This window comes from Melanotaenia boesemani, chromosome 18 (genome assembly GCF_017639745.1).
Source record: "Melanotaenia boesemani isolate fMelBoe1 chromosome 18, fMelBoe1.pri, whole genome shotgun sequence".
NCBI classification, from domain to species: domain Eukaryota; kingdom Metazoa; phylum Chordata; class Actinopteri; order Atheriniformes; family Melanotaeniidae; genus Melanotaenia; species Melanotaenia boesemani.
In genome coordinates, this window is record NC_055699.1 from 7,243,127 (window position 1) to 7,373,499 (window position 130,373).

Below are 130,373 nucleotides of genomic sequence, written 5' to 3' on the forward strand. Positions count from 1 at the left end.
TTAAAGACTTGAACAGGGAGAAGCTTTTCTTAGAAATATATGTTAAAGTATTTCATCATCATAAAAACATGGATTACTGACTTTTAAACCAGTAAATCTAAAATCGTGCAATGTAACCATTACCAATGAAAAACCAAAACATAGACCCCTATAAGGGTGTTAACGTTTCCTAAAATGCCTCTTTTCTGTTGGTAGAAAATTCCACATGAGGTCGCTGTTGGTTTTCAGCATCGATACACAAACACTGATTCCTAAAGGCTGATTCTGCTTGAGCGCGCATTGGCCCTGAGTGTCCTGTCCGGGTATCAAAGTATAATCCGTTTTTCTGACAAAACCAAAAAACGAAATAACAGAAACAGCGCCCCCTTTTCTTTTTTTCGTTTTAAACCAAAAACGGAAAAACGGTTTTTGCTTTCGGCCCAATAAAACGAAAAAACGAAAAGATCCAAATCAAATAACGGCCGAAATTTGGTTTTTGCAAATTCCTTGTTTCGTTTTTTTGTTTCTTATTCGAGATAGTGACGGCTGGCAGACCGGAAGCGGAAGGAGAGTGTTAACACTTCAGAACAAAAGTAGCGTGCAAACAGCTGGTTGTTTGCCAGAACGAGATGTTTAATCATTATTCTATCTGTGTAGGAGCCATATAAGTCGTCATGGATAGTGATCAATGGTTTTATGGATTGTTTTTTTTGGTTGCCATGGTGATGGGGGGCTCTGGCGCTGGTTTGCCAGAGAGAGGAGAGCTGGTCAGCCGTAGTTTTGTTGACCGCTTCAGTTTGTCCAGTTTGCCACGCACTCATTTGTCAAGTTGAATTACAGTTTGCCTTGTTTAATGTTCCACAACTATGTAGCCTACATTCCATTACGCATGTCATCAATCACACAATAAACCGGATCAAAGCAGCAAATCTGCGTGCCTCAATAACGAAGCTGTTAAGTGCGTTTAACTATTTTAACTTTACATAGACCACAGTAGCCTACAGACCTTCGTTGCTGTATGCTGGCACATTTATTGGCACCTCCCTCTACAACGCGTTGTGTTTTTCTTTCTGATGGATGTTAAGCATCATCTCGCCGTTTCCCACCAACGAACCCCTTTGTTGAAGCTACGAATTCACTCATCATTGCATCAATGAATAAACTCAACAGTGTACGTGTGTGTGTGAGCGCGCGTGTTTATGTGTGACAGCAGGTGTGTAGTGCATCCAGGTGGTGGGCGTGTCCAAACAAGGAGCGGCTGCAGCTTTTGACAGATTACAGCAACAGGCTGAAATCTCCGAATCTAAATGTCTGACAGTTCCTCAAACATTTTCTCTAGTCTCGTCTCCTAACTCGCGCACGCGTCTCGTCATGGGTCGTCAATGAAATAATTTCGTCATTGTTCACGAAAACAACTTTCCAGGATCTGGACCGGATCTGGTTTGCGGGTATCAAAACTACCTGACATCACAGCAAAAGTCGCTGATCTAAAATGACAAATGGATTGCGCCTTACAATACTATACACCTGATTTGCACGTTTGCCTGGAGAGAATCTGCATTATGGACATTTCAGCCAGAACGTGCAATGATGACTGGGATGAGACAGCTCTGCACGCACTATTTGAATACTACTGTAAATGTGCGGCCGCTATTTCTGCGCCTTGATTTAACACTTTTTAAAGGCAGGCGCGAGGCTGCACCCTCTGGGTGAGAGCGGAGGCAGCCATCTGCAGGAGTTCAGAGGTGTATCAGTCAGATGTTTGGTGCAGTCATTTAGTTCATTCTTAAATGTATCAATAATCAACACATCAAAGGGAAACCGTGAATCAACCTGAGTTTATATAAATGAAACTGAATATTCAACGCTTTGATCAGCGGTTATTAAATCAGACATGTATTTTGTCTTTCTATTTTTACTTTTAAACTCTGATGTTTGCAGTGCGCTCCTGACCTGGATGGAGAGCTCACCAAGCGCTCAGCTCTCCCTCCTCTACTTCCTGTGTGCCGTTCCCATCTCCAAGTCGCTCGAGACCAGCTGGTATTGAAAGCTATGTACCCCAACTTTGATCCCTTGCACCGGGACATAAATGACCAGCGTTACTCCTGATTCAGCGCTGTCATGGTTTACCTCACTGTATGGTCACAGAAGACGCACCTCATGATGTCAGACCATGTTGGCACAACACAGCAACTGCTTATCCATGTCCTGATTAACTAGCGACTTTTTTGGCTGTGCGGAGATACTTTCATCTATGGATTTTCAATTTTCCAATATTTCTCTTCCAATAATACCTCCATCTCCATCTTGCTAGTTGTGACCTTGGCGCAAGCAATCTTAGCGAATCACCCACAAACCCTGGCAAACTATTACTGTTATTTTTATCCCTCTAATTACAGCAATGTGAGGTTTTTACAATCAGTGGCTGTATCACTCTTCATGAGAGGTGTCCTTACTCTACAAGCAGAGCCTACTTTCACTGGAAGTACAGAATAACAGTGAGAACTGGGCTAAATTAGTACTGTTCTTTCCTCCTTTGTCTATATCTTGGCACACAGATGTTAACCTTTTAAATGCGTATTACTCCAGTGCTGCACAAGATCACATCATCTGAAAATAATACAACCAGTTCAGTTCAGTTGTTACTTATTAGGCAGAGGTCTGGTAGAAAAGGTTGCTGTACCATTAGGGCAGCATTCTTCTCTGCTGCTTTGATTACACTCTGAAACCTCTTCCTGTTGTCCTCAGTGCAGGCCCCGTGCTGTGATAGTTAAACCAGCAGGCTCTCAATACTAGAGTGGTAGAAGGTCTTCAGCAGTTCGGTGTCCATACCGTTCTTCCTGAGGACCCTCCTGGAAGGACACTGTGATGTTGGTCCTCCTCACTGTCGGGCCCATGTCTGGACCGCTGGAAATTACAGTAAAATACACCCTGACATACATTTAAGAGTGGATATGTTAGACCGTGTAATGTAAGGTTGTATTTTGCTAATTTGAAAACAGCCAAAAGCTTGCAAGTGGAATATCATTGTCTTGGTTTTAATGTGCTGAAACAAAACAACTGTATGCATGTCTGTGTGGTGTGTGAATAACTAATGGAACTAACACCTCCAAATGCACAATTCAGGAAACAAATAAGTACTCAGTAAACAAGAGTGCAAACACAATGTCATTTATTCCGACCACATAACACATCTCAACAGAACTATTTAACTAACTTAAACAAGTAACAACAAGAACCATATATAACCATTAACGCAAACAATGACCAAATATGGACAAAAGAAAATTAAAAAAATCAATCACGAATAGTGTCTTTGAGTAACTGAACAGTCTCCTCCATGCCTGTCATTTCAAACATTTTTGTAACAAAGTCTGCATCCCGGCACTTTGGGCAGCTGGGTTCATGGGCCACCCATTGATCAATGCACACCTGGCAACCTATCAGGCCACGGCAGCATGAGCTTGCCACAGGGTTCCTCATTGGATCTGCAAGATGCATGAAAATTGTTTGTAAGAACAATTAGTTGTTCATGATTAGCAGCTTCATGTCAGTTTATTCACTTAAAGAGGAAATATGCCGGAGGTCCGGAATAGCTGACATAATTAATTACATGACCTGACAGATTAGGAGTGAGAATGGAGGCTCTCTGTCGAAATTAACCTATCCCCATAATTATAAACAATAGATTTAGGGATGTCCCCGATTTCATTAATTTTGGGGGATTGGTTATCGGCGGATCAGTACATGTGAAACCGATCTTACTGTCTTCTTCTCTGTAAAGAAAAGTTCAAGATTTGAGCCGATAGCTCCGGTATTTCTTCAGGACGTAGAGAAGCCAAGCTAAGCTAAGGTGTTTGTGTTGGAATCTCAGTGTCAAATCGTATTATCGAGTTGTATCACATGAGCTGAAAGATCCAATTGTAAAGCTTCTTGCGGTGACGTGCTGTGTCAAAGATCTTTAGTTGTCGAGATGCTTCACTCCTCTGTCTGTGAGTCGTCTCCATGAATGAAACTTTGTTATGAACGCAATAATTGACGTCTAAGGACTAATATATCAATGGAATAGTATGGAATTTTACACAGTGCTGTAATTTATGCTACTATTACCCTTGTTACTTGTTTTTGTGCAACTTTTTTTCATTGTATATTAGAAAAATACACTGCAAAGGGTAAAATATTTGATGGAGCTCATAGCAGATAAAAACTGCCTCTAAGAATGGCATGAGAAACAGTGAGCAAATGGGACAATTTTGACATTTGTATTATAGTTGCAAGTTATATTTTTAAAGATAACTTTTTTATCAGCAATAACACAAGACGTACCGGACGATAAATCCCCCCAAAAATGCCCCCTGGAGTCCAAAGGGTTAACAAAGGTCCACCGGAAAAACATGTCTTCAATTTGGCAGCATTATGTGGTGAAAAATCGGAATCGGCAAAAATCGGTATCGGTAGATCAAATTTTTTAAAGATCTGTGATCGGCCAGAAAACTGCATTCGGTCTACCCCTAAATAGATTAGTAGGTACATTCCCTATGATTATCAGTGTTTTTTGTTTTTTAATTTGTGGGGCAGCGATGTGAGCTTCTCAACACACAATGATAATTGAAGGAAATTAACCAACTCATACAACTTAGGGATTATTAAATGCTTAACTATGCCTTATATGTGTTACCTTACACACCTCTGCATATGACGCATTTGAATGTGGCCTTGACTGATGCCACCTCCTCATCCGTCAAGGCTATTGTGCTAACTTTATTGGCCCTGGCAAATTGTCCGAGGTCTTGGAGGGCTTTGGTGATTGCTGGCAGCTGTTCTGCTGCCAGGACCAGCTCCTCCATGTTTGTGATGTGGCTCTCCTCTGTGACACTGGTGGAAGGCAAAACAAATTTGCAAATGAGAAAAGGTCCCTGCGGTTCTCCAATTTTAACTTGTTGACACTGTAGTTAGTCATGAGTAGATAAGCAAGCAGCTTAGTACTTAGATTACTTGCTTGGCCTTGCAATTTAAATAGTTGTTAGCTAGTTAAAAGGATAACATATTTTACCATATATATTTAAAGAATGAAAAATATAAAAGAAAAATAAAAAAATAACATTGTAACACTGTCATCCATATATCTATCTCCATTGAGCATGAAAAATCATATTTAAAAACACTTCTTACCCACTCCTCCTCTTCTTCCTCCTTTGCAGCTCCTCAAAGTCCAGTTGTGGGACAGCAACAACCTTCCTGGCATTTTGTCTCCAGAAGGCTAGGCCTGAAGCAAAGATACAACGCTGATTATTTTGCTGAAGGAGGATAATGTCTACTGGTGTTTCTTTACCAGTTTAATAAGCATGTTAAATGTTGTTTTGTCAATAAAATAAGTTTTAGTTTAAGACTTTCCATGTATGAATAAGCATGAGGCTTTCTGAACTTATGGCTTTAATGGGCTGTCCTGTGGCAGACAGATGTCAGCAAATTCACAGAAGAGCTTGAACCTTGACCCCACCCCATGTCAATGATTTATAAGCAAGGAAAAGAAGTAGAGTAACATTCAGAAGTTAAAGTTTGTTACAAAACAAAGCAATGTTAGCAACACAAAATACACTATTGCGATTAGTCTATGTTACTGATTACTGTTTAGTAATTATGAGTGGTATTTGACGCTTATGGAATAAGAATAAGATATTTGCTCTAACAGGTGATTGGTATCACCCAACAGATGAGGTTACATCACTTACCTCTTGAAAAAGAGTTGAAGCTTGCCTGAATAAAACATTTAATTTCATCAAAGGATCGAGTGAACAAGGCATTCTGCCAAAGGTAAACAACTTAACATACCATTAGTCCCACTAGACTCCACTAACTTGTTCCCATGTCCATCGCATAGAACAATGTCCATATCGCTCCTCAGCTCCCTCCTCACTTTTTCAGACATTGCTGGAATTGTGGCATCAGCCAGGCTGAACTCCACAATGAGTGAGGCACCATCTATCGTCAGGCTGCCTCTTTCCACCCTTCCAAGTAATATATTCCTTCCAATGCAAAGACAAAGAGGGGAGAGGTACATAAGATTTGGCGATGATTAGAACTTTTGTGCATGTTATGCATGAGAGTTTTTAATCACCATTTCTTGTTTATTTTCTGTTAATAAACCATGACAAAGAAGGTTATTTGGTCTCATACCTGGTGAAAAGTTTGGCAGGACGTGGGGTAGGGGGCCCAGCATGTCCGGTGGATGTAGATGGTCTTGTCATAAAGGTGAAGGCTGGCTGTCTTGCAGGAGGAACTGTGACAATTAATCTTTTTTTTTTCATGAGATTTATGATGTTAGGTGACTATCAAAACCAACTCACGAGTTACCAAGAGGCTGACCAAGGGAATAAAAGCTATTTTCTGGACAAACTTCCATAGGCTAAGGCTTAAAACACAAACAGTGAAAAACCCACAAAAACCTTTAAAAACATCCAAAACAACAGTGCAAGCCAGCAAGCACGTGTGCTTCAGCAAAAAGTAGGAGCTGGTTTGATGATCAAGCATGTTTTTTTTTTAACTCCTCTAGCTTCCTGGAGATGAATATGGTGTCTGTACCTGCATGAAGTTTGCCCCCCATCCTCAATAAAATATAGTTTCTATTGTTTGTGCAGCATTTGCACTAGTTTATGCTGAAAAAAAATTAGCGTTTGTCTTGTTTTAGAATTTATGGTATTGCAAGTTTACTATTGACACTGTGATATGTGTTTTGATGTAACATTGCTATGACTGTGACACCAACCACTCGTGATCACAGTTACAATTTAATTTGTGTTTTTATTACGGATGATCCCATCTCTATAAACGCCTACTTAAATTAAATATGAAATTGTAAGTGTAATAGCTGTAATTTGCCAGCAGAGGGAGTTTCTCCCAAAATGAGCGCTGGGTGTGTTGGCTTGCTGGGAGCTGCCTCTTTCTCATACCAGAACCTACCTCCTGCAGACTGCAGCTCGTGTGTTTTTGTAGTTTCCTTCCTGCAAAAATACCGGGCCCACCTGAGGGCTTGCAGCCTCCCATTGTAGTCAACATGAACTTAAAATGGTCTCTTTCCAAAGTACTGCAAAAATTTGCATTTTTCATTGCACTTCACCTGCTGATGTAAAATCACGAGTTTACGAGTGGTATCTAAGGCGAACACTGATAATGCATTGATATCAAATGGCCATTACAATCACAAACTTAAAATAAGTACACGGTTTATATAAATGGGACTGTCAGTAATAAAAACATTAATGCAACTGCAGTTGTGATCACGAGTGGTCGATGTCACAATCATGCTACATCAAACACACGTCAAAGTGTCAAGGGCAGCCCACAGAGAGAAAGTTATATGAGTTTATGCAATACTGGAAAAAACTGAACCAGCACAAATGATAATTTTTCAGCATAATCCAGCACAAACGAATGAGACCACTTTAGGCTCAGTTGGAAAATGGGAAGCTGCATGACCTCAAATTCACTTTTCAAAGAGTGTTAAATATCTCGAAATCTAAAGCAGCACCAACAATCACTTTTTCAACACAAACCAGCGCAAATGCAGCACAAAACTGCGTACTATTGAGACTATTTTCATCAAGTTTTATTGAGGATGGGGGCCCAACTTCACACAGGTTGTCTTTGTTCCTCTAAGATTGTAAATATAATGTACAATTTAGATGTGGACCAAACAATTGTCAATGCTATCTTAACTGTAGTAGAAAAAGTAGCCTACCATTTCTCACCCATTTTAGAAACACAGAACCAATAATGAATCAATTACAATTCAATTAATTTGTATAGCGACAATTCATAACAAAGTCATCTCAAGGCGCATCAATAACAGATAATAGCAGATAAATCAGTTACAATAATCATATGCTTTGGCCTTACCAGGAACCGCTTCAGACCGCTCCTCATCCCCACAGACCTCACATCGATGTAAGTCATCATCATCGATGTAGCCTGTGGTGCTGGGCAGTAGGACATCACCACCGTCCTTTATTAGATAAATTGTGGATGGGATCAGCTAAGGGAGAATGGAAGACAATGACTTTCAAAAGTTTGATACACTGTTATGCATCCACACAGTCCCACTTCAAACTTTGTTTTCTTCTCCTTCATTCCTAAAAGAACAACATGTCACTGTCCAGCCAGATCTTAATGTTATATTTTCCAAGTTGGCATATTGTCATGAACTATGGCTGGTATCACATAACATTGGTCTGTAATGCTTCCATCCAATGTTCTGTCCTGTTATTAGTCTTTAATTTAATGTGTTGCAGATTTTGTTTTTTTCTGACATGGTTTATATCAGTGCTTCTCAAACTTTTTAGATCCAGTGCCCTCTAGCTATTATCCAGACCTCCTTCCTCTCCCACCACAGATATACTGTATAAAAGTGGGATGAAATGAGACAAGATCACAGTATGAGGTAATTGAAAACATCAGGTAAGAATCTGATTTAGGATGACAAAGAGACCTTGCTGGGTCTGAGCTGGAATGATCTTATTTGTGCTGTTTCGGAAAAAGAAATGAATGAAAGAATGATAACATGTGGAAAACTAATATCTGCTGTTTAAATGTAGTTTTAGAGTTTTACCTGAATATCTAATGCCAGAGCAAACATATAAAGTTTTGGATTGCATCCGCCATGTGCCATCCCACCACAACAACCAAACTTTATTTTCCCTCACATTTTGTTACAAAGCCAAAAACTGCAGACACAAAGCCATAAATGGAGCATATTAACTGTTGTTATGGAAGAGTTTTAGTTAGAACATTAAAAGTTTCCCTCTGATTGAACATAACTCTACCACGTTATTGTTAAACACCATCATGTAATTACAGCAACTGTAATGAGAAAAATAAGAATTACCTTAAAAATCCGGGAAATGTTGTCCAGTGTCAGGTCCATGTGCCGAACATTAACACTGCGGGTCCCACGCCACAAAGTCACTCTTCCGAGATCCATATCCATATCCAGAACCAGAGAGAGGAATTAAGAGCAATGCTATTCGTTTCACACCGTCTGCCTTGCAGAAACGAATGCTTTGCCCGCTCAAATTTGTGACATGTCAAACGGGTATTAGTAGTCCTTAATAGGCCTACGTATCACGCACATTCACCCGCTCAAATTCGAAGTTGCTCCCGCGTATACTCACACAGAGATGGCTCTTGATGCACACCTAGATTTAATCAAAACTATGATGTCAAATGGCAAAACTTACAATGAAATTTCCAATACGTTGGTTTCAATGGGTTTGGAGAAAGGCGCGTCGGTCCCGAGTATAAAGAAATTCTGCGCAAGTCGGAACCTAAAAAAAAATAGACTGGTGTCAAAGTGTCAGTTGGAGGGCGCAGTTGTGGATGCAATTCAAGAGGTAAACGGCCTTCATATGATAATAAGTTTGAACATTGCTCACTGCCAGGTAGAGCAGCGGCGCTGCCTGTAGTAGGCCTACATAAACAGCAATTGATAGCATCATATTTAATTTAATGGTTGTAAACTGCCTATTCACAAACGGGATAGCCTGATTTGAAGACTGACATTTTTGTCATGCATTACTCTTCAGATCATGATGGCAACACAAATAACTGCATATTGGTGCTGGGTGGCCAGCTCTTGGCCACAGTGGCACTACACAATGAACGGATTTGTCACCCGTGTTCTGCTGAAAAAAGCACCTGTACGCATGCCGAGAAAAACTTGCTCCGCTAGAAGCCCAGTAACATGTTAGGGCTGGACAATTAATCGAATTTTAATCATGATTACAATCATGCCTTCTAACAATTATAAAAACACTGTAATCGAAGAAAAATCATTAATGTCACATGTATAACAGGAACACATATAGACTGGCTATTCATTTTTTTATTACCATTATTATTTTAATATATTATTTTACTCCTTTACTTATTTCAAATTTATTTGCAGTTGTTTCTTTAAAAAGTTATATTTGAGGTTGAGCTTTGGTGGTTCAATAAACACTTATTAAAATCAATAAATAATCGTGTACATTAATCGTGATTTCAATATCAATCAGAAGAATTGTGATTATTATTTTTTCCATAATCGTCCAGTCTACTACTGGTCTAACCACAGCCAATGTATCTTTATGATACTATAACATTTTATGTGTCCAAACCTCAGCTTGTGTGTGTGTTTGTGTTTAATACCTTTTATTCTTTTTTAGACAGGGCCGACTTATGGTCGGAGGTTGATGAAGGGATACCTCCATAGCAAAGGCATCCATGCCTCAGAAATGAGAGTTGCAGCTGCACTGAAGGCTGTTCAGCCTCCTTACCACGAGACTCGTTGCCAAGTGAGTATGCACTTAAAACTTCTTTGTGTTGTAGCCTATTTTAAGTTCAACGGTAAATGCAAATGCATTTCACATGTGTGACAATAAATCAGCCAGTGAAAAGGTCTGGATTTCCCTTTCTCATGTTTTTAAAAGTCTGTGCCCTACTGGGACTACTTTACTCGGAATGCACCAGGCCTCTTGTAGTTCTGTTGTGTCGTAATTGTTTTAAGTTTCATTTTTGGCCTGACCGCATGAGCCTAGCAGCCTAGCAGCTACACCGCAGAAATTGCCATTTGTGTTATATGCTGCATTAATCCTGTGTGTCTGAGTTCCGTGTGCGTTCGTACTTGACAAACCACACACACCAACAACCATACAAATACATCTATGCAGGAAACAAATCATCTGCACCTCCTGAACCTTCAGTAAATCTGGCTGAACTGTACTGATGGAGTTTGCCTTTTCCTTCTGACCGAGGACGATTCAGTTGACGCGCAATCCCGAATCAGTTAAACGCATACAATCCCAAAAACATGTTCTTCTAGTTGATGTTAGTGCTTTTCAATAAATGGCTCAATTTTTGTGAGATATGAAATTTTATCCATTTACAGCTTGCCTACAAACAGTTTATTGCCCCATTTCTATCTTTTAAGTCAAATATCCCTTTCAGTTACATTGAAACCATTGTCAATCTTTTCTCTAGGGCTTGAGGAATCTCAATCCCATGCCGTATCAAGCGGCATATTTTGGTCAAAAGCTTCACATGGACCAAAATGAAAAGATGGCCATGTATGGGGTGACATATGTGGTGGCCATAGATGGCTATAGCAGCAAGATTGTGGCCTACTCCATCATGCCTGTAAAAAACAATCTTGTTATATATGATGAAGTGTACAGGTGAGTTGATATGTGGATTATATATGTACAAAGCTGTGTGATTTCTGATGAAAAATGTTTTACTGATGAAAGTTTTTAACAACTGCCCTTCAAGTGAAGTTTAAGTTGAAGAAAGTTTGATAGTGTTTTGGCTTACAGTTGTATAGGAAAGAATAAGAGCCAGCTTGGACTGGACTGATCAAAACAATGTGCAGCTCATAGCAATAAAAATGAAAAGTCTTTACCCTGTTGGCTTTTTATTATATGTTTTGTAGTATTATTATTATTAATTTTTCTAATGCAGCATGACATGATTAAGGGATGAGAAAAAATTTTTGAATGTATTTGGGTAGTAGTAAATATAAAATTATACATTGTAATTATCCACAGCCAACTGATGAGTCCATTCAAATATAAAATATGTCATTAATTTGTGATAGGGTGTGCAATTTGAATGAAATGGTTACGTTTTTTTGAGCTTTTATTTCTCTTTTCATTGATTGAAAAGGAATGCTGTTGTGACCTATGGCCTTTGGGATCAGCTGAGGGTGGATCACGGAGGAGAATTCTATCTCTCACTCTATATCCAGGAAAAACTGTCAGGGTACAGGTTTCGGCAAGACAGGGAACCATGCCAGCAGACAGCATCAACAAGGGTATTTAAAAGCTTTTCAAAATATAATTTTTCTCAACATGAAATATGTGTGTATGGGTATGTATTTTTCACAACAGAATTGAACAGAACAGAACTTATTGATGTTTTTGAATTCCCTTCTGCTCTACATTTTCACAGAACCACAGGATCGAACGTGTGTGGCCAGAGGTGAACAACAGGGTCACCTATCCACTGAAGGCAGCCCTGGTTCACCTGGTGGACCAAGAGCTTATTGATATGGACGACAGCACAGTCCGATACTGTGTGTCAAACCTGACCTGTCAGGTAGCCAGGATCGGAATCCAACGCTTTATTGATGCTTGGAATTCTCACACAGTTTCAGGTATTTCTTCAATTTTATGAGTTGTCACCGCGACACAAAAATAAGTTCCCATACCTGGGAGGTTGTTATGAGAATAACTTCCCCCTCAGCAGCACCTGGTATTGCCTGCTGCTTTCTCTGTTCCCACTGAACATTTTCAAGTTCAAAATGTTACCGTAAACGATGTGTAAATACAGCTCATCTTAAAAGCATTTTAAAAGAGTCCCTCAATTATTACACATTTTGTTTTATAGACTTAATTTGATAATAAGTTTAATTTTTTCATCATAACTCAACACAAATTAAAGGATTTTAAAGGATTTTAAAAATATAATCATTAGATTTACATAAGAACTGACAAACTAGCTCATTTATTGTTTTTTGGCTGCAAATCAGCACATAATGATTTCCTTCTTGATGACACATTCACATGAATTTGATATTACATAAGTTAAGCACCTGACAACACTTTACTGTTGGTGTTACAGTTGCCTGTCAGGCCAAATCAGACATACATGGACACAAACAGTTTATTTCTGTGTAATGTCAGTAGACTTTAGCATTACTGATACTGGGATGGGGACAGTTTGTTACAGTACAGTACAGCAGAGTGTGTCTCAATACCAAGAGAAACATACTGTACACTGATTCAACATTGTCTTTCATAAGGAAGAGGGATTCCAAATGTCCTGGCTGAAGGTGGATGTCAGGTGAAGCTGTCAGAACAACATCTGCCAGGTTCAGCAGAGGCTGCTGATCTCTACCTGCAGGAGAGGGGGGCAAACCTGACCAGAGAGTCAATATTTGGCACCAATCCCTTTCAGTCTCTGGAAGACCAGCAAAATGCAGAACAGCAGTTCAACATTGCATACCCAGACTTGGGGAGTCTGTTTAACAGTGCCGTGAACCAACAGCATCGCCCCTTCCAGGAAGCTGTAATGGAGCTGATCTCTGTTTTGCGGAGACAACAAGTCTAGAGGGAAATATGTGTTTAATTTTCTTTTGTCCATATTTGGTCATTGTTTGCGTTAATGGTTATATATGGTTCTTGTTGTTACTTGTTTAAGTTAGTTAAATAGTTCTGTTGAGATGTGTTATGTGGTCGGAATAAATGACATTGTGTTTGCACTCTTGTTTACTGAGTACTTATTTGTTTCCTGAATTGTGCATTTGGAGGTGTTAGTTCCATTAGTTATTCACACACCACACAGACATGCATACAGTTGTTTTGTTTCAGCACATTAAAACCAAGACAATGATATTCCACTTGCAAGCTTTTGGCTGTTTTCAAATTAGCAAAATACAACCTTACATTACACGGTCTAACATATCCACTCTTAAATGTATGTCAGGGTGTATTTTACTGTAATTTCCAGCGGTCCAGACATGGGCCCGACAGTGAGGAGGACCAACATCACAGTGTCCTTCCAGGAGGGTCCTCAGGAAGAACGGTATGGACACCGAACTGCTGAAGACCTTCTACCACTCTAGTATTGAGAGCCTGCTGGTTTAACTATCACAGCACGGGGCCTGCACTGAGGACAACAGGAAGAGGTTTCAGAGTGTAATCAAAGCAGCAGAGAAGAATGCTGCCCTAATGGTACAGCAACCTTTTCTACCAGACCTCTGCCTAATAAGTAACAACTGAACTGAACTGGTTGTATTATTTTCAGATGATGTGATCTTGTGCAGCACTGGAGTAATACGCATTTAAAAGGTTAACATCTGTGTGCCAAGATATAGACAAAGGAGGAAAGAACAGTACTAATTTAGCCCAGTTCTCACTGTTATTCTGTACTTCCAGTGAAAGTAGGCTCTGCTTGTAGAGTAAGGACACCTCTCATGAAGAGTGATACAGCCACTGATTGTAAAAACCTCACATTGCTGTAATTAGAGGGATAAAAATAACAGTAATAGTTTGCCAGGGTTTGTGGGTGATTCGCTAAGATTGCTTGCGCCAAGGTCACAACTAGCAAGATGGAGATGGAGGTATTATTGGAAGAGAAATATTGGAAAATTGAAAATCCATAGATGAAAGTATCTCCGCACAGCCAAAAAAGTCGCTAGTTAATCAGGACAGGGATAAGCAGTTGCTGTGTTGTGCCAACATGGTCTGACATCATGAGGTGCGTCTTCTGTGACCATACAGTGAGGTAAACCATGACAGCGCTGAATCAGGAGTAACGCTGGTCATTTATGTCCCGGTGCAAGGGATCAAAGTTGGGGTACATAGCTTTCAATACCAGCTGGTCTCGAGCGACTTGGAGATGGGAACGGCACACAGGAAGTAGAGGAGGGAGAGCTGAGCGCTTGGTGAGCTCTCCATCCAGGTCAGGAGCGCACTGCAAACATCAGAGTTTAAAAGTAAAAATAGAAAGACAAAATACATGTCTGATTTAATAACCGCTGATCAAAGCGTTGAATATTCAGTTTCATTTATATAAACTCAGGTTGATTCACGGTTTCCCTTTGATGTGTTGATTATTGATACATTTAAGAATGAACTAAATGACTGCACCAAACATCTGACTGATACACCTCTGAACTCCTGCAGATGGCTGCCTCCGCTCTCACCCAGAGGGTGCAGCCTCGCGCCTGCCTTTAAAAAGTGTTAAATCAAGGCGCAGAAATAGCGGCCGCACATTTACAGTAGTATTCAAATAGTGCGTGCAGAGCTGTCTCATCCCAGTCATCATTGCACGTTCTGGCTGAAATGTCCATAATGCAGATTCTCTCCAGGCAAACGTGCAAATCAGGTGTATAGTATTGTAAGGCGCAATCCATTTGTCATTTTAGATCAGCGACTTTTGCTGTGATGTCAGGTAGTTTTGATACCCGCAAACCAGATCCGGTCCAGATCCTGGAAAGTTGTTTTCGTGAACAATGACGAAATTATTTCATTGACGACCCATGACGAGACGCGTGCGCGAGTTAGGAGACGAGACTAGAGAAAATGTTTGAGGAACTGTCAGACATTTAGATTCGGAGATTTCAGCCTGTTGCTGTAATCTGTCAAAAGCTGCAGCCGCTCCTTGTTTGGACACGCCCACCACCTGGATGCACTACACACCTGCTGTCACACATAAACACGCGCGCTCACACACACACGTACACTGTTGAGTTTATTCATTGATGCAATGATGAGTGAATTCGTAGCTTCAACAAAGGGGTTCGTTGGTGGGAAACGGCGAGATGATGCTTAACATCCATCAGAAAGAAAAACACAACGCGTTGTAGAGGGAGGTGCCAATAAATGTGCCAGCATACAGCAACGAAGGTCTGTAGGCTACTGTGGTCTATGTAAAGTTAAAATAGTTAAACGCACTTAACAGCTTCGTTATTGAGGCACGCAGATTTGCTGCTTTGATCCGGTTTATTGTGTGATTGATGACATGCGTAATGGAATGTAGGCTACATAGTTGTGGAACATTAAACAAGGCAAACTGTAATTCAACTTGACAAATGAGTGCGTGGCAAACTGGACAAACTGAAGCGGTCAACAAAACTACGGCTGACCAGCTCTCCTCTCTCTGGCAAACCAGCGCCAGAGCCCCCCATCACCATGGCAACCAAAAAAAACAATCCATAAAACCATTGATCACTATCCATGACGACTTATATGGCTCCTACACAGATAGAATAATGATTAAACATCTCGTTCTGGCAAACAACCAGCTGTTTGCACGCTACTTTTGTTCTGAAGTGTTAACACTCTCCTTCCGCTTCCGGTCTGCCAGCCGTCACTATCTCGAATAAGAAACAAAAAAACGAAACAAGGAATTTGCAAAAACCAAATTTCGGCCGTTATTTGATTTGGATCTTTTCGTTTTTTCGTTTTATTGGGCCGAAAGCAAAAACCGTTTTTCCGTTTTTGGTTTAAAACGAAAAAAAGAAAAGGGGGCGCTGTTTCTGTTATTTCGTTTTTTGGTTTTGTCAGAAAAACGGATTATACTTTGATACCCGGACCGTCCTGAAGGGGGCACTTGTAACAAGGACGCGCTTTATTTTAAAGTGAACAGGGAGGGACCGTCGCCTGACTGCTCTGAGTGCAGCTCCTGTCCTGGATTTGAGTTCCAACCTGCATGTGGTTCGCCTCAGTTTGGATTCTTTCAATTCTCAGTGACTTTCTCGGCACCATTTGGGGAAATCTTTAAACAAATTCACACTTTTCCACAATCTGCTGTGAGCCAAAGTAAGAGCTGGTCCATAGGGAAATGTGAAACCGTGCGTAAAAGTGACGACCAGACCGCAGAAACTAGCATTTATAGAGGAAAGTTTACCCGCTGAAATCACAAGTGTCGCCACCTGCAGTTTGCTATTTCAGTGCACGTGTTCCTTCCGAGGATGACAATCAGATGAGCGAAGGGCTGCTGTTCAGGTGGGTTGAACCCTCCGCTGGAAGAGATGTCCTTTACGCACCACCTCCCTCTGCTTCTGCTCGGCTTCATCCATACGGTCAGTCATTATTATTATTATTATTATTATTATTAATATAAGTCAAAATGTCAATACTGTTAAATGTGCAGATTAAATGACATGTAATGCATGTAGGGACCTGCGTTGTTTTACTTCACGTCTTCATATTTTGCTTCGAAGCCGACAGATTTTCTTGTGATCTTTGTGGTTTTATGAAGACAGCAAGAGGTCTTATTATTAGTTCTCCTGTTTTTTCTTCTAGGTTTTCCAACGCTTTTTTGTTTGTTTTGTACTCATTTTCACTCCAGTCTTCGTTGCAGAGGATTATTATTATTATTATTAGTAGTAGTAGTAGTAGCATGAAAGCATGAAAAGAATCCTAACTCAAGGGATGGACCAGTGTTGTGTGTCCACACATAATAAAAAACTTAAAGAACAAAGAAATTTGGATCTTTAGGCTCTTCAATGTGATTCCTAAAGGAAAATTAGCTGAAAATGTGGCGTATGGTGAGTTGTGTGACCTTAAAACATTTTAGGAAATCGGGCAAGTGGAGCACAAAAGCAGAAGCTTCAAGCTTAAAAAACTATCTATAGGAGATTAACTGTATTTGAAAGTGATGTCCTCACAAAACAGGGAGAAAAAATCAGCAAGACTTGACACAAAACCTGAGAGATTTTTTGACCTTCAGTTGATCCATCTGTTCTCCCTGGAAGGATGGCTTCCAAGAAGTCAGTCTTAAGGGTAACAGGGAGAAAAGTCTGAGGTATGCAAAATGAGGCAGGAACTGGTCTGAACATCAGTGACAACTTATGGAGAAAGGAATCCTCCCCAGAGCCCAGACTTCAGTGTGAAGTCATCTTGGCAGAGAACAGAACAAAAGGCAGCAAGATCCAAAGGAGAGCTTTGGATAGTCTTTAGAGAATCCTGGAGAACTATTCTTGAAGACTAATTAAAGGAATTACCAGAAAGCTAATCTAAGAGGGTACAGAAGAATAAAGCTGCTTAGACCAAATATAGACTGTTATAGTTGCTAAAATTGTATAACCTGTGTTTTTACCTTAAATTTTTAAGACTTTCAGTCACTTATGTTTGAACATGTTTCAATAAATTACTGCAGCTTCTTACTTGTTGAAAAATACATATAGAAATGAAGGGATTGAATCCTTTTTTCCTTTTTTATTTAGAAAACAGACTAAAAGCATTAATTATAGATTCTCTTTCTGGCTGCTGCTGGCTGAATTTCTGTGTTCATCTTAGGCTTAAATGTAGAGACTTAAAGCCAGATGTGTTCGTTCTCTGGGCATAAAACACCAGACGGCTTTAGTAGATGATTTACTTTGAATTTTGCTTTAGTAGATGCCACTGAGTTTATGTCAGTCGTCCAAAAATCCCCTCAAGTGAAAGAAACAGTGACTTATTAGGTGTTTTAGTCAGAGGGAAAAAAACTGATGTCAAAGAAAAAAAAGAGAAAATATTTCACATTATCTGTAGTTTTTGATCCCCACAACCTCAAAGATGCAGTGTGGCCTACATTTGCACACAGATAATGAGTTTAAATTGAGTGAAACCTGCATTTAATGAGTTTTTTGTTGAACATTTAAATACCACACTGATGCAGGGACATTTAAAAGTCTCAAACACCTTCCAGAATATATACTGACTTGCTTTTTGTGTTTGTTTACGCTTTGCAACACTTAGTCTTTGTAGATTTGCTGCTGTTTTGGGGATAATTGTTCTGTTTCATGACCCAGTTTTTGTCAAGCTTCAGTTTCATATTTGACTTTATATTATTTTGGTACACAGAGGAGGTCAGGGTCAACTCAGTAGCTGCAAGCCCCAATTATTATCCTTCCACCACCATGCTTGATAGTTGGTAGGAGGTATATTTAGTGCTGTGCATTATGACCAAACAACTCCACTTCTACCTTGACTGTCCAAAAGATATTGTTACAGAAATTTTGTCATTTATTTAGATGCAACTTTTCAAAACTGAGCTGTGTTGCCATGTTTGTTCTAGGGAGCTTTTCACCTGCAGCCCCTCTGAACAAGTCATACTTGTTCAGTATTTTTCTAATCCTCATAAACTTTAATTGAACAAGCTAACTGAGGCCTGTAGAGTCTGAGATGAAGCTCTTGTGTTTTCTGCTTCTCTGGTCACTTCATGATCTGACCTTGGGCTGAACTTGCTGGGATGTAAATCTCCCTGGGAGGATTGGCAGCTGTCTTGAATGTTTTCCACTTATGAATAATCTTTCACATTGTAGAATGATCTAAATAGTTTGGTAATGACATTATATTCCTTCCCAGATTGATGGGCAGGAATTCCCTCTCTACAGTCACTGTTGGTTTCTTTCCTCCTTGGCATTGTGTTAACTCACACATGAATGCTTTGGACCAAACTGCCAAAACTTCAGCTTTTATCGAAGTACTCACACTTACAATGATGAATTAATACAATGCATTTGACATGGCTGCTTTTAATTCCTGTGTAAGCAACAAGAATAGACTTTTTGTCACACTGCTTCTGCATTTTAGCTCAGTTTTTGTTCAGTAAATAAAGACAAAGTGGCTCATGTCGTGTTTATGTTTATATGAGGTTGCATTGATCTCTGTATCATGCATAATCTAAGTTAAACACCTGGTAAGGACCAGATGATTTTCTTTATGTCCAACATTTTAAGTAATCGTTCAAATTTGAGGAAACCTGCATTTTATTTAATTTTACATCTAAGCGCTTGAATTTAAGGTCTTTACTCATTGATCCAAACATACTTTTAAAAGAAGAAAAAAAAAGCTGTAAGATCTGGCAACAGAGTTTACAGGCTGTATGAAGTTTAGGTGAAGAGCAATGTTTCCTTGCTTGTATTATCTCTTGGAAATGATTAACTCAGTTTTAGCACAGACGTCTGGACGTCTTCTGCCCTGTAAAGTGCAAAATCAATGTTTACATGGTGTGTTTGAGTCATATATGTCTGGTGCTGCTGTGACTCTAGAAGCTGAATGCGTCACAGTGTGCCAGTTACAGGCTGCTACTGTTATTGTGTCAACTGGTACTTTCAGTATGAAAACTAAAATATTTAGTATATCACCAAAATGCCCGTTTAGTGGTGCAGTGTTCTTCCAAAATACAGTCCCGGAGACCAGTCTTTTCAGACAATAAATTAAGAATTAACTGGAGGAAATCTTCTTTGTGACCATCGTCATTAAAAATACCTGAAGGAAAAAAACTGAATATTTTAATAGAAATTTAAACATATGAGTGTGTTTTTGTAGTATCAGATCAGGAGTTTTTTTCATGTGATTTGGTCGATCAGTGAGCTTGCCGTGAGCTGCATGATACGGCCATTTCTGTTGATTTAGAGCAGTGGTATTTTTCATTTATTGAGCTGAATGAGTCTGACCACTGAGTCAAGGTCAGACAGAGTTCAGGATTAAAAACTAGGAATAAATCCTTATTATTTCATCCTTTACCTTGTCATGGATCTGTTGCTCCCCGTTATATGACAGAGATGATGTTAGGATTAAATGAAGTCAAATAACTCACTATTTCCCAATTGTTGCTTTCTCTCTCTCTCGCTCTCGCTATATATATATCTTTATATATATATATTTTTTTAAGTCAGTCGACCTACTTCTCGATTGCAAATTTATTAGTTTACATCCCACTCAAAGAGTTTATTTTCTTAAAATATCTGCCAGCAGTTCAAAAGCTGAAGGATACAGCAAGTTTCATTTCATAGTTGAGACCTGTTTCTTCCAGTTTACTCAAGAATGACACATTTACTAAGTGAAGCCTGTAAGACAGCAGACTGGAATCCTTGTATGTGTTTTTAAGTCTCCAGTGTCGGAACTGGAAGTGATATGGTAAATGTATTTATATTGTGCTTTTATGGTATCTGGAATGATACCCAAAGCGCTTTACATTATACATCACCCATTCACACACTTCTAAAAATTTTTGTCTTTCTAAGAAATGCAGTCTTATTTGTTATTATTACATTATTGGCTTCAGTAATACGTTTTCAAAAGATTTTTTTTAAATGCTAGTAATTAACCAGTAGCATAATAAGATATTACACATTGGCTACTTACTATGCTATTGGCTTTATTATGTTTAAAATGACCTAAATTATTACGTTAATGGCCATTATTACATTATTGGTTACTATACATCAGCAACAATAGAATAGAAATGAACAAAAACATAAAAGACTGAACAAGTAGGGCTTGTTTAGACAGGTTGCAGGAAAAAACTCATACACCACTAACAATTACATCACTACTATAGTTGCTCTTTTGCACGTTGTTCCACCAGTTCTTCTTCAGTTCTTCTTCAGTTCTTCCTGTTGCTGCTATTCGTATCTTTTAATTGTTTGTTTTTATTTTGCACAAAGGGTAGAAGGTAGAGCAAAAAAAAAAAAAAAAAAAACACATTTTGCTGACACTGTCTTGACATTATGTGACAAATAAAGAAACTTGAAACTTGAAGGCCCAGTTTAGCTTTGCAAAGTATCTGAACAAACCACGAGACCTGAGAGTTTAGTGGAGATGTTTGGTCATAATGTTTAGAGAAAGTTTAGAGAAACCAAACATAGAATATCAGCACAAACACTTCATACCTACTGTGAAGCACAGTGGTGGAGGGCTAATGAGTTGCACTTACAGGATCTTGCAGTCACTGAGTCGACCATGAACTCTTCTTCATACCAATGTATGCTCAAGTCAAATGTGAGGCCATCTGTCTGACAGCTGAAATTATACAACAGACTGGCTGAAAAAGAAAAGAACCAAGTCAATGTCCAGACCTCAGCCTGATTGAAGTGTTGTGGGACTTCAAGAGACAAACTTGTGCCACATCAGTGCTGCAGTGAAGCAGCACTGAAAGAAAAGTGGACTTAAATTCCTCCACAGTGATGTGAGGGACTGATAACGTCATACAGAAAAGCACTACTTAAATTTATTGTTGCTAAATATGGCTCTACAAGCCGTTGAGTTGTGGAGTGAACTTTTTTTTGCATTTTTGCTTAGGTTTTTTTTTTTTTTTTTAATACATAATGACGCTTTGTAATATACTGAGCATTGCTGTTCCTCTAAGGTTATGTTTACATCATTTTAAGTGCTGGGGAGGACCTGAGGATTTTTCTTTATGTCATGTTATAAAAAGTCTCTGGACTGAATGAGGATGTTCTTTCTTTTTCACATTACTGTGATTCTGGGACTTTTTTAAAGGCTTCTATCTTCGGTAGGAAGCAGTGAGTTCCCAGTTGAGAACTATACAGCACAGAGAAGTATTACGATACATGTTAGTTACTGTGAATGCTTTAACTTGTTTTCATAATTAGTAGAGCATTGGTAAGTGTGTAAGCAGCTCCAGTTTATGAGCTCTATAAATTTTTGATATGAAAATGTTTTAAATCTTATTTTCTCCTCTGATTGGTCTGACATTAGCAGAAGCAAAGTGGTGTTTTATTATTTAACATGCTTAAGTTGCAGTTTGGTCTGAAATGATGGAGTTCAACTAGGAAGAGATTGAAAGTGAAGAAGTGTGTGTGTGTGTGTGTGTGTGTGTTGGCAATAAACAGACTGACAGCTCAAACATGCTGTGAGAATGGTGGTATATCTCAGTGTAAACAGACCTCCCTGCTTACACGCAAACTCTCAGTATATCAATGAAGTCAAGTTGACGCATGAACTCGTTCTGCCCGAGTGTTTTTCTTTTGCCTAGATCATTGCTGGTCTTTGTGTTGGCTCCACTTGAATGTGTGTGTGGGTGCCCTTGGTTACCCACACTCAGATACTCAAGCTCTGGTATGAAGGTGGTGAATGTTCATAAAAAATCTGTAAAGCTTGTTGGAAAAGCTGCAGATAGCTGCAAGAGGTAATGGGAATGCAGGAACATGAACTTTAGTCTGTTTATCAAAGAGCAGCACAGACTCCGAGGCTGAGTCTGAACTGGTGACAGAAAGGTTTGTTAATGTCACAGGTAATAATCATAATATCATCTGCAATATTTTGCTCTACAAGTTTTTAATTTTGCATTTACACCCCTCATAAAAAGTGAGATTTTTACAAATGCTTCTCTAAAAAATTAAAAATCTGCTGCGAATCAACATTTTAAATGACACATTTATACATGAGGTAAGTCAATGTATTGAACATGATCGAAAGAAACAATCAGACATGATAATATACAGTGAACGGTGAGTTACATGCACTGTGTTCTTAATTATTACGCATATGCTGTTTTTGTTCATTTCTTCTAAATATTAAATGCAAATGACAGTGAATATGTTTTTAATAAACAAAAAATATAATAGGTTAATATAGGTCATAAAATAGATTTGAATAATAAAAAAAAAATTTCAGCCAAAATACTATTTTCTTAATTATTCTGCATAACAATTTCAAAACATTAAATACGTTGTAAAGAACTGCACATGTACTCTGTCATATTTTGTGCATTGTGTATGAGATAATTTTTCTAAAAAAAAACAATATAAAATAAGTATTTTACAGATCAAATACCATGTTAACATAGGAACCTTTCTTTGATATCACCTTAACAGCTCTCTCATCAACTGAACTTGTAAGTTCATACATAGTTTCTGCCTAATCTCATTTGAGGATATCATAATTGAAATGAGAAGAACTGAGGTTTGGATCAGAATTCAGGTTTTCAAGTATTTTGTTCCAGACATCATAAAAACTAAATTTGAATTCTACTTATTTAGTTTTAACTGTCGGGTTGGAAAGAAAACTTGACCCAGATGATCTTAGACGTCGCTGTGATCACATGGCCTCAGCATAACAGATATATATATTTTGGTGTATAGATCTGAGAACTGGAGTGATATGTTCCAGTTTCTTGGTCTTTTTAAGGTCATGAGTAGTAGATTTTTTTTTTATATTGCGAGATTTACTGAGATTTATATTATTTTTTCTAAATCATGCAGAGCCATCAGTTCCCTTATTCTAAATATACTCTTCAGCTGGTTAAAGGCTGATTTGATTATTGATTTCAGGTGAATGTTAAAAATATCTCATGAGATCATTTTTAAAAATCTGAGGGCATTTTCTCTCATGCTGTTGTCAAAGGATCATTATATACTACTGTATGCAAATTCTCTTATTGTGTGTAATGTGCCAAAATCACCAGGAGCCAGTTGCACAAAAGGGTTCAGACATCAAGGATGAATAGCTATGCTGGGTTCATCAAATCCAAAACAAGAGTGCCCAGGCCTAATTGGTTGCGCAAAGAGCAAGTCTAAATAAGCAGACACAAGTTCATCAACCCAGGTGCAACCAATCCTGGATCAGTATGCAGTCGCAGCTTCTTCAAATAGACCTTCACGATCTATCACAGAGTCACTGATCTACCGTGGCAACGAGAAATTCTCCTAGAAGCGTGTGAAGAAGTCGAAGACCAAATAAAAAAAAAAGAGGGAACTTCACCGGGTTCATAAAACAAAGAGAGAAAACGTGGCAAAGTATTGCAAACCGCCTGAATGTGTAAGTAGTTCACAAATACACACTCACTACTACACACTCAATACTCTGCTGAAACCATCACAATTACAGTCCGCATAGTTAATTAACATCTCTGAAGACATGGTGGTTCTTTGATTATGAATCTTTTGAAATTGGAAATGAAATTGACTGCTGACTGCTTGAGTGCAATTATTTAAGTCTGTGTGTCTGGCTATTAACACACTTTCTATTCTTCGGCTGTTCTTTATCTCCTTCCCTCGCCACAGAAGACTGCAACATCAAAGGGGATTTTCATAGGATTGCAGGTAAGACAAATTACAAATTACAGGACAAGTGTTAACAGTCAGAGCTGGGGTACTCATTACTTTGTGTTACATTGGTGCAATGTCATTGGGCTGCACCCACGTCAAAATAAAATCCCTGTCAGGTGCCCATGAAGGGGATTGAATAGGAAATCCTTTCACAGCATTAGTGCTCAGGTGAACATGACTTTTTGATATTGTGCATTAATAAAGAATGTACATTGCTTGTGATGTGCATTGATCGGTTTAATAGTCTACATCTTAAAATTTCAGATGGTCTGCAAAGCTGACTGGCTGATCAGCAATGTTGTGGCAAAGTGGTCTGGCTCGGTCCAGGATTCCAGAGTCTTTCAGACCTCTGCAGTCTATCAGCGTTTATCACAAGGTGAGCCACATAACCTCTATTAATAATCACTTTAACATCATGGCTGGGTCTGCTTATGAGGTTGTGATGATGACATTTTGTATTCACAGGTGAATTCTCTGGTGTATTGCTGGTGGACAGAGGGTGTGCCTGCCAGCCTTTTCTCCTGACATTATTGCAGACCCTCAGGAAGCACAGCAATACCCATGCCAGGACAAGGGCACGAATAGAAATGACATTTGGCTGCCTGAAGGCCCGCTTTCAGTGTCTTCACCATTTAAGGGTCAGCCCAGGCAGGACATGGGACATCATGCAGGTCTGTGTTGTCCTTCACAGTGTAGTCTGCTTGAGGAAGGAGAGGACCCAAAGAGCGCCACCACACGTGAACTGGGACAATGCTGCCATCTTCCCAGATGACAACAGTGGTCGGCTGGTCAGAGATCAATATGTCTTGAAATGATCATAATTAATATGCATACTTTCAGTTTAAGTTAAATATGACCTGCAATGACATGAATTTGTGTAATTCTTTATATCATTTATAAATGATAAATTATGAAATTTATAATTTCACAATTTATGATTTGGCCTGTTATGTGTGTGTACTGTATGTACACAGGCCTGCAGGGAGGCGACTGCATCCATTCGTTAATTTGTCTTTCCTGCATTAATTTTAGTGGTGTATTATATACAGACATTTGTCAATGTTCATTTGGTTTTACAATATGCTGGGATTTTCTTCTTTCTAGCTTGTTAATGTAAAGGCACTGTGTGACTTTTTTTTTTCTTTAAATCCAACTCATGATTTAATATCTTTGGTTTATTGTTATTTAATAAATGTTTCACTCTTTGATGTGTATTTATATGGGATGTGTATTTTTCATTTATTTATATATATATATATATATATATATATACTTTTATCTAATGGCTACAAAATCATGAATCATGGTGAATGCTGACTGTGATAAGTGGTGAGATTAAAAAGATCCTGGAACTTAGCCTTGCCTGGAGCTGTCTAGCTCCAGAATAAATCTTTGTGGTGACTTATGCCATAATATATCACTCTTTCCACTATCCCACTTTTGTGCAACTGGATCATGGATAAGTTGAGCCAGGATGACCAAGATATCTCTGTTTAATCTTTGTGCAATAGGCCCCAGAAGGTTGCATAGCACCAACACAGCGGCTGAGCCTGAACTTGTGACTGACGGGAGTTTTGTTCTTGTTAGAGATAACATTCCTAATATTTATTTCCCTTCTTCCTAACAGGTTAATGGAAGGTTTCCTCACTGCGTGCTCTTCTGGGAGATGCAGAGAGCCAGAGGAGAGTGTCAGACACAGCTTCAACAGCAGATGCCAACTACTGCAGGTCCTCAAAAACACACTTAAACACACGTAATGTTGCAAATGTTTGGACAAAGCTGTCTGAATGTGCAGGAACAAAAGTTGAAAACACATTGAGGTTAGTGACGTCAGTTTCCCCACAATTAAACACACAATGTTGCATTTGTTAGGACAGAACATTCGCGTGCATGCTTTTTTTTTGCAAAGAACACATTTCCACATGCACTGAAAGTATGTGCAAGAAAATAGGCTGAAATAAAAACAAAGATATTTACTTGTATTCACTGACTGAGGTATCTGATGTCAGTTACATGAGGAGGAGGGTGTGTCTGGACACTGTTTCAATACTTGTGTAATCAATCATTTATTCACCTGTCAGAACGAATCCTTAGGATGTACACACGAACAATATATCTGTTGTAATCTTACAATCATACTGGGACACAAGTATTACACACTGGCAGGGACGTTGCTAGACTTAAAGCTCTAATGGGACACTGGCCCAGCAGACCTGCTTTGTTTATAAAATGAATAACGTTATGTTCCATCTACTTCTCTACTTCCAAACAACTGCCGCTAAAACTGAAACACCAAATAATACCAATAGTAATAATAAAATGGTTGTAAGAGACTTTGTGAAAAAAATATCCTTTTCATGTATTTTCAGGCAGAAGTGAAGCATACAAATAGAGAATTTAAAATGTAATTTAGTGTATACATTAAAATAAATATAATAAATATAAATTTAAGTTAGGATATACCTCCAACCGAATATCACATTGTTGTGGTGAACGATGTCAGATGATGTAATTTTGATCTTCCTCGCACCTGAATTTGGAGGTTCGCTTTGAAAAACCAGCAAAAGTCAGAGTCAGACTTTACTCATATTGCTGGTAATGTACGATTCAGTTCTACCTAACTTTATTTTCTAGTTGTTGTTTTGAATTAAGTAATTAACTAATTATTATACTATTATCATTATTATAAAGTAGCCCTTTTCAAGATAATATAAAACATTAAATCTGATTCATATACACCTACTGTAGGTCATAATAATCAGACTGCATTATTCATCATTCATTACGGCCTTAAAGTTGTAATATTCCCCTCTGTTTCATTTAATTTGTTTTAACCCAAGATTACTTAGTGTTAACATTATGGTTTTTTAGGGTCTGTTGCGTTCAGTTCTTTTAGATCTTCATCTTCACAATCCTGAGATCTCAGCGAATCCACTGATACTAAAGCCTAGAACACACATAAGGATTTTTTTAATATTATGAGATTTTATATCGGGTCTAAACCTAAACTTCAGAAGATAAAAAATCAGGCATTAAACAGTTTTGATCATACTATGTGTGGTGTGCGCCGATAATCTAATCACAGAACAACGCACAGATAACGATGCTGTACCGCAAGTGATCTACAATCTAGTCCTCTGAGCCGGACATCTCACGTGACCAAACGTGATCTAACAAAAACGCAGAAGAAGAACCATAGCAACAACCAGCAAAAAACAAAGAAGGAGAAACATACTAACAACCGGAAAACACAACACCCGGCATGGAAGGGGATATATATGACGATGGAAGGATGGTGGTCTTTGGACTATTGTTAACAGAAAAAGCCAGAACTGGAAAAAAATAACAGACTGGAGACGGCGTGAACACAGACTTTATTTACTTCCTTGTTCCCCAGTCAGCTTGCTCTCTGATTGGCTACATTCTGGCCCACGTCACTATCCACAAAGTCACAATTAGAGTCGTCGGTTTTCCTCACACACATGAAGATATCCGGTCGTAAATATTGAACATGTTTAATATTTCCGATTCCAGGCAAACTCTGGACAAAAACAGCCCGATAATGTACCAGTGTACCAGGCTTTAATATGTCCTGGTTGATCCCTGATGACCGGTGATAACTGATGAATTATGGATAATAATTAATCATGTTGTCCCTAAATTAATCCTAAAATGCTGCTAATCTCATCTCAGACTGTTACTCCAGGTGTGCTACTCACCTCACTTCTCAAAGTAATCAGGAAGCAGCTGCTTCTCTCTTCTTTTTTTTTCTCCCTCTCCTCCTCTCCTCTCCTATCCTCTCCTCTCCTCTCCTCTCCTCTCCTCTCCTCTCTTTTGGTAGCCTGATTTGTCTTTCTTGGGGAAAGACATGACTTTCCCCTGCCTTCTATGACTGTCCGATCACTCATCATAGGCTACCTGTAACATGACTCAGTTGAAACAGCTGCTGCAGGTGTGGACTAAACCATTGTGCACAGTTTTAAAGAGATGAGAGGAGCTTCAGAGACCATTCACAATTATTGTAAATAGAGAATTCAGAGCAAACTGGAGCTTGTATTTTAATGAAACTGCATTATTTGAATTCACATATCAGTCTAGTTAATCGTCTTCTATCATCTTATCCCTCAGTGCTGGATGGTTAACTCCTCTGTCCTGAGATTTAACCAGGGAACAGACCATTTTTGCCAGGGCACGTGCCCCGATAGAAGAGGTCTGGCGACGCCTATGCATACTGGTGCTACAGACAAGACAACAAGTGACAAGTTTCTCTTCTATTGACAGAATCATAGAAATAAGTTGTTCTCTTGGTTGTTAGAATATCCTGCTTTGTTGCCAAGGCGATGAAGTGATGACACACTGGCTTCTATAAAAGGTTGTGCACCAACATGCAAACAAATGACTGCAGCCATAAAAGTTGCAAATGCAGTTTTAACACACTTTTGACAATTAATGGCTCTCAGGTGCCCTGACAGGCACAAAGGGTCATGGGTTTACAACAGGGAGCTAAATACCAAACAAGAACCTGATTAGTCTTTATTAAAGACAAAACGTGTGTGTTAAACAAGTGTGTGAAGGCTCACTGCTGAATGAATGTCTCCTGCAAAGCTAAAAAAATCAAATCTTGCTAAAAATAGCTGAAATCTTGGATCTTGAAGCAGGAATATTTCTGGAATTGAAAGGCAATACTGAAGGATTTGAAGTGCAAGTTGGTGTTTAAATATTTGGCAATATAAAAGGAAGATCACAATGTGATGGTAATAAAATGCACATAAATGTATTCATATGTGTGTGGATGATTAAATGTAACATGAGAGCTGGATAATGAAGGAAAATCTCCACAAGGAGACAATAACTGTCATTAATGCACACCTGCACTCAAGTACACCACACACTCACAAAGGCAGAGCTTGTATTTGATTTACAACAAACCCTGAACTTTGTGCTTCCTATGGAGGGTCAGTAACTCGTGGCAAGTATCTCTTTGACATTTCAACAGTTTAAAACTTAATATATACAGAAGTCATGTGCCAGAATAAGAGCAGATGATATCTGGGGTGAGTGGAATCCTTTAAAATATACATCTACCAAAGGCAAGACGTGATATTTTGCATAGCTTGATTGTAACCCAGGCCTGGGTGATATGATTTTTTTTCACTCTTGATTTGTATTGTGAATTTTTTTAATACTGCCAGTTTTAAAGCATTTGTACTGAAAACTCAAGAAACTAGAGATTAGGTAAACGCTGTACTAACATACAAAGTAAATAACAAAGCAAATTTAAAAAGATCTCTATCAGAATCTTCATAAATAAGAAGGATAAAGAGTTTGTTGCTGGGTTCTGTTCACCGCTGTGAGGAAGCGGATGCCGCCAAATGAAAGTTTCCTTGTCGAGAACAGCTCAAACTCGGACATTTCAAGTAGGACCAGTAGTAGTGTTAACTTCTTTTCTGAACACCCGATGATGAAAGTCTTGAAAACTATCAGAATCTAATGAATAAGTAGGATAACATGTTTTTTTTTTCTGGATTCGGTTCACCACTGTGACATGGAACCTACAGATGTGGAAAAAAATTGTTGGTACCTTTCGGTTAATGAAAGAAAAACTCACAATGGCCACAGAAATAACTTGAATGTGACAAAGAATTTTTTTAAATAATTCTGTTGAAGCATGGTTGAAAAGCAATGTCTGACTTTCAATGGTTAAATTTCATAGAATTTTTATTTATTATTACTTTTATCAGATTCAAGTTATTTCTGTGATCATTGTGTGTTTTTCTTTCATTAACCGAAGGGTACCAACACTTTCTTCCACGTCTGTACATGCCCAAAATCAACTTCTTCCACAGAGATAATGGCAAATTTGTGTTTTTAAAATAGCATCAGTTATAATTTTTTGTCCCATGTGAGATTTTTCTGCATCTACTTTGACTTTTCTGCTACTACTGTATGCAGTAGATGCATACAGAATGTTTTTGGCAGTAATGATTGACCTCGCTACCGCTCATTAATTAATATATATATATATATATATATATATATATATATGTATATATATATATATATATATATATATATATATATATGGTCAAACTTAATCAATGTTAGATTCACCACACGTGGCACACTGACTTAATTTTTTTTTTTAACCTAAACTTCACCTCACTGTTCAAATTGAAACTAAAATTAAGCAATCTTGATACGAAGTGTTGCTTTTTGCTCCCACATTGTGTAAACATAGCATGAGTAATACAAGAATGCATGCACATAAAGATAAGGTGCATGCAGAGAGAAGCTGCTCTGCTTTCCCTGAAAGGTTTTGTGGGCTTGAATGTTTCCTCACAGCGATGATAAAAGGGTCTTTATCTGTGTGTTCTGCAGTGTGTGCATGGGTTTTCCACCCGCACATTTTAATTTTACAGCACACTCCAGCATAAGAAACTTCTGTGAAATTGATCAGATTTTTCATAATGCACATATTTTTGTTATCACTATTGTTGGTGCTACAAATATGAAAACATCTTTTAAAAAAATCAAATGGAAAGGGAGACTCAACAATAAATGTATCCTGATCAGCACTGTATATGAAAGTAGAGGGGATGCAGGGTGAAGGCCCAGTGGAATGTTGACCTCCTCAAGAAGCTTGCTAACCAACTTCAATCAGTCAACATTAGAGCCTTCCAGCCTACTGCTGCAGCATTTGGTTGACCAGCTGCACATGAGAGAACAGGGAGGATCTGCTGCAGAGGGATGCAGAAGTGACTATTGATGACATTTACTTTGGTAGCTGTATATTTTAAGGGATCCCACTCACTCCAGATATTATCTGCTCTCCTTCTTGTCCTCTGGGAAGAGATTAAAACTAATCAAGACAAAGACAGATTTCAAAAGAGCTCCTTCCCATAAGCAATTTGACCCTCTTTCCAAGAATTCAAAATCTAAGGGTGAAATAAATTTTCCCTGACATTATCATGACGACAGGCTCTGGGCGCATACTCAATCAAGATATGAAAGAAGACGTACAGCATATGCACCAGTCATTCTGCAGGATGGTCAGTGTGCAGCCACAAAGCATAAGATTTGCCTTTTTTGTGGGCAATCTAAGGCACATCTGTGCAATAATCATGCTGTCTAATCAGTTTCTTGATATGCAACACCTGCGAGGTCTATGGATTATCTCGGCAAAGCGAAATGCTTACTAATGTAAATTTTAAGAGATTTGTGAATAATATTTGAAAGAAATAGGCCTTTTGACTCCATAGAAAACGTCTTGGATATTTGAGTTCAGCCCATGACTAATAGGAGCAAAAACATGTATGTATATGTGTTTATATATTACATATATATATTTTTGTTCATTGTCTTTACTCACAGAGCAGAGTCTGTAACAGTAACATCTGTAATCTGATACACAGCACTTGAGTTAAATCTGCATCCCCAGCAAAGGAAGCGCTGCTGCTCCACTGCACCTTTTAATGCTGCCATCTCCTTGTGAGTTGAAGCTAGCTGTGGTGGCATTAGCATCCAGGTTGTACCCGCAAGTCAGTCCAGTTGCACTTCCACTCGTACCATGAAAATTTCTATTACTCTTTGCTTGTTTTGTTGGTAAAAAATGTTCAAATTCAGGGTATTTTGCAACTGAGTGCAAATTTCTCCATGTTGAAAAATACATTTGTCCAGCTGTTTTAAAGAAATAAAACCCCACTGTTATAGGCTTCAAAACAAATATAAGGTAAACACAAACGAAAAAGAAGAAAAATGTTATAACCAGTCCTTAAGTTAAGTTGATAGCGCCTATTGACTGGAGGACCCTAAACAATTGGCCACTGTCCCTGACCCTCTCAGTCCTATCTTGCACAAAATTGTCTTCATTTAGTACATAATCTCATTTAAAATTTGCACAAAATGCCTCAATTTTAAGACATCATAGTGAATTCTGTCTAAATGTAATTAAAACCAAAAAATATTACACTGTATTGGAGTGAAAATTATATTTAGAGTTACATTTTGTTAGTAGAATATCAGATATTTGTTGTTAATGGCTCTTGAGCATAAAGCAGTTCTGTGAAGCAAAATATCGAAATACCAGAGAGGTGCCAGTTGGGTTTCTTTTATGTGAACTTGATTTATAGTTCATGTCCTCAAGTTGGTTTGAGAGAAGGAGCTCAACTAAACAGGAAGTTCTGGGTCGGCTAACTTCGTGTGTGTGTGTGTGTTTGCAGGATGTCTAGGGGAGTGGAACAACGTGTCGTGTTGGCACAGCGCAGCAGTCGGCGAGGTGCTGACCCTCCCTTGCCCCTCCCCTTTCCTGCGATTTTTTGGCAAGAATGGTGAGCTTTACCTTCCTCCTTCCTCTGTCTGTCCTGCTTAACACAAGCACATACACACATACATGCACCACTTCAGAAAAAATAGTGAAAAACTATTTTAATTTTACAGTCCTTTGGTTGAAGAAGAGCTCTCACTTCTTTTTGTTGTGATTGTGAGTGAGTGGATTTACACTGAGATGTGAAACAAACTGAAGATCTGGAAACACTTAATTTAGGATGTGCTGCAATTACACAGACAGTTATGACAAATAAATACATAGTAAGTGCAAAATGATTTGAAAATATCAAAACACTTATATATAGATATATTTTTAGTAACAAAGAGGCCATCTGAAAGCAGCAACATCCCTGCCACAACAGATTGATATAAATTATTTATGTGAATCCCAGACAAGGCATCATACTGACCTTAAAACCCTGTTTGATCACAGTCCCAGACAACATATCAGGTTTTGTTTTTGAGAACTTTATGTTAAGTTTGAATGTCCCACAAAAAAAAGTTTCCAACAGACTCTGCAGTAGCTGTGTGTGTTTACTCGGACAGTCAGCATGATGCACACGCTCACTTTCAGTCCTGCTTTATTGGCCTGTTTTTTAGTCCTTATCAGAATTTGCTGACAAAACATATTGCAGCTAATTAGGTTAATGGGCAAAAGGTCTGTAATGTGATTGAGTGTGAAAGGGCACCTTAGAGAGGCAAAGTCTCTTAAAAGTAAAGATGGGCAGACGTGCAGCCATCTGCACTAAATACAGCTGCTTCTGCATATTGTTGAGCTTTGTCAGAATTATGTTTGTCTGTGTAAAATTGTGAAGACTTTGAATATTCCTCCATCTACATGACATCAGAAGATTCAGACTGGAGAAATCCTTGTGTGCATGGGTCACAGCTGAAAATCAGTTTCTGTGATATTTCGGGCTCTCAGGCAGCACTGCATTAAAACAGGTGTGATTCCTAGAAAATCCTGTCTGTGAACACGCTACCATCCAAAGAGGCAGACTAAAGCTTTGTTCTGAAAATAAAGAGCCATATGTGAACATGAGCCAGCAATATCTATTGTAGGTCTTCTTTGGGTTATAGGTCATTAGAGTAGTCTAGGGCAGGGGTGTCCAAAGTGGGTCCTCGAGGGCCGCTGTCCTGCAGGTTTTCAATGTTTCCTGCTCCAACACACCTGACTCAAATTAAATAGATCCAACAGCCTATTAAGTTTTGCACAATGACTCAGTAATTTGAGTCAGGTGGTTTTGCAGCAGGGACACATCGAAAACTAGCAGGATTGTGGCCCTCAAGGACCGGAGCTGGACACCCCTGGCATAGGGCCAAGTAAAAAACTGTTCTGTGGTCAGATCAAAGCTTTAAAATCCATGGTTTCACATCCTCCAAACTAAAGAGGAAAGGGATCATCCAACTATTTGTCAACACCTATTTCAAAATCTTATGGCTTGGGGATACATTATAGTCTGAAACTGGCAACTTGCCCTTCTGAGAAGGCATCATCAATGCTGAAAGGTGTATGTATGGTTTTAGAGCTTTTTGCATATTTCAGAAAGACAATACTGAACCAAATACTGCATATACTGTATTACAGCTGTGTGGTTTCATAGCAGAAGAAGTGCTGAACGGACCTGCCTACCGTCCAAACATTTCACCAGTCAAAAAGTTTGTGAATCGTGAAACACAGAATAGGATAAAGAAGATCCTCGACTGGTTAGCAGCTAGAATCATGAATCAGACAAAAATGGGACAAAATTCCCTTCCAAAGGTCCAGCAGCTGGTCTCAGTCCCCAGATGTTTACAGACTGCTAATTTAACGAGAGGGGATGACAAACTGTGGTAAACATGGCTCTTTCCCAACATTTTTGAGATATGTTACAGTGTAACACATTGATCTGTTTTTAAGCTGACTTATCAGCCTTGGTCCTTGTAGACAGATTTATCTGAATTTTGATCATTTTAATGAGCTTATTTATTAAATATGCTGAAGTTCTCAAACAGTTAAAAACAACGAAACTCCTCTTGTCTTTTCCTCTGAAAGCTTCACAAGGATGCTCTTTTATACCCAGTCCTGTTACCTTCAGTTAATTAGCTGTCAAGTATTGCAGAAACCTAAGCTCAGAAATTCTCTTCGATCCATAAATCAAATTGCTTGGTCACTTTGACTTTGATCCTCTCTTTCTTATCTGTTTTATCTCATTCTTTCCTCATCACCCCTCTTAGTCCTTGAAGCTTCAACCCTCCTTTCCATCAGCCATCCATCACTTTCACTACTTTTAGTTTAGCATTTTCTTTTGCACCCCTAAGCTTTCCTACACCCTCAACAATCTTCTTTGCTATGCTTTTCTCTTTGTTCTGGTTTAATTTTCTTCACCGGCATTTGGTTCAGTTGGCCTCCCTGTAGCAGACCGAAACATCAGGTCAGCTGGTGAACTGATGAGAGATGTAGTCAACACCAGCATACCCGAACAACAGCTGTTCAGCATCAGAGGCCCTACCGAAGCTGTGACTGCTCTGTTCTCATCCTCTTGTTGGTCATAACATCAGAATTATCACAGAGTCTCTGCTGAGAGCAATCTGGCGAAGCCTCTGGTGACACCGGCCAGTTTTTTGCCTGACCTGTATACAGCAAATAACGGATATTTGGGGCCAAACTTCCTGTTCCATGTGTTGCACATTGTTCAAATGGGGATACATGTTATGACAAAGCTAATAAAAGCCTTAATGATCATCATATGATAGCAGTATGTTTTCAGATTATCTTTCAGCTGTTTACACAGGCTAAAATCTCAAATCCAATATATGCTTTTTAAACATGGCAACTGTAAAAAACACAGAAAGAATGGAAAAAAGGAATCTCCTGTCAGTGTTGGAAACACTTTTTTATCTCTGGAAGAGGAGAAAAAGTCAGGAATTTTCAAGGAATTTAAAAAATGTTATGACTTTTGCTTCCATTTTCTGCATTTGACTACAGCTGTTTGAAGCTTCCTTATTGTTTTTAGTTCTGTAGCTGATTAACTTTCCAGATGTGGAACCTCATCCTCACCACCAGTCTGTGTTGTTTTGGAGTCAGCCATTCTACTTAATTGAGAGTTGAGAACACGAAGGTGCAAGCCAATGACTGTTGAAATCCACAGAACATCTAAAATTAACTAATCCACTCATTATGCCCTGTCAAATAAGACTATAAAAATGGCAACAGGACTGTGAGTTTGTTTCTGTTTAGTTAGAGCCCAGAATGTCTTGATTTACAGTTTCCTTTGTGCACGACTTATCTGACATAGAAAAAATGTTTCCTCAGTGTTTGTGTGTGTTTGTTAGGTTTATATGCAAACTTTTAAAGCAGGAAACTGTACCTTTGCAGATTAATGTATCTGATGCATAGATGTGTTTGTGGTTTGTAGGTTGGAGATTAATGTATTTTATACACAGACTTATCAGCTGCTGATTTAGCTAGACCAATGAAAATGAAAAAGAAGAACTTTAGGTAAGCTAATGAACATGATACAGGTGTGTAATATCACTTTTATGACAGTTTAACATACTGCTATACATGGCCTTTTAAACATTGCAAAAGAGATTATTTCTGAGACAGAAAGTGTTGTACAGTTCTACAATTTCCATGTTTTTATGGTTATACTGCTGTGTTTATGTTGTGGGCCAATATAAATGTTACACAGTCACGTGTGAGCCTGTGTTGTAACATAGTTTGGTGATAATAATCAGCTGATTGTAGAAAAAGTCATTAAAGTGTTTTGTTTTTTTACTGATGACTCTGCAGTTGTGGGCAAGAAGCTGAGTACAGCTGGTAAATCACTTTGTGGGATGGTATGGAAACAATCGCCTCATCTTGAACACAAAACAAAAGTGATGGTAAATTTTAGAATTAGCAGCGATAAGCACAACACCATTACCATCCTGGGAGAAGAGTTGTAGGTAGTAGAGGAATACAAATGCCTGGGAGTTCAGCTGGACAACAGACTAGACCAGTGATCCTCTATCCTGGTCCTCAAGGGCCGGTGTCCTGCAGGTTTTAGAAGTTTCCCTCTTGCAACAAACCTGATTCAGACTTGAGCTTGATGTCAAAACATTACAATCTCCCTCTTGACATATATAGAATATTTTTATTTTAATTTCATTTGTCCCTAGTTTAGCATCTTAAAAAATGAGTCTGAGTTCAGTTTGTTTGGTCTGCTGGAGACATTGTATACAACTCTGTGAATAAGAACAAACTATCAGCCAGTGAGAAGCATGACAAACACATGAAAACAATCTGCTGACAGCTGCTGAGGACCCCCGACACAGAATCCCACTTTATTTACACTCTTTAATATTACAAACGGAAGTCGATCAACAGTTTAAAACCAAAGACAAGTGGGTTTGCTACACTTGAAAGCTTATACACAAATTCAGGTTCACATGTTAAACGCTGGACCAGGTGAATATTTCATCAAACATGCCAGCTCCAAGCATCTGTGCCACAACTGCAGGAGAATGTTTGTGGTTCTACATTTCCTAAAGCAGGACAGAAGCTATCTGTGCATCTCAATGAAAGCACAGCAGCAGCAGATTTCAAGTAGAAGAAGAAAGCCTTTATTGTCATGCCTTTATTGAACATGGTAGTACAACAAAATAAGGAATATTACTCCTACAAAGTGCATAAAAAAATCAATAAACACAGAAATAAGAACAGTATTCAAACACCATGTGTCCCCTGTACAACATGTTCAGGATGAGGAGACACAGGAGTGTGGATGGGTGGGAAATTTTCTAATTTGATCATTTTTGATGTCTGAATAACACATTTAATTGACAAACATTCTGATTCTGTGTGCATCTGTCTCAGGAAACCTCAGCAGGAACTGCACAGAGAAAGGCTGGTCCTCTGTCTACCCCGACATCCGTGTCACCTGCTCATCAGACATCACAGAAAGACCTAAAGAGGTGAGTTCAGCATCTGAAAATAGGTCATCATGTCTATTTGAAGTTGTGTTTGCACTGTGTACGTGTGTGTGTGTATATGCAGACCGCACAGTGTGCATAGCTGCAGGTCTGAAACCATTTTGTCCAGCTTCTAGTTTCCATGATGTTGATTTTTCATGGAATTTTATTTATTGTTTTCCGATGATGTTCATCAGAGAAGTTGCATCATTCCTTCATAACAACTGATCTATTTTATGAAAACCATCTCAGCTGGTTGATCTATCCAACTATTTCCAGTTGCTTTATTTCTGCTCAGCTCAGGTTAATCAGTGAGTTGCGTTTCTAAGAATCAGGCAAAGTCTACTTTGAGACATGCTGCCCATTATTGCACTACATAAAAACAGATCAATGTCAAGTTTATTTATAAACCACATTTAAAACTCCCCAGGGTGCTGTACATAGGCAATACACAGTGCATTCACAAAATAAAAATAAACAATAAAAACTTAGAATCACTTAAGCTATTAAACATTATAAGACCTTCCAAAGTTCTGCTCCGCTTGTGCTGAAAGCCATTGCAAACAAAAGAGACTTAAAAATATTCATAGACTGAGCTTCTCTAATGCTCGGGTGGAGGAAATATGTTTTACTGTCCCTGCAGAAACCTCTGAAAATGTTCTGAGAATCTCATCATCTGATCAGAGTGGTGTGCGTACATGTGTGTTAGGTTCACTCACATCTTATCTGCTGAGCAAACTGTTACTCTGCACATTTCATGTCTGATGGGAAAGTCCCAGAACGCACTAGTTGGTATCAATGAATATAATCAGTTCATCTCTGTTGCTTTCAACCATTTGAACAGTCTGCCAAGGACGTTTAACCGACAGTTGTTAAAGTGAAATAAAAAAATAAATGGAATTGGATTTTCTTGTGACATTTTGCATTTTTTGTGAAACATAAGTAGACTTTTTTATTTTTATTAAATTTAGCATGCATCTACAAATCTCAGGATCCTGAACACTGTAAGAATTCCAACAATACACTTTCAGCAAGAACTTGTCAACAATGGGGATTAGATTAAAAAAAAAACTAATAATAATAGTTCTAATTTTCAACTGAATTAAACTCAGACTCTGGGTGGGCCCATTTGTCTAACGAAGTTTTGTGATGAAACAGCAAGAGGAAAAGAATGAAACTAAGTGAAGTTTGAAGGGATCAGTAATGGCTGATCACCGACATGGAGCTCCAGAACCAGATTTCAGCTGACAGGTGCAGGGAGAGACGAAGCGGATCAAAGGCTTGTGATGACACATGATCCTCAGCAGATGAAACTCACCCTACAGGGAAACATTTACACAAAGTCTTAAAAGCCCTCAGAAAACACTTTCTTAGTCTATTTTATCTCAGTTTGCAACAGTGGTTGCATAATATTGTGGCAAAAAGGAACTTCTTATTAAAGACTGATTATGCAGGGGAGGTCAGGGTGGTTAGGGTTAGGGGTTAGTGGTTCCCCTCTGTTGCCAGTCTAGAGTAAACTGGGTTGTCCAACCTCAAGACCACCTCTCTAACCACTAGACCATCACTTCCCTAAATTCTTATCATTATCCAAGGTAGATGTGAATCCTCAAATCGCGCCTATCTTGTCTTCACTAGTGAACATGTTATGAATATGATCTATGAATCAATAAATAGAATAACTCAAAACCCTCCATGTGGTCATTTTATATTAATTCAAAACAAATGATATTACCATTATCATACCAGTCCATATAATATACGCGTTTGTTTGAGAAATGTTCATATTATTGTAGCGTGTAAGGTAGCGTGTGGGATGTCACACATCAGAGTGGAGAGGCTCTGAAGGCATTTTATGACTTTTCATGAAAACAAACTGATTGTGTGAAAAATGTAAAAGATATGCAAATGCCTTTACAGACAGTAAAAGTTTTACCTTTCGTGACCTGTTTAAACTTTAAATGAATTTTCTTTATGAAACTATGCCTGAATTATAGAGCTCCTAGTTGGGCAGTTTTTTCCCCTATTTTCAGCAGAATCCCATTCATTTTCAAAATCATAGATTTTTTGTGATTTTCGTTAAAACTGTAAAGCTGGATTTATACTATATAGGTCCTTAGAGGCTCGACGCGCACCTCTTCCAGACCTGATGTGCAGCTTGCTTGAAGCTTGGTTATGCAGATGTACTCTCTCTTGTGAATTTGTGTGGTTACCAGAGAAGAGAAACTCCAACACAACACTGTAACCATACGCTCGAGTGTGAGAGCACACTTCATCGGCGTCAGCTGCCTTGACCCTACCATATGTAGACGTCGCGCGAGTATAAATCCAGCTTAAAACTTCTGTACGGCAAAAGTCATGGCACACTCTCTCGACTGAGAAGCACATTTTGATGTAACTTTTATGGGAGTTGAGGAACAAGTAAGATGCCGAAAATTGTGATGGAAAAAATTTCGCAGATTAAATGCAAACGAATAGTAATGACTGTGCTTTAATGCTTAAATCAGTGGCACCCACAATAAATGTGCCCACACAGGTCTAGCCTCTTTCTTTCTATTACTGTAACATTTGGAAAAGTCTTTTAATGGCTTATACAGAAAATCGTAGATTCATTCTCTCTTTTCCATGCTTGTGGACATAAAAAGCACACTGAACTTCACAATGCAGTGCTGAGTATTCCTAAATGCAGGCTAAAAACCCTTCTGCTTGGCTGTACCCATATTAGTAGTATTAAGGAACCATTGTTGACCTGTATATATCAAGGTATAAAATTAAAATAAAATAGATAAATAAATCAACCTATCAGAGCAGACTTCTATAAATGAAGTTGACAAAATTATTTACAAATACATCTGGTTGCATTAAATGATTTTAAAGTCAGGTCCTCAGCTCACGATTTTACAATTCAGACATATTCCTCAGAGTTTGTCTTAAGTCTCTTTTAATTTAATCACATTCATTTTCAAGTCAAAGCTTAGAGCACACCTACTCATATCGTCTGTAAATGTTGCCACAAGTTGGTGAAGTTGGAAGACACATTGAAAAGTAGTGTTTTATTTAATGTCCTAACCCTTTAAAACCCAACCGATGAAAAAATGGTAAGAAAAGTCCATTTTTTTTAATGTAAGGTCTTCATTTGGCCCTTTAAGAAAATGTAAAATGTTGGGGTTATATCTTCCATTTATTACCATGTGATATTTTAAAAGTATTATAATGTGGTTTTCTGCTTCTGGGTATCTATTAGGGGACAAAAGACAAATATCAGATACTATTCAACAGGATTTTGAGCAAAGTTTATATCATAAATTGAACAAAATGCCTCAGAAACTGAATGTAACAAATATGTCACGTCAGGCTTTTAGGGGTTAAAATATTATACAAAATTTTATTTACCTTTTTAAAATCTGAGATCTCTGAATTGTGAACTGATAGTTTAAAATAGTCCCAAAATGACAATTTTGGAGACCTCGCCTGACGTGTTGGTACTAAAACCTCTCATATGTTGGACTGTTTCAGTTTATCAGAATGGGCCTTTGCAAAGGTAATGTTACCATAATGTAGGGTGATTTAATAAAGGTTTACAGCTGCAGCTGCATCATTCTGAAAGGATTTTCATATTCATCCTGAAAGTGGTTGTTTTTTTAAGCAAGCATGCAACTTTTGTCTTTTGTGCTATGCGCCATCTTCACTTAGTCTTCACCAGTAACATATAAACTGATATTTACACATCTTAACATAAGTGTCCCCTTTCCTATGAATCTAACTTGGTTTAGCTCAGTAACTGAAATTACTTAATCAAGATTAGAAATACTTAAGGGTCTTTATTGAAAAGCATAACAACTGTAATTAATCACCTTTTCTAGCTTACCAGATGTAAAGTATCTGACAACTGACAAACCTATTTCATCTTTTTTTTTTTTTTTAGTACAAGTGAAATTGCTGTACACGGCTTTTATAATTGCAGTGGTTTCTTTTCCCATGTTTCAATCAGAGTCCTACATGTGGCAAAGAAAGACTTCATGGTACCAATCAGAGACTTTATATTGATACTGCTGAGTAGATGTAGAGCTCAGATGTGTGGCTTGACCCACTTTGATGACCTTTGTTATTTGCAGGAGACCCAGTTCTTAAAAAGGGGTTTTTTTTGTGTGTTTTTCTGGTTTTACCAGGCTGACCACAAAATAGTTCCATTCTGCATCTGTGTTGTTCAGCAAGAGTTCAACACTAAAAGTCGGTTTGATTGTGGCAAACAAGATTACTAAACGGTCTACTTTTTCATGGTTTCATCTTACAGGATAAAGAGTGCAGAGATTTTACATATCAGTGCGAGATTTTGTGTTTGGGCCTTTATGTTTGACTGGGAAGACAATCTTGCATGTGCACAAATGTGTATAGTAGGTCACAGATTGCTCATAGCTCCCATGAGTAATTTTATAAACTCAAAGCAAAATGTTTTAGTTCAAAATCAATTAATTAATCAGTTAAAAACATCGACATTTAACATTTTTATGACTTCCAGACTTCCACGACTATTTTGTACATGCATTCTCTTTATAATGCAAGGAAGTTTCTTTTTTATTTTCTTCACTTTTTTTAAGCTTTTGGTGGCTAGAGGACAAACAGAAAAGTGGTAAAAGAGAGGGGGATGACAAGCAGCGAAGAACTCCAGGCCAGAAATCAAACCTAGTTAGATGTATGTCCTTTTGCAACAAGGGCATTCATAGGAGGCCAGCTTAACCAACACTCCAAGTTTAGCTAAAAGAAGAAAAAAAACCACAATTAGGTTTGCGTTAAAAATAAAAACTACCAGGCTGGGATTAAAAGATTGTTTGCGATAGGGCTGGGCGATATGAACAAAATTTTATATCTCGATATTTTTTTACCTGAATCACGATATACGATATATATCTCAATATATATATATTTTTTGTCAAGTAACCAAAGAGACATTTCTAATTTGCAGCCTTCAGTCCTAAATACACTTTTATTAGGGATCAGCAGCACATGTGCATTAAAACAGTTGACTGAAATTAAAGTAGCTTTATATTAAATTAAATGCTCCTAAAACAGAATTAATGAAAAATACTTTTCAATGACTGTAACAAAAATACAGCTGTACAGAATGCAAAAGAAAAGATCCTTTTAACTCTAAACAAGCTACCTCGATATAAATGATATTCCCTCATTCTATATCGTGTCTGATAAAGTCTCAATATATTTGAAAATCTCAATATATTGCCTTGCCCTAGTTTGCGATAAATATATCCTTTTACGACATGACCATCACCTCAATGGATGCCATTTTTCAGTTTTCATTCAGTCATTCACTGTGAATTCTTACATTAGCTTCAACATTACGTGTTCTTACTTTATCAAATTTTAAGCAATTTTTTGACAAAAATTGTGTCTAAATTTGATCTGAGTCCCAGTTGATAATTATCACCTAGTTTTCAGGTTAATCAGTGCTAACATATTTCTGATTCTGTTTGATGAATTTTGGATGGGTGTCGGTTCTCTCTGGGTATCCAGCGTCCTCGCAGTCTAAAGACATGTATATTAGGTTGATTGGTAAATCTAAATTCTCCCAATATTGAGTGTGAGCATGAATGGCTATTTGTCTCTTCGTATTGGTCCTGGTCTGACCTATCCAGGGTGTACCCTACTGCTCACCTGGCAGTTGCTGGCATAGGCTCCAGACCTCCCCATGAATGGATGGATTTTGTTCTAGTTGGAATTTGAACAGGAACTCAGTTGGGAGCTGGAAATATGAGCTGATAATTGTCAGAACTGGACAGAGCAATGAAACAAGACAGTGAAGGGGTACCTTCCCTGCCTGAAGGCAGTGGCCTCTTTCAGCAAGTTAAAGCTTCTTTCCACACTCCAAACACTGTTAAAGAGTGGTTTGAGAAACAGGAGAAAAAAGTTAAAGGCTTTGAGTTAACCTCCAAAATCCTAGATGTGGTCAGTTTTGATGACAATTTGTAGAAAAGTAGATCCAATGCATTAGAGCCCCACCTTATAGGACTTAAAGGATCTGCTGGTAATGTATTTGTGTCTCATACGGAATCTCAGGATGCCTTCAGTGCGCTTTGTGGAGTCCTAGACTAGACAGGTCAGTAATCTTTGAGGTGCATAAATGGGGCAGTAATAAGTGGTGTTCACTCTCGCAGCGAGACACTGGCTTAATCTCCCGGCTCCTGCAGCAGAGTTGTGAGGTTCAGTTTTCGGTCGGGGCACACTCTCTAATCCGCTCTCATCTGTTTCCATATCTGCTGTCTCCCAAGATGAGGGTAAAACTTCTCGCAATTACATCCTCTGATTCTGAATAGGATTATAAAGCTGAATGAGGCAAACAGAATATTTGTTCTTATGAGTGTTGCAGATTGAAGGAAAAAGGTTCATCTCTCATAGTTTCCACTGCAGGATCTGCATCTCTGACTGCTCTACTTTCTGTGTCTATATGCAAGTCTCTGTACCTGTACAGTTTAACCCTGAGGCGTCCCGTGTGATGCCATGGAGCTTATTTTCTGACCTTCCCAGTTATTACTTAGTGCATTCCAGAAACATTTGTTTTATACAGAGCTTTAAACAAGCAAATAACATCCAGAGAATATCATGAACCCTTTATTGTGCCCACACCGCCTCTAAAATCATAACACAGCTTCCTCTTAATCTTCCTCATGTTGTGCATCAAGTTCAAATTGTTTTACTCTGTGAAGTAGGAGGTGGTATCAGTTCACATCTTCACGCCTGCTTCTGAAAATTCTCAAGCATGCTGTTTTCAGCAACACTTTCACCCACATTTGGTGCTCTAGTCAGTATTTCTGGCACTAGGAAATGTATAGGAGAACTAAACGAAAATGTCTTTTACTAAAGTAATATATCACCAGTGTATATATATATATACATATATATATATATATATATATATATATATATATATTAGAGTTTTATGGATCAAACAAATCAAATATATATGACTAGTATTTATGCTTTTTTTTCTTTTTATTTTTAGCAGAGAGTATGAACCTAAGATATTTAATGTTTTGTCTGGCCAACTTCATTTCTTTCAGACCTGCAACACATTCCAGGGACAGTAAAGCTTTCCTCACTTTATAATCATGACGTGACATTTCTTCTTACAACACATTAAAGATGGTCTGACATTGAGGAAGCCAAGTGATGAAGCTTTTTAGTTTTATTATTTTGTACTATATTTTCTACACGTCTTGAAGGATGCAACAGAAGTTTGTCATTGTTTTTAAAAATTCTCCAATATTCTCTTGGGGCAGGTCAAACTACCTGTCCTCTGTACCTTTATCTTCTTCCTCAGCCATGCCTTTGTAATTTGAAAAGAATGTGGTTTTGCATTGTCTTGTTGAAAAAAAAAAAGCACAGATGCCGCTGAAAAAGATGTGTTTTTTTGTTTGTTGCTGTAAATTCTGCCATCACAGAAATGAAAGTGAGCTTTTACCACCACAGAGTCTGGTTCTGGGACTTAACAGTCTGAATGCTCCTTCTGATCTTTGGTTTGGAGCACACAGAGTTGATTTCTTCTTCTTCTAAAAAAAAAAAAAAAAAAAAGACAGAAAAAGTAAAAAAAAGGTCTGGATTCTAAAGAACCCTTCTGATGAAATTGTAAGAAAATATATTTATTATGTGACCACAGATATGTAATTCGTGGGAATGAAATAATTAAGTTGTGGACTAATGTTACTAAAGCATCAGCAATGTGGCAAATGTCCACATATATTATTTATTTTCAAACTGTGCGTCTTAAGTCCATGAATTAAGTGTCTCTAACTCATTATGTCACTGTACTTAATCGCAAGAGTCCCCTGGATGTAATAGACCACCGTGCGGTTGGATATTTTTCAGTCTTTAGGACATATGTCTCCCTAGTGTTATCATAAGAGTAAGCAGATAAAAAATAAAGTAATGGAGTGCTATTGAGTGGTGTACCTGCTGCCCTATCTCTATTGTTTTGTAGTAAACTAATCAGTTATATGAACCCAATAAGATTAGTTGCATCTTTATAATTTATCCTTGATTAAAACAAAATAAAAATCAATCCAAATTGTCCTTATTAGATGCGTGCTATAGTCATACATTTCCATGCATAACTGATGCATATCCACAATTATCTCATTCTCACGTATTAGTAATCCTTGGCCACAACTTACTAACATGGTTGTGTGACTGCTCGTGTGTGTTTTTTTTTATTGATATCACCAGATGGGCTTCATAGAATACCGGCTGGTCTGAGTAGAATCTACCTTTCCACTGTGTGATGGTCCATCCAAGATACCATGTCCAGAAAAGTAAATGCTAAGTCTGGAAAAAGTTAGCATGAAGCTTCTTTTTTGCATCGTAAAATTTGAAGTGGCATTTGTGATTTTTACTCAACAATGTAATGCTTGAAGGGCTGCACGGTGGTGTGGTGGTTAGCACCTCAACCTCACAGCAAGAAGGTCGCCGGTTCAAATCTTGGCTGGGGGGAGGTTCGAACCTTGAGGACAGTGGCCTTTCTGTGTGGAGTTTGCATGTTCTCCCCATGTATGCGTGGGTTCTCTCCGGGTTCTCCAGCTTCCTCCCACCGTCCAAAGACATGCATGATAGGTTAATTGGTTATTCTAAATTCTCCCTAGGAGAGAGTGTGTGTGTGAATGGTTGTTTGTCTGTCTGTGTTGGCCCTGCGACAGACTGGTGACCTGTCCAGGGTGTACCCTGCCTCTCACCTGCTAAAATGCTGGGATAGGCTCCAGCTTACCCTCGACCCGAAATGGAATAAGTGGTCAAGATAATGGATGGATGGATGGATGGTAATGCTTGACACCCATAGGAGGTGGGAAGAGAAAGAAACAAAATTGTTTAATAAAAGTTTAATTAAACTCACTAGTTGTGTAACAACATAAAAAGGGAAAGTTAGAGTGGAGATTGAAATACAGGTGAAACCAAAGGAGCCATGGCATGAAAATTTAAAGCCAAGAACTTATTTAATGAGATAGTTGCCTGTTTGTGCAGAAGAGATAAAATATCACGACCACCCACAGAATCTGTTTTCAGTCATTCAGATAAGCGTTTGACTTTGTAATATTTCAGCAGGTCCGTTGTGGTTTTAGGCTCTAAAAGTCCTGTCATCTGGAGGTGGAGAAGCTGTGGATCAGACTTTCCCAGCTCATCTCCCAACACTTTGTGGCCTGATGTTAAGTTGGCCCACCTCCGATCACTGGCCCCCGCATGTTCTGACCCTGTCATCTGGATGTTGCCAAAGTCCTTCTGATCTTTATATCTGCACATTCTTATTTCTTTGAACATGCTGACTTATCGTAAATTTAACTTTTTATAAAGGAAAGCCATGGCCTACATTGTTCAGGAGTAAAATCAACTTTTGTCCACTGGTGTGTTCACAGGCTGCAATATATCAACATGTCTATGCAAAAGTTATTTTGTTGTTTCCAGCCCTTTGCAGGACACCTCAAATCATGAAAATATACTTTGGCAACATGAGCAGGGTAAAAACAAAACATGCAAGACAAAAATTCATGATCTCAAGAAAACGAGCTCAGTGGACTCACAGAGAAACAAGAACCAACATTAAGTGTGTTTTAAAGGTCTTAAGGTTTTCATAAATTCTCTCAAACATTCATAGTTATTATTATAAAATCATAACATTTTATCAGTTTGAGGTCATAATGTCTACCTGTATGCAAATAATCAACACAATGACAGATAATTGGACAAAAAGCTTCAGAATACACCAAAGTGTCTCTAAAACTTCCATCTCTGCACGTTCTTTCTTTCAAGATTTACTTTTTTTCATAACATCGTCTAACGTCTAATTTTTTTATCTGTCAACAGTCACATTTTTTTCAAATCTGGCTCTTTTTTGCTGTCAAAGCCTTTTTTTTATCTATATTTGGCTGCAGGTTTGATTACGGGTCATGTGTATCTCATAATCTTGTTGAAATTGTGGCCTTTTGATGGTGATGTAGCTTGAAGTGAGATAAAACAGCGAGCAGGCGACCAGCATCTTTTATGTGCCTGAGTGAAAGCTCACACTGCTGATGCAGAAAAGATAAACAGAAGCACATGAGAAGTTCTCACTCAGTATGCATTCTCACTCCACATCTTTATCAAGTACAAGTACTTATTCCATCTACCAGCACGTGATTCCTGACAACTCCACACCAGTCACATCACTCCAAAACTGCCTTCAGAAGGTAAAATCCTGGATGGATTAAAACTGTCTTCTGTTTAATGATAGCAAGCCAGAGGTGGTTATTTTTGGCCTTCCCATTTCCTCGCTGTATTTGAAAAGCCTCTTGTAGACATTTTCTTTTCATTTTTGATGCCAAGAAGTTGGAAGTCATATTTGACTCTAAACTGAAATTTGATAAAAACAAAACATAAAAAAAAACTTGATAAAAGTTCCTTTTTCTACTTGAGAAACATTGCTAGATTAATCATTCCTTTCCAGCTTTTTCAACTTCTACTTCAAGCTTGGATTACTGAAATTATCTGTACTTGACTTAACAGCCAGACTCATCTGCAGCTCTTTCAGAGAAGCCAACTAGTAGCAGAAGAAGTGTTTTTTTTTGTTTGTTTTGTTTTGTTTTGTTCTGTTTTTTAAAAATAATATAAATCATTAATTGTCAGTTTAAAGGGGAAATAAAGTTCTTGTTCTGGAGGATTATTTCAATACCATCTCACAAAGGGACTGACTAGTTCCCTATTGTCAGCTTCTTTTTTATTACTAATGTACTCCACAGCTGCACAGGAATGTGAGTAATTTAGCATGTGACAGGAAGTTTGAGTTTCTCTTCACTTCAGAGTGATGAGAAATGGTGGCAGTACACTGTGGCGCTCCTGTCTCTAACCCCTAACCCTGACCACCTTCTTAGACACAGCATTTTAGTCTCTCAAAATGTGGTTTGGTTGCATAAATCCAGGCAGTTTGTGGCGGTATCTGTATTTTTCTGGAGACTTGCTGAAGCAAGCGGACAATGGCATCTTCAAATCCAAGCCCATTAGGATAAGTGAATTGTAATGGGTCCTGAAAAGGGTTCACTTGCTTATTGTGGTGAGCCAATAAGAGTCTCTCAAGGACTTTCATGATGTGAGGCAGCTGGTCTGAAATCGTTTAGAGCAGATGGATGAGATATTTTAGGTACCAGAACGAGGCCGGATATCTTCCACAGTACAGGAACTTTTTTTTTTGACTCATGCTAAGACTGAAGAGGTTCTTGATGCTTGAGCATGACATTTGGAAGCTCATTGAAATGGTAAAAACTCAAGTAAATAATTTTAAATGTCTCAAAAACATCTCAAACAAAATAAAGGAAATGCAGTGAAGTTGACTTCCCATCTTCTGGCTTTAACTGACAACATAAGATGGAAAGACAATACCAGGAAATAAATAGTTTTGTTGCTCTTTTCAATAACGATTTTAAGGGCAAATTTCATTGGATTCCAGATGAGAGCATACAGGATATCAAAAATCAGAATGATCTGTTGATGATTACACAACTTTTTCATTTATTTATGATAAATCATTGTTCCCATAATATTTAACACTTAGATGTGTTTGTGCATTAAATGGCAGATCTTACCTCCACCTTTATCCCTGGAAGTCCGACTATATTAGCACATATGTGATGATGTTTATGTTTGATGAAGATGGTATCCCTGGAGGGTTCCCAGCACATCAAATGTATCAACTTTCAGTAAATAATATGAATAAAATGCACAAGTCTATGATGACTTAATGGCAACCGCATCATCATTATTGTTGACATAGGTACACAGGTCATTTTTTTAATGGGCAGTTTTGCATGGATCTAGAATTACTCTTATTGATGTGGACACTGGAGGGCTGTGACACCTTGATATGTGCACACACAGCACACCCATTGCAACCCTGAACCCCTGGAGTATGCCCACATAACAAATCCCAGTTTAACCCTGCTTAGAAATTGTGGCTGCATAAAAGCAGAACCAGCAGACCTTCAGCTTCCAGCAAGAAAGTCTGGAAGTCAAACTCAGGAATGAGACACTGATGCCAGGCTACTGCTGTCGGTGTGTGTGTGGGAATATTTATACTGGGCAGACAGGGACTGGTGCAGGAAGTACTGTAGTGAAATTGCTCAGGGTGTCATTTCACAATGGAAAAATACTCAGTGCCTGCATGATTTATATCAGAGCACAATTTAGTTTATATACCAAATGAAAGATTTCCTGTCTTGTCTTTACTTTCTTACCAGTTTAAATTAGCAGTGTTTAAAGTTATTCTACAAAAATAAGTAGATACTTGAAATGTTAGCTTTGTACCGATTAAATAACATTGTGAAGATATTTGTGGAGATGTTGAGAAAACATCTACTGAATCGGTTATTAAATTTGAATAAAAAAATATATTGTATTCATCTTATATTTTATTAGTTCAGTGGTTAGAAGTAAATAGATAAATAGATTTAAAAAAAAATCTCCCACACCAAGGGGGGTGCAGTCATGCTGGGTTTAAGTAGATACTGAACATAGATGGATATATGCAGGAAATCGATCAATGGACATTATTCAGTTTAAAAAAAAATGGAAATAATATTAGAATGGAATTTTTTTTAATTTCTCAATTCAATATTTAAGCAATAAGGAAACCTAGAAAATATATTACTTATTGAAAATGAGACATTTTACAGTTTAATGAAAAATGTGAGATCATTTTGAATTTGATGGCAAAATCATGTCTCAAAAGAGTTTGGATGAGGACAAACTGGGAGGGAACATGTGACTAAAAAAGGTTTAGTAACAGGTTAATAACATGGTTACCCACTTATGTTATTTATTACTCTATCTAAGAGCACATTGGACAGACAGAGTTTCTAAAAAATGTTGCATAATACACATTATCAAAAAGGTACAGTAAGAACATAAACGTGACTTTAGTGGGTTGTTTAGTGTGCAAGAAAAGAAAATTCCTGTTTGGTGTAATAAATATAAAACTTAAGATTTCTTTGAAGGACTAAAATTTGATATATACATGAAAGCACCAACAACTACAAATACTGGACTGGATTTAGAGACATTTAGAGATAAAAAAAAACAGTCAGCAGGAGAAAAAGAAAGACTAAGAAAGAAATTTAAGAAATAAGGGAAAATTATGAAAAGTTGGAGTGACGTAAGGAAAGCAACAGCTAGAAATATACAATAAATAAATAATAATAATAAAAATAACTTTTTTTTTTTTTTTTTTGCTGAGAGACCAAACAAGGAGAATGATGGGCTAACCAAATAGAGACAGAAAAAAAACTAAACAGAGAGAAGAATGAAGGGAAAGGAGTAGTGAGTCACCAAAAAAGGAAATATTTAAGTGAAAGGATAAGTGTCTTTAAATAGAGCAGCTGCACGACTAGATGTTGAGCATGCTCCTCTTCTTTATGCATGCATGTCCTCCGGGTGTCCATCTATGTGAGGACTTGACACTTAAGGAATGAGTGCACATTTTAAAAATGTAGACAGTTGTCTCATTTTTAAAGTGTCTATTTAGGGTCAGTGTCATGGCTGAATATTTTAAAAAATATTTCATTTTTGTTGAATGTGTCATGTTACAGTATGTTAGTAAGAGTTCTCACAAAAATAGAAAGGCGCATACGTTCATGTATGTATTTTTACAAGTATGTTCATGCAATGTTTGCGTGACTGCATGCCAAATATTAAGTGTGTATGTCCAGTTCATTTCCAGATGGCGTGTCAGGCATTGGGAATGTTGTTTATAGAAGATGAGCGATGAACACCAGGCACACATAGACACATGCACACTTAGTGGGCAGTATTGACAGGCCTCCAAATCTGCAGCCATACGTCGCTTTAAGAGTTTGAGGAACGTGGAGACGGACCAGATCCGCAATCTGACCCTGACCCAGCTCTGATTGTGAAAGTACCTTCCCACTCGGGGGGAAAGCACAAAGCATCGAGAGATCTGTTTTTTTTTTTTTGTTTTTTTTTTCATGCTTTTCATACTGAAAGGTGGTGTGGGAGAAATTCCCTCGAGTGTTCTGTCTTTTCTCGCATTTATATGACATTAGAACAGAAATTTCATTACTGAGTCAGTTAAATAAAACTAGAATTTTTTTATTAAAAATTATAAAGACAAAACAATCTTATAGCCACAGAAAAGTATGCATGTATGTATTACTTAGGAGTAGCCAGTGTCTTCTTACCTGCAATATACAGCTGTCAGAGCACTCAGAGTTTGGAGAATCACAAAGTTTCCTGATGAGTGGCCTAAAACGAATCATATCCGTTTAAAGATTTCAGACTGGAGGAATGAGTGCACATTTAAAAAATGTAGACAGTTGCTTTATATGTAAAGTGTGTTTTAAAGAGCACTTTCAGTTTTGAAAATTAGACAGTTTCCTCATGGGTGAGCTAAAACTTAAAGCTACTCTGAAATGGACAATAAGAGGAGGTTCAATTCTGCATCAGATAATTATTTGCTTTGTTGCCACACTTTCTCTCTTGCATGTCCATGTAGCAAGCTGAGGTCCGATATAAAATGATCCAGCGTGCAGCACTGTATGATAACATGTACATGTTACATGTACCTGTCCATGCAAAAGTGATGCCGTATAAAACATAAAAATGTAGCACTTGCTTCTCTCATGGCCCCTCTTCTGAGAGGTTATTAACTTTAGCTCACCAGGAAGGAAACCAGGAGTCTCTAAACTGAGAGCTAAGGTATGGACTACTCATGGGTACTACCACAGCTCTGCTTGGAAAAATAATTAAATATAACATACCTGTAGCTTTTCATGGAAATCAGACTGTAATCAGACTTTACTTTAACCAGAAAATAAATGGAATCCTTTTTTTTATCATTCCATTTCTGAACCTGAACCCAGTTTTGATCATACATTACAATTTGTACTTAAAAGAAACAAACAGAGAAGTTAACGTGTTTAAGAATTACAAAGATATGTTTTTAGAATAATAAGTTATCTCACAGGAATGGGCATACCTAACTTTAAGAATTATTGCAGCTGTCGTAGGATAAGATGCATAACACTGAAAACCAATTTGCCCACTTCAGAAGTGATCATTAGGACCTTTCAGCTCTAATCTCCAGTCCAGTGTGTTGGAAACTGGAAACAGTTTGTCCAGAGTGTTTATACAACACAACTCACAAGTGTGCTAGCTTGTAAAGTAATTCATTTTAACTTGTAGTATTAGTAGGGGATGCTACTTCTTCTGCAATCTAATTAGAACAAAAGCCCTGTTCTCCATTATGTGCTCCTTCTACTGTTGCAGCATTGAAACCATCCTGACCAGCACCATCACTGTTATCACTCAAAAGTAATTTAATTAAGCCAAAGAATGCAGTTAAAATGTGCTTAAAGACATTAAGGTAACATGTAGGAACAGCATGAGTTGCCACAATGTGGATCCTGTAATCCATTTTCACTTACAGTCATGAAACATAATGTATTTTGTGGAAGGAAACGCAGCTGAGCTTCAGGTTATATGTCATCAGGTTTGATCAGTGGCCTTATTGTTCCTTATTTAATGCAACCTGAGTTAATTTCCTTTTTTATTTGCAGCTGGTCTTCTACAAAATGGTACAGATTCTGTCCACTCTGGGCCACAGCCTGTCGCTCATCACCCTGCTCACCAGCACTGTCATCATCTGTTTGTTCAGGTAAAACACACACAGCTTCACACACTCGTGACGGACACACAAACACAAAAGACAAAACTGCTAATGTATCTTCAATCAGCTTTTTCTATAACCCTATAACCCTGTAACCTCATTTAGAAGATTAAAAGTTAGTATACTGTGAAAAATATAAAGAAAAATAATAAAAAAAAAAACAATCTGAAAATTGTATAGATAGAAAAATACATCAGGTGTTGAAATTAAGAAATTTTCTTACAGATTAGATGCTCAATTTTTGTTTGTTGCCAGAAACATGTTTAAAACAGCTAAAGAGGACAACGTTTTAAGTAGGGGTGTGCTATTTTAGGTAACTCACAATTTGATCTGATTACGATACAGGTTGCTTCGATTTGATTATTAAACAATTATCAGGATTTTAAGTATCTTTTTCCCCATTCAGTTTTTTTGTGTGTTTTTTTTCTCACTCTGGCTACTTCATACTCTTAAATCCATTGAATATCCATTAATTCAAGTAACCAACTTTTATTTATGTCAAACCATAAATTCAACACATATCCAACATAATAAAATGGGAATAGTGGGACATGACTACAAACCTACCAGGACCAAGACATGGCCATCCACCTATGTCAAGCAAGGAGAGCACTAATTAAAGAAGCAGCCATGACAGGGATCTGCAACCTGCGGCTCCGGAGCTACAACATAGCTGTCTGGACCTTCCACAATGGCTCTTAAAACATGCTAAAGAACTAACTAATGTTTTTAAATGTAGATATAATAACAAGGTTTGTTTCAGGTTTTTATGCAGGTTTTTAGCACATTTTCAGTTGTTTTCATTAAATAATTGCATTGAATTTCCACAACATAATGACACATAATGACACCTTATTTATCAGAGCTTTTAATCATTCACAGTCTTGTCAAAGCACTGAGATCAACAAACCAGTTATTGGAACCAGGCTGAAAGGCAGAGGTGACAGAGCTTTTTCTATCGCTGCTCCCAAACTCTGGAACAGTCTGCCTTTTAATATCAGATCAATACAGGGCATTGAGCATTTTAAATCATTATTAAAAACACACCTTTTCTTACTGGCTTTTCCTCCAGCTTGAGCATTTTAATTGAGTTTTTATTGTATTTATGTTCCTATGTGTTTTAAGCTGTTTTAACATAATTTTACATTATTTTCTTGTATTTTTCTTTATGAGATATTTTATTTTATTTTATTTAATTTTAATGATGACCTAGGCATTTTATCTGCTTTGCTTTGTACAGCACTCTGGTCCGCTGAGGTCCTTTTTAAATGTGCTTTATAAATAAATTTGACTTGACACTAAAAGTACCAGTAATAATTTTTTTATGTATTTTTTCTGTCATTAGGTTGGAAACTATGGGCTTTTTTATTTATTTATTTATTTATTTTTTACATTTTTTACACAAATATTTACATCCCATAGAAGAAAGTCTGTCTATCCTCTTTTTGCAAGTTTTGTTTTTCTGTTCTTCAGAACCTAAAAATAAAAATGTGGTTCTTCAGAAATGACAAATTTCCTAGAGTAGATATTTATAAAAAAAAAATTATAAGTTTATTTTTTCCCAAAACGTCTCGTAACATTTGCGGCTCCAAACAAGTTTTATTTACTGTAGCTGGGCTGAGGGAAAAATGGCTCTTTGGATTATAAAGGCTGCAGACCCCTGAGCCAAGAAATCCACAGTTCAGAATCTGTTCACAGGACATCTATTAGTTTTTTACTACAAATATCTTGCCTTTATGGAAGATTTGCAAGAATATTGCCATTGTAGAAAGACAGTGGTGGCAGCATCGTGCTGTGAGGATGCTTTTCTTTAGCAGGAACAAGGAAGCTGGTCAGCTAAATACAAGGCAATCCTGGTGAGGAAACCTGTTAGAGGCTGCAAAATACTTCATACTAAGATGGAGGTTCACTTCCCAGCATGACAATGACCCTCAACACGCAACCAGAGCTGCATTGGAATTGTTTAGATTATAGCATCTCCATTCAATCTGAGTGAGATTGAGCTATTTTACAAAAACATTTCAATCTCTAGATATGAAAAGCTGGTACAGACATTTCTGAAAAGACGTACAACTGTAATTGCAGCAAAATGTAGTTCTGTAAAGTATTACCTCAGAAAGGCTGAATATAAATGCACATCACAAAATTTTTATTTGTCAGACAATTTTGAAAACCATTTTTTTTCCACTCCACAATTAAGAGTTACTTTGTGTTGGTCTGTCACATCAAAACCCATTAAAATAATTTAACACATGTTGTAACGTGACAAAATGTGGGAAGTTCAAGGGAGGATGAATACTTTTCAGGGCACAGCAAGTTTCTCTTTAACCTGTAATAACATTCTGTTATTGTACATTTCACAAAGCATTCTTACTCTTTTGGAAACTGTTTAAATCCTTTTGGCATAGAAAATAGCCAAATAAATGTTCAAATGATCATTGATCAGTTTTAATGTAAATATTTTTGTAGAAGGATTTTGTTGAGCTCATGTATGTTTCTCCTTTAAGTCCATAAACACAGCATTAGCAACTTAAAGTCTTTTGTCTGTGTAAGGGAAAGTTTATGATCAATGTTAGCAGCTTAAAGTGATGGATGGGAGCAATACACCAACATTTATTATCAGACTTGTGCAAATGCCTTAACCTCAAAGTAACCCAGGAAATCAGGATAACTTGGACAAATGAACTCATCTAATGTAACAGAAGCCCATTAAACTTGAACTCACATATATGCGTTTTAGCACACAGCATAACAGTTTAATGAGGAAATGTGTGCGCTAGGACTGCAGCTCAGTCTGGATGGTCTCCAGCTGTTCACTCGGCTGCTATCAGCGTGTTTAGATAGTGCATCCTTCACTGGATTCACATCCCGGCACTCTCTATAAACACACTTCTCAGCATTCTTGTATGTGTGTGTGTGTGTGTGTGTGTGCAGGAGGCTCCACTGCATGAGGAACTACATCCATTTAAACTTGTTTGTGTCCTTCATGCTGCGAGCTGTGGCTGTTCTGATCAAAGACACCCTGCTCTTCTCAGAGGATGAAACTATCGACTGCAGCACGCAACCCTCACTGGTGAAAGCACGCACACACAACGCACTCACACAGCTCTTTAGTTTAGTGATCCAATGACGACATTTACTGTCAACTTTGGTGCTACTTAAACTCTTCTGCTTTTTAAGTTTCTGAATAAGTAACCTAAAGCATCATTAGATTTTCCCATCACAAGTTGTAAAACCTAATTAGACAAACTGAAAAATAAACAATGTACCTGGTAGTTTATTTATTCAGGGAAGTGATGCAAATATCACATTTGTGAGGCTACAAAAGTATGTGAACCTGGAGAATGGCCTATTAATTTGAAAGCAATATAAGTTTTTATCTTTTAAACTTTGTGCTTCTGACTCATTTGAAGGGCACATTGACATTTTGTTGTTGTCCTTCAGCTTTCCAGGCTGAGAAACTGCATTTCACAGATTTTTATTTTTTCTTTTCCCAGTCTGAGACATCACATCACAGCTGTATTTTGCTGGTTCAAAGCAACACTACTGAACATTGGCAGATTTTATTTACACCTTAGCGTTCCATAACAGAGTTAATTCAGCATTTATTTTGCATCCTGTTCCTTTTCTGAGCTCTGTCCAGCCAGTAAAAGTCAAACCGAGGTTGATTTTTCTCTTATCGCTTTCTCTGTCGCTGTCTCTCTTTCTTTTTCCTCCAATACTCTCCTCTACCCCAGTGGTTCCCAACCTAGGGTCCCCAAAAGCGTACAGGGGGTCCCCAAGGTGAACCCCAGGGACCAGGTACAGTAAAACGCTATATAAATACAGACTATTTACCATTCACACAATACCTCTATTTTAAAGGAAAACAGTAAGGCTATATGTTAATTTAACTTTGGCTTTATTGAAGGACAGGACTCAGCCAGAATACATTATTTATGGTGAGATTCTCACTTTTAAAAGCATTAAACCAACCATGGTTTCAGCCCCTGGTGGGGCAGGGGGTCCATGGCTTTTTAGTATTTGCATGAACAGGGTCCTCAAGGAAGATACCATAGGTTAGGAACCACTGCTCTACATATTTCTTTGCTGTACCAGCCAACGTGCACATTCAAAATGGTCAGTGTGTTGCTATCGAGTTGCTGACTTATAACATGGTGCTGTAAAAGGAAACGCAGCTGTCATGTGATGTCCTGGACATCAGAGTAACAAAGGAATATGCATAATAAATGTCAGTGTACCATCAAAATTATCAAAGTCTCTTCCTTACAAGATATTTGTGAGTGTCATGGCACTGATAAAGAATAAAAATATCCAAGAGTTTAGGAAGAAGAGTTGTTGCTCACTGGGCTGAAAAAAGTTACAGAGGCTGTATTTTCATTGCAGGAACCGAAGCATACTGGGATTACTGGGATTCTTTCCTGGCTTCCTTTGTTCAGTCATAGGAACTAAAGGATAAACAGAATTCTGGGGGAACCCCTCAATAAACCTAAAAAACCAGCACTTTAAGGGGATACTGCTGTTGCGATTACCTTGAACTTTTGAGGCAGGACTTGCAGAACTGAACATTTCTTATTAATCTTGTATTGCCAGTGTTTTATTTCCATGTTTATGTCTCAGTCATTTCAGAGGACTAGCTTTAAAAGCAGGATTACTGGCTTGGCAAGGTAACTTCAGGTTTAGCTCAGGATATTTGGCATCATGAAGCTGGTTCACCTTTGTTGAGGTTGTATCACCATGACAACCTATGCTGTAAATATAGCCTGCTCTTTAGCATGGGAAGCTCTGAGATTAGAGATCAGTACAGGTGAAAACATTTCCTTTCAACTAACCCTTTTGGAAAGGATTTGTCCGTTTATTCTTTCAAAATCTGGACTTGAAACGGTAATGGGAACTCTCTGAGTTACACCTAAAGGTCTAAGCAAGAATTACACTTACTTCCTAAAGATTTATCAGTCAAAAACAACAAAAAAACATCTAAAGTGCTGGCTTCAAAAGAACCTGGCTACTGTGGCTCATTTTATCTACATTTTTACCTTTATTAACTTAATGGAGAAAATTGTTTTTACTATCTGGCTTCAAAAGGAAAAAGCAGATAAGTACTGATAAAATGGGGGACTACTGCAACCATGTAGGCTTGTTTTGTTTTTGTTTGTTTTTTATTTTATTTCTTGTACGCTTTATTATGCATGCATAATGCCTTGCCTTTTTGACTAATGTACTTTTGTTTTGTTCCTACAGATGATTTTAAAATTTAACATGTTAACATTTTAACATGTTCTCTCTTATTTGTTTTATTTGGTTTGGTTCTCCTTGTCTGTTTTCCCCCTTTTGTGAAAATCTGATTATACCTTTCGTTATATCAATGCAAATTCTTTTCATTCCACCATGACTTTTTAAATATTATGCATTGTGCTTCAGCTCTTTGTAAGAAAAATGTTGATCCCAGTGCTCTGCTGGGCCACTGCAGGCTACTGGTGCACTGTGTAGCCATTTCAGCCAGGCTGAAAGCTCTTAATGACTTTTAATGATTTGTTACTTAACTGTGCAAACTGTTTGTACTAAAGTATGTTGTTGCTGTAGGTGGGCTGCAAGGCCAGTCTGGTGTTCTTTAACTACTTCGTCATGGCTAACTTCTTCTGGCTGCTGGTGGAAGGTCTCTACCTGCACATGCTGCTGCTTGTCAACCACACCTACTCCACCCACCTCTCCATCTACATGGTCATCGGCTGGGGTAGGGTGCCTGCACTACAGAGACAACAAACCAATCTTTTCTAATTCCATATTTTCCAAGCTTTAAGTTTTTTAAAGGAGGCATCTGAGACTCAGACTGAATTTATTTAGACTCAGTTTACTTGATTTTAATTAATTATAACATTTCTAGAGTTGTCATGACAGGCTGGGTTTCACATGAGTGGAAGAGCCTGCACATAAAAGTAAAAATTAAGTTAACTTAAGGTAAGGAAGCAGTAAAATTATGGGACTTCTCCAGCAGGGAAGAAATGCAAAAAATATAAAATATGTTTGAATTCACCAAATTATTTTTATATGTTTTTCAAAGACAAGTAACAATTTCTGTTGTTTTTTTATTGACTCAAAGATTGTGTAAACATTGGAAAAAAGTTAAGTTAACTTATAATCAGGGTTTAAATTACACAGGCGCTTTTGAGAGAATCTTTTTTTTCGGGCATGCACCACACACACATAACGCTGCTGTCCTCGCTGCTGAAAGAAACAGAATGGATCACCTGTATCATCAAGAAAATTTAATGTAATAAATAAATAAAGACACACAATGTTGACAATTTAATGCTATTCATTTAATTCAAGAAACATCCGGAACCTTATGGAAAATGAAAGACCTCGGCACAACTAAAAGCAGTAGATGTGATTAGTGTGGAGGTTACATCCATTAAGTGCTTTATAAGTGGAGAATAAAACCTTAAACTCAGTTGTAAAGTGTACATGGAGTCAATAAAGAGAAACCAGTACAAAGGAAACACGTTCCTGTTTACATGTTTGTGCCAACAGATGAGCTGCAGAAATCTGGACCAGCTGTGGAAAGAATCCCTGACCAACACCAACATTAAGTTGGGATGTAATAAAAAGCAAAATGAAACTGTTAAATGATCAAAAAAAGATTTGACCTTACATAAAATCCTCAGTTTAAAGAAACCGTTTGAGCCCCGTGCCTATCTTTTAGGCCTCTGCTCAAAAATTGCATACCTATTGTGAAATGAGTATATCTCTGCAACCACAAGGTCCATTTTCATGCTTTTGGAGTCTTGGTAAAGGGAACACTTGAGAGATTTGTTAAGTTGTTCTGTTTGGAATGATGTAGCTTTATGAAATTATGGCACAATATGTGAATATTATCTCAGCAAAGGTTAACTCTGAGAAACTGAAGCAGAACAAAATTATAGAAGTTCAGACAGTTCGGGGGAAGTCTCCAAAGTGGCCATTTTGGCATAATTTGTTCTGAAAATCCCCCAATTGGGGGAACTCAGGTTTGAAGACTTTATTTTTCAAGTAAACACAGTAGATTTTGATAGAAAAAAAAAAAATCTTGCAACAGCAATAAAAACAGGTGAGATGTGGAAATAGACTTGTTAAATGGAAACAGCAGGGAACAGGTCACCTTTTTTAAAGAACTGAAAAACTGCCCTAAAGTGGCTCAGTTCTTCCTGATCTGTTAGTGTGAAACACTCAGTTATGTCAATTGCATTGTTATTTCTAAAAATATTTACCATTCTTTAACCATTTGCTGTCTCTTCTCATTCATTAATGAGAGCTAGCTCTGTCATGATAAAAATGTCTACTGTTGGAGCAAAAGCACAATTTTATTCACCCAGAAAAGGAACTTTTCCAGGTTGAGTTATTTCTGAACATAACTTATAAGTCCCTTTCTCCCTTTCAAATAGAAAAATACCTATTTCTTGTTTTTCCATGGCACTTCAGGAGTTGCAGCAGAAAATGTCACATAGAGACAGACAGACCAAAAGACAGTGCGTCATGCTGGTGAAGTATACTGGTGTATTTAGGGAAAGGTCGAGGTATAAACAGTCTCCTGGCCTCTGTGTTCGATTTGTTCCGTTCTGTCTCAGCTGGTGCCACATGACATCTTCTTCCACTATCTATCACCACTTTACCAACACTTCCCCCTGTTAATGCATTACCACTGAGCCCCAGCTGTTTAATGTACAGTATATGTGGGTGTTGACATTGTATTTCCTGTGTGGCACCTTGTGAGGATGTTCTTTATCTCTGGCAGATAGAGAAATAAAACAGACTATCTCCTCCTCTCTGACTCGTAGGAATCCCTTTTGTTTTCATGGTGGCTTGGATCATAAGTAGGATAAACCTGGAGGATACAAGGTGAGTCTGCACCACCTGATCTGCAAGTATATGCAGTTTGCATCACTTCTTTAACACTGATTGTTGAAGTTGTTGCTTCTTGTGTGCAGCACATTAAGATTCATCCATTGTATAAAGCCCACTTTAGAAACTCCATTTTCAGAAAGAAGGATTAATTCATGACAGGTGAGGGTGTCACAATTGGGCATAAAAGAAACCAAAGTCTTTGTCTTTATGAGGAGCGATTGGTGATTACGCAACACATTGTGTCAAACCTGATCAAACAATCATTCGTTTAAAAAAAATCTTTATGCAAGATTTAAAAAAAAAAAAAAAAAAAAAAGCTCTTTCAGCCTCTGCAGAGGATAATGTTGTAAAAAAGATTCAAGGAGTCTGTGGAAATCCCAGTGTGTAAAGCCTAAAGGCAGAAACCACCGTTGGATGTCTTTTGATCCCTCGGGCAGTGCTGTATGAGAAAACTATCGTGCTCAACACAGTCCACCACAGCATCCAGCAATGTAGTCTGAAACTGTATCATGAATGTTTTCTGTGATCAGATGACCCCACAATTTTGGAAAATTTGAAAAGTAAGAGAAAAAATATTAGCTAATCTTGAATTTGTTTAAACAACAATAGGACAGAGCCATGTTTACTCCTGTGTGTCATTTCTTTTCTTTAAACTATATTCTGTGAACATCTGGGAACGAGGAGACCAGCTGCAGGAACTTTTGGGAGAGGACTGTTGTCCCATTCTTGCCTAAGATAGGATTTAGGTTGTTGAAATGTCTGGACTGCACGCAGACCAGTTCAACCTTCGAACTCTTCCACTCCAAAGCCATGCTGTCCATGATGGATGCAGATGAGCGTTGTCTAGCCAAAAATTCTTGTTGCTGTTTTAAGATGTTTCTGGAACTGGGGTTGTACTTAAAATAATGTATTTTCTGATTTTCAGCTGTTGGGAGATTAATGACAATCCTGTCCCTGACAGACTCATGAACTGGCCCATAATGGCGTCTGTCATTGTAAGTTTTATCCATTATATGTTGTTGTTGTTAATATGTGGTATTATTTTAAGTTAGCATTAGTCAGGTTGTTTTCTTTTAGCTTCAAGGTGCTTTTAAACTTTGATTTTAATCTGAGCTTATACAGACACATTTTTTTCTCTTTACAAAATATGCATTTTAACTTATTGATTAAGGTGCATTATTATTAATATTATTATTTTATTGAGTTTTTCCTAATATGATTAGGCCTACACAGCTTTTCAAGTGTTTTCAGGGTATTGTATTCTGTTTCTCAGCAGTCCTACACACAGCATATTTTAGTTCTTCTACACTAACAGTGAAATTTATCAACCCACTGAAAGCTGTTGAGTCATTGAGAAAACCTCTGAAAATGAGACAAGTGCCTGATAAGGTTTAATCTGTCGGGAAACATGTTAGCCAGCAGATGATCTGTCAGAAAAAACTGTCAGCCTTACCATGATTTTCATCTCTGAGAAAGCATATTTCTTATTATCTGTCAGTGATAAATGGCATGTTTATGGCTTGTTTTCATGCTGCCATTCATCATTTGACTAAGGTTGCTTTAATAAACTTTTTGGTCATGCTGTAGTTAAATTGACAATAATGTCCTTTTGCATGTAATTACAAAACAGTTAAAGAGCTCTTTGCAGTAATGTGAGGTGTTTTTGACAGTGTTTTGTGAGTCTGTGTTAGTCTCTTAAACTAAATATAGAATTTTTAGTTCTTTATCTGTAGTCACCAAGACAAATATTGACTGTAGATTTGAGTTTTCCGACGTTCATTAATGGGCCTTTGTCATTGCTGTTTTTCTTTACAAGGTAAGTTTCATTCTGTTCATCAGCATCATTCGCATCCTGGTACAGAAACTGCGCTGTGCTGATGTCGGAGGAAACGAACAGTCGCAGTACAGGTACAGAGGAATAATATGTTACCCCTGAACTGTCATTGGTTTGATTGTGATGGTCCACTGATGTGGAAACGGCTGTGGCAGCCTTATCTGACATTTGTAATCGATTATGTTTATTTGAGTATCTGAATATTATTTATGTTTAATTTTCTGCCAGATATGACTTTTAAACTTGGATCTAGTGTGTAAACATACTCAACCATGCTGAAGATTTAAGTATACTAAACATCCTGAATTAAAACATTTTTTGTTTTATTTTGACACTAGATATTTTATTAAAATCATTGTAAAAACTCTGCTTGTCAGAGTCGGGATGGATTCGTTCATGGACAATGTGTGTTTTGTGTGTGATTTCCAGGCGCCTGGCTAAGTCCACCCTCCTGCTGATCCCTCTGTTTGGAGTGAACTACGTGGTGTTTTGCTACCTTATGGAGCCAGCTGATAAAACCTTGGAGCAAATCAAGATTTTCTTTGACCTCGGCCTTGGATCCTTCCAGGTATGACGTGATAGGTTTCAGCAATAGATTATTCAAACATGCAATTGATAAATGAAAAGCGGGATTCTTTCTTTGTTTTGCTTGGAGGAAAATGAATGGCAAACATGAACAAACAGGATTTGGCAGCAGCTAAAATATCGGGTAGATGAAAGATTTTATTTTTAGTTAAAAGGTTTTAAAATGAGGTAAATTCAATCCCAGTTGAACAACAACCCAAAACATGTTACATCCTTTCATTATTTACACTAAGAATTGTAGGCCTACAGAGGACATATGTGGGGACCCTATGTGACGGGTAGAGGTTTGGCTGAACTGGATTATTTGAACCTTTGTTAATCAAAGACACATGTCAGGAAAATATGGAAGCGGAAGAAGAGGCTTTATTGATGAGTTGCCTGTAATTTTTTTTTTGACAATATTGATTGTTTTTGATATGGACAGCATGTTTTAAATGCCTTGCATAAATTAAATTGTAAGAATCTCAGCTTTCCACACGTACACACAGGAGATGTGTGCACAGTAAGGGTGCGTAGACAACAGCTAATGATTTGCAATGATTGAGCTGTTCCTCTCGATGCGGAAGAGCAGCAGCTCTACTCTGAGCTCCTCACGGATCACCGAGCTTCTCACCCTATCTCTAAGGGAGAGCCCGGCCAACCTGCGAAGAAAACTCATTTCGGCTGCTTGTATTTGCAATCTCATTTTTTCGGTCACTACCCACAGCTCGTGACCATAGGTGAGGGTGGGAACATAGATCGACCGCTAAATTGAGAGCTTTCCCTTTTGGCTCAGCTCTTTCTTTACCATGACAGACCGATGCAGAGTCCGCATCACTGCAGACCCTGCACCCTTCCCTCACTCTTTTTTTTTATTTTATTTTATTTGTCATACTATAAAATTCCTAATGAAACAAATGTACTCACTGTGTGACAGGTCTGAGCTGCAGATGGGCAGTTTGACACCAGGGGCCAGATATTCATAGAAACTGTGTGTATTTTAATGACTTAAACTGCGTACACAAAAAGAAAAAATGGCCAAATGCATTATTTTTGCAAGATGTATACAACTGTGCATAAACGCAGCTCTCCTTTAATATCTCAGTCATCACAGGGCTCAGGGCTGGAGTGGAACCAATTTTCAGCCCGGGAGTTTTATATTTTAGACCAGCCCACCTCTTTTTGATGTGGAGTAAACTGGAGAAATGAAACATCTGTTCACTACTTACAATCCTGTAGTTTTTATTAGGAAAATAAAGACATTAAAAGCCTAATTTCTTCTATTAATGCACCAGATGACCTACTGAATTTTTTTTTTTTTCATCAAGTACACAAATTAAAAGAAAATGTGATTCATTCAGAAATCACTCACTTGGGCGGCAGTGGCTCAGGCGGTAGAGCAGGTCGTCCACTGACCGGAAGGTTGGCAGTTTGATTCCCACTCCCGCAGTCAACTGTCGTTGTGTCCTTGGGCAAGACACTTAACCCTCCTTGCCTCCAGTGTTGGCATCACAGGTGAATGAATGTAGATGAATGTTCGGTGATGGTCGGAGAGGTCTTGGTGCGAACTGGCAGCCACGTCTCCGTCTTTCCTCCCCAGGGTAAAAGAGCTTTGGGTGCCTTAAAAAGCACTATATCATATCTAATCCATTATTATTATTATTATTATTAATTATTATTAATATTATTATTATTCAGAAAGTGAGACCGTAATTCTGTTGTTTTCTTACTTCTTAAATGGAGCCCATAGGTGCCTCTGGAGAAAACGAAACATCTCTGTGCTCTATAGCCACGCTGGGTGGAATAGGACCAGTTGGTTTATTTTGTTTTAAACAACACAGGGTCATATACCTCAGCATCTATTTGCCCCTAAATTAAAAATATTCAGTTTATTTATCAGTCAAAATAAAATTGAATTATGTGCGTTATTCTCCATCTCATCTATTTAAAAAAAAAATTATCTGTTTTTTTCTTTTAAAAGTTCACTGTGGCTGTTTTATTCCAAGTACTGAATAGTTTAATGACACCTGGTTTAAGTAATCATCTACTCTGCAGGTAATCTTAACCTGACTGAAACTTGGCCTGTGGAATTGAGATGTGGTGACACTTTACTCCAAACTGAATGCATGTGGCAATTTATTGTAGTATTTACTTATTTCATTACTTAGTTTATAACCATATTTATTACTACACATTTGAACAAAACAGGAAGCCATAGTTTTAAAATTGCAGGGAACTTATGTTGTTTAAACAGCATACAAACTTAAACCTGGAAACAGAGATGTAAATCACTTCCCCACAAACCTGGGGCATTGCTACACATGTCCAACAGCTCCACATTTTCTCTCTCAGTACCAGGATATTAGCTGATAGTATCTGCCTGCAGCTCCAAAGGACTCTGTGTAACGTCTGTCTCCACCCTAGCACCACTGTCCTCCTCCTTTTTAGTTCACCTCATCACCTCTGCTTCTGCTTCTGTGTTACGGTATTGATGATAGTCAGACGTTTAAAGAGGTTTGTGGTCTTCACACACATCAAATTGAGCATCGTACATATCCATGGATGCGGACATGCCCCTAATTTTCCATTTCCAAAGAAATACGTCAACTACACAACTAAAAGGGCATGGTAATGAAAGCAGCAATGAACACAAATTTGGTAGTTTTACTGTATTTAAAATGGTCAAACTCATGTAATGAGGAATCTGCTGTTAGTTCAGAGCAAACGACTATGCAGAAGTAAAAAAGAAACCGTTGGTTTAACAACCAGTGGCCTCAGCTCAGATATGATCAGAAGGGAGTCCCAGGTTCACACATGGACTGTGGTTTGCCTGCTGTTTGCGGTCTGCAGCACTGTGGAGGCCTATGAGACAATCTTGTTACAGAAGTTTAAAGTGTACCAGTTTGTGAGGAGTAAAAGGCGTCCACTTGGTTTTTGTGTACATTTGTCCCCGGATGTCTTTTTTTTTTACTGTGGTGTCATACTATTGATCTGCATGTAGACTGGTTTGATTCTGTCTTTCTGAAATTAACAGGCCTTCCTTAAAGAGATATTATCTGGATGGCAGCATATGTTACTCCAAAACATTACTCTGTGAGACTGAAAGTCAGACATCAACTCTTTTTTTATATTGGTTCTCAAGATAACTTAATGTGTTTGTCTTCTAGGGTCTGATTGTAGCTGTCCTCTACTGTGTCCTCAACAGCGAGGTAAGGCTATGCATGAAGCTTTTTGACAAAAATCTGAACCACCCTTTAAGTACATACAGCAGTTATGCATAATTCAACTTTCCTCTCTGTACAAAAAGGTTCAGAGTGAGCTGAGGAGGACATGGAGGAGTTTATCTCTGAAACGTTGTGTGGGACAGGACTACAGGCTCCGCTCTATGTCAGCCAACCGGAATGAAACTGAAAACTCCACACAGTTTCCCAGAAACATCAGAGCTCAGTCCATCCTGCAGACTGAAACCAGCATGCTCTGACCAGGAACGGATATGAAGACAGAGCAAGCACTGAAAACTGTGACCACTTGAGGGGAGAATGACATCACAATATGCTGCCGACGTGCCTGTATCCGGATGAAACTTCACAATATCAAGTGATCATTTTAACGCTTTGTGCCAACCAAAGAGAGAAAAACAGGACAGTGATGAATGGCATGCCACAGTGCTGTCAAGTAAAATTATATTTTATTTTTTTAACTACCCCAGTGAATGGCTAAAAGAGAATTACCAGATGTTATCTGCCTTTAACCTAGCGAAAGATCAAAAACCATTGACATTTTTATTGGTGGTAAACATTTACTGCATATATAGATATACTGATACAGAATCCCAGTTTTCCTGGTCTTTTTGCAGATTCATTGCCATCTTTCCTCACTGTCTAGATCCACTTTTGTCTTTTTAAAGTCTTAGTTTGGCAGCTTTTAAAACAGGTCTGGGTTCTTAATCACTTTTGTAGAGCATCCCATCACAGGTGAAGACAGTGAGGTACCTTTATGCATTACAAATTTGAGTGGAGACCATGTTTTCCCTCTGCTGTGGGCAGGACCTACTTTGAAGACATTTTTGAAGAGTGATTCTCAATATTTAAAGTGAGTCATAACACAGGAAGTCCAACCCAAGGATCCTTTTACAGACATATCATTCCCAGCTGCAGAGACTGAATTTCAAGCCTGCAAAAGAGAAACATGACTTGTCCTAGTGTATTTACCTCCTGGAGTGCATTCTAAGGATCCCTGAACTCAAATCTTTGCAGAACCAAATCTCAGAAGAAAACAAAATCATTTAAATTATCCTCAATGTAACACAATTTCATAAGATTATCTGTCATGCTGTCATAATATCTGTCATATTACATCCATTTCCCCGGCAGAGAGCCAGTGTAAGCTGTGGTGCAGCTGTTACTACCCCTACTGGTCATTTTTAATGTAACATATTAACAATTTTCAGAACATATTTTTCATTTTGTAATGTGAAAGGTTTGCAGAGTTATAAAGCCCAAAAATCCCACAGAAGGAAGTTCCTCTCTCCCAGAGAAAATACTGATTATTACTCTACTGATCGTGATAACAGCTATAGTTGTGATAATAAATTTATCCTGTTCAATTGATGCTTTCTTCAGCATAGACAGCTATATAGCCTCTCAACTCCATGTCAAGTTTCCGTAAGTCTAAAAGGCAGTGAGCAGTGAATGTCACACAGATGTGTGTGGCCACCAAGTGTCTTATTTGAAATCCTCTTCGTGTTCGTCTGTGTGGTCTCACACAGTTTTCCATGTGTGATAAGATTGCAACACAACTTTGAACTTTGTATCATGGTTCAGTTCCATCATATTTTCTTAAAGCCAACGTGCCACACTCAGGCGACATCTCTGTGGTGTCTCTGCAGATGCAGTTGCATGGCAAAACTAGCAGGTAAGTCCACAAAATTCAAACTGCTTTTGTTACTGTAACATTTACTGTAAAATCCAAAATACTTCCAAAGACTGGTTTCTCTTATTTTTATTTTTGACGTGGTTCCCCTCCTATAAGTTATTGCTTATGAGTTCCCTTCATTTTTGTTGCAATGTAGCAAACCTAGCATTAGTTTATTTTGCTGAGATATTACCAGGGCATGCCTTAGGTGAGCTGATACCAGAGCGCCCTCTGCTGGATCACAAGGGAGAAGATGGCCGAACAACCATCTCTGCAGGCTTTGGTCTAAATTTGAAATGGGTTACTGACACCTGACGTTTCCCCTCATTTGGCAAACATATTGTGACAAAATGTTTGTTTTGGGGGTATTTTTGTTAATTTTTTTGTATGCTTAAATACATTTATCTGTTTTTCAATTTTATCATCTCACAACCTCTTGGACTTATCTTTTAAGCCCAGTCTGGGAATCAACATCCTGATGGGAAGATCATAATTAGCCGTTTCTAGGTAAAAGCTCAGGAAATGTACAAATGACTGAAGCTCTTGTTATTATTATTATTTTCTTTTAATGTGTTAAAGCATTTTTCATATATTCTGATTTGTGAAGAATGCATACATTTACAAATATGGGTGTTTGAAGAGCAAATTGTGATAAATATGTTTGTACTGATAAACTATCTTTGATTCACCTAGATTTTTTTTTTTAACCATTATTATTTTAAAGAGGATTAGAAACCGAATCAGAAATCGCTTTCATCATTTGCTATGTTTGTCTAGTAACCTAATCAGACAAAGGTTTGGTTAGGTTACTAGGAAAAAAAAAATCAAACTAAGAGCTTTATTTCAGTTTCTTTTCAGCTGTCAGTCAACCAAAAACCACATCTTTGCCTTGTACAAGAAAGCATTTTTATGATGTATCATTTGTTTTTTTTTCCACAGTTGGACTTGTTGTATTTATAAGAGATACCGAGCACTGATATTGATCTGTAAGCTTCTGAATTCAGCTGTAACTCCATGTTTGATGTATAAAACTTTGACCATTCAGCAGAAGTCAAATTGTCTCTTTAACAACACACGTTGCATATAAATGCATTCATGAGTTAAGATCTGAAAAATGTATTTTTATTGTCTGTGAATGTTTTTTATGCTTAGCCTTAATATGTAAGCATTATTCAATGTTCGTTATTTTAGTAGAAGAATGTGAATAAATTTATTCAGTAGTATACATCATTAATATTGAAAACTCTTAGCAGCCAGAGCAGCAGTAACAAAGCTTAACACAATATGAATCTTACAGGTGATGATAACTAAAACATAGGTGAAAAACATAATCTGTTAGCGCTATAATAGCTACCCTTTGAGGCAGTAATAAAGTCTGAAAAGGAAATGCTACACATTTTGTCTACACAATGTTTAGCAAGCTCAATCACATTCAATCATTCACATGTTTACTGCTGTTTGTTGTCCTTCTCGTGGCTCATCAAGTACCAGAGGTAAAACTGACATAATTTAGATGTCAGGTTTGTTGGATATTAAGTGCGGCTCTTCAGACTCTTTACAAGTAAAGGGGATTGATGTTGACCCTCTGTAAGACCATGAAGCTTTTCAGATCGATATATCTATCTATCTATACATATAAATATATATATATATATATATATATACACTGCTCAAAAAAATAAAGGGAACACTAAAATAACACATCCTAGATCTGAATGAATGAATTATTCTTATTAAACACTTTGTTCTTTACATAGTTAAATGTGCTGACAACAAAATCACACCAAAATTATCAATGGAAATCTAATTTATTAAGGAGGGTTTGGATTTGGAGTCACACTCAAAGTGGAAAAACACAGTACAGGTTGATCCAACTTTGATGTGATGTCCTTAAAACAAGTCAAAATGAGGCTCAGAAGTGTGTGTGGCCTCGACGTGCCTGTATGACCTCCCTACAACGCCTGGACATGCTCCTGATGAGGTGGCGGATGGTCTCCTGAGGGATCTCGTAACACACATGGACAAAAGCATCTGCCAACTCCTGGACAGTCTGTGGTGCAACGTGGCGTTGATGGATGGAGCGAGACATGATGTCCCAGATGTGCTCAGTAGGATTCAGGTCTGGGAACCGGGCGGGCCAGTCCATAACATCAGTGCCTTCGCCTTGCAGGAACTGCTGACACACTCCAGCCACATGAGGTCTAGCATTGTCTTGCATTAGGCGGAACCCAGGGCCAACCACACCAGCATATGGTCTCACAAGGGGTCTGAGGATCTCATCTCGGTACCTAATGGCAGTCAGGCTACCTCTGGCGAGCACATGGAGGGCTGTGCGGCCCCCCAAAGAAATGCCACCCCACACCATTACTGACCCACTGCCAAACCGGTCATGCTGGAAGATGCTGCAGGCAGCAGAACGTTCTCCACGGCGTCTCCAGACTCTGTCACATGCTCAGTGTGAACCTGCTTTCATCTGTGAAGGGCACAGGGGCGAATTTGTCAATCTTGGTGTTCTCTGGCAAATGCCAAATGTCCTGCACGGTATTGAGCTGTGAGCACAACCCCCACCTGTGGACGTCGGGCTCTCATTCAACCCTTATGGAGTCTGTTTCTGACTGTTTGAGCAGAGACATGCACATTTGTGACCTGCTGGAGGTCATGTTGCAGGGCTCTGGCAAAGCTCCTCCTGTTCCTCCTTGCACAAAGGTGAAGGTAGCAGTCCTGCTGCTGGGTTGTTGCCCTCCTTCGGCCTCCTCCACGTCTCCTGATGCACTGGCCTGTCTCCTGGTATCACCTCCATGCTCTGGACACTACGCTGACAGACACAGCAAACCTTGTTGCCACAGCTCGCATTGATGTGCCATCCTGGAAGAGCCGCACTACCTGAGACACTTGTGTGGGTTGTAGACTCCGTCTGATGCTACCACTAGAGTAAAAGCACAGTCAGCATTCAAAAGTGACCAAAACATCAGCCAGAAAGCAGGAACTGAGAAGTGGTCTGTGGTCACCACCTGCAGAATCACTCCTTTATTGGGGGTGTCTTGCTAATTGCCTATAATGTCCACCAGTTGTCTGTTCCCTTTGCACAACAGCATATGAAATTGATTGTCAATCAGTGTTGCATGTGAACAGTTTGATTTCACAGAAGTGTGATTGACTTGGAGTTACATTGTGTTGTTTAAATGCTCACTTTATTTTTTTGAGCAGTGTATATATTTCATTCTTTCTTTTTGTGTAAGGTGACCTTGGATGTGGAAAGGCGCCAAGAAATAAAATGTATTATTATTATTATTATTATTATTATTATTTTATGTTTATATATATATACTGTATATATATATATATATATATATATATATATAAACAACCACCCCCAATAGAACTTCAATTTAATTTATTTTGATCTTGTTTTCTATACAACTCCAACTCACAACAGTAGTAGCCTACCTTCGGGTTACATTTCCTCTAGAAGAAGTTTATACCATTATTTTATTAAAAAAGCTAAACAGTCTGATGTTATTTATCTGCTTTTCATGACGGCATGTCATTGCTCCTGTGTGATGCCACACGCATAGACACGTGCGCGCGCACACACACACAAGTGTGCACACTTCGTCAGTGCAGTGGGCGCGTTGGAAAACACGTCAAGCAGCTGAAAATGAGACAAAAATATGTCTTTTTAAAAAAGTATTGTTTTTAACTATCACATGGAAGTGAAGATGGAAACACTCGCGCTCTAGCGAGGAGCAGCTGGAGTATTTCTCCTGCTCCGGAGAACATCATGTCCATCACGGGAACGCGCACAACTGAACAATCTGATAATGTTCTGTTATTATAGTATTACTGTAAGGTGATTTCACAGCTGTCACACGATGTTTAAGTTATGTAGTTGGTATTTTCTTAATGTAACAGTCCGGATAGGCTACCTGCTGCAGAGTCCTTGAATACATGATTCAGCAGCCGTGGGGAGGGGGGTGTACCGTACTTTTTATCCAGGACCCACTGCAGGGTGAGAGGCCCTTGACAATCCTGGAATGTGTTTAACTTTAGAATTTCTGATTACTTCATATCACAATCAAAGTCAGTTTGCCTGAATGAAGGTGCAGAGATAAAGAATGTGGCATCATCAATAATTATCGGTGTTCTTTTAGGGCTTTAACACCCCTCTAAAATTGTTCAGAATGGATTAGTACATGCACCGGTCTGTTCAAGCGAGTTACACATAAGGTGCAGCAAGAAAGCCAGAGGAGAAAACATGTATTTCCCAAAGGAAGGGAAGTCTGGACACCAGAAAATGGACAGAAAAAACATAGAGTAAGAAAATAAGATGAGGGGCAGCCGCTTCTTTTTAATTTCTGACAGAGGAGAGTTGAGCAGCACCTGAACTAACACACAGTTTGAGCTGATATCAACAGCAGTTGTCCATAGGCAACATAGATTCATTTAGGGACAACATGGGTCTGTTACTATAAAAAATTAACCAAAGTTATAAATGTTATAGTTTTAGATTCAGATTCACTTTTTGTCATCAACGAGTACAATGAAAAGTAAGGTGCAGACCTTTCAGTGCACTTGTAAAACTACAAATACTATTAAAAAACATTGCATAAAACACAATATAAAAATAAAAAAATATAAAATCTCTGATACATATACAAAAAGGAAGGAAGTGGGTGCAACAACGGTAGTGTTCACAGTATATTTTGTGCAGAGTGGATTTTGTCCAATGTGGATACTGCACCGACTGTCTATTGCTCAGATTAGGTATTGCACAGATTACAATAAAGTAAGTCCAGGTTCCAATCGATGCTTTATGACCAACCTTACCGACCACTGTGGTGTTGTCTGCATATTTAATGAAGGTGTTGCTGGTGTGGATGGGGGTGCAGTCTGAGGTGTAGAGAGTGAAAAGCAGGGGGCTCAGCACGCAGCCTTGAGGGGAACCAGTGCTAAGTGTGAGGGGTGCGGAGATGTGTGGGGACCGATCCTGACCCTTTGTGGGCGTTCTGACTAAAAGTTCTTTATCCAGAGACATGTGGAAGGAGGTCCTAGTTTTAGTCCTAGGTTTAGCAGTTTCCTCACAAAACTGTGGGGAAGGATGGTGTTAAAAGCTGAGCTATAATCCACAAAGAGAAGGCAGGCGTAATTTCCTCCAGGTGTGTCAGCGCTTTGTGTAGCGTTGCATTCACAGCGTCCTCTGTTGACCAGTTTACCTTGTTGTCTAAACTGGTATGGGTCCCAGCTGGGGGCTATGTGACCCCTGACCAGGTTTTCAAAGCATTCATCACCACTGATGTGCGTGCCACCGGCCGGTAGTCGTTGAGGCTGGTCACGGGGGATTTTTTGGGTAGGGGGATGACATTGGAGGTAGACAGGATGGGACAGCAGACTGTGTCAGTGACAGATTAATAATCTTGGTGAAGATCCCTGCGAGCTGGTCCACACAGTCTTTCAATACCCCTCCTGGGATGCCGTCAGGGCCCGTTGCCTTTCGTGGGTTGACCCCCCTCAGCGTGCGCCTCACTTCGTTCACCCCCACTGTATTCACATTGGTGGTGACGTTGTTGTTCCTGGTGGTTCAGTCTCAAAGCGGGTGAAGAAGAGGTTGAGTTCTTCTGCCAGCGCAGCATCGCCCTCAACAGCTCTGATGCCAGATTACCATGCCTGTCTACTGTTGTTGCTGTCCAGATGGTCGTGGATTCTCCTCCTGAAGTCCTCCTTGGCCTTCCTGATGCCTCTCATCCAGTTGGCGCAGGCTGTGTTGTAGAGAGCCCTGTTGCCAGCTTTGAAGGTGGTGTTTCTCTCCTTCAGCAGCTGCTTCACCTCTTTGGTCATCCAGGGTTTCTGACTGGGGTAAACCCGGATGTGTTTCTCTAATATAACAGTGCCCAAACAGTTCTTGATGTAACACAGTACAGTACATAAATACATCCAGGTCCTCGTCCTCAAAGATCATGTTCTGATGGTCTTAATAATAATAATAATAATAATGGATTAGATTTATATAGCGCTTTTCAAGGCACCCAAAGCGCTTTACATGGTGGTGGGGGTGGATTTCCAGAGGGGGGTATATGCAGGGACAAAGGAAGATGTGGTCCGACTCGCCCAAGTGTGGTACAGGTCTGGCCCTGTAGCCCAGCTTGATGTTGGTATAAACCTTGTCCAGTGTATTGGCTCCCCTTGTCGCATAAAGTCCTCATGAGACCTCATGATAAAAAACATGTTGATGTTTTAGTAATTTCCCAGATCAATCATGGCATATTTGATGTCGGTTGATTCCTTGTAATGTCATGATTGTGAAGATGCTACTGGGATCACATTATCCGAAAAACTAAATACACCAAACTCCAGAGTCTGTAATGTTGACAAATAATCTACCATATTTTTTAAATGATCAAATACAACGAAAGGAGAATTTTCCAACTTTAAGGCCATAATCAATGATGAATAAGTCAGTCTGATTATTATATCACATACTTTTGGTGCTTTTGAGTCTGATTTGATACCTTATAAAAATATCTCACTTGGAAAAAGGATGGTCTTAAAATTATTACTGAATTACTTAAGTCAGTACATTAAATAGAAAATAAGTCACTGACATGAATCAGAAAGTTGACTTAGACTTAACTTTATTAATCCCTTGGGATGACTCCCTTGGGAAATTCAAAATTCCAGCAGCACATAAGAAAAAGCAGGTAAATAAGCACACAAGAGAGCAAAAAGAGTAAAAAGAACAACACACAGATAAATAAGATAAAAATAAATATAAGTAAAGACAAAAGAGCTAGATATGGCCTTGTATAGAATATGAATTAAAATTATTACACTACAGATGAAAATGAGGTTATTGCACCAGGGAAAGTGTCCATCTCTGTGTGTGCATGTATTGCACATGTAGATGGCTACCCCCCTTTTATTAACCGTTCTCTTTGTTCTATGCCCTCCTCTCTGTCCTCCTCCCCCCAAGTGAGGAGTTGTAGAGTGTGATGGCATGATGGACAAAAGAGTTCTTAAGCCTGGTGGTCCTTACACTTGGGAAGGAGCAGTCTTTCACAGAACAAGCTCCTCTGGTTACTGATGACGGTGTGCAGAGGGTGGCTGGCATTGTCCATAATATCCAGCAGTTTGTCCAGAATCCTCAACTATGCCACCGTCACCAGAGAGTCCAGCTTAATGCTGACCACAGAGCCAGCCCACCTGATCAGTTTATCCAGTCTGGATGTGTCCTTCTTGGATATGCTGCCCTCCCAGCACACCACAGTGTAGAAGAGGACACTGGCAACCACAGACAGCTCCCTTTATCCGGACTGGTTGCTGTCTTGGTCTGGACCTCCCAAAATCAATAACCAGCTCCTTTGTCTTAGAGGTGTTGAGCTGTAGGTGGTTAATGTGGCACCGCGGAGCAAACTCCCCTACCAGTCTCCGGTACTCCTCCTCTCTGTCACCTCTGATACCCAACGATGGCCGTGTCATCACCGTACTTCTGACTATGACACAGCTCCGAGTTATAGCAGAAGTCCGAGGTGTACAGGATGTAGAGAAGAGGGGCCAGCACTGTGCCCTGGGGGGCTCCCGTTCTGCTGACCACCTTGTGTGAGACGTGATGTCCTTCAGCCTGACGTACTGTGGTCTGCCAGTGAGGTAGATCCAGTCCATCAGGTGGTAGTCCACTCCCATCCTGCTCAGTTTGTCCCGGAGCAAGGAGGGCTGGCGGTCCTGGGTGTGTTGGACCTGGGGTCTGAGGAGGCTGAGGAAGAGCCGCTCCAACGTCTTCTTTAAATGTGAAGTAAGTGCCACAGGTCAGAAGTCATTCAGCTCGCTGAGCTGGTTCTTTTTCGGCACTGGAACGATGCAGGATGTCTTTCAGAGGGTGGGCGCTCTCCCAGTCTGCAGACTAAGGTTGAAGATCTGTTGTAGTGGTTCCCCCAGTTCTTCCGCACAGGTCATCAGTAGTCTTGGACACACTTTGTCTGGGCCTGCAGCTTTCCTGGGTTGCCCAGCCTACATGTTATAAGATACAGAGTAGAAGAAGTTTACAGTTGAACAGGAGGTACAATACAAAACATCACTTGTGTGCTTGTTGGCGAAGCCTAGCAAAGGTTTATTGCATAGCAATATATGGAACCTTTCAGTACCACTTTTAACAAAAGAATCTTAGTAACACATCAAGTATTATTCTATTACATAAGGCCCAGAATTTTGTGCTACACCCCTGATTTTAAGTTTGCTGAGATTTATATCCTGTTTATTATGTAAGCCTATATTTAGCAAAACAACAAAAACTCAGTTCCTCAGTAGTAGACGAGATCAGTCCCTACTTTCTACTGGTCTGACTGGATGAGGGAGCAACAGTTCTCTTGGATTGTCATTTCTTTTCTCATTACAAATGGCTCACTGAATGACCTGTTCAGTGTGACATGCATGGCCAATAGAGAACATCTTTGGCTCTTTCTTTACACTTAATTATTCCTAGGTGTGACTCTTTGATTTTGTTAGGCATTTCTTGTCTTGTTTGGAAGACAAGAAAAAGCTGGAAGTATGAGTTCATCTCATTTAAACATCAGCCCATACAAGTGTGTAATTTCATCCCTAAATGTCCAATAAGGCTAAATTTCTTTTCTTTCTTTTGGACATTGCACTCCTTACCTCTGGCCATCCTTTGAATGTAATGTCTTTAAGGAGCTGCATTTCAGGTTCCTTTGTTGTTACTTGTTGAATCTTAAGTAGTCTCTCCTCTGAAATTGGCAGCTGAGATGTAATCACATTTGTCTGTAACTCTCTCTCAAGCAGCGTGACTTAATGTGTCTGCAATGTGAAGCTCCTTACTTGGCCAATACATGACTTTAAGACTTCTGCAGCTTGAGCAGCATCCTCTGCAGCACCTCTGGAGTCTGGTGTAAGGGCTTTTTAAAGTTGCTCTCCACTGGCCTGTGGTCACTCTCATACTGGATTATTCCCATGAACCTCAGCAGTTCTTGTTTGTTCTGTGCAGATGGTAGCTGTGTCACTGCTCTCACGTTTTACACATCTGGTTTAAGTCCACTGGCATTGAGTGTGTGACCAATGTACTTAATTTATTTTATCCTGGCCAAACATTTGTTTTTTGTTAAGCTTCAAGTTGTTGTTTCAACTTGCTCTTTCCAACTTCCTCAGCCTGAGGTCATGCTCTTTAATAGAATCTCCATGCATGAGCAAGTCTTTGATGATGTTAACAACTCCTTTGAGTCCTTCAGTCATCTTAGCTACAGATCTCTGAAACACCTCTGGTGCTAATGATATCCCAAAGAGTAACTGTAGGAATCTGTATCTTCTAAGATGTGTTGAAGGTTTGATATGCCAGAAGCCCTGGTTTACATCTAGCAAAGAACAGTACTTTGCATTTGCCATGTGTGACATTACTTCCTTGACAGTGAGAAGTGGGTCCAAGCAGATACAGATTTTCTTGGATGTAACCATGGTTACCATACTGTTCACCCAGTCTGTTGGCTCAGTCTGTTTTGTGATTATTCCCAGTTTTACCAAACGCTGTCTTTCCTCAATCACTCTGTCCCTGAGTGCCACTGGAATCCTTCTGGGAGCATGCACAACTAGAGTGACTGTGATTAATCTGCATGTGGTGCTGACCACATAAGCAGCCTAATCCATTGAAAAGGTCACAGTAATCCTTTAGCAAGTCACTTTCTTTTACTGCGTCATGCATGCGCTTGAGTGAGCACTCACACGTCTGAGATCTTTTCCCCATCAGAGACATCTACTGGCCAAAAAAATGCAATGAGCTTTGACTAACTTTTAGTCTGCCACTAACATTGAGTGGATTAAATGTTTCAACACCTGATATTGCATTGCAGTTAGCACCTGTGTTCAGTTAAACGTCACGACTTTCTTATTTATTGTCGTTTATTGTCTGAGCATATTGGCTCTTTGTGTTCTTTACTGGCTGTGTTGGCTTTGACATCCTCCCTGAGCTAAGTGGAGTTGATTCAAGTGTGGGTTTTCATATGTGAATTTGTGTTGTTTTTCTTATGTTTGTTATCCACCTATTTGTGCATTTATACCTGTTCTAAGGACACCTTTAGTTATATTTTGTATTTGTGCTTATATGAGCTTTAAGTTGTCAGATGTTGCTTTTTCTTTATCTTGAGGATTTACTGGAATAGTTTTTGTTGACCCATTTTATTATTGTATACTGCATTATTTCTTCATTTATTGTAAATAAACTGGGCATTATTATTAATCCCCTATCTGACCTGTGTGTTACTTCCCTTCTTCACCCCTAGACAAAAAGGGCACTTGGGCTTCAAAATTCATTAAAATGTTATCAGCCATTGACATCCTGAAGTTCCTACCTGACCTTCATATAATGTACAGACTTAAAATTATATTTTTGTTTAATTCAGATCCCTGCAAAAATGGACTATAATCATTTTAACATATTTTTGTATTAAAATGATTATAGTATCTTTCTAATGTCACAGATTATATGCAATTACAAGGAGTCAATAAGAAATTTTGAACAACTTTTGTGTTGTGTAACATCAGTCAGTTCTTTGGTCAGGTGATAAAAGTGATGATGTCAGTCAGCACAGGGATAGAGAAGAGGCAGGTGGAGACAAGACAATATCTTTCAGACATTTTTTCCCATGGTCGTAAGATAAAGATAATAAATACGATCTTAGTTTAACCTTTAGAAAATGCCTAATGGCCAGCATGATAAAAGTTGAATGGCCAGACTTAAATAAAGATGAATAAAGATTAAGATAAATGGATAAAATATCAGATCATTAAAATATTAATACAAAAACCATAAGATAAGATGCAAGGAAAGAAGAGAAGTAAAACTTAAATGAATAAAAATGAACTGATAAATAGATATAGACTTCTGTACAAGACCAAAAAAGTAAATGAGGTCTTGTTACAAAAAGAAACAGTGGCTGAAACAACGTTGTTCCTGGTCCTTGAACTTGGGACTCTAATTCTCCAACCTGATGTACTGGAACTCGCTTGCAAGGGGATGGGTAAAATATAATGCTTAAAAACATTATGATGAATGTGATTCTTACTGAAGTGGCTACATGAGCTTACCTTGTGTCACATTAGTGCTTATCTGGACATGAGGGACCTGCTGCTGCTCTGCCTAAAGCTGAAGGCTATGTGGTGCATGATGTTAAGCTTAGCTAGTACTGATATATTACAATGTTAACAGTGGTTCTGAAACATGCATTTGTGTTAGACTGTTTTATTACATGCATTAAACTGTCCAGTTTATTCTCTTCTTTTTCTCGTCCTTCACTTTTTAAACTGAGCACTTGGTGGATTCTTTGACCTTTTATTGTATGGGGGCCATACCCCCTGACACCACCCCTGCATGCGGGCATTTCAATAAATTGCATTCCCACATGTGTGTTATTGCTTTCTTAGTGTGTGAGAGCTGGATGGATAGTAGTGTTGACACAGTCACAGTGTTTCTGTCAACATATTAATTGTAAAAGTTCATTAAAAGATAAATGGGATAGTGCTATGATTAACCTCACAAAAACCTTTGCTGCAGTTGTGTGTGTGCTTATCCAGCAGGTGGCAGCCCATGACCATCTACTACTTGAAACAGCTGCAGGAGTCTGTTTCACTTTAACAGCAGCTCTGTGTTACTGTATTATGGCTGTTGACAGATTAACAGATTGGTATTTGTGTAAATCATGTCCTTGGCTGAGATCTCAGTCTCCTGGCAAATGAGTTACATGAAACCCAATTATCCATTTTGCCTCTCCAAACGATCGCCAAAATGCAATGAATGGTTCATTCATGAGCTACGAACATTGTTGCAGCAATAACTGTGGGTTTACGCTGTAAGACAGAAGGTCATTAAAACAGGAAACACTGCCAGTCATCAGATGATTGTGTGTAAGCAAACATTTCCTTCCCTTTTCTCTGAAAGATCAGTCAGCAAGGCAGCAGATGAACATGTTAGGTGTCTGCAAGTGAGGGAATAAATCTTTTTAAGCTGTGAAATAAACAGTGAAGGCAAAACAAACTCATCCTAACAAAATTCAGCTTCATGGTGATGAGTTCAGGTCAGCTTTTGGCAAACGGCAGTTTTAGATGGGGCAAGTTTGCAACAATTTAATGTAAATCAGTTATCTTTGTGTAGACAGGAAATTTGCATTTTGGTGAGTACTAAAACCACAAAGCCATATGATTATATGACTTGGAATAACTCATCTTCACTCAAGAGTCCAATCAGCTTTAGTGAACTTTACATAGCCATCCACTAACCTTTTTTCAACATTCTTGTGTTTATTTAAGCAACAAGCAAAGACAGACAGAAAAAAAATAGTGATTGCTTCTCCTGATTAATTTAGAATTCACCATAAAATGCCATTTTCTTGACGTTTGATCATTTTAGACATTAAAAATAAACCTACTTATTTATTTTTTCCATTCCATTTTCTTCTGTTTGTTTTTGTTGTTCACAGATGGTTCTGTCATTAGACATAACAGTTTACTTAAGCCATTACTGGCGCCGCATTAGCAACTTCCTAGAAGCCAAATACAATAAGAGGATGAACTGAATCAACTATGAGAACAATCCATTAGTTATAATGGGACTATTTACTTTACTTAGGCAAACGAGGGTTAGAGGATGCCGTTTTTATTTTTATGCACAAAACAAAAAGACAAATAAACAAGTGACAACTGCAGGAGAATGGCTCGATGAGGATGAACCGACTGTAACATTCTGACTTGAGATGAAAATAATAAGGCTGTTGCTTTTAAAAAATATACATAAAGTAATTTCAAGAAATGAGTAACAAAAGACAATGATATTGTTAATGGTATTATTTCCTCTTACCTTATTTTTTAAAATAGTTTTCAATCAAGAAATAGCTATTTGTAAAGATCTGTTCCACGTATTTAACATTAACTTTGATTAAATTTTATTTTAAGAATCATAATTAAGACAATAATGAAAGAAAGATACTGGAAATTCCTCAAAATAACTGGTTTTATTACAGACTGGAATAATGCTTGTTATAAAAACAGTTCAGAACCATGTTTTCTGTGCTTGATAAAGACGTGGAAAAACAAAGAGCAAGCAAGATCATGGAAAAAGTGGGAATCTCTATAGTAGAGCACCTGGAGTAACATCCTGCTATAAAACTTCTGCAGAGTAAGTTTCCTGATAAAGGTGTTCTACAAAGGCCTACCAAGCCTGACAAATCTCCACATCTGGGGCAGTAGTGAAACACCATCTTGTGTATTGTGTTTGGGAAGATTATTACATAAGCAGCTTACCGAGGGTTGCTTTTACTGGTGACATGATCAGGTGTTCAAGGCAGTCGTAGACTCAGTAGCCTCAGTTGTAACAGCCTGGGTGCAAAGCAGCTTGTAGAGAAGTGCATTCCATAGTCAAGACCAACAACTGGCATCCTGAAGCCTTCAGCAGCTGAGTGGCAGCACATCGTCTCAACAACTCTGTACCCAGACATGGTTTTTTAGACTCATCTTTTTAGACTCTAGGTGATCAATATAGAACTCGCCCTGGGAAGAACACATCTTTGAAGCTTTAGAACTTAAATGTGCTACGTACCAGGGGCCGGTTGTTGAAAAAATTTAATACGGATAAAAGCTATCCAGATTTGGAAATTCCATTTTTCAGGATGGCGGATCACGTAATCCATCTTACTTTTACCCTGGTTGTTCAAAGCAAAATAGGATTGGATCACCCTGATCCAAAATCCCTTTTTTCAGGATAACAAAATCCAGATTTCCAGCAAATAAATCAATGTGGGCTGCCCGTCAGGTGAAGAACACGAAGAAGAAACGGTTTACATGCCTTAACTACTTGTGAGTGGAACCACTGGGAGCATGTAACATAATACATGCATGTATTATCCTGAATAACACTGCGACCAGGTGGACTGTCCCTCTCTGTGACAATGTTAATGATGCACCAGAGCCCCGTGTTGAGGTACTGGCCCAACTTTTAGCATTCTGCCAGAATGAAGGACAGGATGCAACTGTTAGAAATTTCTTTTTTTGACAGGTTCTTTTGTGATTATGCAGTGATTAATAACAAGAAACTTGAATATTTTATTTGTGTTTGTTATTGGATTTGTTTGGGGGTTTATTTTGCGGGGACATGGTAATAACATGTTTTAATTGTTGCCTTTTTTTATCGTTTTCTTTTACTATGCTGAAAGGCTTAATCAGAGCCTATCCCTATGTTAACCATTTTATCACTGTAACGGTTAAAAAAGCCAGGTGCAAAATACAAATATAAACATATGCACAGAATAAAAAGTTCGATTGTTTGATCAACTGTTAGGTTGTACCGCAGTTTTTTTCTAAAATTCGCCTTGTAATTCTGCCCTCTGTAGGGATCAGGATAATCCCGTTTTTTGGATTAGTTATCCAGATTCTACTCAAAAGTTTTGAACAACCCAAACTGAGGGTTTTATCTAGATAACAACCAGGATTGGATTACGTAATCCAAGCCGATTTCAGAATCTGGATTTCTGTTTTGAAAAACCCATTTTCAAGATTTGATCCCACTAAACCAAAATCCGATAAGATTACGTTTGAATAACCGGCCCCAGGAGTGAATGTGTGAGAAAGGAGAAGGCAATATATACAGTAACTGGAAGTATATAACTATACAAGTGCCATATGAGTGTGTGTGTGTGTGTGTGTGTGTGTGTGTGTGTGTGTGTGTGTGTGTGTGTGTGTGTGTGTGTGTGTGTGTGTGTGTGTGAATGGTTGAATGTGATATGTAGTGTTAAAGAGCTTTGCGTGATCAACATGACTATATAAGTACAGTCCATTTACCATTTGATTGCACAGTGACCAGCAGCCTCACACACCAGCAGCTGGATAGCAACACACTTTTGAACATGCACAGTAGCTGATTCATTAAAAAACGCAAGAGGGCATTATTGGGGGAAGAGAGGAAAAGAGATACGACAAGAGTCAGCATCCAACGGACTTTTACTGACTGAAGAGAGCTCAAAGTAGAGGTAGGATGCAAAAAGGATGCCGAATTACCCATTACCGTGTCACTGAGAAAATCATCCAAAGTTTAGTTGTGCTTCTTTAAAAGCCAAAGAATAAACATGTGTTTGAAGACCAGACTAAAAGCAACTGACTGGTAGACCTGATTTATCTACCAAGCACATATGGTTGCAAGAGGTCAACAATATGTGAAGGAGCAAGCCTATTAGGTGTGTTATAAGTCAATTAAGGTTATAGGAAGGCAGTGAAGGTGAGGACAGTACTGGGAAATGTGCTCATGTTTACATGTTTGTGTAAAGAGATGAGTTGCAGCCATGTGAGACCTGACCAGCACCAAAATATAAGACATAGTAATAACCCAGCCAGAATGTAATAAAAACCTTCAAACCCATCAAACATAAAAATAGATAGATTGCTGCCTCAGTTCACAGGAAGTATGTTTAACCACTGAGTCTATCTATTCCTCAAATTTAAAATCAGTGACAAATCTCACACCCAGGTGTACATAAAAGTTTGGTTTCTGTGGCTTATAATAATAAAAAATCTTTATTTGTATAGCACTTTTAAAAACAAGGTTTACAAAGTGCTGAACAGCACACAGCAAAGTAAGGTAATAAAATCAACAATAAAAAGATACATGCACGACTACATTTTGAAAATAAATAAAGTAAATAAAAATGTTATAAAAAATCCAGTTGATAAAAGTGCGTTTTAAGAAGTGTCTTAAAAGATGATACTGATGGTGCCAGCCTTATCTCCTCAGGCAGGTTGTTCCAGAGTCGAGGGGCTCGGACTGAAAAAGCTTGGTCGCCTCTGGTCTTTAGTTTCGACCCTGGCACAGCTAAATAGGACCTGGCTGAGGATCTAAGGCTGTGGAGAGGCTCGTAGGGTGTCAGTAAATCAGTAATGTAGCCAGGTGCCAGACCTAAATGAGCTTTAAAAGTAATCAGTAAAACTTTAAAATCAATTCTAAAATGTACAGGGAGCCAGTGCAGCGAGGCTAAAACAGGTGTAATATGTTGTCTTTTGCTAAAACCAGTGAGAAGCCTAGCTGCTGCGTTTTGCACAAGTTGAAGGCGAGAGAGGGATTTATGGTCAAGACCGGAGAGGAGGGAGTTGAAGTAGCCAGGTCTGGAGAAAATGAGTACATGGATAACTTTTTCTAAATCGGGCTGGGAGAGGACAGGTTTGATTTTACTGGAGGGAGATACTTTGGAGGGAGATCAGTACTCCTGCTGCTTTTAGAGTTGCTGAGAGTTTAACATAATCTGAATTTTAGTTATGAGCCCAAATACTTTCATAACTCTTATGTTCAGTCTTCATTTTATGTTCCAGTCCAGCAAGTCAGTTAGAAACACTTTGTATGTATTTTTCTTGTATATGACACCACCACACTACTATTACACAAACATGGATGTTCTGGCATATTAATTATTCCATACAGAAAGAACTTTAAATGCTCTAACTTATAATTTATTCATTTGAATACCTTGAAAGACTCCCGAGGACAAAGACAGATACTAGGTCCACTTTAAAAGGCATCGACACTAATATTTTGTATGTAACATATATATAAAAAGTCCAAAACAAATTGACACTATATATTAAACTAAACAGATCAGAAGCAAAGCTGGGTCAGCCCTGGCTCATGTTTACATTACAACAATATCTATCTAAGGTCACTTAAGTCTACAAACACTTCATCTACAAAACCTCAAATTATCTGAAGCAGTGGGAGATGATAAACATTTCCAAGCGTCCTCATCTGCTACCACCATCTTTACTCAACAGTCAAACCATTACTTACTCCATCTTTTGCTCACATTCTGTTTAGTCTGGTTCCTATTTGCCTACAATCCCACCCCCACCTGACCTCTCTGTATTTGGTTTCTCATCCCCTCGGCCTCCCTCACCTTTTTTAGTGGTTACATAACGCATAAATGCTGCCGTTCATTTGCTTAAATTGTCCTTCCTTACTGATCCAATCTGCAAACTCTAATGGCTTTCTCAACTGCTGCAGCCTTTCCCTAAGATACAAATCTTGACCACCATAATTACAGCCTTTTTTTTTAAACAGCAGCCTTGTTGTACAACAGATGACAGACTCCTTCTGTAGCATTTAGGTCTAACCCCCACCCCCACAATGATAATTAGGCTTGTGCATTTTTTTCCTCAACAGTTTTAATTTTCTCTGGAGAAATCAAACTGTTAGGTCACATAAAGTTTACTCAGACCTTCAAAGAATTAAAATGAATACGTCTAAATGATACAGCATGTTTGCGAGGGAAAAACATGTTTCCAAAATGCCTGAAAGGGAAAAAGAATATGAGGCCCATTTTTCTTGGGTGTAAATGTGTTTTTTTAATGTGCAGATCTTAACATATTAAATAAGTGTGCATCTGAAAGAGTGCTGCTGCTTTATACTCTTTCCAATGATCTGTCCGTTACTCTAATCCAGAGATCCTCACTGCTGGTCCTTGAGGGCCGGTGTCCTGAAGGTTTTAGAAGTTTCCTTGCTGCAACACACCTAACTCAAATCAATGTGTTGCGGCAAAATAGTAACTTATCTGAGGGCCGCTGTCTGCCAGACGCGCATTCCAAAGCATTCCAAAGTATTCCAAAGCACTTCTGTGTCAATAGCTACACGTTTATTCTTTTCATGCACTCGGTGAGTTGGTACCTTTCAAACTTTGTGACAAACACGGCCACAGCTAAACACCCACCACCCAGATGCCGATGCTGCATGTTACCTGTGCCACCTCATAAATATGCAAAACATACTAATATGGCTCCTACACAATGGGTATTTAACAAACTTCTGCAGTTTGATGTCAAGCTCTGCACAGGTCTGAGTCTGAATCAGGTGTGTTGCAGCAGGGAAGCTTCTAAAACCTGCAGAACCCAGCTGTTAAGAATCAGGATTGGGGATCCCAGCTTTAATCTATACGTTTTATATAATGTCCCACCTTGGAAACATGTTAGTCTCCAACACCAAGTTTTTCCTTTGTGAACAGTGCGGTGATAGCTGGAGGAATCGATGTGACTCCGCATTCATTCCCCTGTATTTATTTTTTAGCAAGTGGAAAGAAGTTTTTTTAAGAAAGTGTAATTTGTGACGTGGATGATATCGGAAATTTCTTCAGCGTACCACTAGAGGGAGTCTACCAGTGTTACTCATAACACAGTTTGAAAATTAATGGATGTTATAAGTTGTTTGTCAATTTTTCAGATATGTTTTAAATTTTTACTTCATAGATAGTTGTTTCTTGTAATGTTTTATTTAATTTAACTTTTGTTAAATTTTTCCAGGGGTCAGCTCATATTTGATACCTCATTCCTCACAAAATTAAAATTACACAAAATTGTGTATTTATTTTTGTCCACCAAGGGCTACAATGTACAGTATACCTACTGTAGCAACCTCCAACAGCTACTACTGTAAATTTAACTGACAATGTTGTGCTCAAGAAACAACCCATTAATTTGCATCACATTTTGATTAGGATGTTTGTACCGTTACTCAGTCTTCAAATCGGTAAATGAAAAAAATGTAAATTTATATTTTTAAAGAAGAAAATCTATGGGAGTGACAGTGTTAGACAGGAGCTTATCATTTGCAGTAAGATACTAAATGATGACAGGTTTCAGATCCTGTAATAGTTGACTTTATTTAGAGGAGTTACATCAGCCAGTTCTCTAAACATTCAGTTTATGTTTCTCTAATCTCATGTTCACAGTTTAGTACTGTTTCATCCTGGTGGCTGGATGCCAGCGCTGTGTCACTGTGCGTCAGAAAACTGGGCAACAAAGATCTGCATCTGTGCCATGGGTGTTTCAACACAGACTCAATGTCATTACCGTTTTCTGCAAAAACCATCAAAGAGATAATTCAAGATAAAGACAAGATGGAGGAGGTTCTGTAGTGAATTTAGGTTATGCTTTGAAGGTGAGCAGACAGTCATTATGGTTCTGCTATTTCCTGCAGGACACAGGCGTGCGGCGCTATTTATAGAGCTATCTCGAGAAGGCAGTATGGTGCTTCAGAGCTGTGTAACAGGGGACACTAGTGTCCTGTTTTAATGGCTGCTTTGTGACATTTATCACTGCATAACATACTATACCCTGTATCTTGTCTAAAGCAGAGGTCCCCAACCCTGGTCCTCAAGGCCCAATATCCTGAAGATCTTAGATGTCTCCCTGCTGCAACACACCTGATTCAAATTAAATGGTTCTGTGACAAGCTCTGCACAAATCTGCTAATGAGCCATTCATTTGAATCAGGTGTGCTGCAACAGGGAGACATCGAAGACCTGCAGGATAGTGGGCCTTGAGGACCAGGGTTGGGGACCACTGGTCTAAAGGACCTAAAGGTTATTTTTTATTTTCTATTACTGACAGGTCATCATTAATGTGCTTACTTCAGATGGGGATAATACAAATACACACAACACTTTTTCTTTTATTTATTATTATTTTTTAAAATTTATTTAATTTTTATATCATCAATGACAAATTGATGACATATATATATATATATATATATATAAAAACTTATATTGTCGGTCTTATATTAATCTCCCCTGGTTATGCTGGGTGGCTGATCGTCACAAGCTCGGGCCCTCTACCAGAGTCCTGGGAGCTTGAGGGTCATACGCAGTATCTTAGCTGTTCCTAGGGCTGCGCTCTTCTGAATAGAGATGTTTTTTTCCAGTAATCTGTTGGAGCCACTTGTCCATGTGGGGCACACGGCCACGGGTGCGCCGATGACCAGTGTTTGGAAAGTTCAGTTCCTACGTGAACTAGTTCAAAGTTCAGTTCACACATTTTAAACTGAACTAGTTCAATTCAAATTTTTTACTAAGTTCATAGTTATAAAAATCAACTTGTTCATAGCTTTTTTTTTCCCAATATGTTGCTGCGTGCTATTACCTTCAGAATACTGTTATTTTCCTAATGTTGCCACCCATTCAGTCCACACTTGTAGCCAGCTGCAACTTTCACCCCTACAGTATAAAAACATATAAAAAAAACTTGCTTGAATGGTCTTTTTTTTAATGAGGAACTATTAAACTATCTGAGGTAGAAACCAGGCTAAGGTAGGAAACAAAGTGTTACACTTGGACTCCAGGAAGACAAGGGGACGTTTAACAGATTTATTTACTGAATGGAATATTGCAGATACACATACAATTACCAACAGGGATGTGAGGAATCTGGAGATAGAACGGGAGTGAGTCCTTGAGGTGTGTGGTTTAAGGTCCGACAAGGAGTGACTGAACTGGTGGAGTATATAAGGGCTAGTGAGACAATGGGGAACAGGTGTGACAGGTTGACATGATTATGATGAGTGGATCTGGAACTGGTGTGGAGGATCAGGGAAGTGAGGAGTGAATGGAGGAGTGGCAGGACAGGGGAGTGCTGGAGTGACAGGACAGATTGTAACAGTAAGGATGTACCTCAAATTGCAAAACATTTACACATTTTTTATCTTTTCATAAAGTCACTTTTTAATTTTTTGTGACTTGTTTTCCCAAAGAAAAGTTCTAGAATTTGGGTCATAAAAGAGTAATATTCAGCCCAAATGAATAAATATAAAACAAAACAAAAGAACACATACAAGACCAAATGTCTTGTATTCCTCTTTCCTCAAAGGCTGCAGGTCTCCGACAATATAATGCCAAAGGTTTTCCATCTGCGTTTGGAGATGAAGACAACGGAGCTGCTGCTACTGTACGTCGTGATTTAGTTTTGGCTGGTAGAGTTCACATTCTTTCGAAGGCTAGCCGGGTGCTTTATTTCAATATGCCGTTTCGGAACATTTCAAAAAGGCAAGATTTCTCCCTCCTGGATCGTCACTGACCTTTTCAAAAAATAATTTAAAGTGATCAAACAAAGATGTTGTAGTGATCATTGAGGCAGAGGTGCTGCTGCCTTCACTGGATTTAGCCTCCATGTTTCACAGTTTCATGACGCATATGCTGTGGTGGCTGGTGTTACCAGATTTGATGTTTTTTACCTATATATTAAAGCCTGTTTACGATGTGTTTTAGCTGATATTTTTTCCTGGAATGCTCCATGGAAATCTGGCACTCTCTTGAACAAAGTTCAACTGTGAGAGAATGCCGTCCACAAACGCCAGAATGAGCGTGCTCACAGCAACTTTCATCAGGCATCAGGCAGAAACAGTACGTTCAGTTCATGTTCAATGAGCTCATTCAGACACAACACTGCCGATGACCACTGGTACTACTGTTGCCTTCATCATCCAGGCTTTCTCCAGCTCTTCCTTGAGTCCTTGGTATTTGTCCAGTTTCTTGTGTTCCTTTTTCCTGATATTTCCATCTTTGGGGATGGCTACATCGATCACTACGGCTTTCCTTTGCTACTTGTCCATGATCACTATGTCTGGTTGGTTGGCCGCCACCATTTTGTTGGTCTGTATCTGGAAGTCCCACAGGAGCTTAGCCCTCTCACTCTCCACCACCTTGGAAGGTGTTTCCCAGTGTGACCTAGGGTTCTCCAGTCCATATTCTGCACAGATGTTTCTGTACACTATGCCGGCTACTTGGTTGTGGTGTTCCATGTATTCTTTTCCTGCCAGTATCTTGCACCCTGCTGTGAGGTTTGGGTTAGGGTGCAAAGCCTGCACCTGGGTCCTGCCTGGTGTGGTAGATCTGGGCCATATATATATATATATAGATATATATATAGAATAGAATAGAATAGAATAGAATAGAATAGAATAGAAATAGAAAATACTTTAATAATCCCTTTGGAGAGTCCTCAGAGAAATTTGGGTACCAGCAGCATATATGTGTATATATATATATATAAAGTAAAAGCTCACTTCTGCTACCCCAGCAAAAAACAAGAAAGAAAGCAAAGCTAAACAAAAACGCACACAAAACCAGGCAGGATAAGTGGGGGGGTGTGTACTAACCTAAACTGTACACCTCTCATTTACATCATGACATGGTTGATCTAAGCATGGAGAGGATGTGAGCGCCTGGGGGGAGGTTCAGTAGAGCGGAAAATGGCCTGTCCGTGTGCCCTGTGGTTGTGTTCACCGTGATTAGGGCAGGTAGGGATAAGTTTGCACCAGGCCTAGGAATGTATGAGGAGTCACCACAACTCATTACTGATCTTTTTTCAGTTCTTTATTGTCATTGGCTTCATATTTATAGTTGTATGTTATATATTTTTAAAGGTTTGCATTCTTCCTTCCTCTCTCAAGACTTGAAAGAGACATAGATTTGTAAAATTCACATACTCATTCACGCTCAGATTATGTTTTCGGTGACGTTGGTTTGTCTGTCTGTTAGCAACATAACTCAAAAAGTTATGGTCGGATTTTGATTAAATTTTCAGGAAATTGTTAAATAAGGAATGGATGATTAGATTTTAGGGTGATCTGGATCACCACCGGGATTCAGGAATTTTTTTAAAGGCTTCTTTACTATTGGGCGATGGGGATAATTTTACCAGCACAGTTTCTTACTCAACAGATAATGGCCCAGACTCATTGTCAATAAATAATAAATGAAATTACAATGGCTTGGTGGAGGTCGGTGCTTTCTGAGGGCTTCTAGTTGTACTTTCAGATATTCCCACGGTGGGAAACCCTTTTGCCTTGTGCCCTTTCAACAGTAACTGAGCCTGTGCTGTTTTTACATGCCCTCAACTCATAACACATTTCTTCATCATAAATGCCATCAGTGATGAACAGTAATAAATCAAAGTCAACCTGTCAACAGTTGAGCACCTGGCTCTGCATATATCACAGTGAGTTATTTGGCTATATCATCTTATTCTTGTAATGCTAATGACTTAGCAATGGCTTTTCTTGGTGGGTAATAACAGTAGATTGATTTACAAAATTAAGCATTTAGAATATCACAGTAATTACCACAATTTCTAAATTTCCAAATACTAGCTTGCCCCAGATCTAATATTCTATGATAAGGCCATATTTTGAGCAGGAGCCAAATCCTGAGGTGCTTTTTCTGTTAAAAATGTGCAGATCGTAAGTCAGATGGAAACAATAAAGTCTGCAAAGTAAACCTGCGTACCGCGTACTTTGCAGCAAACCAACCTGTTGTCATGGCAAAATATTAAAAGGTAATGACCCAGATTAATCAAAATCATCCGAGGTCTCCGTGTACTGCCTATCTAAAATTATGTCTATGGACACGAATCGAGCAGTCATATAAGTTTCATATTTTGCCATAAGAAAAAAGGGTATCATCAAAAATGTGAGAAACAGTAACATCTAAAGCTTATTGCAGCTAGTTGGGTAAAGCAGCAATAGTTGTTTTTTTATATTCTTATTTTTGCAAACTGCAAAGTAGTTAACTGCTTTAATTGGCCATGTGCTCTTTAAAGTCAGAAATGAAGGCAAAACAACCCAAACTGATTTATACCCGTGCTTCTTGTTGTGAGTTCCCACATAACCTGCTTGGATGATTTGACATTTATATCCAACAATTCAACCACTAAATGGGAAGAAGCAGATGCTGTAATAAATTATGTTGACATTCCTTTTAAATTTAGTTCTGTTTGCTAAGTTTTAGTAAACAATTCACTGAAAAATGACACTGGTGGTTTAATGATGAAAATGCATCATCTATGCCTGAATTCATGGCTAAAAAATTTAAAAGATATCCAGGCAGAAAGAACTTTAAATGTTGTAATTAAATAATTTGAATACCTTGAAAAATGGTTTTTGATGAAAAAGACTGTAGGGCAATGACAAATATTAGGTTTACAAATGGCATAAACATAAATTTTTTGTATGTTGCTTGGGAAAAAGAATAAACAAAAACAACAATAACAAAAAAAACCCAACAAATTAACATGGTAAACAAAATAGATTAGAAGCAAAGCTGGGTCAGCCCCAGATAGGCCTAACAATTTGATAAGCAAATTATTGTATTCTGGTTTGGATTATTTTGCATCAACTGGGAGTTTTGAGGCTACTGTTGGTGTACCAGTTAAAGTTCAATGCCTGGTCAGATTTATTTATACCAGATGCTTTGTCCGTAAATCTCTTTCATTTTATTGTAGTGTTAAATCAAAAGTTGTCTTCCATCATCGCCCATTTATGCTCCCTTACGTATAGGTACATCCATTACTTCCACGCACCCTTTATGTTGCCATGGTTACGATTCAATTCATCCACTATTTGGCAGTGCTGAGTTCAGACTTCACTCTGCGTTCTGGCGTCAGTTTCAGACACCGCTTGGCAACGGTAATGCACCCTTTTAAAGTTGTTTGCAACCTTCCAACACACCCAACACACTCACACAGCTTGTCTTCAGAAGTTCTCACCATCTATACAGTTGTTGTCCTCATCATAATCTTCTTCTTCTTTTTCCTCCTGTTCCTCATCTTCTTCTCTGATTTGTTCCTTTTACTGGTTGCATGTCAGGTATACCGCTCAACGCTGACCCTGCAGTTTCCGGTGGTATTGCTCCTTTTGCTGCATCAAGCAACGGATCCGCAAAACTTCAGAAAACGCATCAATTATGCACCTAAATGATGCAAGAGTCAGATGAAAAGTGTCCATCCAAGTATCCGTCTTCTGTGTTGAGCATAAATAGGCCTTCAGGTGTTTGATGAGCTAGCCCTACCCAACCGCTGAGTAGATTTTTCAAACAGTGTTAACCTTTTTTCCCGTTGTTAACAGGATCTGTTTTAATGAGTTTCAGATTAATTTCTGGACTTACAGAATGAAACAGTTGTAAAGTGCCTCTACTGAAAAACAAATTACAAAAGTTTGACAAGAGAACATTTTGTTCCTGACAGTGAAATAATGCTGTTATTTCATGATGTTTATGTTCTTGTATGTATGTGCATTTATGTTTGTTTAACTGCATTCTTTTAAAGGTACAAGTAATTAGAGTTTAAGCTAATGATATTGCACATGTTCAGTGTAGCAGTGCAAAGTGTCTTTGGTGGGAAAGGTCATTTTGCAGTCACACACAGATACTAAGGCATGCAGGCCCCTAAACACACAAGACAGAGTACATTTTGGCTTGAGGCAGAGACTGAGATGGATGAGTGTCAAGTAAAACATCTGATGGGAGGAAAAGTAATAGTACAGCTCCCTCTTACAACTGCAAATCACTCTGACCTCCTCTCCTCTCTTCCTGTGCCCCGCAGGCTCTCAGACAGGTCCAAAAATACACAAGTCCAGATGATTCATTAGTAGCAACTGGATTGGGACGATGTTTTATATAATCTGAGTGGGTTATAGACACAGAAACGACTAAGTTCACATCTGTAAGGTTTAATTGTTTTACTTATTCAGAAAATTTTGGCTTCTAAGCTAAAACTGCTAAAACAGATAAATGAATGTGTTGGATATTAATACTGATAACTTTTCAGCTTTTTCTAAAAAATGGGGAAGAAATTCAAGTATATTCCCACATCTGGTCTATGTGTATTCACAGACAGCTGGTAGATGATGTAGATGATGATGTTATAGACATGTTACCTTATACCGTCTAAGGGATTTGAACCCTGAAATTTATGAGACTCCCTCTGCATGTCAAATGAAATTCAAACAAAGTCCACCAGGACACAGATTTAATTTAGTCTGTTTTCCTTTCAGGGATTACATTATGTAAGATCTCTCATAATCTCAATTTGTATTCAAACTGGATTTCAGTGCTGATCAGACAGATTAAAAAATGCTTACAAGCTGGACAGCCAAAGAATCCTGTAGTGAGAGAGTTGCAACACCATAAATAATCTTGCTTTTTATTCAGTTTCTTTACCAGTTTCATGTCTGTGTGTCTTTGTTGAAAATATGCAGGGACATCAAACTGCTTGTTTGCACACTGGTCTTATTTTTCTGCACTTTTATTTTAAAAACCTGGTAAATTACTTTGTTTCCTTGCAATGATAATAAACGCTGCACCATGTAAAACCATATAATGTCAAATCAACACTATAGAGTAGATATAGAGCAAACCAACATTTTGACATGTAAAAACGTCTCTGTGAAACGAAGAAGAAACTATTTTCAACATGTCATTGTAAATTACTGTATTGTTGATTCAAATGACTTGAGGGAGCAATGACCTGTCCTCACTTGTGTCCATGACCCTTAATCTTAAAATATGCAGCCTTCTTATAGCACTCTGAAAAATAAAGTAACAGGACAAGGCAGAATAAAATGATAAAAAGACAGGAAAGTGATTTGGGGGTAGTTGTTTTTCCTCTGTTTGTAATATGAATAAAAACTTGTAGTACACAGAACAAGTCATCTGATCAAAATGTCCTAGTCACTGACCACTTGACTGAACTGCAGCAACTAAATGCATTAATGACTGGATTAGATATTGTTAACAAGCAATTAAACAAGTGTACCCAATAAAGTCATCAGTGAGTGTAGGTGCATTTATACCCTAGGATATGACCCTTCTAATCTATTGTCACTTGTAAGCATTTCCACATTTATGAAAATATTACACAGTATAGTGTTTAATTTGAAAAAACACCAAGCTCTCTGAAGGAGGAAGGTTGGGGAATGGATGATACGTTTACATACTGATCTAATTAATGTAATGACAAAAATACTTTACTAAAATACTTGGTGGCTTTAAGCAATAACATTCTTTAGTTTTGGTTCAGCAAATATCTTGGCCAGGATTCAGTTCATTCCCTGTACTAAACAAGGAGGACAATCTTACACAGGAACAGTGGAGGTCAAGTTGAGGTCTGGAAAACCTGAGGGAATTGCAAGGAATTGTTTAAAATGCTAATTAGACCCTGGAGTTTTGTTCTCTGTTCCACTGTGCAGAAACACCTGAATAAACACGAACTTCATGGAAGTCTGACTAGAAAAATACTTTTCTTGTAGCATCCTAACCAAATTCAAGATACTCTTTGAATGTAATATGCAAAGGTTTATTTAAAGAGAAAAGGGAGCAGAATTTGATTTACAAAGGAGAACATTTCCCCAAACGCCGAACAAGTGTGGATAGTGTTGTGTTGTAACCAGTAGTACAGCAAACACTTCACTGGGGTGAAGAAAAGATCCGATGAAACATCTTCAAATCGTTCAAGCAATTATCAAACCATCCATAGAAAAGCTAGAGATAAAAGGAATAGTTTCTATATCAACTAATGACACTATAAACTAAAGAAAATCTATAATGGAAGACCTCAGGATTGACTCTCACAGTTATACAACCTAAGCATCATTAAAACTCTGAGGAGGAACCTCAACACAACTATAATAAATATATAATTTTGAAATTCTAAGAAAATTATTACATCTGAGATGTGTTTTTTTCTGTTCGTTTATGTCCTTATGCAGTCACTGTAACAGAGGCTTTTTTTTGTACCCACACCTTTAAATGTATTGTAAAAAAAAATAAAATAAAATAAAATAATGTCCTTTTCTCTCATCTACCCCGTCTTAACATATTAACAATGAAGCATAACCACTATAAATAAATGTAAATACACCATGGACTATAGAGCTGTCATAGAAAGCACATACAGTTTTTGTTGTTATCAAAAGAAGAAGTGCTCCACGGCTAAATGAGTGTGAGGAGCTCTTTGACCCTGCAGCTCGTTTTATGTTGAGTGAATAGCAGAGTGAAAGAAAAGTGGACTTTGTAAAGAAAACTGTGCCAAGGCTGAGAGAGGAACTCACAGGCTTCACATGCATTTTAATGAAGGCGTAACAAACCAGATTCAAGCTGGGATTCTTGGCACTTTGTATTTCTGCAAAGATGAATAGAGCCTCTGACCAGGGACCATTCTGTTTAAGTCCACCGGTTTGGGTTCTGGGTGAGGTCTGAGCAGATGTTTGGGAAAGTTATTTTAAATTCTCATTAGGATATTTTCCCCACACAAAAACTCTGGATTTCTCATTTGTTTTGTACAAAGACAATAAATCTGTGTGTCAGCTGGAAACATCATAACTCCTGTGGGGCAGAACAAAAAAAAATAAAAATAAATAAATAAAGGACATGTAGGGTTGTGGTCAATTTAACACACTGTTTTCCACTTTTCATGTTTGCTTGTACAAAAAAAAAAAAAAGAGAAAGAAACAGAGATAGTGATACAGAGAAAATATTTATTCTATGTTACAAATAAAGGACTGAAAAGCTTTTATCTGCAGTAAAATGTTGATTAATTCATATACTTAAACATATGTAGAATACAACTATTTGTCAACACACATGCAACTCCATCCCAAGCAGAATAAAACCTTTTATGCATGTAATGTTTTTGTTTACCTTTTACTCATTTACTCTTACTAAAAGGTGAGTAATTTCAGGAAAGGTGCTGAAATCACGATGCCAGGTGTCAAAGCTCCAGCCTGCAATGTGTTGTTTTCATATCTTCTTATCATGCACTGTATATAAAGGGAAACTGAGGGAACAGTGTTGCTGCAGGCGTCTTTTGTGCTTTCGGCCGCTTCAGCTTAAACACACACACACATCCACACACTCACGCATACACCACACGCATATACAAAGCTGGCTTTTCTGAGACTATGCGGCACTATGTTGTTGTTTGAAGGGAGACTTGGCACATGTGGTATGTACTGTATGCTCCAGCAGCAGATATTTCTGGCTTCCAGCTTCTCATCTTCCCTCTGGGTTACCGGGAAGAATGAGTTTTTAGACCTAAGAGCCAAACAAGATTTTTCTGTACTTTATTGTGACTTGCTTGGGACTAAACAGAAACATGTTATCTTGATCATACTAAATTCTGTACACAAGAATAAATAATTATTAGAAATAATAATAAAAAAAAGATTTCTTGAAATATATTACTAGATCCAAATTAATCTACATGTGCACATTGTCATTTACATTTAATTTTGTTTTTTATTCACCAGAATAGTCTCTTACATTGGTGATTATTGAACTGAATTATTGTTATTGGCTGATTGAGCTTTTTTTTCATGGATGTGTTAAGCTAGAAATTATATGGATCACAAAATTCCTCAGGGACTTGTGATTAATGATTGCTTAGATGTGTGAACAATCTGACCAGAGGCTATTACATTCCTGGAAGCCTTTTTAAAAGGCCATAAAATGATGGATTATCTAAAAAAAAAAAAAAAGTAAACACCTCTTACATAATCAGCCCAGTGATTAGCACATAATACTGATCTGTTTGTGATTTACACCCAGAAATTACATATCAGAATATGGGTAGACAATCATTTTAGTGGCATTATATGCATATTAGGACAGTCAATCATAATTTTAAGAAATCCAAAGTGGCATTTATGCCACATTTTACTTCCTAATCCATACATGTTCATGATCTCACATCTAGCTTCCTTTTACTTGCTAAATACTAAACTTTTATTACTGTGTTGAATTCATTTCACACTTTATCTTATCGTCACAGGGCCTGGTACTTAACCACCTCTGAAAGTTAATCATTTGGCCACAGCAGTGGCATCTTTATGTTACTCTTAATATTTGTCATTGGCAGTAGTAGCATGAGGCAAAAGAGGCATTGCATTTTGTATATTGTTGCTAGCATGTATAACTTTTTTGTTAGTAGGACATATCAGTCTATTAGAACACCTGAAGTTATTATTGATAAGCAAGGTTGCTGTTGCTGAACTCAAATGTACAAACCTTTGCAGTTTAAAACATCACTAAAACTTCAGTCTCCATGTTAAGACCACAAGGCCACATAGTATGCTATACAACTTTGGGATTAAGTGAATAAGAATAGGACTGGTACAAAACTAGTGTCCTAAACCTAATGCTTGAGTCTAAATAATCTATCTGAGATAACTATTCTAATCACTGAGAGGCAGATTTAGGTGGGTCATGTCTTTGCCTTCCTAGAAAGAAAAATACTTGTAGCAAACTCTTGACTGTGATGTGTGAGGAGTTTTAGAGAAAAAAATTAGTGGAACTCCTGTTTACCCTGTGTTTTACCACTAGGTACATGGTAGTGATATCTTACTTATGTCATCTACCTACCTTTGTGTTAATAAGATCCAACTGATGTTGATTTAAATAACATCAGCTGATGCAATTTATTCAGCATCTATATTGTTTTATTCTTTATTTCCGATCCAGGGGGATCCATATCACAAAAAACTACAACACAGTAAATAAAGACAAACAATCAAATAGACAAAAAAAAAATAAAAAAATATTAATAATAATGATAATAATAATAATAATAATAATAATAAAACACATACAAAGACTTCCACTTTGTTCAATGTCTAACATACAGACAAGTTTGCCAATGGTTCCCCAGTCTGGAAAACATGTAACAGAACTGCATACAGAGAAAACAGCAATTCGGTTGTTTTCTGACTCATGTGCCCTACACATAAATCTGTACATGAAATTACACAAAACAGGTACCCCGACACTGACAAACATATTGCACTGGAACTTCTAAAAGCTCTCAGCAGCAGCCTTATGCCATCATGATACGCCACAGTGAGTTTTCTAATGCTGCCTTGTTTATATTGATACCACAGGTAGGCAGTATACAAAGGTGTACAATACGCTCTAAAGAGCGAGATCTTTACAGATACAGAGCACATGCTAAACTTATGATATAGCATGTTTGCTTGAGCATGCAGCTTTCAATTTTGCCTGTAGATATCTTTGTCATCAGAGAGGTCATCTGCAATAATGTGGCCCAATTATGTAACCTCACTGCACACTGAGAGCAATGTCAGACAGATACCAGTCAGGGAAGGTAGATCTGTCTTCTCTGCTTCTGACAATCATGATCTCAATTTTTTTGATGTTATATTTTATGTCATAGTGAGCCATATAATAAAGTCTTTGTAAGTGAAATCAAGCCTTTATATAAACTTTATATTAAGATAGCTACATGTAGCTAAAAATGGATTTATTAGGTCTTTTCAAATTGATGACTTTGATGAACAGGTCTGAGACACATTAGTAAGCATGTCAGTCAGTGTCAGTGAAATACTTTCTCCACAACTCCACTGTATATAAAGTATTGGTGTCTCCAAAGCAGTCACTGTTCAACCAAACTATAAGACTAATTCTTTAGAAATAAATTGGGCATTAGATGCAGTATGTCATAAGCCAAGGCAAGTAACCAGGAGCAAGGATGTGAATGCAGGACCAAGAGGCAGGAGACAGGTGGATGTAGGAAACAGGATTTAATAAACAAAAAGTCGGCTCAGATTCTTCAGTGTCTGCAGCAAAATGTTTTATCAGTCTGTCGTCTCCAGTGTGCTTTTCTTTGTGGCTGTGAGCTGAAGAAGCAGCATCGGAGTCAGCACACCAACAGACTGAACAAACTTAGAAAGAAGGCTGGCTTCATCATTGGGTACAAACTAGACAAGTTTGAAACTGTGGTGGAGAGGAGGTCTCTGAACAAACTGGTTTTCATCAAGGATAACCCTGACCATCCTCTCCACCAGACACTGGTCAGACAGTGGAGCTCCTTCTCTACCACATTGAGACGCTCTGCTGTCGTACGGACAAATACAGGAAATCTTTCCTACCATGTTCCATCACTCTGTTCAATACGTCACCTCTGGCAGACAAGGACGAGCCTGCTTGGACAACAAGCTTTACCTGTTGCTTTCATCCACTTGCCATTTTGTTGTACTTATAAAATTCAATTTTGGTTTGAACATTGTTTTTCTTAAATTTGATTTTGCACATCCTTTTTTAAATTTATATACTTCTATAGCCTATTCTTCTTACTTATTCTCTCTTATTCTGTCTGTCTGTCTGTCTGTCTGTCTGTCTGTCTGTCTGTCTGTCTATCTATCTATCTATCTATCTATCTATCTATCTATCTATCTATCTATCTATCTATCTATCTATCTATCTATCTATCTAAGGTAGTGAAGTCAGTCTTTTTATCACTTAAAGAGCATATTGTGGATTAAAGGACTGATGACTCAGCAGGATTTAGATAAACTTGCCCATAAATTATTTCTTTAGTAGACTGGACTACTCTAATGCTGTCCTTACAGGCCTCCTTAAAAAGTCCATCAGACAGCTGCAGTTAGTCCAGAACGCTGCTGCTCGAGTCCACACTAAGACTAAGAAAGTAGATCATAAAAGATCTCAGATCTTTCCACTGGCTTCCTGTTCGTCAAAGAATTGACTTCAAAATCCTGCTATTAGTTTACAAAGCACTGAATGGTTTAGGGCCAAAATACATTCAGAATCTTCTGGTTTATTATGAACCACCCAGATCCCTCAAGTCATCAGGGTAGGTCTACGTTCTGTTTCCAGAGTCAGAACTAAACACGGAGAGGCAGCGTTCAGCGTTTGTGCTCCTCACATGTGGAACAAACTCCCAGAAAAGTGCAGGTCTGCTGACTCAGCAGTTTTAAATCAGGGTTTAAAACTTTTCTATTTGCTTCCTTTTATTAGAACAACTGTTAATTCTTCACACTGGAACTTTTATTTCTTGCATTTTATCTATTTTATTTAGGTATTTTTTCTTTCTTTTTTCTTTCTTTTCTTTTATTTCTTTTAAAATTTGTTTTTAATGCGCTTGTTATTGCTTCCTGCACCCTGCTGTAGTACTTTTGTTTTAAGTAAAGCACTTTGAATTGTCTTAAACATAAAATGTGTTTATACAAATAAAATTGCCTTGTCTTGCCTACTTATAAGCTATTAAAATAGCATGCAGATTTAAATCACTTTGTATGCACCATCATTGCAATAGTGCACACCCACTTTTACTTCTTAATCTGTCTTGGTTTGACTGGATGTATTGACAGAAAAAACTTTGTTCAACAGGATTAAATGGTAACATCTGGTCATAAACCAATTTATGGCCTATTTTATTTGATCCAGGAGTCTGCATACCGATGTAATTATATAATTTATGTTAAAATCAACTTTTTATTAGCATCAGTTAATTTTTAAATAGCTATGAATTATTTAAATTATGAGCTATACCTGTAGTGCACATAATGAAATGTTGTGTGTAACATTTTGGGCCATTGATAGAAATTAATAATACCACTATGTCTTTAGTTTTTAGTACTTCATTCCTCACATTCCATACATATTTATTTACATGGTGTTGGTCCTTCTCTTTGCTCTCTGCCATGTTCTACAGTGGTCTTAAATGGACAAAACCAATTATTTCTCACACAGCAGGCCATTCTCATTTTCTAAAATGTCTTTTCCTGTTTATAAGGGTTTGTTGCAACGTACAGTTTCACCTCTAGATATCACTACACCAGAGCCTTATCAGGCTGCAGTCTGTTGATTATATAAGGCATAATGTTCCTAAATAAACAAATAATTTATTTGTAAATGGCTGCATGCATTTTGCAAAAGAAATACAATAGAAAATGAAAAAATAAATGTTTATTATTTGCAGAGAAAGTGCACATGCACCAGTTAACTCCTCCACTCCCACTTAACATTTCCAGTTTCATTAGTATAGTGAAGGCTTAATGTTGCATTAGCTGGTATGCAAACAGTCTAACAGGTTTAGGTGTGTAAAACCATTTGTTATAAATGAAATGTAAAGGAAATGCTCTAAAAGAGGATTAGGCAGAATTAAATGGGTAATTAAAGGTGAAAACTGAAATCTTGTTAAATATGTCTTTAGCAGTTATTCTGGTAGCGGTATATATATTACCTGGTACCGCTCCAGACACAGCCTGTGATGTCATTAACTCTGTAGTGGCCAGGCTTCAAACACAACATCCAAACGCATTTGTGGCGATCTCTGGAGATTTTAACAACATCTCCCTCTCTGCAACTCTACCAACTTTCCAACAGTTTGTCAGCTGCTCCACCAGAGAAAACAAAACGTTGGACTTATTTTATGCAAATATTAAAAATGCATACAGCTCCTTTGCCCTGCCACCTTTAGGAAGATCAGACCATAACCTAGTTCTTCTCTCCTCCTCCTACAAGCCCATCGTTCAGCAACAACCAGTCATTAGAAAGGCTATTAGAACCTGGTCTAATGAAGCTGAAGATGCTCTGAGAGGATGCTTCGAGGCTACAGACTGGAACGTCCTATGTGAACCTCATGGAGATGACATCAATGCCTTGACTGAGTGTGTGACAGATTATATTAACTTCTGTGTGGACAGCACCGTTCCAACAAGAACAGTGAGGTGCTTCCCCAATAACAAACCCTGGATCACCAGTGACCTGAAAAAGCTGCTGAACATCAAAAAGAAAGCTTTTAGGGATGGAGACAGGGAGTTATTGAAGTCCACACAAAAACAACTTAAAACACAAATGAAGAAGTGCAAGGAGGACTACAGGAAGAAGTTGGAAAGTAAGCTTCAGAAAAACAATGTGAGGGATGTGTGGTCAGGAATGAAGAAGATCACTGGCTTCGGGATAAAGGAGGATCAGACTGATGGAGGTCTGGACAGAGCGAATGAACTGAACATGTTCTTCAATAGGTTTAGCTCACCTCCTGCTTCAACCCCAACTAGCCACACACCCTCCATGAGCCTACAGCTTTCCTGTTACACCTCCACTCTGTCACCCTGCAGCTCAGTCAAGGACCTGGACACAACCTCATCTCCCTCCACATCAGGACTTCCTGAAACCTCCTCTGCCTCCACCTCCACTCTGTCTGTCTCCTGTAACCAAGTCATGCAACAACTGGTGAAACTGAACCAGAACAAGGCTGCAGGTCCAGATGGTGTCAGTCCCAGAGTTCTCAAGACCTGCTCAAAACAGCTATGTCCGATTCTCCAGCACCTGTTCAACACCAGCCTGAGCCAGAGAAGAATCCCGATGCTGTGGAAAACATCCTGCCTTGTTCCAGTGCCTAAAAAACCACAACCAGCTGAACCAAAAGACTACAGACCAGTCGCCCTGACATCTCACGTCATGAAAGTCCTGGAGAGACTCTTACTGGCTCACCTCAGCAAGCAGGTGAACACCTTTCAGGACCCATTACAGTTTGCATACCGTAATGGGCTTGGGGTTGAAGATGCCATCATATACCTGCTTCAGAGAGCCCACTCTCATCTGGACCAGTCAGGCAGCACTTTGAGGGTCATGTTCTTTGATTTCTCAAGTGCTTTTAATACGATTCAGCCTGCTCTGCTGTGTGAGAAGCTGCAGAAATTCCAGGTGGATCCCTCCACAACCACCTGGATTTACGACTACCTCACAAACAGACCACAGTTTGTGAGACTGAAAGGTTGTGTGTCTGAGATGGTGGTCAGCTGCACTGGAACACCACAAGGGACTGTACTTTCACCATTTCTATTCACGCTGTACACCTCAGACTTCCAGTACAACTCTGAGTTCTGTCATCTGCAGAAATACTCTGATGACTCAGCAGTTGTTGGGTGTATCAGTGATGGACAAGAAGCAGAGTACAGAGAACTGGTCGGTCAGTTTGTGAAATGGTGCGGTGACAATCATCTCATCTTGAATACCAAGAAAACAAAGGAGATGATTGTTGACTTCAGGAGGAACAAGAACACACATAGAAGTGTTTCCATCATGGGAGAGGAGGTGGAGGTGGTGGAGGAGTACAAGTACCTTGGAGTTCAGCTGGACAACAGACTTGAGTGGAAAAGCAACACTGAGTACATTTACAAGAAAGGTCAGAGCAGACTCTACTTCTTAAGGAAGCTGAGATCTTTTAACGTCTGCACCAAAATGTTGCAAATGTTCTACAGGTCTGTTGTTGAAAGTGCAATCAGCTTTGCAGCAATCTGCTGGGGCAGCGGCATCAGAACCAGAGACTTGAAAAGAATTAACAAACTGATCAAGAAAGCTGGTTCTGTGCTTGGAGTAACTCTGGAGCCGCTGGAGTTGATCATCAAAAAAGAATTCTGTACAAGCTGACGAAGATAATGGAAGATCCTTCACACCCTCTACACAACGCCGTGACGAAACAACAGAGTGTGTTCAGTGGGAGGCTTGTTCAAGTCCGATGCAAGACAGAGAGATACAGAAGATCCTTCCTTCCAGCAGCTATCAGGCTGAAGAACAAAGCCCTTAATTAATTAATGTGATTGTTTTACTAAAAAATTACTACTACTACAATATTGAATTTCCCTTTGGGATTAATAAAGTATTTTTCATTTCATTTCATTTCATTTCAGATATTTAACAGTCAGTGAAGTTGCAATCTGATAGCAGCCACAGTGTTAGCAAAGAGATTGGGATTGGATTAAAGTTGCGGTGAACTATATTAAGATAATGAGATTTGCTTTCTAAGGAAGGATAAGTGGAACAACCTTGACGTGGGACTGTGGGTGAAACACTCAGCCACTAAGCTTGTCATGACAACTGTTTTCATTGTTTCTAAAAGAAAAATGTTCAGCAGCTAAGGAGTGCAGTAATGGATCAGAACCATAAGTAAGCCTCAGGTGAAAATCAGCTCTGAATTCACACAATTAAACCTGCCTTAATTATTGCTAAATGCAGACCTTTGTTCATAATCATCTCAGGGAAAATTCTGGTGGTTTGAGATGAAGAATGTAAAACCTGTGAACCCTGTAAACCTGCAAGCAGAGTTCTGTTGTGACCCAAAATATTAGCCTCCTAAACAATCATTTGGCTTGTTAGGTGTAGGAACATGTCCCCTATTGACTGAATGCTTGTTATGTTTATGTAGCATAATTGACAAGAAGCAATGCTTGCCTATATTTCTATTAACTTTCAGTTTGAGAGGATTCATCGTGGTGTGAAAACTTCCTGGAAAACTTTTAAAAGCTTTTCAGGTAAAACAATAGAATAATTAAGCTGAAAATGTTTTCAGCTTCCAAAGGACTTATTTTTAGATGTGTTATTCTGTGTTGATGTTCATAATAAATATAGAGGGGTTATATTGCACAATGCATGTTTATTCTTGATATATCTTTTTTCTTTAACCTGTTCCCTCACCTCGTACAGTTATGCATCAGTTTGTGTCAACATGTGGGACCCGCACAGATTATATCTGGTTGCATAAGAAGGCCTGATGATGGTTTCCACCCACCCTACCACCCCATGCATGGAGTTCACTGGGAGGTAGTGTGATGGCTATCTTCTGGCCTATTCTTTTTGTTTTTACTTAAAATGATTGAAGTTTTTAATGTTTGCTTTGCCAGCAATATGACAAAATCCATATCTGGCTTTGATCTGGGCAGATAAGATGTCTGCTGTGGTGATATCAGAATAGGTCAATGAAATGTCATGCAAAAACAGGTCTGCTTTTATTAATGTTAATTAATTTAATACAAACCTTAATTCCCACAAAACTGGGAAATGTTTCAAATTGCAATGAAGAATCTTACATCTTTAAGGTGTAAAACTTTTAAACAGGCACAGGAAAATGAACTTCACTGTCTTCATTATACAATGTTATATTATTCAGTTGTTATGTTGTTATATGTTTTATACATTTAGAAAATATATACAAACTTAGAATATGATGGCAGCAACATACTCTGGGATAGAATCATGTTTACCTCTGTGTTCCATTAGCCATTACTATACATTTTGGATGAATCTGTCTATTCTAGCCAAATAGATGATTTCATTAGTCATGATGTTAAATGATAAATAACACTCTTTCATTAGTGCCCTATATATATATATATACATATATATATATATATATATATATATATATATATATATATATATATATGTATATTACAGTAGTAAACAAACAGTTGAATACAACAACACGCAACCCAGACAGCTTCCTGGTACTTTTGTGTGTTAAAGTCTGATAATTAACTGCAATCATCATTATCTGCAAGGACATCAGATCATTTAATCAAAGCAACACAGGGGTAGTCCTGTAGCTCAGTTGTTATGTAAGTCTCAGTTATATTTTTCTCCACCCTTTTTGCTTTCAAGTGTGCTTCAAAACCCATCATAAACTTGTTCTGTGATTTAAAGACACGTCATGATCAACAAACAAAACCGTCTCACTAGAAGCTGGCAGTGTACTATACTGCTCATAGTGGAACCTTCTCATTCATCAAAGGAAGTAATTGTGGTAACCAGAGGTTAAAAAATATAATGCCAAATGTTTCTCTGTATGTCACTACAGCTCTGACTTATAGTTGTATTTTTAGGGAGGCACATCACATAGTTTGAAACTTTTATACAACCTTTGTAGTTAACTGTTCCCACTAACCTTGGTAATTTTTTTTAAAACAGTCAAAAAGCAAGCGTACATAAAAACAAAGAAAACATGCTCATTTTTTTTGCTGAGCCGTGTTGATTAGAAATATGCCAGAGGACATCCATCTTGTATCCACATCTTGGTCAGTAACCTTTATTTTATGACACAACTTGGTTTCTTTCTTTGAAATAACTAAAACAAAGTCAGAAAAAGACATAAAATTATCATCTTTCATGAAAAATCAGGAGAATTGAATGTTCTGCAACTCTGCATTATTTACGCCTACAGAGAGTTTTTCCTGCTCTTGGCTAGCATGCCACTTTATGATGCTCTTTTACACGCTGCAGACGGTGCCAAGCTTTGAGATAAATTCCTTTCCCATCACAGTAGATGATTTGATCTAAACTGTAGCTCCAGTTGAGACCTTTTAACTTGAATTTCTTCATATTACATTTAGCCATTTCCTGTTCACTATCTTCTTTGTGGAACATAGCTTAAATACTACATGTATATGTGCTTCAGTCTTTTAGAAGGCTCTTGTACCACATGTGTTCTACTTGGAGTAGTTTTAAACAAAAACAGGATTTATTTATGAAACAAATGCTTTTTAACACCAATAGTTCTCATAAACTCAACAAGACATGTCTAATTAATCAGAAAACCCAATTAAATACAAAACCTTTGGATGCTATTTAGAGTTCGATAAACTGTAAAATTAGTCTGCATCGCTGTTTTGGGCACAGACTTACCAGAACATCATTCAAGGAGAGGAATAAAGGCTATATCCATTCGCCAAAAAAACTGCAGAGATATCACAACAGCACTCACTTTAAAAGATGTCCATGAATATTTTGTGAGCAATTTTTGTGTTTCTCTTTTTCATTCTCTCTCTTATACACCTTCAAACACACACACACACACACACACACACACACACACACACACACACACACACACACACACACACACACACACACACACACACACACACACACGTGCATACCGTCACTGCAAACTCACAGACTTGCAAATATGAACCCTGAGCATTCTTTTGCCCCACTGTTTGTCAGATTTACAGCGAGGTGATCATTTTTTGTTCCTTTGTACAGCTTAGCAGCCTGCAGGAGGTCAGCTATGGTAGATAACACTTAAACTGCACTCAGCTTTTGCTGCATCACACCAAAAATGATGCAGCAGCTCCTGCAAAGTCACAATGTTATACAAGCAATGACTCACTGTAAAATTAAGGCAATGGCAATGAATGTGCACAGGGCAAGAGTAAACGCCTAAATACATGAAAACATTTTTACATTACAGTGTGATTCAGCTGGAAGATGCTGTTAGAATAATTAAGATGTCTCTATAACTGGACAGGACTCCATCAGTAGCTGCCGAACAAAATCTGAAAAATCATAGTGATATGTCATAGTTTCAATAAAAGGTATTAGAAATTAATTTAGAGAATAATTTATTTAAAAATTACATATTTTATGGGCCTTGCGACAGACTGGTGACCTGTCCAGGGTGTACCCTGCCTCTCACCTGTTAAAATGCTGGGATAGGCTCCAGCTCACCCGCGACCCGAAATGGAATAAGCTGTCAAGATAATGGATGGATGGATATTTTATGGGTTTTATGGACGTCAATGAAGAGCTTTTATAAATTAGTGCTAAACTTCAACAGGCAAGTAAGAGTGCCTTACATAAAAAGCTAAAAGTTGACCATTAGCCACATCTCATATGGAATTGGTGTTGTTTTTGTCAGTGCTACCAAGGTACTCAGTTGCGACTTGTGAGTATCCTCAAACCGCTTGAAGAAGAAATGTTTTGTATATTAATTTCGTATGATGTATTTTGTATAATATAAGGTATCTGCTGTGTTATTCATGGAGTAATGGTAAAAAGTCCAGCTTTGAGCCAAAATGGAAAAACCTTAGGAATCTGGCACTGAGGTGCACGGGCTTGATTTAACCAGTTAAAGGCAAAATAAGTAGCATTGACACGTAGTGTTTCAAATCAGAACTGCAGTCAAAAGAGAAAAATGCGAACAGCGTTCTTCCTCCCTCCCCCTGTTCCCCCTTGGAGAGTTTCTGTCTATGGAGGACGGAGAGTATAGGGCCAGCAAACATCATGGTGATGAGCTAAGATGATTCATACAAAGTAAGCTGCTATGCTTTGCAATGCTAGCTCTAATTTCATGCTCTAATTCCCATCAGCATAAAATAGAGTGCAAACAAAAGCTACATTAATCCACCAATTTACTCCCCTAATATATCCATACTGTCACATAAATTAATTTAATGAATGCCGAGAAATAAATCAAACTAAAGTCTTTGTAAATTAAGATAAACTTTTTGGTTAATTTAAGCAAAATTCCGGTGCTTACCTACTTTTCCAGCTCTGCATCCATCTTGAAATTAATTTGCTCTCTCAGTCTTCTCCACCTTGCAAAAGATTCTCCAATATTGTTCCTCATTTTATTCTGTTTTTGGTCGTTTGCTATTTTAGCAGGATGCCAAGGCTTTTTAAATTTTTTTTTTAATTATTTCTGGTCCGCTTCTTTTACTAGCTTTCACACCTGCAGGCTGCTGCTCTTTTGCTGACATAAAATACCAAATGCTGCTGTTTTTTGGCAACCCTTGAGAGTCGCATATGATTGGTTAAGGAACCAGGAAGTAGTAAAGAGCTACAAAGTGCACCAAAGTTATCCCGTCACATAACGCTTACATTGAAAGGAGAAAAACTTGACAAAAACATTGTTAATGTAGAAAGACAGATTGTTTATAGGGAAGCTTTCTTTTATTCCTCACAACAAAAGAGAACATTTTAAATTATTTCTACAGAAAAAATCTGAATTATTTAGCCTTAAAAAAAGAAAAAAAGGACATATCAAATACAGAGATTATGCATGTGCAGAGATGGACTTGGGTCTGACCATTTTCTGGATCAGCTTTTCCTGCCTAAGTAGGCTTTTTCATGCATGTTTAAAATACAGGTTTAGTTTAGTTTCTGTAGATGCATATTTATGCATTCATTCTTCGTCTGACTGCATTCTCTCTCCATTACCTTCATCTCTCGAAAAGGTGAGGAAAGAAAAAAAGCAAAGACTTAACTCAAACCTCAAGAAAAGACTAAAAGAGATCTGAGATCTTTTTTCTAAGTTTGGGGTCCACACCCAAATGGAAGTGTAGTTTACTTTCTCCAGCCAATGAGAGCAGGCTCTGTGCAGCTTTGCTGGAGGCCAGATAACCTACATGAACGGTTTGGTATTAGATCTTTCTGATTTATTTTGTTTAAAAGTATCAGATAAACATTTGTGAACACAACTGTACGTTATTCAGACAAACAAAATAATTGTTTTTGCTAATTTTCCCAAAATTTTATCCATCTTTTGGAAGTGGTGTGCTCAGCAACTAGGGCATTACCACATTCTCTTAAAGAGATAATATTATGAATGTTTGTAGCCTCTTTCACTATATTTCACTAGTAAATAGATACAGACAACAACCCACTCTCAAACTTATTAATCAAACCACCTCTACAACCACTGTTGTGAAAAACAACATGGATTCCCCTACTAAATCTGAAACCTCCAGCTCTGGAGATGTTTTTAGATATTACCTGGTTATGCTGGTCAAATCCTAGCAGCTAAACCTAGCAATCGTGAGCCAGTCAAGTCGAACCTGATCACTGAAGCAGATCAGAAAAGACCCAAAGATACGACTCTCACCAAAACTTTAGGATGTTTGCGTGTTGTTTTCCTTGCTCATTTCAAACAAACCCACCAAAAGTTGGGGCAAACAGCCATTGAAGTCAAAGCTAATCTCACAATCTCACAGCTCCAGGGAGATAACCAATCTCTACACCACAAGTTTGTTTTTGAAAAAGCTGCCAACCAGAACGATGCCCACATGACTGGAATGACAGATCAGATTAATGCTACCAAAAAGGAAAAACTAGGAGCTTAAGGAGCAGAACAGAGACCTTGAACAGTCGCTTTTAAGCTGCCAACAAGAACTGGTAGCAACACAGACTCAAGTGGAAAAGGAAAAACAGATTTGTAAGGTATCATTATTACCTTTCAGAAGCTCTGTGCAAGATGCAGGGCTTAAAAAGTGAAGTCTCTGCTTATGAGGAACATCTGGATTGTAAGCAGAAACAAATGAAGTTTTTACAGAAATAATTCACTGAGGCCACAGGTAAACTAGACATGGTTTACAGAGAGAAAAAAGACTTATCACAGAAGATGGTAAGTATCAGAAAGGACCTCTATGAGTTCCTAAAGATCCAGAGATCCAAGACATCTTTAATGAGTGTAAACAGGATCTTTTCAGTGACAAGAAATCTCATGAGAATTCTCCATGTTCACCTTTGTCTGCCGTTCCAAGAATTCTTTTCTTAGGTCCCCGGACACCTCCTGAGTTGGGTGGGACAAACCAGACTAGCAATCTTTCTGGAACCCACAACCGAAAGGTTCTCACAGATAAGGATCTGTCCAAACTTGCTCGCAACATAGCAAGATTTGAACCCTCACCTGGAGGTGTCACGTGGCATCCGATCCTACCTGTCAGTTTCTACCTGAAAAGTTATTCACATGCTTTTGTTAGTGACAAAATCTATCTGATTAGACAGCAAGCTGTGATGTCAGTAAGTTTATTGAGCGCCAAACAAATAATCATTTGAGAAGGAAATATCAGTGGCCATGACAACCAAGCAAAAAGCCATCCCAAAGGTTCTACCGTCAACTCTTTACAGCTTACTTTGGTAAACAAAACTACCCTGAGAAGGAAGTAGATTTAAATTTCAAATCACTTTTTATCCAAAACCTGCATCCTGTCACTGGCCTACATTCAGTTGTACTGGCAAACCCATAACCTGCCACCATCCAGCAACTGCGTGAATGGGCTAATTTAGGTTTTCAGAAGCATCTTCAGACTAAACACAGTGGACCTGGAACTGTGTTTGCCCTGACTGATGAACTAAAAAGCTAAATCATTTAACATCTGATGCCATCTCTTACAGATCTGAATCATCCCCACCTTATCAAAGACGTGGTGATTCAAAGCCTCATCTGTCTGTTAAGAAGCCTCATCTGTCTGTTAAGAAGCAACCCCACCCATGAGCTGAACACCCAGCCAGGGACAGCTAGACATCCTTAGAGCTAATGATCTCAGCAAAGCAGTGTAAACTAGGCCTGAAGGAAAATTCAGCAACAAATTTCTCAGCAGTTAAACTTAACTTTGAGCGCTTAGTTTATTTTATCCTCCATAGATGTTGTGCTCCACCTTTTTTTTTTTTTCTGATTTAACTCACATGATTTCTGCAAGTAGGAGACAATATTGAGCTAAATTCTACTGTAAATTCAAGCAAAAGTTCAATCACAGATTAACTAAGCTCACATTCAGTGGTGATAAAGCTCTACACAGACACTGATTTATGGCCTGAACTGTGAAAGGATTTACTCCCTTTTATTGCATCTTAGCAGACGTTAAGACGTTAACCCCTTTTATGCTAGAGCTGTAGTAGTTAATGACCTAAACCTTTACCTAAAGTTAAGAAGATTAGCACTAACATTAAAAGTTTTTTTTTAAGATAGTCCACTTTTTTCTTTGTTCTTTTACTGTTTACCAATTCAGATCTTAAACCTTTAGCTCTGAACACTATGAACACAGTCATATAATTCTCTACTATTACTAATGTTGCTTTATACATTTAACCCAGAGTTATGCACACTCTTTTATCTTAGTCTTTAGTAGATATTTTCTTTTGTTAGACGCCAACCATTTTCTCCAAAGCAGAATGGACTTTGAGCCACAACTGTTCCTTTGCTGGAATACTTCATCAAGTAATTCAGATTTGTAGCGCAATCTGTCGCTCAGAAAGGAACAGATGTAACAAACCAAGAAATTTGCTTCAAATTGCTATTAACTTATATCTGATGGATTTTCCCACAGACAAGATAAACTACTCCACAAGCAGGGGTAGGGTCTGGCTTTCACATGATAGTCTATCACCCCCATGATAGATTTGTTGATTTGCAGGCGTTTTGTCTAGAACTTTCCAAATACCAAAGGTTTAAGGAATGTCCAATTCTTACTCCTTGCTGAAAAGAAATGACCACTTTAACCTGTGGAAATCAAACCAGGTAGTAAATGCCAGAGTGGGGGCTCACAAGCCAGACTCCTTGGGGAGAAGTTTCTCTTGTCTGTAAGAAAATCCATCAGAGATATAAGTTAATAGAAAATTAAAGCAAAGTTCTTGATGTGTCCCATCTGTTCCTTTAATGTGCTATATAAGAGCTTTGCACAGGTTGGTACTCTATAAGAGGGTAAATACGGAGAGAAAGTTTAAAAAAAAAGCATAAATAAATAAACAAAACTCTTGAACTTTACAGTTTTGTTACAGTGGGGTTGGAAATTTTGCTTTCTATCAAGGGGTACTCATGGACTCCCAGCAGACCATATAAGTCAACTTAAACTTATTGTCTGTTAGGAGTACAAATGAGTTGATAGGGTGTGTTAGTTATGTTTGTCCTCAGCATACATTGGTGCTTATTCTGAAGTGCACTATGTAAACTAATAGAAGCTGTAATGCTGTTTGCTGTCTGTGACACTGTTAACACGACTGAGTGATTCCTGAAGATGAGGGAAAGACAGCGAACCAGAGCCGAGTCCTCCACAGCCCTGGCCTCCTGTAACCCCTGCTAATGAGCTAATTATACTACTCATATATAAATGGAAACAAGTTGTTTGATGTGCTGCAAATACCCAGCAGCCGTAGTAGCAGCAGCACACTGAAATATTTTCAGCTATCATCAGGCACATTCACAGCTAATGCTTAAAGCTGAATCATGACACAGCAGCAAGACATAGCATTAGCCAGCATTGTAAGTGTGGGTTCAGATGATTTTCTCTTAAAATTTTTTTAAAAAATGATAGGACTTGAAATTTAAAATTTAAATTTAAAAGAACAAATTAATTAAAGGCAAGGTTAACCACCAAACCACCACTGTAAAAACAACATTTTGGTTAGGTGGATAACCAAAATGTCAGATCTAGAGATCCTTTTTAAAGGCACTCCACCAATCAGGCCTTTTTGTTGCAACTGGCAGACAAAATAATAACTTAAAATACACACAAACAGCCCGAAATGAACAACTCCTTGACCACGAAAAGAAGGGTGCAGTAAAATACAGATGCAATTAAGGCCTCGAAAAGGAGCGAATGCTTACATTTAAAAAAGTACAATGAAAACTTGCACACCAACAAGAAAATAAAGGATTAACTTGACAAACAAAACTAAAGAAACTAAAAGGTCAGAGGATCAGAGTACAGCATTTCCAAAGGGACCTAAAATGGCTGCACACTGATGCTCCACATCTGACCTGAAGTCACTTCAGTATTTAATAATGGGACCAAGTTACAATTAAAGATGAGCCAAGCTTGAATGATCTTTACTGAGAAGACTCAATTCTGCAGTAGTGGATCTGAAAACAGGAGAAATGTGAAATTTCTATCCTTGCCTGTTTTTGTTTTGTAATTTGACAGAGTATAAAACGAATTAATGATTTAATCAACACAGATGCCATTGATCAGCAACAATTTTTTCTAAACAATAATTTTGAGCCTTGTTTTGTTCACATTAAGGTCAATACAAAAAACATCAATACTATAAAAGTATGTAGAGGTTTTAGAGCAATATAATCTTTCCTCCCAACCTCTAATTTCAGCCTCTGTTTCAGAAAAGGTCTTCATAGTGCAGCAGGATGCTATTCTGCTTCCATTGCAACAGCATAACTTCACAGGAGGAGAATCCTGGTGTTGAACTGTCCTGCCTGCAGTCCAGGCCCATTAACAGAAAACACTGGGTACATCATGAAATGAAAAAAATCAGGTAATGGAGGACTAGGACTTTTGAGCAGTTGAGCAGCTATAATTCTGTATGAGACAAGAATGGCACTATATTCCTTGCTTGAAACCCCGGGAACTGGTCTCCTCACCTCCCAGATGCTTACAGACAGTCATTAAAAAGAAGGTGGTTCTTCCTTGTAGTCTCCTTAAAATGAACATTCAGTATGTTATCAGAGCCAACATATGGTGCCAGAAGTCTGCAGTGAAAAAAAAAACAAAAAACACCACACCCACTGCAGCATCAGATATATGTCATAACAAATGCTGAAATAGACGACAGATCAGTTCAAAATTATGCTATTCAGTCTCTGACAAAGCTCAGCTGTAAAGACTGTAGTTTCCCCCGTTAACTTTCTCTTTACTGTATAAGCATGGATAAAAACTGGTTAAAGAGGTGCTACGTAACTTTCCCATCTTAAAACTCCTCGTTTTGTGGCACAATGACATCTATTATGTTAATTTCTGGACCTCACTGTGCAGCAGCGTTCCAAGGCTGAAAAACCACACTATACAACTTTTTCATCTGGCATGACCATGCAGCCGAGTTTTGCTTTACACACCGCTTCACAAACGGCAAACAGATATAAACACACAGTCCGTTTTGAATGTGCACTGTGGCTGATTAAGCAAAGACATGCAAGAAGACATTATTGGAAGAAGAAAGGAAAAGAAAGAGAGAGCAAGAGATAACACAAGAGTCAAGATAAGACTCTTTTACTGGCAGGAGAAAGCTCACAGTACATGTAGGGTGCAAGATGGATGCCGAATTAATCATCCATAGGGGGTGCAACACTGAGAAAATAGAAAAAGTTCTGTAGTGTATTTTAAAGATTAAAAATTCTACACAGTAATAAGTTTACAAGAATAGATATATATATACACAGCAAATGTATGCTCACCTGAACCTTTTCTTTCACATAGCCTCATCAATGCAGCTTAAATCTCTATCATGCATTACCATTTCTTTTATAAATTAAGTATCAGCTTTAATCTGTTTTAGATGGATTTAAACAAACCTCAAACAGTTGAACCTGCTCTTTTGCATGACCCTATGTGCTTGTAATCTTTGGAAACACACTTTAAGTAAACAAAATATATATTCTAAAATTTCCCTGTGCAGGACTTGTTTGAGTGAAGAAGTTGGGTAATAGTTCAAACATGGTTTGACGATTCAGTTTTAATGTGAGCTTCACCTCAACCCTTCCTTACAGTCCGTGGAAATCAGTGTGAAAGTCATTTCATGATAGTTCACTTATTCAGTTTGAAACCCACTGTGCCCACATGTCTGAGAACAAAATACCCAACTTCCTTAGAGGTTTAATGTTGTGACAGATGGTGTTGTTACTCTGAATCACACTGCAACTGTGCACTCTTTCAATGAAGCTAGAGAAAAGAGTTTCAACAAAGTTTAATATCTGCACACTTTAAAGAAGATCTTATGTCATATCTTTTATTGTCTGGTTGGCTCATCAAGCTTTTAGAAATCAAACGCTTTATGCATTTTGTCAGTTTAAAATGACCTTTGTTATCCGAGGAAGGATGCACCCAACTCTTGAATGCTCATAAATGATCGATTTTTGAGAACTGGACCTGTAGTGGAGTAAAATACGGTATCTTATTTTTTAAAATGAGCCACCTAAGTTTCAACATAATGTGCCCTTGATGTCACAACTTCCTCTTGACTTTTTACACTGATAAAATATCACAAGGATGACAAAAATACAGTATGCCACTGTGAAGGCTGTAATTTGTCCTTGCAATTGTTACTATAGTCTGCTTGGTCTTAAATTTCCACCACAGAACAGTAGAATTTGTAATTGAGTGTTATTTTATGTGTTTTGTTTACATGTTGTGTTTTAAATTTTAACCTTTGTTATGTGGTTAATTGTATAGAGAGAGAGAGTTAGAATGAGTTCAAGGTATGCATGGTTTTAAAAGAAACTGTATAAGTCACAGCACGAGGTAGGAGGAAGAGGGTAGAGGACCAAAATAGTTTTGAACCAACATACAGAACACAAGTTAACTCAGCCTCAGTGACATACTTTACAGGAGCAAATAACATAACACACTGCTGGAGGAAGAAATCAACATGAGCAATTCAATTAAAAAAAAAAAAAAGAAAAAAAAAGACTGGGACAGACTGCACAGAAACCATGATAGAAGATAGTAATCTGAAAGAGCACAAACATATTTAAATACATTGATAGTATCTATGTTCTTCCGCACACATACCTGACATGTTTTGACGGTAAACCTGCCTTCTTCAGAAAACACAAGGTGTACCTTAGGAACCTGTCTGGTATGTGTGACTCTGTCTGGGCCTGAGGGGATCTGGGCCACCCTGGGAATGGCATCAAGGGGATGCTGCTCTGGTGCCAACTAGCGCCCTGGGGCCAGCGATGTATCGGTAAGGGGAGGGAGATGGTTGGGGTTATAGAAGATGAGGGACAAACAGAGATGGGATGGGAAGCAGTGGGGAGGAGAAGGGAAAGGGAGTGCTCTCTCTCCCTGCTTCCATTGTGGGTCTGCCTTGGTCGGGCTGATGACGCTGGGCATCAGGCTTGACCGGTAGTCTGGGTGTGGAGCCTGGGGCTCCCTGACCCTCTGGGGTGGGGATGTGATCTGGCAGGGTCCATGGGTGCCCGGGGTCCTGTTGCCTTGAACGTTTGACAGGGTGTGGCTGCTGCCCTTTTGCCCTCTGGCAGTCCTGGGGAACTGGGGCACCCACTGCAGCCAGCTGGGGAGCTGGTTGCCCGGGAGGAAAGTTCTTTTACGGGTTGTGGCCCTCCCCACACCCCTCTCCTCTCCCATCCCATCCCTTCACATCACACACACCCACAGTTAGGGCTCATAGGGTGGGCGAAGTCAGGGAAGTTGGCTGATGGGGCTCCAGTGGGAGGTTCTTTCTGTGGCCCCCTTGCAATTGCTTGCCCAGTGCACAGTGCCGACCCGGCCTTCTTGTCATTGCTGTGTGTTGCTTGGTGCACCTGCTTCATGGCACTGGTGGGCACCGGTCATGGGTCTCCTTTACTCTGGGCTGGGCAGGTGCGTGGTTTTTCCTGCTTCAGCTTTGAACTCTGTGGGCCTGCTGAACCCTCGGGGCTCAGGCCCCTCCCTCCCTTCCTCTGATGTTTTGGGTTTGAGCATAGTCTCTGCAAGCACATGGTTCATCCCCGTTGCATGGTAACACTTACACAATGACACATGTCATGGCACCGCCCATGCTAGAGGTTTTGACTGTCATGCATGTACACTGAGCAAATCTATCTGTCACAATTTGGCACACAGATCACTGTTTTGTATGTCATTATGCCGGACAGGACAGGGTTTAAAAAAAATAAATAAAAAATAGTCAAAAAAAGAAACAAGAAAAAAACAAACAAAAAAACTAAACAAGACTATGACAGTAAACTGTTTGCTTACCATACAAAGAAATATACATTTCTACCATATGACTTTTAAGTGATTTTTAGAAAAAAACAGAGTTTGAGTGTTTTGCGGCTTTGAAATGGTGAAAAGTAGGTTCCTACAAAGCTCATGACAGGAAGCACTGATTACTTCAATGCCAAAACCACACATTTTTCTTCAACAAGTATTTTCATGGCCTGAAACCTGCAATGCATGAGATGAAAGTAATAAATTCTGGACTTCAGTGTCAAGCCTTGTGCTCTGTAAATTTCACATTAAATTAATCTGAGTCACACAGTAACAGCTCTTTATTTGCAGCATGCATTAGCTTACAAGGTCTCCTAACAATCACAGGGTTTGGGTAGGGTTATTAGTATAGCTAAAGTTAACTGTGCACCACCTGTAATGAGACCTACATTATCCCTGCCATTTCCTGCCTGCTTATAGATACCTTTATCATCTCATCACTGCATGTTGCAGCACTCATTTCCTTAGTGAGGCTATTTATGTATTATGTACAACTATCAAAGGGTTGATCTTTTGGTACTTTTGTGTTCACTCTGAAGTAATTTCCTGTTGGTGTCAGACAGTTGATGCCAAACAAACTCTAAAAAAAATAGTCTGATAAAATCAGTTGTTAAGATGTAGTGTCAAAGTGATGGTGTGGTGTTTTAAGTGCTGAACCATCTTTTGTTGTCTTAATGTTTGTGTATTTCCAAGGACAACAATGAACATACAATGCATAACAGAAAAGAAGCAAAAAGAAAATGGCTTTTCATACAGTCTTTAATGTCCAGATAGCCAAGACCTAAGTTTAAAGAATCTTTTTCCAGAAAGGGGCCTGTAGCTAGATCATTGGTGTCTGAGGTTATTTTCTTTTCTTTTTTTGTAGCATGTTTTTGTTAGGAGTGTTATAAACTGGTTTTGTTAGGGCGCTTGTTGACCCTTCTTCTCACCCTTCTCAATCTTCAACTAGTTGATGCAGATGGCCACCCTTCCTGGCTCTGGTGGAGCCTTCTTCCTGTAAAAGTCCTGAGTCTTCCTGAGTTTTCTTCTTGACTGATGTTGATTTTTTTCCTTTTTTCAAAAATTGATACTATATCCTTTTTTTTTCAAAGCAAAGCCACTTGGCTCAGTATGTACACAGTTATAATGAACTGAACTGTTTGGATTGTAACAAATGTAATTTAGTGGGGTTATAACTGTATTGCAATTGGAAATGCTTTAAGATGACGTGTTATAAATTGTCGCTGTACAAATAAAGCTAAATGTAACAGAACTGAATGCAAATGCCTGCTTGAATCTAGAGGTTACAACACTATTGCCTTTTATAATGCTGGCAATCAGGAGTCAGCTTGAGGCACAAACCACTTTGAAAAGATGCATTGACAATATTTTACAGAAAGAATGAGTTTACACTCAAAATATGACACCAACATATTGCACAAATACCAAAAAGGAATTTAGCTATAGTGTGTCCTTGCCTGTGCACTTCTCTGTTCTCACAAGCACTAGCTTACAGGTGGTAATGTGAGAGACATGACCTCCTGCAGCCTGACAGGAAACCCTACTCCAGCTGGGTAATGCTAACCAGCATACCATTGAGAGAGCACAAGAGCATGAACAGAAATCCGGCCTATGTCTGGAGAAATCTGACTGTGGTAAGGATTAATGAATGGAGGAAATCAATGGTTAACAGTGATTAGATGAAGAGGAGGTTGAAGAACAAAAAGAGATTGAGTAAGGAAGTAATGAGCAACTCAATAGCTGACTGTAGTTGGCTATTCGTGCAAAAACTGCTCTCCACTTCAAGAGTTTGCCTCAATGTGTGTGTAAGGACAAGCGATAAAGAGCATAAGCAAGTGAGTAAAAAAAATAACAATTAAATACATGATATGAGTCTGATGCATTCTCTCACAGCAAACTTACAGCCTGAAAGCCTCATTCAATATCATTATCAGAGTGGCCAGCAAAGCAGGAGTAGGGACCAGTAAGGTTCAGTGTGGGTGACCTAGATAAGGGTATTCCTGTGCAAATGGGGCGGCCTTTAAAGCTGACCCGCCCCTGTTTTATCAACGTCTCGTCTCTGCGTTATCGACAGAAAATACTAACATGTTTGTCAGGAGATATCAGCATCAGGGACATGGGGTAAAACAGAGAACATAATCAAGGCTTTTGCTTGGACTGCACTGCTGGTACAATGACAATTTACTCAAACATCCTGAAGAATAAAAAGAATCATACAAAGGAAAGTTTTTCTTGCTCAGAGCTCCACAAAATAAGATTATTTTGAACACCAAACCTTTAAAAGGAAACACAATAATATATGGTAGGCTTTTTGATTATTAAGTGAATAAGTGTTAGTTGTAATTTCAATATCCTTTGCCAATTGTACATTATTATTACATGGAAACATATTTTATTGAGAGATATCCTGTCGAAAGTAATCCAGATGAAATGCAGTCTTGTTTAAAGGGGCAAAAAGCTAAATCCTTTCACCACAAGGTTTGCTGTTGTGCACTGCCTGTAGATCAAAATAAAGTGTGTCATGAGACACACCTCTCTGCTCCCCACCTCTGTGGAAAAAATATTTAACAAGAGTCTGTATGAGCAGAAATCAGACAGACTCTGACATCTGACAATTATTTAGTCTGTTCTGTTTTAACAATTTCTTTAATTTGAGCAGCACCACCTGCCCATTCATCCTGCTGTTTCTGTCATGCCATATGTGCATAAAATGATAATATTCTATATTATGTAATTAAATAAGTTTTTATAATTAAATAAATAAATAAAAAGTTTTTATTTTTAGATTTTTAGCTTGTACAAGTGAGAGCAGGCAGTGGGGTGGGGTTTAAAGGGTGGATCCAATGTGAACAAGAAAGACCAGTTTTGAGCGGAAAGTTACAAAGCAGAAAAATCATTCATCCACACCCAGTTTCATTGATGGCTATCTTCTTGTTTGGCTAACTGTCTTCATTGTTTGTTAGGGTCCAGCTCTCCTGAGCCTCGGTGATGTCAGCCCAAGGTTCGTGTTTGCTTCTGCGTTCAGTACTCTTCCACTGGGTACAAACTACTTTTAAAGGGTTACTCAAGCCTGACAACACACAATGCAATTGCACAAACATAATTATGTGAAATTTTCTTTTACGCCTCCCATTCGCGTCATCTGTGAATGAATATCTGAAAAGTGCAAACACACAGAGAAAAACAACATCCACCATTTTGTGGGATATGTCAAGTAAGTAAATTATAAAGTTATAATGCCACAAGCAGGAAAACTTCCTTTTGGCAAGTTTTCTGTACTGTTTTATCCGTAAATTAATCATAATGTCATTAATTTGGTGTGTCACCATTAGTCTCAAGTGGTGTTCATTTGCCGCTAATGGTGTTCGCAGACAGTTTAGTTACTAACTGTTTTTTTTTGGAGAAATGTCAGATCCTGGTCATCTTTAGGTGAACGTTTCACTCTGCTCTCAGCCATTTCGCTTTGAAATATGTGCTGCAATTGCTCACCGGCTATAGCCTTTTAAAGGAAGGATTGGCCAAAGGCTCCTAGAGGAGGGAGGAGGCAGCAATTCACATTCATGCACATGAAAGTGCAGTTGAACGGCTTTTAAATGAGGGGTCGGAGATCAACACAGAGAGACAGTGAGTGATATCATGCTATACTCCAGAGAAAATTACACCTCTAGTTCTTCACATAGTGATCTTTCAATTCCTTCAAAATCAAAATGATGAATTTCTGCTTATTGCCACTTTAAAGGTACAGTTTGTACAATGCCTTGACCTGATGAGGTTCCAGATCCTAAGCTGTGCTACTCCTCAGTCAACACTCTGACTTTCATCTGTTTTCTATAGTAAATTAATGTTGGAACAGTCAGGAAACCTAATCTCCAGTCCTCTGCATCAACTGATCCTGGAGGGTGTATTGTGTACTGAGTGTAAGGTCTAATCCAAATTCAATCTCTCGGTTTTACTTTTACAAGGGCTAGGTGCCCCTTTCTTTTCAAAATGAGTTGATTTGGTCATGTAAGTATTCTACAGGGGTGTTAAGGTAAACCATTTGGATAGCTACTACAGCTTAATTCTGAAAATAATAAATAAAAGGGTCACCTTGCCATTGCAAAACTCAAGTGTAAGGATTAGGAGAGGAACTGGGATTGGGCGCAAATATTGCAAGAGGTCTGTGCTAACACTGTCCACTGGTTTTTCACAAAGAGTTTCAACCTCTGGTGACTGTATCATTCACTCACACACATCTATTTAGCTCTGCGACTACCTCTGCAACCTGCTCTGATGCACCTCAAGTTCACAAGATATTGTGATGTATCTGATGATGTAACAGAATGGATATATGTGAGCTCTAGTCTGACTAGCTCTTTGAACGATTTTCATCAGCAGCAGGGTCAACTCGCTAGCTACAATACATCATTGTTGCCATTGTGTATTGCCGTACAGTTTGTATATATTCTAAACCTTCAAAAGCAGGTGTGTTTAAACATGCGCTGCACATGTTCCTTGTTGGGTAGACAAATGAACCTGTGTACACACATTGCAGCAAAGTTAAGCTCACACATGGCATGCAGTGGGGGAAAAAAAACATCAATACATCTCCCATTAAAATTAATACATACATTGAGGATTACAGGTCTTCAGCTTACAGACCACTGGAGTGAGCTCATAGTCAAAGTGCGTTGTTATCCTTATCCAGTGTGACAGGAATAATTAGTTAATAAGCAGATGTTAAGCTTGTTTTGTCAGTGGAGGGTACATATTTCACAACAGTGTCCAATGAGCCGTGGCTGATTGTTGGAAAGCATTTTGCTCTGCAGGAGTCAGGACCACGGGATTATCCTATGATCTCATTAAAGTTGGAGCTACAGTAGGTGCACCTTTTTTATTGTCATACTGGTGCAGAGCAGCTGGATTACACATTTCTGTGCTTAAATGAGACATTACTGTGACTATCTCAATGGGTAAAAGATTGACTGCATTCAAAAAGTTGGCTTAAAATTGCAATTTCATAACCACCATCTACAGCCCCCACCCCCCTTAATAATCTGCACTTGTATCCTATTTAAGTTTTATTTTGGGAAATCCATCACTCCTCTATAATTATTTTAGGTTTGATTTTGAAGCATTTTGGGGGTAGTTCTGGTGTTGAGTCAGTTTGTTTGAATTCCAGCTGTTTTTTTTATTTATTTATTTTTTTTTAACACAGGACTGGATGCTTGCAAACTGAGTTTATTCTTACATCTGCCAAATTTAATGGTTCCATTGCAACTGGCTGCAATAAAAGCACAGAGCATTAGTCCACCACTATGCTTAACATTTGGAAAGGTGCTCTAAACATGAAAGTATGCATACTTTTATCCCAAAACATATCTCTGCTCATTGCAGTTAAAATTCCACCAGGCCCTTTAGATGCTAAATTTTAGATATCTAACACAAAGGTTCTTTGGGAAGATAAGAAAATCGATCTGATGACAGGTCATGTTTGCACTACAACTTCAAAGTCTGCAAACTTTTACTGAAGGTCTTACTTATCACTGAAAGCTTAGTTAGACATTTAGTTTAGACCATTACAATCCTCTACACTGTGAGAGGAATGATGTCCACAGTGAAACCTTATTTATTTTATGTTGAGGCTAAATTTGGATTTCAGTAAGCGAGCAAGATCAAAATAGTTTATTTTTCTGTTCTTATGACAGACAAAACATAGATATGTTTGCATTTTTGCTTTGTTTATTGACAGAGAGCTTGCTTTTTGTATTTTTTTTTGCTACAAACATCTCCACGGATTAACAAATAAAACCAATTTTGTTGATTCTACAGTCATTTGGCAGATGCTTTTATCCAAAGTGACTTGATGTTGATGTTTGAAGTAAATATCCTGCTGCGCCGAAGTCTTGCCTACAACAACAGCATCAAAACTGTCTTTTTATGAAATGCTTCTGTTGTTAATGATTGTAATTTTAAGTGTTTTTCAGCTTTGTTAGCTTGCACTAACTTTTTTATAAATGTGCTTCATATAAAGGATTAATCATTAAGAGGTTATGCTTTTCTTTTTATTTGGTAATTACATAGCGAGGCTACGGGACAGAGTGATTAAACATGTATTTCTTGATCAATATTGTAAAAAAAATTAATCACACATTTTGTCACAATGAACATCAAATATTCCAGATATGTCAGTGAAACACACATCTTGAGAAGTGTGTATTTACACTGAGCAGCAAAGAAGACTGAAGGGAGGAAATTGTGGAGGAAATTTGTTATCAAAATGTTTACATGGAGCCATTCTTGCTCACAGTTTGAAAAATTCTTCATGCAAAGTGGAGGGCTTCCTGGAACTGATGGCGTCCAGATTCTGAACATTGCAATTGTTGCTACAGCAGCAGATATGAAATGAATATACTATTCATGTTACACTTGGACTTTATCATAAAAAACAAGATTTTTTAAATTAAGAGCAGGAAACACTGGGGAGAAAAGATGGCTTCCCAGAGATATCTGCTCAGGGTGCATTCACCACTTTCAAGTTGAGAAACAACCTTTACATCCTGTTTTGATTCAAATCAATTTACCCCCTATATACCCTTTTCTTGTATTTGCTTTTAGGAGAGGTTTTCCCCCTGAACCAAAGGGATGGATAATATTAGACCACGAGAGATCGTCAGGTGTGCCATGGTAAATTATCCAAGGTTTAATTTTTTTCACTTTTTTTTTGTGGTGTGCCTTGGGATTTTTTCAATGAAAAAAATGTACCTTGGCTCAAAAAAGGTTGGAAAACACTGCATTAGGCTAAATGTACAGGTAGCAAAATAACAACTTTTTTAGTCAACTTAAAATCTGCATCACAACAATAAGCAAGTATAAGAGCCGAGCTGTCTTTATTATTTCATTTCTTAATATGATGTAGTTATTTTGGGTTACCTCTTTTCTTTTGCGATGCTGCATTCTGTCTTTACAGCTCCCTCCTGGCCTCCCTCCTCTTAGGTTCAAAACAAAGTTGTTTCGGCCACTGTCGCCTTACCTCATGCTCCATTCACTGTAGTCGGACATTAGAAATTCACGCTCATAATGTCACATTTTCCATAATTATTAATCACTGAATTCGATGGGTGGCAAAGCTTCAATTTAGATGACATTTGCCACCCTTTACAACCCCGGTAGATCCGCCCCTGGTGCCTTGACCATGTCGACTGGATCTGTGTTATTTTTATATTGATAGTAATAGAACTTGCATTGCAACATGAATGTATCTACAGTGTTAAACAGTGGATGCACAGCAACATACTGGCTTACAGAAAAAGAATACGAAGCAGCAATTTTTGCTCATTTGCAGTAGGCTGCGCTCTGGAAGATTATCAACAACTTATTTCACCCAGGGATCTTGGAAGAAAAAAGCATAAATAAAATCAATTGCCACAACAATTTACAGAAAAAAAAATGTCTTTGTGAATCATTTTTAACCTTCCACTATATTTAATACTTTAATCTCCACAAGTACTGGTCAGTTTTGTTTTTATGGCGGCAGAAACAGCTGATTGCTCATCTGATCAGTGAGTAGCATGTTTGGGTCATCAGAACTGATTCATGTAAGGAGTTTAATTTATTTTCAAAAAAGGGTCAAACCTTCAGTAGCGAATCAGAAAACTTTTTTTTTCTTAATTCATTTAACATTATTAGTGTTATTTAACAATTTTGATAAACAGTTTTTAAGACTGTTTTCTAATTGTACATTAATAAATAGCTGTAAACCACCCCGTTGCGTACCTACAGTAGGTTTATGCATCCTGTGGAACTAGAAATCACTGTCCCTGTTGAGAGGTAAACTTCTACCCTGGATGTTAATCAGACAGAAATGTTACATCAGATTTATTGACTGAACTGCTGTGGTGTGCATTCCAACTCGCTCCTCTCACAGTAAATGGATGAGTGTGCAGTTCCTGTCTCCTTGATGCATGTCACCCGCCTGCAATGCTTGATTATGAAACAAGCTGCACCACTGGCCAGAAGTTTGTGGGAAAAATGTGTGACATGTCTGACCTTGGTGTGTGGCAAATCTGTGGTATCCACTGATCATAAACAATTAACCCTGATTTATCTGTCCACACCTTACAAGTTTAATAAAATCAGTTTAAAACTATCTGCGATCAGGCTGATGCACTTTGTGTTCACTTTAGTGTAAATAATACAGATTCGTTTTGACACTTAAGTTTCTGGCGTTGACATCCCTTAATGCTGAACAATCAGGGCATGTATGTGCTACATATTCACCAGTATATGGAGGCATGCGTGGCCACATCTGTGCTACATGATGGCACCCAGCAGGACTTTTCTTCTCACTCAGCTGTCACAACACAAAGCAAGATGAAAAGAGACAACACAAAGGCAGTGTTCACTAGATAACAAAGAACTAGGAAGCTGTACAGAAACAGCAACATTGGTTAAAGGTGAGCAATGCCAGTTATTTAAATAATCCAGGCAATAGGACGACAACATTCAAATATTCTTTATATGTTGAGTCGTGATGTCACATTCAAAAATATTTATCAATGCTTTGTTTTTTTAATCTCTTTTTTTGGGGGTAACACTCTTTTATTTCACTGTGGCCTGGCAGTGTCAGTCAGTGTTGATGTATTGATCACAGTTCGCTCTCTGAGACAGTGTGGATACACATCACATTTGTTGATGCAGATGTGCATTTTCACTTTTGTATATCCTGCAGTTTCTTTCTTTATTTTTTTGGTTAAAAAGGCTTAACTTTGTGTTGCTATTTACATATAAAATGATATATATAGTATTAAATCAGAACAATAACCAGAGGTACTCTTCCTTCTTATACTTCTATCTCAGACAAAGGGATGGATGAAATCATACAAAGCTGCTGTAAAAGGAAGGATGTAAACTTTTTTTTTCCTGCAGGATATTAGCTTGGCTGTAACAGTAAGTAAAATGAAGTCTACTGCCAGCCTGGGCAGATGCTTGATTTCTGGGCTTTTGAAAACAGCTAGTTTTACAGTTTTACTGTTTACTGACTCTACCACTGGTTGCAATCATTATAGTGTTTCCAGGGGTGGACTGGGAAAAAAATCGGACTGGCATATATGACCATGAACACTACAAAACTTTGTCCTTCCTGAAATATGAATATCAACCGTGCAACTTCTTAAAGCTACTAAAGCCATGAAGTGAGTTAGCAGGAATGAGTGAGAGTGAACACATTGAATAATTCCAGAAAGTTTCATTTGTTAATAAAACAAACATCTGTACTCCATTACAGTGTTGAACATTAGAGCAGCATGTGTCCTACTTTGTGTTTACAGTAGAAAGAAAATAGAAAGAACAGACATGAGAAATTATGAAAACTGTCCCCGGACTAAATGTAACCAGAGTTTCTGTGTCTGCTGCCTGCTCAGCCAGGCTCAACTAAAAATGTATTTGTTTATTTATTTTTTGATGATTCAGTCATTTATGCAGGTGATTTGGTGGTTAGCATTGTGGCCTCAAAGCAAGTTTGTATATTCTCCCTGCGTATGCGTGGGTTCTCTCCGGGTTCTCCAGCTCCCTCCCACCATCCAAAGATATGCATGGTCTCTCTAAATTCTCCCTAGGAGAAAATGTGAGTGTGAATGGTTGTTTGTCTCTCTGTATTGGCTCTGCTATGGATTGTTGACCTGCACAGGGTGTACCCTGCTAATTGCTGGGATAGGCTTTAGCTTCTCTGCAACCTAAATTGGAAAGCGGTCTAGAAAATGAATGAATTCAGTCTTGAATTATTGGATTCTCTGGTAAAGAGGCAAACAGCTGCATCAGAATAAACATATGGACAAATATGCAAATAAATAAACAATATTAAAAAGTGTTTTCTTTTTATATATTGTCCATTAACGCTGACTAACACATTTAGAATAGAATAGAATAGAAATACTTTATTGATCCCTTCGGAGAGCCCTCAGGGAAATTTTGACCCAAATGTATCCGACTATCAGCCCACAGCTAATAACAAATAGGCTAATAAAGCTGCTGACTCACTGTCAGTGTTTATGGATGATGGTTAAAAACCATGTTTTCATTTTAATAAGATGATTTAGTTCAGAAAAACATACAAAAACTTAATTTAAGATCTGCTGTTTTAACCAGTGAACACAACCAGTTAAACAGCTGTTCTCCTGCTGGAAACTCTGATGTCATCAACTAATTTAATAAATGTAAAGAGACAAATTAACACAGCAATAAAGCAGCTGTTTTATTGATGCGTTATCATAATTGAATCCAGGCTGCTTTCACAAATGGTTTGTATGATTTCTTATGAAAAGAAAAACCATAGATATATGTGTACAAAATCCTGAACCAAACAGGGCAATGATAAATCCATGGTGGTGCCCTGCCTGCTGCGGGACCTTTCTGGTTCCGAAACAACAACGAAAACGCAGATAAAATGTTATTATCATAATTTCACTGATTTAACTGTGGTGCACTATAAACAGTGGGCCATTATAATTTCTTTATTTCACTGATCAGAAGCATTAATACAGGAAGACTTCTGATTCTTTCTGACAGGAATCCAGTCTGCTAACAGACCTCAAATCCTCAGCATTATGTACATTTTCAGGAAAAACTATGTAAAATTAAAACATTTACGCTCTAATTATGAACAAAACAATAATGAAAAGGCTGCTTCTCAATTCTCAATGGACCTTAAATAATAAAGCTGGATAGGAAAACTAAATACTATTTTTTTTATTTATAAAGATTCTCTTAGGTGTCGTGAGATTGTTGCGAATGTGTTTGCTATGGGCGCTGCTACGCACATGGCACTTTTCAATCCCATCTTCTATTTATGCCGTCAATGGACTCTATTCGATTTTAAACTACCATCGGGCAGTGGTATTAGGAGTTTTATAGGCTTTCTCTACATCTACTTTCATGCATTTTTCAGGAAAATACCGGAGGTTTTTCCTTTGTTTTTTATTTATGTATTTATATTTTTACAGTTTGCAATGACATCAATAAAATATTTCAGTTTTTTTGCCTGTCATGATAGTAACTCAAAATTACACTTACCTAGTTGAAAAGTTGTGTGTGTGTGTGCAGATCAAATATTGAACTATTACTATAAAAACATGATCTATATAGAGTTACATATCTTTAATATCTTTATAAATCACATCCCTCATTAAACCCTGCTGTACTTCATTTGTTGCATTTCGTGTACAGTATATTTTGTGTGATAATCTGTGATATAAACCTGACTCTGACCCATAGACTGTGTGCTAAATACAGCATTTCAGGCCATCATTCAAGTTTATATGAATATCCTTGTGAATAATATTATAACTCTAAAGGTGACTCATTTTGGAATATACCTCCCAAAAAAAAAACTGAAGGAAAAAAACAAAAAGCTTAATTTTTATGCTAGGTCTTGCAAGTGCTCACCTAATCTAAGGCTTTGAAGGTCTCTCTCATTGAAATGAGAAATATAAAAAAAAACTTGGCTTTTACTGAACAAAATACAACATTGAAAAGGTTTTCATCTGGAGAATAACATATGTCAGAACAATGACTCTTTCTTTCAAAATCTGACCTTTGTACCTTGACCTCAGTGCATATTTGAAGGCTTATACTTTAACAACAAAAGGGACTAAAGACAGGGAACCAGCTGTTACAGTGTTTCCCACAGACCAGGTAGCAATTTGTGGTGCTCTCCTAGCACCAGTGAGGGAATCGAGTGTTGTTGTGTCTTGGAGGAGTTGGTCAGTGGAGTGTATGCAAAGTGTGTACAGTGGGCGGAGTTCACTGCCATATTAAATAAACACCTCTATTATGTTATAGAAAAAAGACAATATAGAAAAAAAGCATATTGATAAAAAAATCATCTTGACATTGATAATTATCAATAATTATCAAAAAATTTTAAAAATGTATTTTAGGTGCAGCCTGCTTTTACTTAATTACATAATTTTAATAAAGAATACACAAACACTGAATTAATATTCATCCCTTTATTCAACCACCTTTTTAACCATAACTGAAAGTTTTTAAAAAAGAAATCATCTTAAGAGACTTGAGTGACATCAGGTAAATATTGACAAACATAAAGTATAAAGTGACCAGGAAATCTGATAAATAAATATTTAATCAAACTGGATTAAATATTTAATCATTTTGATGAAAATAAAACAAACAAACAAATGAATAGAATAGTTTCTTTTGGTGGGAATAGCACATTACCAGTTTTACGGACAATTTCCACAGAGTGCGTATGCGCCGCGTTTTAATTGCGTTACGGTTTTCGTTCATCTCCAGCATGTCCAGAACGCATCAAGCTCATCAGTTTAGTTTATCCTGGACTGTGTGATCTTGTGGAGCCAGCCACCGGACTGCCTTCGCTGGTGCTCCATGTTTGACACATTCAGGTGCGAGTTGGCGTGCTGCAGAGGTT

At 38.2% G+C, this 130,373-nt stretch overlaps 3 protein-coding genes across 4 annotated transcripts; 2 read left to right on the forward strand and 1 right to left on the reverse strand.

The window, feature by feature from the left end:
• Positions 1-3,134: 3,134 nt before the first annotated feature.
• Positions 3,135-9,048, reverse strand: LOC121629210. The gene is made up of 8 exons (XM_041968820.1): positions 8,861-9,048; positions 7,876-8,011; positions 6,157-6,259; positions 5,864-6,005; positions 5,712-5,784; positions 5,152-5,245; positions 4,667-4,854; positions 3,135-3,467 (listed from the first exon to the last, which is right to left on the reverse strand). The coding sequence occupies exons 1-8, from the start codon at positions 8,960-8,962 to the stop codon at positions 3,277-3,279; spliced, it is 1,029 nt and encodes a 342-aa protein (XP_041824754.1). The 5' UTR covers positions 8,963-9,048; the 3' UTR covers positions 3,135-3,276.
• LOC121629171 lies at positions 8,006-13,275 on the forward strand. Of its 2 annotated transcripts, none has more exons than XM_041968755.1 (6): positions 8,006-8,416; positions 10,179-10,307; positions 10,993-11,186; positions 11,674-11,821; positions 11,959-12,163; positions 12,812-13,275. In XM_041968755.1, exons 2-6 carry the CDS (start codon positions 10,206-10,208, stop codon positions 13,117-13,119), a joined length of 957 nt encoding a protein of 318 aa, XP_041824689.1. In that variant the 5' UTR covers positions 8,006-8,416; positions 10,179-10,205; the 3' UTR covers positions 13,120-13,275. The 2 variants fall into 2 exon arrangements, with proteins under 2 accessions (XP_041824689.1, XP_041824690.1); XM_041968756.1 differs by having other exon boundaries at positions 12,816-12,950.
• Positions 13,276-16,235: 2,960 nt separating this feature from the next.
• LOC121629286 (vasoactive intestinal polypeptide receptor 2-like) lies at positions 16,236-69,940 on the forward strand. The gene is made up of 13 exons (XM_041968932.1): positions 16,236-16,597; positions 25,986-26,085; positions 32,578-32,685; positions 37,524-37,621; positions 53,212-53,309; positions 56,256-56,394; positions 58,905-59,055; positions 61,136-61,196; positions 62,128-62,197; positions 63,019-63,110; positions 63,466-63,604; positions 66,768-66,809; positions 66,908-69,940. Exons 1-13 carry the CDS (start codon positions 16,547-16,549, stop codon positions 67,079-67,081), a joined length of 1,323 nt encoding a protein of 440 aa, XP_041824866.1. The 5' UTR covers positions 16,236-16,546; the 3' UTR covers positions 67,082-69,940.
• Positions 69,941-130,373: the final 60,433 nt, after the last annotated feature.

What these genes read in the sequence shown, in the direction of transcription:
- LOC121629210 (XM_041968820.1), bottom strand. Translation starts at nt 8,962, where the DNA reads ATGGATATGGATCTCGGAAGAGTGACTTTGTGGCGTGGGACCCGCAGT. An exon ending in TGAGGAGCGATATGGACATT is followed by an intron (nt 5,785 to 5,863) that starts GTTCTATGCGAT and finishes TACCTTTGGCAG; the next exon opens with AATGCCTTGTTCACTCGATC. An exon ending in CTTCAACTCTTTTTCAAGAG is followed by an intron (nt 5,246 to 5,711) that starts GTAAGTGATGTA and finishes TCTTTGCTTCAG; the next exon opens with GCCTAGCCTTCTGGAGACAA.
- LOC121629171 (XM_041968755.1), top strand. Translation starts at nt 10,206, where the DNA reads ATGAAGGGATACCTCCATAGCAAAGGCATCCATGCCTCAGAAATGAGA. An exon ending in ATATATGATGAAGTGTACAG is followed by an intron (nt 11,187 to 11,673) that starts GTGAGTTGATAT and finishes TTGATTGAAAAG; the next exon opens with GAATGCTGTTGTGACCTATG. An exon ending in AGCAGACAGCATCAACAAGG is followed by an intron (nt 11,822 to 11,958) that starts GTATTTAAAAGC and finishes ACATTTTCACAG; the next exon opens with AACCACAGGATCGAACGTGT.
- LOC121629286 (XM_041968932.1), top strand. Translation starts at nt 16,547, where the DNA reads ATGTCCTTTACGCACCACCTCCCTCTGCTTCTGCTCGGCTTCATCCAT. An exon ending in GTCATCATCTGTTTGTTCAG is followed by an intron (nt 53,310 to 56,255) that starts GTAAAACACACA and finishes GTGTGTGTGCAG; the next exon opens with GAGGCTCCACTGCATGAGGA. An exon ending in ACTGTGTCCTCAACAGCGAG is followed by an intron (nt 66,810 to 66,907) that starts GTAAGGCTATGC and finishes CTGTACAAAAAG; the next exon opens with GTTCAGAGTGAGCTGAGGAG.